Genomic DNA, 124,161 nt, shown 5'->3' on the forward strand with positions numbered 1-124,161 from the left:
TTATTTGTGGGCTCTCTATTCTGTTCCATTGAACTATGTGTCTGTTTTTATACTGGTACCATGCTGTTTTGATTACATTGGCCTTGTAGTATACTGTATAAGGTAGTGTGATTCCTCCAACTTTGTTCTTCTTTCTCAAGATTGCTGAGGTTATTCAGGGTCTTTTGTGTTTCCATATAAACTTTAGGATTACTTATTCTAGTTATGGGAAATATAAATTTGGTATTTTAATAGGAATTGCATTTAATCTATAGATTGCTATGGCTAATATGGGCATTTTAATAACGTTAATTTTTACCATTCAGGAACATGGTATATGCTTCCATTTATTTGTGTCTTTTTCAGTTTTTTTCTTCAGTGTCTCATAATTTTTTGAAGACAGGTCTTATAACTTCTTGGTTAAATTTATTTCTAGGTATTTTATTATTTTGATGCAATTGTTAATGAAATTATTTTCTTTCTGATAGTTCATTATTGGTATATAAAAATACAACCAATTTCTGAATATTTACTTTGTATCCTGCTACTTCACTGAATTCATTGATCAGTTCTGGTACTTTTTTGGTGGAATCTTTAACACTGTTTATATACAGTATATGTCATCTGCAACTGACAGTTTTTCTTCTTTCTTTTCAATTTCAATGCCTTTTGTTTCTCTTCTTGTCTGGTTGCTGTGGCCAAGATTTACAGTATTATGTTGAATAAGGATGTTGAAATTGAACATCCTTGTCTTAATGCTGATCTTAAGGGAAATGCTTTTAGTTTTACCCCATGGAATATGATGTTAGCTGTGGATTTTTCATATATGGCTTTTATTTTGTTGAGGCATGTTCCCTCTATTCCCACTTTTCTAAGAGATTTTTTATTATTATAAAAAGATGCTAGATTTTGTCAAATGCTTTTTCTGCATATACTGATTTGATCATATAAGGTTTGAAACCCCAAAGTTGCCTGCTTGAGCATAGGCTCATCCAGCTTGAGCATGTCCTCACCAGCTTGAGCATGTCCTCACCAGCTTGAGCATGTACTCACCAGCTTGAGCCCAAAGGTCACTGGCTTGAGCCCAAAGGTCGCTGGCTTGAGCAAGGGGTCTCTGGAGCAGCTGTAGCTCCCCAATTAAGGCACATATGAGAAAGCAATTAATGAACAACTAAAGTACTGCAATGAAGAATTGATGCGTCTCATCTTTCTCCCTTCCTGTCTGTCTGTTCCTGTCTGTCCTTCTCCCTCGCCCTCTCTTTCTCTCTAAAAAAAAAAAAGAAAGAAAGAATGGGAAGAAATATTCACAAATCATGCATCTCATAAGGGTCTAATAGCTGCAGTATGAAGACACTTACAACCCCAGAATTTTTTAAAAAAAGATTTGATCATACCATTTTTATCTTTTATTTTGTTAATGTGGTTTATCACATTAATCAATTAGTGGATATTGTATCAAACCTGAATCCTAGAAATAAATCTTACTTTATTGTGGTGTATAATTATTTAAGTATATTGTTAAATTCAATTTGTTAATATTTTGTTGAAGATATTTGCATCTGTGTTATCAGGGATATTGTTATAATTTTCTTTCTATGTAGGGTTTTTATCTAGTTTGGAATTAGGATAATGCTGGCCTCGTATAATGAGCTTGGGACACTTCCATCTTCTTGAATTTTTTGGAATAGTTTGCAAAGGATAGGTGCTATTTCTTCTTTGAATGTTTGGTAAAATTTACCTCTGAAACCATCCAGCCTAGGACTTTAGTGTGTTGGGAGTTTGTGGATTACTGCTTTGATTTTGTTACTTGTAACAGTCTGTTCAGATTCCCATTTCTTCTCGATTAACTGTTGGGAGAGTGTATATTTCTAGGAATTTATTCATTCTACCCAGATTGTCCAATTTGTTGGCATATATTGTTCTTAATATTTTCTAGGTCTTCTAGTAATTGCATTAATAGGTTTAAAGATATTTCTCAGGGTTGCTGTTTCTACGTTCTGAATGTGAATGTGTGAGGGATACAATTCTTTGCATCCTCACAGTATTTGTTGTTGTCACAAGTTTTTATTTAGCTGTTCTGACAGGCATGTAATAGTAACACATTCCCCTCTTTGTTACTGAAGCTGAGCATCTTTTCATGAGTTTATATGCCACCTGTGTATCATTTTCTATATGTCTATTCATGTATTTTTCCCATTTCCTAATGGAATATTTTTTACTGTTAGATTTAGAAGGGTCTTTATATATTTATTATAGGCACTAGACTTTTTTCATATATGCGGTTTGCAAAAAATTTTTCCCATTCTGTAGTTATCTTTTCATCCTCTTAATATGGTCTTTCAGAGAGCTAAAGTTTTCATTTTCAACTGATTTTCCTTTTATGGTTCATTCTTTTGATATCAAGTCTAAGAACTCTGATTAGTTTAGATCCTGAAGATTTTCTCCTATTTTTTCCCCTAAAAGCCATAGAGTTTTACATTTAAATCTGTGGTGAATTTTTAGTTAATTTTTATATAAGATATGAGGTTTAGATTTAGCTTTATTGTTTTGTCTGTAGATGTCCAATCACTCCACCACCATCTGTTGAAAGGCTGTCTTTTCCTCCTTTGAGTTGCTTTTGTACCTTTGTCAAAAAAGAAGTTGGCCTGACCAGTGGTGGCGCAATGGATAAAGCGTCGACCTGGAAATGCTGAGGTAGCCGGTTCGAAACCCTGGGCTTGCCTGGTCAAGGCACATATGGGAGTTGATGCTTCCAGCTCCTCCCCCCTTCTCTCTCTCTGTTTCTCTCTCCCTTTCTCTCTCCGCTCTAAAAAAAAAAAAAAAAAAAAAAAAAAAAAAAAAAAAAAAAAAAAAAAAAAAAGGAAGTTGGCTGTACTTTGTGGGTCTCTGTGTAGGTTCTCTTTCCTGTCCCAATGATCTCTGTGTCTCTTTCCCAGCAGCACAAAACTTTCTTCTTTCCAGTGGCTACAGAAGAATCCTTAATATCGGGAGTCAATCCTCCCTCTTCATTCACTCCCAGTTCTTTCTCAAAGTTGTTTCAGCTTCTTGTACTATCCTGCTCAGACTGCTATAATTAAGTACCACAAACTGGAGGCTTAAACAACAGAAATTTATTCTCTTCTAGTTCTGGAGACTGTGTCCAAGATCAAGGTGTCTGCAGAGTTGGTTCCTTCTGATGCTGTGAAGAAGAATCATTTTCCTTTTTCCTTTGGCTTATGAAGTTGTCTTCATCTTCATACTGTTTTCCTTATAAATGTACCTGTTTCTGAGTTCCACCTTTATATGAGGACACAAATTAGGGCCAACAGTAATGACCTCACTTTAACTGGTTACCTCTATAAAGACCCTGTCTCCAAATGAGATCACATACTGAGATACTAGGATTTAGAATGTCAATGTATGCATCTTGGGGAACACAATTTAACCTATAATGCAACTTTAAGAACTATGATTTTTAATATAAATTCTAGAATGGACTTATCCATGTCTGCCCATTTCTCTCTTTGGGTTTACATAGGAATTGCATTAAACCTCTTGACCAATTTGGGGAGAACTGATTTCTTCACCAGTGAGTCTTTCAATCCATAGACATGGTTTGACTCTCCATTTTTTAAAGTTGTCTTTGATTTCTTCACCAACATTTTATAATTGTCAGCATTTCAGATACTGTACATGTTTGTTACACTTATGCCTGAGTATATTATTTTTTTGGAGTGAGTGTTTTTCACTTTAATTTTCAAATGTTCCTTGTTAATATATACAAATGCAATCAACTTTTATATTTTCATCTTTTTCTTTCAACCTTCCTGAACTTACTTTATTACTTCTAAGAGTCTGTTCTCTTTTAAAGATTATTTTGTTTTGTTTTGTTTGTTTGTTTGATTATAGAGATGGAGAGATTAAATCCATTTGATCTAGTGTTGTTTAAGGCTGCTGTTTCCTTTTTGATTTTTGTCTGGAAGATCATTCCATTGATGTCAATGGAATGTTAAAAATCTCCTACTATGTTTGTATTACTGTGGATCTCTCCCTTTAGGTTCACCAAGATTATCTTTATATATTTAAGTGCTCCTATATTGGGTGCTTATATATTTACAAGTGTTATATCATCTGGTTGGATTGATCCTTTTAATATTATATAATATCCTTCTTTGTCTCTCGTTAGACCTTTGTTCTGAAGTCTCTCTTGTCTGAGAGAAGTATTGCTATCCCACCTTTATTTTTGTGTCTATCTGCATGAAATATCTTCTTCTATACTTTTACTTTCAGTCTGCATGTATTTTTTGTTCTGAGGTGGGTCTCTTGTAGACAGCATATATGTGGGTCTTGTTTTCTTATCCATTCAGCTACTTTATTTCTTTTGGTTGGTACATTTAATCCACATAAATTTAAAGTAATTATTGATAAGCACTTATTTATTGCTACTTTATCCTCTATATCTATGCCCCCCCATTTCCTTTCTTTCTGTTAAAAAAAAAAAAAACCTTTACATTTCTTGTAATACTGGTTTGGTGGTAATGAACTCATTTAGGTTTTTTGTTTTTGTTTTAATTTTCAATTTTGCCTGACCTGTGGTGGTGCAGTGGGATAAAGCGTCGACCTGGAACACTGAGGTTGCCGGTTCAAAAAAAACCTTGGGCTTGCCTGGTCAAGGCACATATGGGAGTTGATGCTTCCTGCTCCTCCCCCTTCTCTCTCTCTCTCCCCTCTCTCTAAAAATCAATAAATAAAATATTTTTTAAAAATTTTTTTTCAATTTTTTTTTTTTTTTTTGTCTGGGAAGCTCTTTATTTCACCTTTAATTTTAAATAATAGCCTTGCTGGGTAGAGTAGTCTTGGTTATAGGTCCTTACTTCATCACTTTGATATTTCACTCCAATCCCATCTGGTCTGAAGTGATTCTGTTTGAAATCAGTTGACAATCTTATGGGAGCTTCCTTATAGGTCTTTCTCTTGCTACTTTTAAGATTCTCCCTTTATTTTTAACCATTGCCATTTTAATTATGATGGTCATAGTGTGGGCCTCTTTGAGTTTATCTTGTTTGGGACTCTCTGTGCTTTCTTGACTTGTGTATCTTTTTCCCTCATCAGGTTAGAGAAAGTTTCAGCCATTATTCCTTCAAACCTGTTTTCAATCCCTTGCTTTCTGTCTTCTCCTTCTGGTACCCTTATAATGTGGATCTTGTTGTTCTTGATGTTGTCCCAGAGGTCCTTTAGACTTTTATATATATATTTTTTAATTTAGAAATTAAACTTAATGGAGTGACATTAGTCAATAAGAATACATAAGTTTCAGGTAAACATCTCTATACCATTTGAACTGTTGTTTGTGTTGTGTGCCCATCACCCAAAGTCAAATAATTTTCTGTCACCATATATTTGTCCCTCTTTACTCCCCACCCCACCACACCTCTCCTAATGGTAACCACTTCATTTTTGTCTATGTCCATGACATAAACATGGACACTTACATGTGAAATCGTAGAATTCTTAGCTTTTTCTTATTTACTATTTCACTTAGCATAATATTCTAAAGTTCTATCCATGTCGTAAATGTCAATATGTCATCATTTCTTATGACTGAGTAGTATTCCATTGTATATATGTTCCACATCTTTTTTTGAGAGAGACAGATGGACAGACAGTCAGACAGACAGATGAGAAGGGAGAAAGGTAAGAAGAATCAACTCGTAGTTGTGGCACATCTAGTTGTTCATTGATTGCTTCTCAAACATGACTTGACTAGGGGGATACAGCCAAGCTAGTGACCCTTTGCTCAAACCAGCAACCTTGGTCTCAAGCCAGTGACCTTTGGGCTCAAGCCAGCAACCATGAGATTATGTCTATGATCCCACACTCAAACAGGCACCACCACACTCAAGCTGGCGAGCCTTCACTCAAGCTAGATGACCTCATGCTCAAGGCAGCAATCTTGGGGTTTCAAACCTCAGGTTGACACTCTATTCACTGTGTCACCACTGGTCAGGCATACCATATCTTCTTTATCCAATTTTCTATCAAGGGACACTTTGGTTGTTTCTATGTCTTGGTCACCATGAATAATACTGTGGTGAATGTGTCTTTGTGTATCAAGGTTTTTGAGTTGTTCTGATAGATACTCAGTAGAGGGATTGCTGGGTCATATGGTAGCTTTATTCTTAATCTTTTGAAAAACTGCCATACTGTCTTCCATTATGGCTGTACTAGTTTACATTCCTACCAGAAGTGAATGAGAATTTCTTTTTCTCCACAACCTCTCCAGCACTTGCTATCACATATCTTATTTTTTTATTTATCTATCTCTTTATTTATTTTAAAGATTTTATTTATTGGCTTTTTAGAGAAAGGAAAGAGAAAAATGGGAGAAAGAAACAAGAAGCATCAACTCATAGTAGTTTCTTCTTGTATGTGCCTTGACTAAACCCAAAGTTTAGAGCAAGCGACCACAGCATTCCACACAGATGTTTTTATCCACTGAGCCACCACAGGTCAGGTTTACATATCTTGTTGATAACAGCCAATCTAACAGGTGTGAAGTGGTATCTTGTAGTTTTGGTTTGTATTTCTTTAATAGCTAGCAAAGATTAACATCTTCAAATATCTATTTGTTGTTTGTATGTCTTCACTAGAGAAGTGTCCATTTTAACTATATTGATTCTTCCAGTCCATGAACCTAAAATAGTTTTCGATTTCATTGTACCTTTTTCAATTTCTTTTAATAATGCTTTATATTTTTCAGTATACAGGTTCTTCACATTCTTTGTTAAGTTTATTCCTAGGTATTTTGTTGCTGTTGTTGCAATTATAAAAGAAATTTTTAAAAATTAGTTTTCTGAAGCTTTATTATTGGCATATAGAAAAGCAGTAGAATTTGTATATTGATTTTGTATCCTGCAACTTTACTGTATTTTTTTTATTGTTTCTAATAGTTTTTCAGTGGGGCTTTGAGGTTTTCTATATATAGGATCATGTCATCTGCAAAAAGTGATACCTTTACTTTTTCTTTTCCAATATGGATGCCTTTTATTTCTTTTTCTTACCTGATTGCTCTGGCCAGGACTTCCAGTACTATGTTGAATAAGAATGGAGAGAGTGGGCATCCTTGTCTTGTCCCTGACTTTAGAGGGGAAGTTCTCAGTTTTTCACCATTTAGTATGATAGTGGCTGATGGTTTGTCATATATGGCCTTTATTGTGTTGAGGTACTTTTCTTCTATATCCATTTTATTGAGTGTTTAAAAATAAATCTTAACAAATGACTTTTGTACATGCATTGATAAGATCATATTATTTTGTCCTTTATTTTGTCGTTGTGATGTATTGCATTGATTGATTTATGTATGTTGAACTATCCTTGTGCCCCTAGAATAAATCCCACTTGGTTATGATGTGTTTTGTTTTTTGGTTTTTTTGGGGTTTTTTTGTTTTGTTTTGTTTTTTTTAATTTTTATTTTATTTTATTTATTCATTTTTAGAGAGGAGAGAGAGACAGAGAGAGAAGGGGGAGGAGCTGGAAGCATCAACTCCCATATGTGCCTTGACCAGGCAAGCCCAGGGTTTCGAACCGGCGACCTCAGCATTTCCAGGTCAACGCTTTACCCACTGCACCACCACAGGTCAGGCGTGATTTGTTTTTAATGTATTGTTGTATTCGATTTGGTAGTATTTTGTTTAGGATTTTTGCATTTATGTTCATTAGAGATATTAGTCCCTCGTTTTCTTTTTTTGTATTATCTTTGCCAGGTTTTGGTATCACGGTTATGCTGGGCTAATAAAATGTGTTAGGGAGTATTGTTTCTTCTTCTATATGTAGGAAGACTTTGAGAAGGATAGGTACCAAATTTTCTTTAATTGTTTGGTAGAAGACACTAATGTAGCTATCTGATCCTGGACTTTTATTTTTGTGAAGGTTTTTGATAGTTGTTTCTATTTTCTCCCTGTTTATAGGTCTATTTAAGTTTTTCACTTCTCTATGACTCAGTCTAGGAAAATTGTACAGTTCTAGGTACTTATCCATTTATTCTAGATTGTTGAATTTGGAGACACATAGTTTTCCAGGATGACCCTTTGTATATCTATAATGCCTGTGATAATTTCTCCTCTCTTATTTAAGATTTTATTGATATAAGTCATTTCTCTGTTTTCCTTAGTGAGTCTAACCAAGGGTTTGTCAATTTTATTGATCTTTTCAAAGAACCAGCTCTTTGTTGTATTAATTCTTTCTTTCTATAGTTTTTCTTTTTGTCATCATTGTTGTTGTTATCTACTTCATTTAGTTCTGCTCTAATTTTTACTATTTCCTTTCTTCTGCTGACTTTGGGTTGCCTTTGTTCTTCTTTTTCTAGTTCCTTAAGATATGATGTTAGGTTGTTTACTTGGAATCTCTCCTTTTCTTGATATAAACATATAATGATATAAACTTCTCCCTTATTACTGCTTTTACTGCATCCCAGCAGTTTTGACATGTCATGTTGTCATTCTCATTTGTCTATATATATCTTTTGATCTCTGCTTTTATTTCTTCTTTGACCCAGTCATTTTTTAGAAGTATGTTGTTTGATTTTTACATTTTGTGGGTTTTATTCTTTTTTGTAGTTGAATTCTAATTTTAGAGTATTCTGGTCAGAAAATATGCTTGGTATAACTTCAATCTTCTTCAATTTGGTGAGGCTAGTTTTGTGGCCCCTCATAAGGTTTATCTTTGATAATGTTCCATGTACACTGGAGAAGAATGTATAATCTTATGTTCTGGAAAGAAATGTTCTGGAAATGTCAATTCTGTCAATTTGATCTAGTGTGTCACATAAGGCTGATATTTCTTTATTGATTTCTCTTTGGATGATCTATTTAAACTGTCAATGATATATTGAGGACTCCAACTATGACTGTGGTTTTTGTGTTTCTTGTTTTAATTCTGTTAGCAGATGTCTTATATATGTTAGTGCTCCCTGATTTGGTGCATATAAAAGAGTGTTATGTCTTCCTGATGTAGTGTCCTCTTTATCATTTGAAATGTCTATCTTTGTCTCTTGTCACTTTTGTTGTCTTGAAGTCAGCATTGTCAGATATTAGTATGCCTATACCCACTTTTCTTTGGATATTGTTTGGAGAATTGTTTTACAACCTTTCACTTTGAGTCTGCTTTTTCTCTTGCAGCTTAGATGTGTTTCCTGAAGGCAACATGTGGTTGAGTTTTTCTTTTTGATGCAATCTGCTACTTTGTGCCTCTTAATTGGTGAGTTCAGTCCATTTATATTTAGGGTAATAATTGATGCATGATAATTTTCTATAGCCATTTTATGTTTTATTTTCTGGTAGCTCTGTGTCTCCTCTGGTTCTTTTCCTTTGTATTTCTGTCAGTTGTTTAAGTGGTGCATATTTCATACTTCTTTCCTCTATTTCCTCTTTTTTAAGCTATGTATTTCAGTTTTGTTTTTTTTCTGGGTGGTTACCATTTGGTTATTTTAAAAAAAAGCTTCATATATACAAATGTCTTTTGTCTTATGAGTGCTTCTGCCCTCCATCCTCCTTTGCTATTTCAGATCTTCATTTTTTCCCCCCTTTATGTTTTTGTTGTCACAGATTATCCTTGTTTATATTGTAAGCTTGTTAAAGCTTTTTCTTGTAGTTTTGTGTTGTTCTGTTCTTTGTATCAGGTAGAATAACCCCCTTGAGTATTTCTTGCAGTAGGGTTTTCTGGAAATAAATTCTCCCTCAGCTTCTGTATGTCTAGAAAAAATTTTATTTCTCCTTCATTTTTAAAAGATAACTTTAGTGGACATGGTATTCTTGGCTAGCAATTCCTCTCTTTCATTACTTTGAATGTTTGGGTCCACTCTCTTCTGGCTTGTAGAGTTTCTGCTGAGAAGTCTAATGATAACCTAGTGAGCCTTACTTTATATGTTATGGTCTTCTTTTACCTAGCTGCCTTGAAGATTCTTTCTTTGTCATTGTTTTTTTGTTTTTGTTGTTTTTGTTTGTTTGTTTTTTCTTTAAAGTTTTATTACAATGTACCTTGGAGAAGGTTAGTTTGGGTAAAAGTATCTAGGCATTCTGTTTGCTTCTTGGATTCAAGGATCTCTTTCCATTGGCTTGGGAAGTTTTCATCAATTATTTGTTTGAATTGGCTCTTCATTATTTTCTCCCTCTTTTCTTCTGATATACCCATTATTCTTATATTGCTCTTTCTAATGGAGTCAGACTATGCCTCTGTTACTCTCTGTACTGCTCTCTCTCTTTTTAAAAAAATTCATGAGCCTCTCTCTTCTTTTCTCTATAGCATTTCTACTTGACTTGCTTTGATGTCACTGATTCTCTCCTCTATCTGGCCTGTTCTATTAGCTAAACTTGCTAGCTCATTTTTAAGTTCAGGGATTGAGTTCTTCATCTCTGTCTTTAAAGTTTCAATCTCCTTGGTGAAGTAGTCATTTTTTTTTTCATTATTCTGTTTTCTGAACTCATTAAGTCATCTGTGTGTTTTCCTGCATCTCGTTGAGTATTTTCAGAACTTCAATTTTGAATTCCCTATTGTTTAATGCCAAAGTTTGCATGTGATTGAGATTGCTTTTTGGAGATTTTCCATTTTCTTTCTGAACTGTGTCTCTTTCTTGTTCATTCATGGTGTTAGTTTTTCTTTTCTGCCTAGATGGCATTTGAGAATAGTATTATTCAGAAATCAAACAACAACAAAAATACTTAAAGGTAATAAAAATAAAAATGAATATAGGAAATAAAAATTAAAATAAAAAGAAAAACAAAGAACAAAAAAAAACAAGCAAAGAAAAAACAAGAGAATAAAAAAACAAAAAGAGAGCATGGTATTTGCACTTGCAAGAGGTTTTTCTATTATTACATAGTAGGTGATGCTGGATTACAATTTTTAGTTCTATAAACTTTCCAGGCTGACCTTTTCTGAGAAGCTGCAGTCACGATAATGGGGTGGGTGTGCTGTGAGGACTTTATGGCTTTCTTGTTCACTTTCAGCAATGGCCATCTCAGGCCTCCACACGTACCTCCTACATTTCAGCAGACCAGGGGCCAGGCAGAGAGCACCCCTGTTCTTTATGGGAAGCAGTGGTTCTGCACAGTTAGTTCTGGGATATGCCTCTATTACTCACTGTATCCCATGAAGGTAGGGTGTTGGGATCTGGGAGGCTACAGGGCTGCACTTTGTATTTCTCTATCTCTGTCCTGAGTGCAGGCTGCTGGCAGACTGAGAACACTGGCCTTGTCCAGCGCTCAGCCACTGCTTTGGTTTTGCACTCCTTTACATGCCCCTTCAATTTCTGTTTCTCCTGACAGAAGAGGACACTCTGGATTTCTCCTCTCTCCAGAACCTTGGCAAACGAAAGCCCAGACAGACTGGGCTTTTCCCCTCTCCAGAGCTCCACCACAAGTGCTTCTTATCTTTTACTTTCATCTCTACCTTTCCCACCTTTAGTTGATTTGATACACAGATCTTTCAGGCAAGCGTGTGAGCCCAGCTGGAGTTCCTTTGCTGAGTTATGGCTGTTCAATCTGCTGAAATTTTAAAGGGGACAGATCAAGGGTATTCTCTTCCATCATCATTACTCTGATGTCATTCCTTCTTTGTTTAAAAACCTTTTTTTCTTTTTGCTGCTATGCTTGGTTATTTTCTGTTATCTTGTCCTCTAAATTACTGATACAGTCTTCTGCTTTATTTAACCCACTGCTGATTCCTTCTAGTGTATTCTTAATATCAGATATTGTGTTCATTTCTGACTGGTTCTTTTTCATGGTTTTTATGTCCCTTTGCATGCTTATTATCTGTTTGTTTAATTTTTCACTGATCATCAATTATTTCCATAAGACCATCCTTATAACCATTGAACATCCTTGAACATTCTTATAATCATTGTTTTGAACTCTATATCTGGTATCTTGGTTGCTTCCATTTCATTTACTTCTTTTTCTTGGGATTTCTCTTGTTCTTTAACTTGGTACTTGTTTCTTTGTCTTCCTATTTTGTCTGCTTTTTGTGTTTGTATCTCTGTATTAGGTAGCTCTACTATGACTTCCAAACTTGTTATGGTGGTTTTATGTTGTAGGTATAGGTGTGTTTTGTGGCTCAGCTGTGCTATCTTCCAGATCACCTAAGCTAGGTGCTCCATGAATGTCTTTCTTGTAGATTGTGTGTGCCCTCCTATTGTAGCTGAGTCTTGAAAGCTGTTGGTCTGTTTGTGGGTGGGCTTAATCCTCAGGCTGACTGACTATAAAGACAGACCTCTATCACAGTGTATGAGCCGCTATGCGGGGACTTTCCCTCAAAGCATCTCTCTTTGGGTGGTTAGTTGGATTGAGCTCTGGTGTGATCTGAAGTTCTCCACTGGTTGTGTTGGGTCAACTTTGGCAGGATCGTGGTGCCGGTCATGTTAGATGCTACCTGTAATCAACCTTGGCCTACCTGTCTGGAGCTAACATGCTATTTGCTATTTGTGGCTGCTGCTACTGGGCCTGGGTATACATGGCAAGGGCCATGCTGTGTACAAAGGTTGGCTTTCTCTGGCCCTGAGGTAGGAGCAGATTAGTAAAACGTCCAAGGCACCCTGAGGTTCACCTCCTCTTATTGCTCACTCCCCACCTTGAGGTTGCCTGGTCTTCCTCCAGAACCTTCTATGGAAAGACTATAGAGTGGGCCCAGGCTCCCCACAATCCACAGACCCTACCACAAGATGGGGTGGGGTGATTGATATCAGGAGGATGGAGCTAGTGGGTCTTCTGCTTAGCAGCAGTGTGGTTAGGCACCCCATGAGGGGAAGTGGCACCTACTCCAGAGCCAGTCTCTGCCCTAATCTCCAACTCTAGCACCCCCAGAAGGAGTACACCCAGTTTTAGTTTGGTGCAACTAGCCAGCCCCTCAGCAGGAGCAAGCTCAGCAGGGCAGGGCCTCTAGGAGTGGTAGGATAGATCAAATGAGTCTCTCATTGGAGGTGTGGTACAGGCTGAGCTTTCAGGGGGAATAAGAATGCTGAGCCATGGTTTTAGGTGGGCCACAGGACACTCATGTCACTTGTGTCATTTGGTCTCAGTCACCCACTGGTCTGCATACCAGTTTTTCTCAAGCCTGGTTTATGGCCTCAACCCCAGAGCCAAGGCCCAGAGAAACCTTCTCTCTAGGCCCAACAGAGCCTCTTGGGTTCCAGCTCTCTGAGGCCAGCCAAGTCTGGGGTGAGACAGAGGATCTGGTAGGTCATGAGCTCCCTATCAAGGGGTGTATGAGGCTGAGGTCTGACAGCACTTGTATGAAATGGCTTAGGACTATGGCAGGGGAATCTGGAGTCTTGTCTGCCATCTGGACTTCCAGATGCTCCAGGACTGCAGGTACATGTCAATCCAGGCCACTACAGAGGGAATGGCTAGACCCATTCCCGCTGGCTTAGTCATGTCCTTAACCCCTGACGCCTTGCCCATCAGCCCTCACCATGAATCAGCAGCAGCTTCATTAAAGGAAGCAGCGATAACCTCAGGCCTTAGAAGAGCCCTTTGGATGCTAGTCTGCTCTAATCCACCTTGCAAGGCAAGGATCAATATAGCCTCCTCCAATCCTGACCCCACCTGCGCAGCTCAGGGAGCGCAGGCCCCACCCACACAGGCCGTGTATCTTCTACGTGGAGCCCCCTTCCCCTCCCTGCTCTGGAGGCACCGCTTCTTCTCAAGGTCGCACTCATGCTTTCCCCTCTCCTTTTTGTTTCCTCCCCTCAGGGTTCCTCGTCCTTCATTCTGCCTGTTTTCCCACCGCCCACCAGATACGGCACTTGCCTGCCCAGAGTTGGGAACTCCTCATGGCTCTAGTGCCCAGTGTTGGGTCATGCAGGGACTATCCTGAGGACTGAAACGGGCCAGGATGGGGCTGTTTGACCATTCCTGCTAGGACTGCAGGAGTTGAGGCCCGAGAGACTGGAGAGTCTGGAATATGGGGGTCCCATAGGCAGTTATGGGGAGCTACAAAAGCTGTCTGAGCTTCAGAATGACCAGAAGAGATGGTATTTGGACTAAACTTGGGGACCATAAGAAGAAGATAATCAGAGTGACAGAGATAGGGCAGGGCTGATATAGGGGGTCCTGGGGAGGGAGGTTAGGGGGGTGCAGCAGGTGTCTGAGATCTGACAGAGTCCAACTGACCCAGTCTAGGGTTGTAGGGGAAGGGTAGGAGAGACGATTCCCCAAGGCCCAAGGAACCTGGGAGTGAAAGTTTAGAGCGGCAGAGTGGATGTGACCGTGGGGCACCCCATGGAAGGATCCAGGGCTCTGGGGGTTCCGGGAAACTGTGGTGGGGACAAGGGAGAGCTAAACCCAGAGAACATCTGTATTGGGGGGGGGGGTTTGAGCAAATGAGGAGTTGCCCTCCTCCCCAAGTGGAGACTGTAGATGGAGCACAAGGCCTGTCTACCCACCTGCAGAATTCCGGAGAGTGCAGCATCTCCATTCTAGGAACACACAGAGGATTTCATGAGGCGGAAAGAAAACAACATAGGATGGAGAAACAAGAAGAAAAAGTTCCCCAGATGGTGTCCTTATTTGCATCTGCCGTGAGCCCAAGATGCCCCCTTCTCAAGGAACCCCCTGCCCACACAGCTCCTGGAAACCCTAGGAGGAACAGACTGAGGAAGATACATTTTACCAGAGCCTGAAACATGGCCACCGGGAGAAATCCTCCACCCACTGTCTGTGTGACACAGGCCACGAACACCTGGATGGAGGACAAACTCGGGATCTCGGGCCTCAGCTTCAAATTACAGCAAATTTCTGGGGATTCGAGTTAGGTGCTTTAAAAAGTAAAGGACGAGGAAGTAGGACTGTTTTTTCTCCCGGATTTACAGGGAAAATAAGTTATTTGGAGGGCTAAAGTACTGATCTCAATACACCCTGGGTGGGGGGGACACATCTGTGCTTTGTCCCTGTGATCCTGTGGGCACGCTGAGGGTGAGATACTTTACCTACGTCAACGTGCCAAGCAGCAAGGCCCTGACGGCCCACAGGCTAAGTCAGGCGACTTTCTTAATTTCTAAAAGAGGGAGGAAGGGAGGGAGGGAGGGAGGGAGGGAGGGAGGGAGGGAGGGACAGAGGGAGGAAGAGATTTAGAAAGAAAGAAAGAATCCAAAGAAAAGAAGGAAGGAAGGAAATATACATGTGGGCCAATAGCAGGTCAAAACTTACTGTACAAAGTATGTGGAGAATTGTTACCCATGAGTAAAAGATTCCCTTTGACAAATGGAAAAGGTATTATTGGTATACATACGTACACGAGGTATCACTGACTCTAAACAACATTCTAGAGCAGCATTCTAGAGCAAATCCTCCCTCTTCACTGTGTGCAAGCAAGCTTCACACACTTGTTAAATCAAACAGACTGTATGGAAATGCTGAACTGTGGGGCTGGCCTGCCGAGACATATTGGGAGCATTGTAGGACTTGGTCAGCACCTGGCCCACTCAATGAATAGCCCAAGACAGCATGCTAGTGGGTTTGAGATGCTCAGGGTTGGCCCCTGCCAGGCACGTGGACCCTGTTCTCATGACCACCGGGAGCCCAGGGTGATGGCTCTGTTGTACCAGGAAGAAGTTGGAGCTCAGAGAGCCAGGATCCCCTCTCTGTTCCTTCCTATAAGCGCCAGCACATCCGCTGTTTGGTAAACGCTGTTTGCAGGAGGTGAGGAGGAGCTGCAATCTTGAAATAACACTGGCTGGAGTGTGGGCCCAGGCTGCTGGGCCAGCAGAGGGACGATCAATTATGAGGATCCCTCTTTGAGCCGGCGAGGGCCTGGCCAGGCTGGGTGTTTACATGCATGTTCGTCTGTTTGGGGCCTGCAAATCCGTGTCAGATGTTAATGGAACAGCATCATTTTTCTGCCGAGGTGGCATCCCCAGAGATGTTTGGATGAGGCGGCCGGCAGGACTCAGCCTGGGAAAGGCAGGCTGGCGGCTGAGGAGGGAGGTCATTTGTCAGGCCGCCCGACAGCCTGGCCTGGACTCCCCTCCCGCCATCGCCACCGCTCCTCTTCAGCCCAGCTGCCCCACCCAAGGTCCCTCTGTCCACTGGGTTCTAGGAACACAACACTGAGTTGTGAAAAGTAAGGGTTCCCTTCAAAATATGAGAAGGAAATTACATGCTGGAAGGGAGTAGATGTTTTATTGAGCATCGATACAGCCAAACATGTCGCAGGGAGTAGCTTTGAAGCCCAGCAACGCGGGTTCCTGCACTCCGTTGACGACTCCTTGGGCCAGGCCTAGCTGCCAGAGGCCACTCTGCGTCCTGCTGTGACCCACCTCCTGACTGGGCAGTCCTCTGCCAGCCCCAGTGCAAAGGATGTGGGCCAGGCTGGGTGGGACAGGCTGCCCCCTCAGCTCCAGGTGGGGCCTCTCATCCATCCCTCTCCTTATCACCAAGAAGGCAGGCGGAGGAAGAAGCCCAGAGAGGGGAAGTGACCTGGCAGAGATCACACAGTGAGGAGGTCATTAGGGCAGGCTGGGGTGGGGGTGGAGGGTGAGGAGCAGTGCCCCAGCAGAGGACCAGGAGGGAATGCAGGCTTGCAAGAAAGAGTTGGCCCTCCAGAACCTCTGTGTGGAGTTGGTGCTGCCACCAACTCACGAGCTCTGCAGGTGAGAAAACAGGTCACACCGCCAACCTGGGCAGGAGCCAGCTGACAGCAACTTGGGCCAGCAGTGCAGCCTCTCACATCAGGGGGTACAGCCTAAGGACCCCGCCCAGTCAGTGCACAGTGCGTGCTCAGGAGATGTGGCCACACGGGCAGCCTAGTCACTGCACAAACCGTGAAAGTTAGCACTGCTGTCTAATGCCTTCGACATGACTCGTACACACCATTAAGGAGACTTGTTCACAGGGTTGGGAACACAGCCTAGATTTTACATCAGCAGCATCTCTTTTTAAACTTTTTTTTTTCCATTGACTTTAGAGAGAGGGATAGAGAGAGAGAGAAAGAAAAGGAGAAAGAGAAAGAAGCATCAGCTTGTTGTTCCACTCAGTTGATTCATTTTCAGTTGTGCACTCATTGGTTGCTTCTTGTCCATGACCTGCCCTGCCCTGGGATCGAACCACGATCTTGGCATGCCGGGAAAATGCTCTATCCGCTGAGCAACTGGTCAGGGCCTCTTTTTAAACTCTCGATGGGGAGCTCTCTTGACTCTCCCACACCCTGTCTAGACTCTCAGTAATAGACAAACAGGGTAGAGACCCACCCTGCCCCCCACAGCTATGTGTTCTGTACAAAACTTTGCCTCACTGTTCACATCTGCAAGAGGGCTCCTTTCTGAGGGCTGTGCACAGAGGATGTGCAGGGCCCAGAAGGGGAGGAGCGGCGAGAGATGGTGGTCCCAAGGGTCTCTGTGCAGTTGGGAAAGAGGGAGACCTCTGTGATGGAGGGGAGAGCCTGGCAAAGGGATGCTGCCCTTTGGAAAAGCTCCCAGTGCAGCAGTGTGGCCTGGCCTGCTGCCTGGTGCACCTTGCTACTCCCCTGCCCTGTGCTCAGCCCCTCACTTCAGCTGTCTCCTCAAAAACAGGCACTTCATCTTGTCCCCACCTCAGGGCCTTTGCATGGAAGCTCCCTTCTCTCTGCTCTGGCATAGCTCCTTCTCTTGGGGCCTTGAGGAGCTGCCCTCCTGGCCACTTTCTATAGGAAGGTCTCTCTGGGGGTCTGTCTCATAAGCCCAAGGGCCCTGGAGCTGGCCTGCCTGGACTTGAACCCCAGCTCCACCAGCTGTAACACTATGCTTTAGTTTTCCCATTGGTGAGATAGAGACAGTCCTAGGCCCTTCCTGAGTATGCTAACACGTGCCTGGTGCTCACACAGATCTGGCACATCTGGCACTTAAATCTTTCAGAACGAAGCTCATCTGATTATTATCATCTTCTTGTCAGCACTCGCAGCTTCCGATAACTTTATTTCTCAGCTCCACTGCCCCCCACCCCCCTTCAGCCTGCCCAACACCAGGCACTGAATGAGCTCTGGCTGCTGCCACAGAAGGACAGCTCGTTCCTGGCCCTCCCCTGCCCCCTACTGGTAGCTCTCAGTATTGCCCCAAGGGCCCGCAAGACCCTTTCCTACAGGTTTGGGAACTGGCTCTGTCCAGAGGTGGGCCCTGCGAAACAGACCCGGCTGCTCACAAGCCTGAGCTGTCCACCCATGCAGAGACCATGAGAAGCACAGGGCAAGGGAAGTGGGGGCCCCCAGAGGAGGGCCTCCCCTAGTAGACTGTTCCTCAAGAGAAACACTGCCCCTGCTCACTAGCCTGCAGGGCCTCCTCAGGGCCTGCCACATCCCCCCTGTGTGGACGCCCTCAGTCCTCACTGAGCTGGCCCCAGCCTCACCTCATACCATCTGAGCACCCTGAGGCTGACCATCGGCCTCAGGGCCTTTGCTCACATTGCTGAAGACACTCATCTCCCATGGATGGCTCCTGGGACCTCTCAGATTCCCCTTCTACCTGGGGTTGTGAGAGGGTACACATGTCCTTCTGTGCAAGGGAGCAGGCAAGGGTGGGGGTCCCAGAGCTGACAGAGTGTGGGCTCACTGTGAGGCATGGGGCAGCAGGCCCTCTGCTCAGCTTGGTGTCCTCGGTAAAGTGGGCTTGTTGTCAGCTTTGATGAAGGCTCTGGAAGATTTTCAATGGCCCAACACACAGCAAGTGCTCAGAAAATGGACTCTGGATTCCAAATGAACTTTGGAAAGCTGAGTGAAGCCCATTTATTTATGTAACGTTCAGTGCATAGGATGCGGTACCGCATGGACCCCCGTCAAAGCCTGCACGTCTCTGAGGTTTGACACGCAAGTCTGTATTTTTCCTGCAAAGAGCTGCTGGATGGGCGGCTCTTCTTGCAGCGGTAACTCCAGGATCCCACCCACTGGCATCCTGAGGCCCTTGGGTAACCTCAACAGGATGGTACCTGCTGCAGAGGTAGGGGGGGGGGGCTGCAAAATGATGATCGACAAGGGATGCTGCAGCAACCCAATGTCCTCCACCATGAGGATCACGAGCACTGCATCAGGACACCTGAGAGCCAGGCTGGTGAGGGGGACATGGAGAGAAAGTGTCATGGTTCTGAGCCCTCAGGGACTCTTGTCCTGTGGCTGTCAGTGTGCCATGGATCCGCCATGCTAGGGACACAGCTCTGGGTTTGGTCCTTGAAACCCGGAGAGTGGTCTGTGCACATTATGGGTCCCAGGTGCCTCAAGAGGGCCCCAGAGGAGGAGCCTCCACTCATGGAAGCCAGTAATGAAGGCCCAGATGAAGGAATAGCTTGACCTGAACTCTCCTGGGGGTGTTTGGTGGATGGGCTTGCCGGGCCCCTCAGACCTAGCCCCAGCCTGCCCTTGGAGTGGGACCACTATCAGGGGGGAAGGAATTGAAGCTCATTATATTCACATGTCCCATGATGAGCTGGGCCTGTGGGCCATGCTGGGAACTCACTCAGCCCCTCCCCTCCCAGTTCACTGGCATGGGCTCAGCCCTGAACTGCTGCCCCTGCCACAGGTACATTCAGAGACATGAGTCTCAGGTCTTTGCACAGACACGCCCGAACACCTTGCATATGGGTTCAGAGTGAGGTCCCAAGGCACGGCCAGGCCACACAGCACCAGGATTGCATGAGTGCAGACCAGGACGAGGCCTGAACCAGGCAGCCTCTGGGCGCCCTTCCCTGGGTCCAGGCTTCCAGCTTCCTGATAGCCTTCTGGAAGTCCAGTCCAAGAGCTAAGGGTCTAAGGAGCAGTCAGACCGCCGAGCCTCCCGGACCTGGAGGCCTGGGCATGGTAGTGGGCCCAGAACCAGGCCTGGAGGGGCTGCAGAGAGCGGCCAAGGGCAAACATGGTCCCCTAAGGCCTGTGAGGTGAAGGTGTGGGGAGCCATGAGGTAGAATCTGGCTGGATCTGAGTAGGGACAGGAAGGCGGCCCAGACAGATTGGGTGCCCAGCCTGGGGATGTGAAGGGGCCACGCCTCCCGCAGGGTCCAGTGGAATGGACTCAAGCAGTGGGCGCCTGGGGAGAACGCATGGCCCAGCACCCAGACATGCCCGCGGCGCCAGCAGCCAGGCAGCCCCAGTGCGCTCTGTAGCGGCCCCTCCAGCCAGCTGGTCTTTCTTTGGCCCCCTAATCCTTGATCCTCACTGTGCCTGCACTGTGTGTCTGTGAGGGTTTGCGGGGGGAGAGTGGTGAATTCTGCTTTTATTTGCTATGAATAACATCAGATTTAGACTGAAATCCTGTATCTGTTCCTGAGTGCCTCTGGGTGTTGGCTCTGTGTTCACTGGACTCGGCTAAATTGCCCACCTGTGAGCCATAAGAAGTGTTTTTCAATAGCTGGTACACGGACCAGTGCCAGTCTGCCAGAAATTCCCTGCTAGTCAGTGAAAGAGTTAACCACCCTGCTATTGTGTGAAGATCATAGAGTCTATAACCAGTGGGTCTCTAATCTTCATTGTTTTAAAGCTTTCAAGCATGCTTGGGGCTGGGCTAGTCAAGCTGGGGTCTCAAGGTCGCCTGCCCCCAAGGTCCCTTCTGCCCATTCCTGCAGGCTGGCTTGGGGTACCAGGCAGTGCATGTGCCCTGTAGGCAATCAGGGATTTCTGAGGAAAACGCGGGCGGCTGGCCTGACTGCCCACACCCACACCCGTCCTCGGGGTGCACGAGAACTGACCCTAGACCACAGCGTCCCCCACCCTGCTGAGGACCCACCCCCCACCCTGCCAGGGTGGACGGCGGCAGATGAGGCAGAGAGAACACAGACATGGTTCTGTACAAAACCTGAAATATTTTTACTCTTTTAAAACTTTAAGTTGCCTTAGACCTCATGGACTCAATACAAGAGTAATATGAATTGGGAAATAAACACTTTAATAGCCACGATAAACTTTGTTAGAAATGTACATGTTGCCAAAATAATAATAAAATTTAAAAAAAATAAGAGAGCGAGAGAGAACAGTTTGATGGCTGGGTTAGACTATATAAATGTTCAACAGTGACAGGCAAGGAAACCTTCAAAACGCGGGGCTGGAATACTTGGGTCCATGAGCGTCACCCGGCCACGGCCAGGCCTGGCGGCCGCGTCTCCATCAGCAGCCAGGGCCGGGGCCCAGCCTGCGCGAAGCTGCCTCTCCGTGTGGACAGAACACCCAGGGATGGGCATATAAACAAAGCTCATAAGAAATGTACAAATATAAAAAGCTACAAACATTAATAAATTACAGCATCACAAAACACAGAACACTTCACAAGGTGCTAGTAAAATAACTGTCCCCCACCCCCTTCATCAACAAGAAGGAAAGAAAGAGCTGGTATTCAAGTTGAAGACGCATCTTCAAACATGTCTGAAATAGATCTTTTGTGTACTGTTCGCTTCTGTAAAGACAGATATAAGGCTGCACAGACATCACTTGTTTTTCAGGCAATACCTTAGTCCCTAAAAAAAAAAAAAAAATTAACCATAACAATAAAAAAAAAAAGGAGGAGGAAAAGGAAAAGCATTGGAAACCCAACTGTTCATCGGACTCGGCAAAAAACCTGTATAAATGTTAATGAAGGACTCTATAGAAAGAAATTCCTAAAGATACTTTTACTCTTATAAAAAAGAAGTTATTTAAAAAGCTATTTACATGCTACATTCTATGAAAAAATATGCTTCAGGAAATACATCTAAAATTAAAATACAGGATTGCCTGAGAAACAAATCCAGCCCCTCCGTGTCGATGGGTGGACACGCGGTCCAGGAGCCACCCACGCACTTGACACCAAGTGACAGGCGACAAGACAGAAGTGCCAGGCCCCCCGCATCCTCGGGCCGCCCAGCCGCCGGCCGCCCCGCCAGGTCCGAGGCAGGGTGCCTTGGCTGACAAGTGCTTCTGGGAGAGTAGCCAGGGGAGCCGCAGGGCCCCCCACTTGGCTTTGCCTGGGCCCCACATTGTGGCTTGGGACCCCACGGTGGCTCCCCTGTCCACTAACACACTGACCCTGCTGCCGGCCCCAGTCATTCCTAGAAATGCCCTGGGCATTCAAGGGGTGACACCCGCCACCTGGCCTACGACCCACTGGCCTGGGAGCCTGGAGGCCCCTCTCCTGGCCAGGCTGAATGCTCTCTGGACGTATCTGAGAATCCCTTGGAAAGAGATGGGGGGGCACATAAAGACCCTGCTTTCTCCTCCGCTTCCTCTCTAGTGTCCCTTGCCTTTTTTTAAGCCTCTGGAGGCTACCAGCCTGTGGCCGGCTCAGACTCTGGGCCCGGTGAGTGGCTGGCTCACACCTCCTTCCTGGAAGGACTCGTGCTCCCAGCGGAGCTGCAGAGGCCCTGCAATCACAGCCACGCTCGGGGGTGCCTAGAGGCTGTCCTGAAACTGGAATGGTCCTCACACTGGCGGGGCCGAGTTTCGGGAACTGGTCACTCTAAGCAACTGGAGAAAGGACATCTGTCCGTATCGGCGAGCTCCGCCTGCGGAAGCAACAGACGCTTGCTCTGCGTGGGGAGGAGTGGCGGGGGGAGGCCAGGCGCTCCCCGGGGAGAGGCCACCCTCCGGGGCTGATGTTGTGGCGGGGCTCCAGGGGTCCTGAGCGGAGCAGAAGGATCCTGGCTTTCCAAACTTTAAAGGAGCAGTTTTCCATTCCGATGAATTTTCAAAATTTTCCCAAGCCTCTGCTTAGCGGTGGCCATGCCCTTTTTTGTACGTTTTCCTGGGGGTAGAAGAGGGGACATAAGAAGGCAGATAGATGTGTGAGAGGGCAAGAGGGGCAGTGTGTGTGTGGGAGGGGCAGTCTGCAGACCCTCCTTGACTCCCCCATCCTGTTGTAAAACAAGCCTGTGACCCCCGAGCCTGCGGGCTCTGCACGCCCCGCCCCGCTCCCAGCTCAGGGGTTACACGGAAAGGGAGCAGTGATGGAGGGGCGCTGAGGCCAGTGTGGGACAAGCCAGGACAACGCTGTTATGATGCAGTGAGGCCCTCTGCCCCACACCCCGGCAGGAGGGCCCCCTGGAGCCACACTAGTCGTGTCCATGACTGCCTGGGTCTCAGGGCTAGGGTGAAGGGCTCTGTTGGGAGAACGAGTCCTTCGAGGAAAAAGGAGTGAGCCAACCACTCACCAGGCCAGGTGGCCAGGGGGCTGACAGCAGAGACGCAAATAGCCGTGCCACCCCAATTCACACAGAGGACCCTGGGTCTGTCACCCTGGGCCCCTCCCAGAGAGCCCTCTGCAAACCACTGATCACACCCCAACCCCAAGCTGGGCCCCAAGGTTGAAGCCCTCGGGGTCTGAGGAGCTGGACCAAACTCCGGGGTAACTAGACGTCCCTGGTGTGTGACCCTGGCTCTCAGGCTCGAAAGAGACCACTTCTTCCCCACACTGACTGTGCAGCCACAGCTGCACGCGGCTACAGCGGCACCAAGGAAGCCTGTGGTCATCTACGGGGACAGTCTGCAGGTCTGGGCTGCTTAGGGCTGGCAGGTACGGTACCTTTGGCAGCAGTGTTGTTGGGGGACGATGCGGAGGGCCGCCTCTGTGTGAGGAAAACCCCGGGGGCCATGGGCTGTGAGGCGCGGCCTGCCTGGGCCCCAGCGAAGGCGCCGGCCACGGTGTACTCATGGTCAGCCAGGCTGCTGCTGTGCGCCTCGGGAGGTATCTCGGGCGAGCTGCCCTCCTGTGAGGCCTGGCTGCTTGCAGTACTGGTGGAGGCCGTGCTGGTAGAGGCCGGGGTGGTGGAGGCCGAGGTGGTGCTGGCCGAGGTGGTGGAGGCCGAGGTGGTGGAGGCTGAGGTGGTGCTGGCCGAGGCCGTGCTGGCCGAGGCCGTGCTGGCCGAGGCTGAGGCCGAGGCCGAGGTGGTGCTGGGTGTCAGCTTCCTCTTGGAGCTCTTTTTCTTCCTGCTTTTCTGCTCCTCCTTTGAACAAAGCATGTGAGCCAGTTAGCCAGCAGGGCTGGTGGGCCTCAGAGGCTGGGCTGTCAGAGCAATGCGACCCTGGACCCGGGGGAGGCGGGTCCCTGCACACGAGGCCTCCCCAGTGGGGCTGGACTGCCAGTGCTCTGGGAGCAGGGAGGGCTGGGCCAATGCCCGAGCCTCGCAGAGTAGTGCTGGGCCCCAGAGGGACCACGCTGCCCTCAGCGCAGTGGGACCGCGCTGCCCTCAGCGCGGCGGGACCGAGCAGGATGTGGCACCAGCACTCAGCCCCCACCACAGTCACCCCACTCTAAGCTGCCCTGGGATTCTTGGTTCCAGAATATTCACTTTGGTCCCGTTCACTTCCTCAGTACCCAGATAGGGTTGAGCCTGGTCCAGCAAGCACCTGACAGGCCGAGACCCTCTCTTCAGAGGGAGCTGGGACGAGGAGGAGCTGACGTGGCAAACAAGATGGGCAGAAGATGGAACGCCCATTGCCAGTTCCAGGAGGACAGGAAGACAATGCTGGGTCACCAGGGATTGGGGAGGGCCCCCAAGAGGAGCCGCTGGCCAGGGCTCTCCCTGCAGCTAGGACACCTGGCCTCACTAACAAGATACCAGTCAGGGTCAGGGGCCCAGACCACCAGTTCCCCAGCCTGAGGGATTTAGGGGCCCAGAGGAACAGGGGTCAGCAATACTTAAACTCCCCTAAGCCTGTGCCAACCCCAGTCTGGGTGGGTTCTGCACGGGGCTGGGGGTCCCCTCCTCACCTGCTGGGATAGCTTGGCTGCGGCGGCCGCCAATCCAGTCTCGATGGAGGCCACTCTGGTCCCCTCTCGAACAGGCCTGTCCTGCCTCGGCACCGACGGGCCAACCCTCGCTTTGGGAAAGAAGGTCAGCCTGTCTCAATTGGCTGCCCGCCACCGTGGGCATCCCTGGGCTCCCCCGGACCTGCCCCAGTCTGTTCCTAAGTCCCAGGGATACATCACAACTTGGGGAGGGTCAGTGAGAGGCTCAACAGGGTAGGGGATCCCACTCCGCAAGACAAGAAAGGGCAGATGGGGGTCAAGTGGAAAGCGGACAAGGCCCCCATCCTATTGGCTTCCACAACTGGGGCCAGGTGCAAAGACGGCCCTCCCAGGGCTGCTCACCCAGGAGAAACTAGGAAGAGGGCTGGCCCACCTCGGGGCACCACACCAGCACACCCCCAGGAGCACCTGGGCTCCAGGTCTCAGGAAGGAAGCAGGCAGGTGACACCCATCTGAGCGCTGCACAGAACCAACATGCCCGTGGCCACCCTGTCAGGTGTGGACGGGGTCCTCCTGTCCCAGCACTACCTGTTGGGCTATAGGGAGCATCGTCTGAGGCTTTCCTCTTCTTGGACCGGGACTTGAAAACCGGGCTGTCCTCGTCAGATTCCAGAGAGGGGTACACTAGAGAGGCAAGGGCAGAAAGGGCTGAGCTGCTGGGCCAGCCAAGGGGGTGAGCACCACAGGCCCTGGCAGAACTGGTCACTGACGTCCTCAGAGCTGGGCCAGCCAAGGGGGTGAGCACCACAGGCCCTGGCAGAACTGGTCACTGACGTCCTCAGAGCTGGGCCAGCCAAGGGGGTGAGCACCACAGGCCCTGGCAGAACTGGTCACTGACGTCCTCAGAGCTGGGCCAGCCAAGGGGGTGAGCACCATAGGCCCTGGCAGAACTGGTCACTGACGTCCTCAGAGCTGGGCCAGCCAAGGGGGTGAGCACCACAGGCCCTGGCAGAACTGGTCACTGACGTCCTCAGAGCTATCCTTGGGTTGAAGAGCACCGGGCACAGGGCGCCCCAGAAATCGTCCCGCCCAGGCCCCCTCTAGGTTCAGAGAGGGGCAGCAACTGGCCAGCCAAGAGGCCCCCAGCCCTGGGGGGAGGCACCTGGACAGCCTTGCGCACCCCAGCCTGGCTGCAGCAACCACTGGACGCCCAGCTCTCCTCACAATGTCTCACTCTCTGCTGCTATCAGAAAACGTCAAGTGTCCATGGAGCTGGGTGGCTCTGACACCCCAGACCAACCTCAGGGAGCCTCTGAAGGAGGGAGCCTCACACAGTATCTCCAGGTGACTCGCATGTGCCACTCCCACCCCCCCATACTACAGGTTGTGAAACTCACACACCAGGATTTGTGGCACCTGAACACACAGGACCAAGCCCGAGCCCAGAAAACGCTGTTCACTCCACTTTCCGTCGAACCAGGGCAGGCCCACAGTGAGGCAGAAATGCGCCCATAGAGCAGGGTCAGCCACACTGCCAGAGGGCTGTCTGGGGATGGGGGTACGACACGTGGCCCCTGGCCCATCAGGACTGTGCTGAAGGCAGGCCCTACAGCATGGAGACAGCACGCTCCTCACTCTGGGTAATGAGGGACCTGTGTCAGCATGCTGTGCCCTGCGGGGACTGAGATGTCCCTAGGCAGCTCCTTGCTTCCAAGTCCCCTCCCGTAAGGCTGACAGCAGCTCTTCATATTCTAGAGCCTGGAGCCTACAGGAGTCATGCTGGGGGGGGAGGGTGAAGGGCCATGTCCCCAGGAGGAGACAATACCCAGGGCCCAGCCCCTCCCTCACCGTGCACCTCAGATGCAGTCCACAGGGCCACCCCCGAGCCTGTTGCTCCATCCACATGGAGACAGACAGGGTAGACGCAGTTCATTGCATCTACTAGAGTGAAATGTTGCAGCTGCATGGAGGGCAGTCGGCCAGGTCCTCAGCAGGTGAAATAAGCTATAACCTTTGACCCAGCAACAGTCCTCCTGCATATGCACCTAGGGACTGCAAACAGGCCACACAAACCCCCTGCACACCAACTTTCACAGAAGCACTATCCAGTCACTAGAAGGTGGAAGCCCCACAAGTGTCCTTGAGTGGACGAAGGCATCAACAATGTGGTGTGTCCACACTGTATAATATTATATATTTAGCCAGACAATGAAGTGCAGACACAGGCCACAGCGTGGCTGAACCCTGAAGGTATACTAAGGAAGCCAGATGTGAAGGACCAAGCACCGTCGGCTGCTGTGAACTAGACATGTCCCAGGATATCTGGGACACAGAGTAAACCAGTGGTTCCCAGGGGCCAGGGCAGGGAGGAGGGGAAGGGGCAGTGACATCGTCTCAAATTGGCTGTAGTGATAGTGACACCTCCTCTCAATATACTAACCACCACCAAGCTGCACACTTTTAAAGGGTGATGTCTGTGGTCCATCTCAAGACAGGGCCAGCCCCACCGCTAGAGCTGTCCCTGCAGCGGTGCTCACCGTAGTCCGAGTCCTTGAAGCAGGCATCCAGGTGGTCCTGCTCCTCCTCATAATCATCCAGGTCCACGCTGTTCTTGGCCACCCTCTTCAGCAGCCGCTTGCCTGTGCTCTTGCCGCCGGCTCCGTTCTTCCGGCTGCCGTGGGCCGCCAGAGAGCTGCCCTTGGCCTGGCCAGCTCCCCACGCGGTCTGCAGGCAGGAGTCGGAGGCCTGCAGGTTGGCCATGGATAGCATTCCCTGAATGGCTTCCTGCGTGCTGGGGGAGGCTGGGGGCTGGCTAGAGGCACAGAGAGACAGGCACTCAGACCCAGTCCGAGTCCACGGCCCACAACCCGCACGTCCTCTCGTCCAGTGATCAGAAGAGGATGTGGGAAGGAGGATGATGGTGACTGATGACTTCCCTGTGGAAGGGGCCAGCCACCCCTTCCCCTACACTCTATCCCCACCCCTCTGCAAAGGAAGGGCTGGCGGTGTCTGGACAGAGAGTGGCCTAGACAGGGAACACAGGGAGAGGAAGGGGAGGAGGGGAGGAAGGGGAGGAAGGGGAGAAAGAGGGACAGAGGGAGGTAGCTGGCAGACCAAGGCCCCAAGCTGCTGGTCCTCCTCCATTTCTGCTGGCTCTGCGCACTCAGCATCCCCCCAGTGCTGCTCTCCCACAGGGACCCCTGCCCTCAGCTCCAACTCAGGGGCTCCTCCCCCAGCACCTTCAAGGACACCCTTCCACCCAGCACCCTGACATGGGGCTCCCACAGCCCATGCTCTGCCCAGGCGACACTCACGCTCTCTCCAGGACCGCACTGGCACCTGTGACTACACCCTCACCCAAACCTACACCTGATCCTACATGCATGTCTAACTGGCACCCACACCTGCAACCACATCTACACTTAGGCCTACACTCACATCAGCACCTGCATCTACACCCCGTCTGCACTTGTATGTACATTCCACCTGTACCTGCATCTACCCCAGCCCACACCTACACCTATACTTGTACCTGCACCTGGATCTATACTCACATCTGCCTGCAGCTACACCCCTACTTACAGCTGCATCTGCAACTCCACCTGCTCTGCTCCTGCACCCCTATTCCACCTGACAGCCACAGCCATCACACCTCAGCTTTGAAATGCCCAGGCCGAAATGATGGTGTAAAATGTTGCAGCTGCGTGGAGGATGGTCCTGGCTGCGCTCTCCCGGCTGCGTCCTTGTCCCCTGCCCATGCTCGAGCTCCTGCTATCTTCCCCGGCTGCCCTGGCTCCCTTCCCTCCAGAAGGATCTGCTCTGGCTTCTGAAACACTCAATGTAACCAGCACCACTGCCCGACACCCTATTATGTGCTGTCCTGGTTTTTGAAGGGGCAGGCAGGTGGCACCTTCCCACAGAGCCAGGTGCAGAGAGCTGCAAACAGTGGGCCTCTCCAGGCTGAATCCTGGGTTCCCCCAGCAGCTTCCCGCCCCTGCTCGTCACTGCAGACACTCCCATAGGATCCATGCCCTCTGCCTGTCCGTACCCCAGCCCACACTTCTCACAGCCAAAATCCCTGGGTAGCTTACAAATGCCAATACCCAGGCACTGCCCAGAGATTCTGGACTGGCCTTGGCTCTGGGTACCCCTGCAGCCAGGGTAGAGGACCTTGCCCTGCTCACCCCCCCCTATAAGGAGACCTGGCCTAGTGGGGTGTCTCCCTTCAGGCCCATTTCTGGCCATCACCCGGGACAGGATGGCCAACCCTGCCTATGGTCTCAGCCACAACTCTCACTGCGTCAGGGCCTGGGAGAGAGGCGACTGTCCCTCTGCTCTCTGGGGCCCTGGCATGCGGTTGGGGGGACCACAGCCCCACTATCCCTCCTCCTACTGCAGATCCAGGAGTCTCAGGGGAAGGCAGCAGGAGTGCCACCCTCTATGTCTGATGTAGAGGCCCCCTCTTGTCCACCCCATGAGCCCCCGCAGGGGACAAACCTGCTCTCAGGGCCGCTGTGACCCCGATGCAGCAGCAGAAGCTGCTGACCCACACGGCCTCACTGAGGGGTGTGCGCCATCCTCTCTCACACTGCCCCCTCTCTGTCCCCATCTCCACTTTCAAGTGCTTGACACACATTTAGTAAGACCATTGAAATGGGAAGGGGTCAGGAATACCTGCTCAGAAACAAGAGGTTCCCAAGCCTGAAGCCGAAGGGGGTGGAGAGATGGAGCTGCCACAGAGGGACAGACACCTGAAGTCCCGGGGCCACCTCGGCAAGTGTGGACAGAAGCATCCTGCGAGAGGAGCTGCTGGGCTCCGGGCCGGGCTGGAGGAGGCGATGGCGGCTCCTCTCTGGGCAGCCCCCCTCCAGTACCACTTCCCCAGCCCCACCCTGGACACGCTGGACCCAAGTGTTTGGGGGTTTTACTGGAACTGAACAGGATTGAGTTCCTAAGCCACAAACAATGGGAAAATCAAGTAGTGTCAGACCACCCTGCTTCTTCAAAGAGCCCAGCCGGGTCCTCTGTCTGCCCCAGTGCCCACGCCCACAGCACTGGCCCCACAACACCATGACCTGCCCTGTGCACAAAGCACAACCCTGTTGGGAGCACGCAGCATTCGGCAGCATTCGGCAGGGACAGTTTCCTGACCCAGCATGAAAGCTAGCAACCCCACAGCTGGCCCTCCGCCCTCTACACCAGACTTGTGGAAGGAGGACAAGGTCTGGCTTGGCCCAAAAGATTTAGGTACCTTACCCAGCCTCAGACCACACAGACGCCAGGCTTCCAAAAAGGATGGGAAGGTGGGAGCCAGGATACCCCCCTTGAGGGTCCCTTAGACGCTGGCCACCTGCCTGTGCCAGCTGGACCTCAAGGGTCCAACTCAGCTGCAACCCAAGAGGGGGCCACAGGGCCCAGGGACACTGCCGGGGCTGCTGTCTGTCCACACCAGGGGCAGATCAAGGAGCACAATCTAACCAGCGCACATGGGAAGTAATACCTTAATCTCCCAATTATCATATCAAAATCCTCTCCTTCCCCCTGGCAGTAAACACCAAGCAAACAGAAATTAACATATTTTCCTCTATTTTCTTCAGCTGTTGTTGTTCCCCCCCCCCCCCAAAATAGTGAATACTTAAAACAGAGCAAACGGACCATCAAAAACTGACCGATGCTCCAAACGGGAGACTCCGGAGAGGAACTGCTTGTGGCAGACGAGGGGGAGGGGGCGGCCCAGCAGGCGTGCTGCAGAGCACGGGCGTGCAAGGCAGACGTGTGAGCATGCCTGCACATCAGCCAGAGGGATGTCTCCTGGGGGTGGGCCTGCCTGGGTCAGCAAGGAGCCCAGAGCTAGGCACCCATACTCCCGGCTCCACGAGTCCTGGGCACCGGCCTGTCTGTCCTCATCCCAGTGGTCTCTCCCTGGACCCGGCAGGAGCCCAGGACATCTAGAGCTCCTCTCTGGGGTCTGAGTGTCAACCAGTTACTGAGGTGTGGGCTAGCTGCCGTTCTCCTCAGAAAAGGGCGCCCCCAAGGGGCACGGAGATGACTCTGGGCACTCGCACCCTACAGAAACGGGGCTCACGGCCGGGCTTCTCCTCCTGGCAAAGGCACGCAGGGCATCTCTGAGCAAGGGGTTTCGGTTTCACACCCACAGAAATCACTTAAAGCAAACCAAGGGACCCGTACCTACACCCATGAAAAGACATAACACTGCACAAAAACAATAGTAAATTATGAACAAAAATACAGCTATTTGATTAGCAAGAGCCCTTTCCAATCAAGCCCTGTTCTGCCTCCTGAGAGCCCCTTTGTCTAAGATGGGTCAATGCATGGCCTCCATGGACTTCCGCAGTCCTGGAGACCTCAACCCTGTAAGCGCGGACTCAGTGGGAGAAGGGGACACGTGGAGAGCAGACCTGGGGGACTGAGAGGGCACCAGGCAGGCCACATGGTGCCACCTTCCTCAGGCCACGTCACTCTGGCCTGGATGTCTCCACCCAGCATGGTCAGCATCCCTGGCCCCCCGTGCTCAGGATCTGTTATCAGGCAGGTGGAGGCTCTGGTCCTCCCCTGCTGCTTCCTAGCAGTGTGGCTGTGAGCGAGTCCCTGAGCCTCAGTTTCCCCATCTATGCAGCAGGAATCTGCGGCTATCTTGAGTACTAGAAAGGAAGTCTCCACCTCCACACCTCCTAATTCCTCATTTTACTTATAGAAATTCCATGTGAAAAAAAAAATATTTGGCTGAAATGCTTAAAAACACAACTGGGACTGAGAGAGAAACAAACCCCAGCTCTTCCTCCAATGCAAAGTCCAGATGAATCCATTTCTCAGGTATCACGGGACTGGGGCTGCCCGGGCCTGGGCAGAGACGGCCACCTAGCCCGAGATAAGTGGACACTCATCCTGCAGCACCTGCCTGTCCGCCCAGAATCTCAGGGCCTCTAGGATGGAACATCACCCACACCTGTGTAAGCGGGTTCCTGACCCAGTTGAACAGCCTGCCCCCACTGGTGCCAACCCTGCCCTCAGACTGCAGGTTCTCACGTCTCTGTGCTCTGAGGCCACTGTCTCCTGTTCCTTGGGGTCAGACTTCTGCAGGGAAGGCAGTCTTAAGGTCCTGGAGAGGCTCATAAAATGCCCTTGACTTGAATGCGGGCACACACCATGGAAATTCTTTGACACTATTTTTATGGTGTTCAGGAATTGACACGACAGAAACAGCTGGACGTCCTAGCCTGGAACAACCCGGACACCAGGCCAGTGCCTGGCCCAGCCCTGCCTCCCTGCAGCCCCACGGGCACAGCAGCCTCTCAGCTTCCCCTGCCAGTCCCTACCCACAACTGCCCCTCAGACTCAGACGCCTCCCTGCCCAGGCATCTAGAACTGTGGTGGGGAGGGGCCCCATCCTCGGAGCTCTGCGTCCTCCATCAGGACCTCCACAGACATGCAGGACCAGAGGGCCAGCAAACACGCACCTCCCCTCCCCGACCACCTGACTGGGCAGGGGTCCTACTCTGGCTGCTCAGCCTCTGAGACATGGGCCCGTGGAGCCCCCTGTGTGCAAACCGCCCCACCACAAATATCTGAGTAGCCCACGTGGAAGCACCCACACACCCCGGCCACCTCTGGGCCCGGGCCTACCTGTTGGGGTTGTAGTCTAGTGCGCCCACTTCCTCGCTGGCCTGCAGCAGGTCCAGGATGCCCGCAGCCGAGCCCCCGCTGTCCTTCTTCACTTTGGCGTTGCGGGTGGGCTTGGTGTCCGTGTCGATTCGAAGGGAGCCCTCATCTGAGGAATCGTCACTTGGCTGTGAGGATAGAGGGCCAGTCAGAACAGAGCTGGGGGAGGGACAGGGCTACTGCTCCCCTTGACAAGAAAAAGAAGTTTTGAAAAGTTCTAAGAGCCTGCCTGGTAGTGAGCCCGTGGGCTGGCCGGCCAGGCACACGCTGGGGTGGGTGCTACAGCCTTCCGCCGGGATGGCAGAGCCCCCACCCTGCAGGGGACCGAGTGCCATCACACCCAGTACTGTCTCCCAGAGGAGCCCTGGTCCCAGGACCTTGCACAAAAGCCTCAGTGTTGGACACGGGTACAAAGGAGCTGGCGTGGTCAGGTGAGGAGTGGGCAGGGGGGTGCACCAACAGCCAAGGGCCCCAGTGAACAGGTGGCTCTGAGGGGACACCCCATGGCACCCCAGGAAGGATGTGACTCCCACAGAGACCCTCCAGTCTGTCTGGAGACAACCACCACATCCTGGTTGAACAATACCTTACAGATTCTCTCACTGACTGCCCCAGCAGCCCAGCCCTTGACACTAAGTGCATTATGCTCACAGCAGGTCTGGCTGGGCACCCCCAAATCCCCCCTGTTCACACAAACCTGCATACCCTCCACACCCCACACCTGCTTTTGTTCCTCCTGGGCAGGGCTCTGGGCTCACATCCTGCCCTCTGGAGCCCAGCCCTCGCACAAACACTCCAGGTAAAGGGTGGGGCATAAAGATGTCCCTTCGCATCCCACGCAGAAAGCGTACCGGCCACGGTATCGGGGCCTCAGACAGCACTCACCTTGTACAGTGCCGAGTCCAGCTTTGGCTTCGTAGTGGGTGTGGGCAACGGCTCCTTCTTGTCCAGTAAGACTGAGGACAGAGCAGACGGGAGTTGGCGGTGGCTCTGGGAGGATGGCCCCGCTGGCCACACCCGACACCTGCCTGCTCCAGGGTGGCCCGACAGGGCCGGGTCTACCCCTCCCCATGTCCCCCCAACTCACAGGACAGGTCCCTCTTCGGAGTGTTTTTCTTCCTCCTGATGGGAAACTCGTCGATCTTGAGCTCCCCATCATCCGACACATACTCGTACTCGTCCCGAACAGGCTGGGGCTTGTCCTCCTTGAAGTTCTGCAAGGCCCCAAACACCCCTGGACTTGGCTGTGGCTTGAGGGCCTTGGAGCTGGGATAGAAGTGGGCTGGTCAATGGGGTCCACGTGGCCTGGCAAGTGCCCCCAGCACCCTGCCACAGGCCTCAGAGGGTCAGCAGTCAGGCTGCATGCTTCCCCACCCCATGGCTTCCTCCCAGATGCCATGGACCCGAGCAAGGACAGTGCGCAGCCCATGAGGTGGGGGCCCACCCACCTCACCAGTGCTCACTCAGCCTCTCCCTGGGCTGTTTCAGGGTGGACCCCTCACTGCCCCAACCTGGCCACTGGACCAGCATGGCATCCTTCAGCCTGCCCCACAGGATCTGGCCACGGCCTCCCCGACGGCTTGGGCCTGGGCACGTGCTCAGCCATGGGGACAGCAGGCTGGGGCAGAGATATCCACAATTCCCAGCCACAGAGGCTGACCACCTGCGAACCTGCTGGTATGGGTATGAGCTAGGTAACACCTAACACCAAGTACACACACACACACACACCCATGTACATACACACAGGAGTGATGTGGTTATAGTGTCATGTCTACCTTCCTCTCCATTTCTAAACTCTACACCATGGTGCGTCACAGAGTTAATGCCTTTTAAAAGCTCCCCCGGACCCCAAGATAATCAAGAACATCCTCAGAGCCATGAAGTCAGGGCCACAGGGCCCCAGAGACCAGCCTCATGTCCCTTGATCACTGAGTGGTTCTCAGCACATTGCTGTGAGTTCTTGGGGATAACGGGCTCTGCCTGGTCACCAGACACTGGCCTGCCCCATTTCTGCATCACCTGGAAGTGGCCTGCCCCTCCCATTTCACAGATGAGGAAACAGGCCCACCATAGAAAAGCGGCCCCATTCCTACTGGGATGTATCTGCTTCTGGCTTCAGGGCACCCAACCTGAAATTCTGACTCAGCAAGCAACTTGTGGGATCACAGCCAGTGAGAGGCTTCTCGGCTGGTGTGAGGCTGTGTCCCATATACCTCACACCGGGCTGGGCCACCATGCTGGTCATCAGACATAGACCTGTCCCACAGTCTGGAACCTAGACACATTGGCTCACACACACGCACCCTCCCAGGCTGGGCACCTGAATGTCTCAGCTCAGTTTTATCTCTTCTTGGAAGCCGGCCCACCTCCCTCAGGCACACTAGGACCCACAATCATAATTTTAGGGGGACTTGAGAGTACTGGGTTCATTCCAGCCCCTCCACACTGGCCTCTGGGCTCCAAGGCCAGGGCCCTGACCCCCACTACATCCTCTGTTGCCAGCAGAGGACAGTCACTCGGCTAATATCCACCCAATCACACTCTTCTCATCCCTGTCAACACATACTGTCCCCTCCCCACCCACACAAGCTATTGGCTTAGGAGGCAGAGAAGGAGATCTGCCCACATGGCTGCCCCAGGGGTATTCCCGGTAATGTCAGCTCGGGAGGGGCGCTTCACCCTGGAGACCCCTAGGAGATGGTGTGTGTGTGATGTGTGTGGGGGTGCGACGGCACAGTGTGTGTGTGTGTGGGGGTGCGACGGCACAGGGTGTGTGTGTGTGTGTGTGTGTGTGTGTGTGTGTGTGTGTGTGAGAGAGAGAGAGAGAGAGAGAGAGAGACAGTGGTGCAAGCAAGACCAACCCCTCCTGTCACAAGCATCACATACCCCAGAAGTTTCTTATTGGAGAAGGAAAATGAGAATTTGGTGTCCTTGTTCCCTGAAGTAGGAGGTTTCTCTAACTTCTGCTCTTCCTCCATCTTCAGTAGAGAGTCGGGTTTGCTGTTCTGAAAAGCAAACCCAGGACAGTCCTTAAGTCCCACACAGGATGTCAGCGGGAGAGGCCGCAGAACCAGCGAGCCTCCTCCCTTTGACCACGCCACCATGGGACCACCGGACCTGTAGGACCTGCCCTGGGAGTGTGAGCTCAAACCAGTGCCAGCTGAAGGACAATGTGGTCAGTCAACTCAAAGGACAACGTGCTCAGCCTCTTAGGCCAGGATGCTCCCATAACAACACCAGGAGAGTTGGCCCCTCCAAGATCACACACACCCCGAGACCTTCACAGCACTGCTGACTAGGGACAGGGCACACACTTGCACGTGCCCTATAAGAACACTCAGACACGGTTGCACAGGTGTGCACCTCTGCTCACAACACCAGGCCCACATGCGCTTCATATTCAACTTCTCTCATGATCGCAGGCCTCCCTGAAAGCGGACTCATTTACCCACGTGCACGTGCAAACACACTGGTATACCCACAGGCACACACACATGCACACCCATGTGCACACATCGCACCTTGTACTTCCACTTGGCCTCCGACTTGCTCTTAGTTTGCTCTCGGATTTCCAGCCTCTCCACATCATTCTGTGTGTTGATTACCTCCTTGTTGGGCACACTCAGGACGCTCTTTGGGGCCTGAAAAATGGAAGCCATGACCCAGTGGTGGACATAGGAGAGCAGCGGGGACACCTCATGTTTCAGGACAATCAAGAGCCATAAAGTCCCTCTCTCCTTCTGGCCCACACACAGCAGCTCATCCATCTATCCTCTACCCATCCACCATCCACCCACCTACCCATCCATCCAACCACCCATCCATCCAATCATCCATCCATCCACCTACCCACCCACCCAGTGATCCACCCACCCATCTATCCACCAACCATCCATTCATCTGCACATCCACCTATCCATCCACCCTTCTAGCTTTTCTTCCTCCCTCCATCCTTTCTTCCATCTGTTTGTTCATTCATTCATTTATCTTCCCTCTTTGCCTTGAAAATGGAAAAACCACTGTGCCCACTGCAGCCCTGGGAACACTGGCCCTGGTGGTCACCAACCTTCTGAAAGGTTAATAGCCTCCCACTGGCAGCAACTCACTCAATGAGACCTGGTCTCAGACACTCATGGTCCTTGAATCCCATATCTAAGACCTGATCACACTGGTGGGTCCTAAGGGCCAGGCCTGCCTCTCACTGCTCACAGGGGCTCAGGCCCCCAGGGCACCTTGCCCCACTGCCAGTGTCTCTCCTGCCTCCCCACTGCTCTCCACTTGGTGCCTCACCCACCTTCTGATTTCAGCCAAGGCCTGGGCCCCGGGAAGACTCAGGCAGCTCACCCCCCAGGTGACCCTCCGTGTTGCTACCCTGCCCCAGCCCACCATGCCAAGCTTGGGGTAGAGCTCATCTGCCTGGGTCTCTTAATACAATAACATGAAAGCCACAGTTCCGTCCTACAGGCCTGGCCCCCAAAGGTGTCTGCAGGCCCACAGGTGGGGAGGGCAAGACCACTTACCTTGCCCTTCTTGGGTGGCTCGATCTTGGTCAGTGCCTCCTTGGTGTGGGCCTCCAACAGGTCGAGGTTGGGGATGGTGGGTGAGACAGAACCCCTGCACTTTTTCCCTTTCTTCTTGCTCCCATCCTTGAGCTTCAGCGACTTGGGGGGCTTTGGAGGCTTGGGGGACTTTGGGGGCTTGGGGACTTTGGACGGCTTGGGCATCTTCATGGTTTTGGGAGTCTTCTTTTTGGACACTTTCTCCAGGAAGGACCGAGGAGGGCTGGCCTCAATGGGGGACGGGGGCTCCTCCTTCTCTCGGTCCCCGAAACAGACCTCATTCGAGGAGATGGCTGCAGTCACTTCTGGTCTGGCAGACTTGGAAGCAGTCTGGGTAAAGGAGAAAAAGAGGTTACCAACCACCTTGTGCCAGAAGGGGCTAATGGCCTCAGGCCATGGGAGACACTCAAGCAGAAAAGAAGCCTCCATCTACACCACTGTGTGACACAGGCACGTCTATACCTTAGTGTGACATGCTATCCTACACCATCTATGTGACATACATCCATCTATACTATGCATGTGACAGCACGCCCATCTACACCATCATATGACATGGACATATGCTTCTACTCTATCTGTGTGATGCACTCACATCTGTCTACACCATCGCTGACACATTCACATCTCTACTACATCCATGTGACACAGTCGCATCTGTCTAAATCATCCACGTGATATTAGCACATCAACCTACACCATCCATGTGACATGCACATACCTATCCTATATCATCCATGCGTTAAAAACTCGTATCTGTTTATACCATCCATGTGACACAGATACATCCACCTACACTATCAGGTGGTAGGTTCATGCCCATCTACACCATTGTGTGACATGGCACATCCATCACAATCCCTGCGACCTGCTAGCATCTATCTACACCCTGTGTGACATGCTCACTCCTGTCCATACTATCCATGTGACATGGGCACATCTGTCTACACTATCATGCGGCATGCTCACATCCACCTACACCATCATGTGACACACATTTGTCTGTACCATCTGTGTGACATGTCCATACTTGTCTACACCATCCACATGACATGGCCACATTCATCTACATCATCAGCCACTTGACCCCTTTACACACTTGGTGTGTACTGTTCGAGGGGCTAGAGTCACCCTCCCCCACCCCCACGGGGAGCTCCAGGGGAGCCCTCATTCCATCTCTCCCTGAACACCTGCCAGGAGACTGCGGCACACCATAGGAGTCTAGGAGTCTGAGTCCACATCTCGCAAGTGACCCACATGGCAAGCAGTCCCTGGCAGGCAGCTCTGGGAGGGTCAGAGAAGACAGAGGCCCCCTACCACCAGGGTCAGTGGGCCCCACGGTCAGCCCTACCTCACTGAGCCGGATCTCTTTGGCGAGGTCTTTGATGAGCTGCGAGGGTTTGAAGTGCTCTGGGAGCTCGTCTTCATGCTCTGCCAAAGCCTGCAGGACAGCATGACAGGGTCAGTGCGTCAGCCACCAAGTCTGTGCAGGGATGCCTGCTCTCCGCACCACGGCCACCTCCACTCCGCCTCCCACCCGCAGGGGCCCGAGCATGCTCAGCCACCAAGTCTGTGCAGGGGTGCCTGCTCTCCGCACCACGGCCATCTCCACTCCGCCTCCCACCCGCAGGGGCCCGAGCAAGCTCAGCCTCTGTGATTCCTCACTAACCCTCACTGTCCCTCCAGACCCTGCCCTGCCTACTGACCCAGAACCCACCACAACCCAGACAGGCATGGGGTAGGGGCTGCCTGGGTACGGACTAGCTTCATGGGGTCCTGGAGAAATCAGCTCACTCTGGCCAGATGCTACTCTGCCATGACGGAGAAACTGAGTCCCAGAAAGGACGAGGCCACCAACGCTACCACCAACTACGGTGTGAATAGGCTGTCTGCTCTTCCGGAGCACAAGGCTGCTATTCTATTCCGGGCAACCTGGCTGAGGTGGGGCGGGAGGGACACCCTGCACTGCTCACTCCAAGCCTTGAGGCTAAATGAGATGTGGCCACAGGACAGCACTGGCCCACCCACCCACCAGGCCTACCGGGAGAGAGGCCGGAAGCACACAGGTTTCCCTCCTGGCCCCCACCCCCAAAGCCTCCTGGGGGGCCTGCTCAGACAGTGCTGACTCCCTGACTGGGACAGCGGACACCTCCCCAGAGTGCCTGAAGCTGACTGGGCCCCGCCCCTTTCTCTGTACTAACAATCCAAGCAAAACGCAAGGGAAGCCTGAAGCTACTTCTCTGGGGCCTCCACTGGACAGAGTTGCTCCATGGGTGCTCATGAAATGCTAACACTCAACTGCAGGGGCCTTGCAGGTACAGGACGGTGCTACTGTGGGTGGCCGTGGGGTAGGGGACGGGTCCGAGGAGGAAGGGCCTGCACTCATCCCAGGGCAAGCCAGGCTGAGCTGATGCCTGGGCTGGGAGGGGCTGGAGGACATCCCTGCCCTCCTGTCCAGAGCTCAACGCTCAGTCACCCGGCCAGCAGCTGCGCAGAGCCCTGCTCCCTGACCTCTGGGTGCACCCAGCGCTGTCTCCACTGCCAGTCTTCCTCCCACTTGGTCCCAGCCCCGTGCACGCCAGGCTCCGAGATGAAGGGCTCTCTCCTGTTCGCACCCCACCGCCTATCCCGCCCAGGTACCTGACCTGGACTGGTGGCCGCCTGCTCTCCACACTCTAGTTCCCACCAAAGGAGGACGAGCCCTGCGGTGGCTCACTACCCGCCATCCTCCCCCCGCCCTGGTCACACCTGGCACACTTCCCTACCTGCTTTTTTGTCCATGATCTGAAAGCACCATTGAGAATTTTAGCTCCTTGGACTAAATGAGGGGGCAGCTGCTTCCCGGATTTGTGAGAACCTGGGGAAAGATGGAGAGGTTAGCCCAGGTGGGTGCTGGCCTGTCATCACCTGCGGCCCACAGGCGACTTCACACTCATGGTGGGGTGGAGGGTGGCAGTGGGCTAGGCCTTCCAGAAGCCTCCACCCACCACCACCTGCCCAACTGCCAACGGTTCCTCTTGGAACCTGGAGGACTCCCATCCAGGATGCCCTCCAGGGAAGAACTGGGCCTCCTACCATCCACACTCCAGGCCTCCTGCCCTAGTGGCCTGGCCCTCCCCTCTGCCTGGCCCCCAGCCACCTCAGCAAAGGTCAGAGTTGTGCCCCACCCCAAGCATCCCCCTTTCTGACTCCCACCCCCACGTTGCCCCTGCTCAACTGAGGGACACTGGGAATGACGGGAATGACAGGCTGGTTCCTACTGGGGCCCATCTCAGAGATGCCCTTGGGGGTCATCCTCATAAAAAAGGGACAGCATTTGCTGCTCTGCTGAAGAGCTCTGACATCACCAGGTAACCAAGGGACATCTGCCTCGCAGGAGGCAGCTCCTGGGTCCTCCGGGACCTGAACAGCTATGCTGTCACTGTTCACAGAGGAGGGCCTGAGACAGAGTGGCTGAGGTGCCCCAGCATGGCTCCGCTGTCCAGGAGTCACCTGGTCTCTGTTAGTCGGTGCTGGGTGTGGCCCTGCCCACACTTCCCCACCCTAACTCCCACCACGCACCTAGGGCAGAACACGCCCTCTGCCAGGCATAGCTCAGAGCTCTGAATTTGGGGATCAACGGAAAAATCTCATTGAAACCTAGCAAGCTCAGATGAAGAACCATTTTCACTTTCTTCTTCTCAAACTAGAACCAAAGTCCAGGGGACCTCAATAGGTGGGCAGCTTTAAGCCTGACCTGTGGTGGCACAGTGAGGAAAGCATTCGAGCTGGATTCTGAGCTTGCTGGTTCGAAACCCTAGATTTGCCCGGTCAAGGCATGATATGGGAAGCAACTATTACAAATTGATGCTTCCTGTTCCTCCCCCCTTCTCATTGTCTCTCTCATCTCTCTAAAAATAAATAAATTCTTAAAAAAAAAAAAAAAAAAAGAAGAAGAAGAAGAAGAAAGGCCCTATGCATTGGCCCAGCATGCAGAGGTTCTGGGTTCAATTTTCGGTCAGGGCACACAGGAGAAGTGACCACCTGCTTCTCCTCACCTTCTCTCCCTCTTCCCCTCCCACAGCCATGGTTCAATTGCTTCAAGCATTGGCCCCAGGCACTGAGGATAGCTCAGTTGGTCCCAGCATGCCAGCCTCAGGCACTAAAAATAGCTTAGTACTGTAGCACTGGCCCAAGATGGGGTGGCCAGGTGGATCCCAGTCAGGGTGCTTGTGGGAGTATGCCTTGCTATCTCCCCTGCTCTCAAAGAAAGAAAGAAGAAAGAAAAGGAAGGAGGGAAGGAAAAGAAAGGAAAGGAAAGGAAAGGAAAAGAAAAGAAAAGAAAAAAAAAACAGCTTCCAGACAGGCACCACTGAGAAAGGAGAGCATCAAAGCAAACCTCCTGTGTTCCCTCACAAGGCTGCAGGAAGTCTATGGACCCAAGGGAAGGCACCAGCACTGAAACCCAACACGTAGCTGGCAGGGCCTAGGACTGAGGGCACCATGTTCTCGGAGGTCAGGAACCTGGTGGAGCCTGCCCCTCCCCTTGGTCTGTCTACAGGACCTTGACAGGCACACCTAACCCCATACAGCAACGATGCCTCAGAGGTCCCTCTGCCAGTGGCCCTGGGCCAGTCAAACCCCCAGACCTCTGGATGTCCCAACTGAGCCCTGTCAGTAACCACACAAGGCCACAGACACCAGGCAGAAAGCACACCAGGCCTGGGGACACAGTCAGCACTTTTTCTGAAATACCAGATGGTCTGGCAGGCAAGAGTCCAGTGCAGCCCCACAGGCACAGACAGGGAAACCAAGGCCTGGGAGCTGAGGGCACTTGATCAGCCCCCCGAAGGCAGTGCTCAGCCTGCCCCAGGGTCTGAGACACACACACACACACACACACACACGCACACACACGCACACACACGCACACACACACACACACACACGCACGCACGCACGCACACGCACGCACACGCACACGCGCGACCCTAAGCTTCAGAACAAAGTGCTGGGACGTACCTTTGAAGGCCTCCAGCAGGTGCTTTCCCATGTACCAGCAGGCAGTTTCAAAGTTGGGAAACTGAGTCAGGCTGCCCAGTTTCAGCCTTCTTTCCACTTCGTATGCTCTGGAAGCCAGAGCAGAGAACTGTTTAGTGCAGGGTGGCCGGAGCAGGAGGCACTGAGGGAGGACGCGTCCACACCACAACCGTGGCCAGACAAGGCCACGCCGGCTCGGGCCTCTCTGCTAGGCCCTGCGTGGTGAGGTGAGCCAGGGGACCACTCTGGGATGAGGGCCCACTGTGAGGGTGAGCCCTGCTGGCTGTGGTTTTTAGCCCTCTGGGTCAGTGCCTATTAGGAAGGCCTCTCGGCCTCTCAATTCCCTCCAAACCCACCCCGGGTTACGAAGGCCATCCAGAAACTAGGCACCTCGAGGGCCCATCTCCTCCTTCCTCCCACAGTCACGGAGGCCCAGCCACTCAGGGGAGGTGGGGACCCAGCCTGGTGGAGCCCGGGGCAGGTGTGGCCCCTACCTCATCTGCATCTCCACACTCAGGCTGTGGAGGAAATGTCCCGCGAAGGCCAGGCAGTCCACGGGCGTGAGTGTGGCATAAATCCAGCCTGGGGGAGACAGATGTGGCTAGCCCTTCACGGCATTCTCATGCCGGGCTCTTGGCGGCTGCCTAGCCTGTCTCTGGCCAGCACGGGCTCAGTGCCCCCGTCCACCTGATACCCATGGAACTCTGTCCTGACCTCGTGTACTGAGTGGGTGGGCCCTCCAGGAAGGAGACCATGTCCGAGCTGGCCCAGTCTCTTCAATCCAGCCCTGAACAGTACAGATGGGGAAACTCAGGACCAGGAGGGAGGGGACTTGCTCAGACCACCCAGGGTCAGGTTACCCACCATCCCCGATCGATCTCCACACGCAGGGCAGAGGAGATGACACAGGATGCCACACCTTCTTGGAGAGCTAGGTTCATCCCTACATCATCCTTTGAGACAGAGCCTAGACCAGACTTGGGGAAACAACCAATTACGGGAAACTGGGTGTGGGGGGTGGACCTAGATCAAGAAGTCTCAAAGGCATGTAAGTAGTAGAAACATGAGGCCTCTACATAGGACAGCAAGAAATTCTGAGCATCAACTGGCTATTTTGTGACACTAAGGACTTTTAAAATATTTGTTTTTAAGGTGTGATAACAGTTATAGTTATATTATTTTTGAAAGGAAGCCTTCCAGAGATGGTGAAATATTTATGGATGAAGCAACATGACCCCTGGAAAAAGCATTTATCTGCTCATGTCCTGCTTCCTCCTGTTATGTTTGAAATGTCAAGGTCAGCAAACCCCATCTCGGACAGCATGGGTGGGCTCCCAGGCCACACAGTCCCATGCCTCTGGCCTGGCTTCTGTGGGCACAGCCAGACTGGAGACCGCCCGGGCTCCTGGCCCCAGGTGACCCCCAGGCAGCCGACAGCCAGGACGCACCTTCTCAGGGCAGGCTGCAGCGGTGGGGACGTGGCGTGGGGGACAGGGCACTCACCGGAGGGGATGAAGAGTGTCTGGCCCTGCTTGAGAATGCACTTGTAGCATTTGTCCACCTGGTCGGCAAAGAACATCTCGCTATGGTTGGAGGCCGACTGCCAGCGTTCGTACAGGGAGATGTTGGCTGAGGCCGGCTTGATGAGATAGAAGATCTTCTCCCCCTGCAACGAGAAGCCAGGGGCAGTGCTTGCCATGGTCTGTCAATGCCGTGATGACACAGCCTGACACCCCGGGGCACTGGGGGCATCCGGGGATGCCGGGGGGCAGGGCCCTCCATGTCCTGGAGACACTCGGGTCCCGGGTGAACACCATCCTCCCAGACCCACTGCTCCTGAACATCTGCTTCACAATTCAGAAGTCAGCGCATTTGGAAGGTTCTAGGCACAGGAGCCCCCAGAATGGTTGGGGCACCCCTGCCACCCCACACTCCATAACTCTGCAGCAGCAGAGGGAAGCAAAGCTGTGACTCCCTTTGTTTCCTGAGTCACAGGAAAGCTCTACTTTGAGAGCAGCCTGTGCCTCAGCTGGGGACGGAAGGAGGGTCCAGAGCCAGGCCCTGGCCAACCCCACGCTGGGACTGGGACCAGGAGACACGAAGACCCTCCCTCTCAGGGCAGACAGACAGGGGGATGTGCACAATGGGATTGGCTCAGTCTGGAGACACCTGGGTGGAGCAGCTGACCCAGTGCTGGGATTCAGCGGGTTCGCACCAGTTCACCAGAACTGATGCCTCGTTTTTTGTTGCGTTCAGCGGACCGGTTGTTCAAATGGCACTTGTAACCAGGGATCTCTCTAAGGTGGGCGCCTGGGCAGCTGCCCAGTGTGGAAATCATAAATTTACATTCCTTACTCTTTAATGTTCATCTGCACAACAGCATATTTTAAGCACCTGTAGCCATGTTCATTCCATCCGTAGGTGAAAAAAATTGCAAGTGAGGACGCCAATCAAGAAGCAATATGGGAATATCTTAATTAACAGTTTCATTGTTTTTTGTCAGTTATTATTGAATATTTATTGTTCTTAGTTAAGTATTAAATGCATGAAATAATCAACTACCTTTCAGTGTATTGTTTTCTTTAAAACATAAACAGTCATTAGGGCAGAGAACTGGTTGTTGAATGATCTGAACCCCACCACCAAACTGACTCCAAAGCTCAGGGCCTCCTTTATCACTTTCACAACTCCCTTTCACCTGGCTTCTCTTATCTGCCCGCAGCCAGGGAACCCCCCGCCCTCCATGCAGCTCAGAAGCACCTAAGGCTGCCACCCCCACAACCTGGCCCATCCCTCACACTCTGTGTGTTTGGGGGGCTGTGGGTCGGCCCCCTCATCTTCTCTTGCAGGAGTTTTCTCCAGCACTACTCCCCCCTCCCTGGATGAGAGTGACCACTGAGTACTCAGTCCCCATCCCAGTGGGCCTCCTCTGATGGCCTCACACATCTCAGTCTTTAGAAAAAGGCAGTGCACACATGCTGCTTGGGTCATCATGTGCCCCTGTTCTCTCACTGCCAGAGGGGAAACACCTTGTCCCTTGTCCTTCCTGTGTTGGCCACCAGTATGGCTAATGAAGACTGCAGACACTCCTACAGACCAGCAGTGATCTGGCCAAAGGTGGGCAAGCCCCCGAGGCTCACCTTGAGCACGTGGTACCAGGCAGAAGCACCCCCTGAGTCGATGTGGAAGTCGGTGTAGCTGTCCTTCACACAGATCAGGCAGTACTTGGTCACCTTGGGCTTGGCCAGCAACGCGTCATCGGGCCAGTAGTTTTCCACCCAGGACAGCTTCTTCACAATGTCAGGCGGTTCCACAAAGCTGGACATTCTGTGGGATGGATAGGAAGAGGGGTCAGCGGCAGTGGGAAGGTATCACATTTGTTATGCTCTGGGCAGGGCGGGAAAGGTGCTCTGAGACGCATGTCCCATATACATTTCTCACCTCGAGCTACAAGGCATTGTTCCCATCCTACAGATGAGCAAATCGAGGCTCACAGAAGGCAAAGCAAGCCTATGAGACAAGTGTCTAACAGTGCGGCTGTGGCAAGTGTCTAACAGTGGTCTACCCACCCAAAGATCGGGTACAGAGAAGGCCTGAGGACCACCCACTCTGGAGACAGCCCTATCCTGGAGACCCAGGAAGGGAGCTCCCCCAGGCTATTCCACCACATGCTGGCACGATCAGCTGAGAACAAGTATCATCTCTCACGTACAGCTCAGGCACCTCCTGGCATCACCTGAAGAAAAGGAACCTTCTGCAACATTGTCACTGTTAGACCCATTAGCTTATTTCCAGGGAATGTGCAAAAAGGAGAAGGCAGGCTTTGCTTCAGTTAAATGTCCCCGTCCTGGAGAAATGCACAGTGCTACACTAAGAACACCCAGCTCAGCAGCAGCTGTGCAGGGACACCCCAGCCGCAGGAACACCTCAGCCGCCCCGGGCCGGTCACAGCACGTTTGCTGCCTCACGCAGGATGGACTTGCACGTCTCTGCACTGAGGGCCATGCCGCCCGTACAAGACTAGCACACGTCCGAGGTCAGCCCACCTGAGCGCCATGGCCTCAGTCACTGACCCTCCTCTTTAAATCTCTGGCTTCTTCCAAACTAGATTCCCGCCCATCCCCCATAAGAGCCCCCTTCGCCCACCTGTACCCACGGCCACCTCCCAGGCCCTCCAGATTCCAGGAAGAGCACTGCCACAGGCAAGGGCCCCTGCCCCACCGGCCTGGAACACTCACAATCCTCCATACACCATACACCACAGTAGTGAGGCCACTGCCACCTCCCCACATGGACCCAAATGCCTTTTTTCCTTGTTTATTGGCTCCGCAGGTACAAAACCTGCTGCCAATGCCAGCTGCTCCCCAAAGCCCTTCAGAGACCCTCAGAGAGAAGGGAAGGTGACAGAAGGCCCCCATGGATGCCTTGAATGCAGCCCCAGACACCCCTAGGTTGGGCCCAGCCACTGCGGCCCCAGAAGACATCTTTGGGGACAGACTGTAGTGATGAAGCAGAGACCATACCTCTTGCTGGTCAAACAGTATACAGCATGAACCAGGGCATTCGCTAGCTGTGGCACCAAGGCAATGACGGCCTGGTTTGATGTGCACATGTCCCTGCTCCCCGCACCCCACAATGTCCTTGGACAGGACTAAAGAATGCCAGAGGCACCACATTTTTCTGCCAGCAAGTGGTGGCCCTGAGAGGCCCAAGGGGAAACCTCAGGCCTAGCTCCCTCACTCCAGTGTCACTCTGTGAAGATCCCTCCAACTGGGGTGGTCAGTCAAGTCACTGCGGCATGTTTGTGTTCTCTAGCACTAAAGCAACCCACTCCTCAGAACTCAGCCTTGGAGAAAGTCCTTCTGGTAAACACATAGATAAGAAAGAGGCTGTTTTCTCTAGATACCATAATCCACTTTATTTCCCTTTTTGCCTTTGCTGCCAGGAAGCTCAAATGAAACCCAGCATCCAATTACATTATTTCATTATGGCTCCTGGTAGTTCTGTTTTCTATTTCTCAATGTGGTTTTCAACAACTTTTTTCTTTCCTATCTGACCTTTTGCACATGGGCTATTTTGGTATCTCATGTGCTTTCTAGAACTAAAAAGGTGGAAATAATCCAAAAATGAAATTGTTCTTAAACCAAACCATTATCAACTCATACCTTGTGGTGAGAGAGTATACCGAATCGTCCCAAGAGCCCCTGGGGAGCTGTGGGACTAGACAGAGAGAGCAGGAGGGGCACACCACGGGTGGGCGTGGCTGAGCAGGTGGTGCTGAGAGAAGAGGGTCGTAAAGACACAGGGAAGAGCCAGAGTCTGACCAACCTCTGGCAACAGAAGCCTGGACCTAGGTGACCCCAGATACCATGACACCTGTGCAGGGACCTCGTCCCTGAGAACAGCAGCCAGCACAGCAGGGCCCTAACGTGGGGGTGGGGAGATGGTGGGGGTGGGGAGATGGTGGGGGTGGGGAGATGGTGGGGGTGGGGAGATGGTGGGGGTGGGGAGATGGTGGGGTGGGGAGATGGTGGGGGTGGGGAGATGGTGGGGGTGGGGAGATGGTGGGGGTGGGGAGATGGTGGGGTGGGGAGATGGTGAGGGTGGGGAGATGGTGGGGGTGGGGGTGGGGAGATGGTGGGGGTGGGGAGATGGTGGGGGTGGCTAAGGCTGGCACAACAGCTACGACTGCATAAACCCATTGTGTTAAAGGTGCCAAATAAAGTGTGTGTAGGCACATGAGCAGATACGTAAGTATGCAGGCATGTGTCAGTGCAGTGTAGGAACAAGTGAGATTGTACGCCTGTGTGTAGGTATGTCCCCGTAAGTGAGTCAGTGTTGGCATCTCAGTGAGTGAATGTGTGTGCTGCATGTGTGTGCCATGAGTGTGTCATGCATGAGCACACACATTCTGGAGGCAAGTACTCCATACAGGCTGTTACCAATGATTCCCTTCAGGGAGCAGGATGGGCAGACCAGAGGAGGAGTTGGTGTCCTCTTTCTTATTTTATATTTGAACTGTTCACAATGCATAACTTTCATATTGTAAATACAAACAGCAAAATAATGCTATGTGTGGAACCTTCCACTCCCTGGGACCTGCCACGTGTGTGCCCCCCTGGAGCAGGAGGACACAGCCCCGGGCCCTGCACACCCCGCTCACCTGGTGTCAGAAAACTCGAGGCTGGTGAGGCTGAGGACCCGCCTGCGGCTGGTGCTGTAGTAATAGTCCACAAACTCCTTCAGTTTCATCTTGCAGTCCTTCTGCTTGGTGACGTCGGTCACATCCACACTCCGCTCTGGGCCTGGGGAGGTGGGAGAGGAGGGTCGGCGCCCCAGGGGAAGGTGGCCTGACCCCTCATGGAGCTTGGCCAGGACCGCAGAGGGGGAGGCCACTGAGAGGCCTGCACACTGAGGTTCTGGTCTCCGCTGCCCCACATCCCCGCCAGCACACAGGGCACGGGGTGGGCAGAGTCACAGCCTCAGCTAAGGTAGCCAGATCAGCAATGAAAAACACAGGACTCCGGAAAAATTTGAACTTGAGATAAATAATAAAGATGTTTTAGTGTAAGTCTCAAATAATTCATGGCACCCACAGACTTTAAAAATTTTTTAAAAAAATCAAGAAACTTCTGCATTTCCAGGTACCAAGTCATTATTTTGAAAATAGAGAAATAGAAGGAAAACAGTTTAACCTATGTTTTCTATAGTTGATGAGGAAAAGTGCAGATAAATATCACTGATGATCAAAAGGAAGTTCAGCACAACCGAGTCACCAATGAGGGCGATTCTCTGTACAAGACTCACGGGGAACAACAGAGGGAGGAAGGGCAGGATTAGCCAGCTTTTCCTTCCCAACAGCACCCCACGGCTGCTCAGACCTCGAGCTGAAAAGGCCGATGAGAGTTTATGAGGACAAATGTGACTGGACTGCCTGGATCACTGCCTAAAAGTGGGTGGCCGGTCATCCCAGGCCTCCAGCTGAACGGAAGCACCCCCTACTGGGAGGGATCCTACCGACACCTGAACACAGAGCTGAGCAAGCCTCTCACCATGCCGTGCGGAGCCCCTGGGACAGAGGAGCACGCTACATGACAGCACAGGAGTGCTGCTGGCCCAATCCCCAGTGTACGATTTTCCTAAATTCTAATGTGGAAATTCTCTAGGACCAACTACCCCATTTCTCCAGCAAACCAAGGGAATGAGAAAGGGAGGGCACTGTTCCAGAAGAAAAGACATTTGAAGGACATCAAAGGGACATAAGCACTCAATGCAGTGTGTGGTCTCCTTTGTAGTCTCAAACAGCCAAATGTAAAAACGGTGTTTTTGAGGAAATCGGGGAGAATTGCAGTGGGTCTTAGACAATATTAGGGAATGATCATTTGTGTTATAAGAGTGCAAGAATAGGGACACTGGAAGATAGGCTTCCCCTTCGCTCCTCTAAGGGAGGGTTCAGTCTCTTCCAGCCCTGTTCCAGCCACCTATGACCTAACCTTGCCCAGAATGCTGGGGTTTGCCACTGAAGGCTGAAGGTGCCCAGGGCCATCGGCCCCATCTACGACACTGTGGATGAGCCTAGGGTATTTCTTCCAAGAAGCAGGTAAACTGATCTCATTTGCACAAGGGCCACTTAACTATGTCTTGCCTGAATAGTCAGGTTTTTTATTCTTCCCTCGAATAACTCTGTTGTGGGTGTTGATAGTCCTATTTTCTGCTGCTTTGTTTAATATATAGTGTTTCCTTTATCCCTCCTACCTCAATGCCCCACTCATATTTCAGGCTAGAACCTATTCCTAATTTAGAGCTCTCTTTCCCCCTTTTGCCAACTTCTATTATGAATCTACCTTTGCCACCCAGCTTAGTGTATCCCAAGGTTCTCTTTACCATGCCACAGTCGCAGAGCTCCAGGGAAAAGCAACCTGGTCTCATCTCTCCAGGCAGAGGAGAACAGAAGCTCCATCTCCACACATGCTGCAGATGGCTTTTCCAGTCTACCTGAATCATTACCAGCTAGAAGCAGCGGTCATTGGGACTTGGACATGAGCTGCAAAGTAGAGAATTGTGACAACAATCCCAGTGCCATGCGGACTTTTCCTGGATGTGGACTTTTCCTGGACTCCTGCTCCTTAGGACAGCTCCTAACAGACTGAACTGGGGTTGGGTTGCATTTTTCAGGGATTTGGCATGGTGTTGGAGCCAACTTGGACTTGGTAAACATATTAAGGACACTACTCTTTTATGGATTCTTGCTGTATTGGCCAAGAGTTTGCTTAAAGGCTTTAATCACTGTAAAAAAAAATAGAAGACTGGATAAAGAATATGTGGCACATATACACCATGGTATGCTACTCAGCCATAAGAAATGATGACATCGGATCACTTACAACAAAATGGTGGGATCTTGATAACATTATACGAAGTGAAATAAGTAAATCAGAAAAAAACAAGGACTGCAGGATTCCATACATTAGTCAGACATAAAAACAAGACTAAGAAACATGGACAAGAGTATGGTGGTTACGGGGGCGGGGGGAGGGAACGAGGGAGACGGGGAGGGGCACAAAGAAAACTAGATAGAAGGTGACGGAGGACAATCTGACTTTGGGAGATGGGTATGCAACAGAATTGAATGACAAGATAACCTGGACATGTTTTCTTTGAATATATGTACCCTGATTTGTTGATGTCACCCCATTAAAATAAAAATTTATTTATAAAAAAAAAAGAGTGCAAGAATAGAATTGTGATCTCATTTTTAAAAACATACCACCTGTTAGAGTCATCACGGTGACATGATGGATGTACCGAAGTTTTGCTCGAGGTTGGGGAGGGGGGGGTCAGGGAAAAGTGGAGGAGACAGAAAAACAGCTGAAGGCTGGTGGTTTCTGCGGCCAGTACGGGGCAAGTGGGGGCCCACTGTTGATTCCTCTTAGTGTGTGTGTGTGTGTGTGTGTGTGTGTGTGTGTGTGAGAGAGAGAGAGAGAGAAAAGTTCCATAATAAGACAATTAAGAGGGGAAAGAAAGATGCAATAAAAGTCTCTCAGTCTACCTCTCCACGTGGAATAGCTGTGGTGCAGGGAGCAGGGTCTAGGCAGACCCAAGGCCGGGGCCTGGAGGACAGAGCCACAGGCAGGATGACACTCACTCCCATGTGGGAAGGGCCTAGAAAAAAATGCCTGGCTCCTGGGAGGCATTCACCAGGTTCTTACAGGCCTGGCACACATCCGGACAGCGGTCATTGCCAGGCTGGGATGTGAGTTCCTCTCCTCCCCAGGAACAAGTCAGCCAGCCCTGGAGACTCCAGGCTGGAGAGGGGTGTGGTCTCTGGTTCACACACACATGAGGCCCCCATGCCTGCCCCCACTGTAGGCTTTACAGGTGCAGAGGGTAAAGTTTGGGGCAATGGAGCAACTCCTCTGCGTTCCTGGTGCCTGCACCCTCACCTGTCCAGCCTCCGGCCAGTGCCAGCCTGAGCACCTGCCATTTCAGGGTCCTTCCTTTTCCCCTACTGGCTACCCAGATATCCTGATAAACATGTCAAGCCCTGGTGCCCAGATAGCCACAAAGCTAGGGCCATGTGGCCACCAGCCATGCTGGGGTCACTGCCGGGTGTGTGCAGGCCTCTCTACACCAGCGGCCTCATGAACAATGCCTCAGCACACATGGGCACCTCCCTCTACCAAAGTGTCTTGCCTGAGGGTATCTACAGCACTGGGAACTTCCCGGGGAAATGAGACTGAGCTGCTGATGGCATCAGCTGGAACCCAGAGGAACACAGGAGAGAGGTGGCTCTGGGCCATGGGAAGGTTCGTCCTGGGGCATATGAGCAAGACCAGCCACCAGGAGGCTGAGGACAAAGCACAAGCCTCGGGGGAATTATCCCTACCCAGCTGAGCCCTCCTGGCAAATGCCAACAGTAATGGAATTTGCAGTTGGAAGAACCAAGTGGCCTCCAAAACAGACTCTACTTTGCAACCAGAGTAACTGAAAAGGAGAGGAGCCAGGGTCACATGCCACTTAGGTGGGACGTGGGGTCTAATTCTAAGGAGAGCACCCAGAACAGAGAACAGAGACACTGGGTCACACCACTCACATGACATGGGGACACAAGCAGGGCTCCAGGCCAGCAGACGTGGGTGCATACAGCCACATAAAAGGCGGGTGTGGGGCACTTACCCACATAGTTCTCGACATCGCTGACATAGAAGGTGGGCGCCGGGACTGCCAGGCCCAGCCCGTCTTTCTTGGGGACAAGAATGGGCTCTGTGAAGCCATGCTCCTCCATGTAGCCAAGTGTGAGCTGGCTGCCAGGCACACGGGCCACCACATCTTCAGCACTGTGGGGAAGTGCAGGTCAGAGGTCACATCAGCCCAGGTTCCAGACTCCCTACACTGTGACAGGGCAGGAGACTGGAGCCCGAGCCTCTGCCACCCATCTCCCATAGCCCCAAGCGGAAGACTCCTGACAGTGCCGTGCTCAGGAGTCTCGGGGCAGCCAAGGCAAGGTCCTGCGTACTCTTCATAGACAGAAACCTCCAAGTCTGAGAGGCCTGGCCAGGGCTGAGGTAAATGGTGAGCAGGAAAGGGGGGCAATTAAATACCCATCCCTCCTGCCCCTACCTCCCTGGTTGTCCCAGTTTTCTCGCCCCAGCCCCTTAATGGATGAGCAGACCCTGCACATGGTGGGTCTGGGGTCCAAGGATGCAGCAAATGGAGACCAAGCCCTTCTCAATGATAAGTTGATATAGAGATTCCACATGTTCCTATCAAAATACCAGTTGACATTGTTGCAGAAACTGATAAGCTAAACTGGGAGTGCTGAATGGAAATGCAAGGTTCCCAGATAACCAAAAGTCTTAAAAGTGAACAACAAAACCGAAGGACACTTCTCAATCTCAAAATTCACTACTAAGCTACAGTAATCAAGACTATGTGGCAGGAATGTAAGAAAAAGACATATAGATCAATGGAACATAACTGAGTATCCAAAAAGAAAACTCAAACATCTATGGTCAGCCACTTTTATTAAGGGTGCCAAGACAAATACATAGAGAAAGAATAATCATTTCAATAAATAGTGCATAGGAGAACGGGATATCCAAGTACAAAAGAATGAAGTTGGACCCCCTACTCCACATCATACACAAAAATGAGTCAGAGACCCAAATATAAAAGCTAAAGGTATAAAACTTTGAGAAGAAGACATAGGTATAAATTGTTACAATCTTGAATGTAGCACTTGGTTTCTTAGATTAGACACCAAAAGCACAAACAACAAAAGAAAGAAAGAAATTAGACTTCCTCAAAATTTATACATTTTGTGCTTCAAAGGGTCATTATCCAGAAAGTGGAAAGACAACTCACAGAATGAAAAAAAGTTCCTGATAAGTGACGAGTATCCAGAATATGTAAAGGTCCCTTATAACTCAACAATAAAAAGACAATCCAATTAGTAGGAAGGGTTAAAAAAAACAAACCATGAACCTAAACTTCTGGTTTCAAATCTTACATATCAAGAGCCTGGAAATTGCCTCTCCTGTCTTCACAACAAGAAAATAGTCGAACAAACTGAAAACCAGTAACTTTTCTTACATTCATCAGATAACTAGGGTTACAGAGAAAACAGCCACCCCAAAACCTGGAGAGACAGGCAAATACAGAAAAATCACAACTAAGACTACCTTACTTGAAGCAGAAGTTGCTGGAGGCAGTAACTGGTAGGAAAAGATATTTAAATGGTCATTTTTGGCCCTGGCCAGTTGGCTCAGTGGTAGAGCATCAGCCTGGCGTGCGGGAGTCCCGGGTTCGATTCCCGGCCAGGGCACACAGGAGAAGCGCCCATCTGCTTCTCCACCCCTCCCCCTCTCCTTCCTCTCTGTCTTTCTCTTCCCCTCCTGCAGCCAAGGCTCCATTGGAGCAAAGTTGGCCCGGGCGCTGAGGATGACTCCATGGCCTCTGCCTCAGACGCTAGAATGGCTATGATTGCGGCAGAGCGACGCCCCAGATGGGCAGAGCATCGCCCCCTGGTGGGCATGCCGGTGGATCCCGGTCGGGCGCATGCAGGAGTCTGTCTGACTACCTCCCTGTTTCCAACCTCAGAATGAATGAATAAATAAATAAATAAATAAATAAATAAATAAATAAATACATATGGTAATTTTTGACAAAGTGTGGAACTTGAGTATGGACTAGCTTAATAGTGGAAAACTCGTGGTGGCCCAGCCTCAGAGAAGACCCACACTTTCATGGAAATTACCTCCAGGAACTCTACCAGGTTCTCATGATGACAATCTGCTCCTATTTCAGGCAGGGGGGGTGGGAGAAGTAACTATGTTTAAATACATTCAGAGTGTTCTCCATAATAAAGCTTACCTTCAAGAGAACTTACTTGACCAGACCCTTATCTAATGGGGGAGGGCAAGAAGACAATTGCAGCCCCAGAGCCTTCCTGTCTCAGGTAAGGAGAGGCAAAGAAAAGGCCAAGAAATATTTCAGAAAGTAAACAGCCCAAGAGCCTTGGGCTCACTAAAACACTGAGCTTTAATCATTAATTTGTAGAACATGTCCCCTTTCCAAAAACTTACCATTATGGAACAGTATAATAACAGGTAAGAGAACTATAAGACAGAGACTACTTAAGAAGGAGTTCTTAGGAAAACCCAAAGAAAACAAAACAGAAGAAAAAAAACCATAAAGAAACTAGAAGAAAGTGATGCCTCTGGCACCTACGGCTACAGCAAACAGTAACAGTCCAGCTCCTAGGAAGTCAGGGCAACAGAAAACCTCATATTAAATACCTAATTTTTTCAGTTCCTATTAGCAAGCCTTAAACAAAATATTACAGGGCATGATAAAAGGCAAGAAAACCCGTCGTATGAAGAGACAAAACAGGCATCAGAACAAGACTCAGATAAAGCATAAAATTTGGAATCATCAGAGAGAAAATTTAAAATAATTATGATTAATATGTTAGGAGCACTAGCGGAAAAAGTGAACAACATACAAGAACAGATAGATAATACAAATGGAGACGAAAATGCTAAGAATCCAGAGAAAATGCCAGAAATACAAAAAACTAACAGAAATGAAGAAAGCATTCATCAGTAGACTGGACACAGCTGAAGAAGGAATCAGTAAGCTTGAAGTACGCCAACAAAAACTTCAAAAGTTATAGAATATCCAAGAAATGTAGGATAATTACAAACAGCATAATATATACATGATGGAAAGGAAGGGCGGGAGGGAGGAAGGGAGGGAAGGAAAGGAAAGAAAAGGAGATAAGAATGTTTGAAGGAATTGAAGGAATAATGGCTAAAAATTCTCCAAGATTAATTACAGATATGTGGCCACAGATCCAAAAAGCTCTGACAACACAAAGCAGCATAAATACAACCCCCCCACACACACACACACAAAATCAGAAAAACAAAACTACACTTAGACATGTCATATTCAAACTGCAGAAAATCAAAGACAAAGAATGTAACTTAAAAGAAGCCAGATGCAAGAGATCAACTTCTGGCATGACAGAGCAAAAGGCTCTACTGACCTGCACCCCAGTGAAATGGGTGAAAGTTATTTTATTCAAAGCCTCTGGAATTGGTCCTAAGAGCCAACGGCAAAAGAAGAAACATCTACACAAGAAAAATCTACGAAAGCTCGGTATAAGAGTGAGAAGATTATGTGATATTTGACCCAAAGATATGCCTTCCCTATACCTTCCTGGCTCAGCGAGGAGGAGCCCCCCCCCCCAAGGGCTGCAGCCAAGAACACAGGAATGCTGAATGAAGGCTCCCCTCCAGCACCCAGGAAAGGGCTTTCTTCCTGGAGGAACAGAATGTCAACTTTTCTTATCCCTCCCCAGCTGTCTATTGCTGAGGCTCAGTCCTGGGCAAGGGCTGCCAAGAGGTGGGGGCTCCCTCCCTCCAGCTAGCCCACACTTGTGAAACTGAGGCTCTTCCCTGAGCATGGCACCCTGAGAATGCTGGGGCCCTGACCATCCCTGCCCAGCCACTTCTACCCAGCATTCTATGGAGGTCCTAGCCCGAGCACATAGGCAGGAAAGAAAAATGTAAAAGTAACCCAGAAAAGGAAAAGGAAGAAGTAAAACTATCTATTCAAAGATGACATTATCTTGTGTATAAAAAAACCATAAGCAATCTACTAAAAAATATAATAAACTAGTTCATTAAAGTGGCAGGATATAAGCTCAATATATATAAAAATCAATTGTATTTCAATTGCAATGAACAATCTAAAAATAAAATTAAGAAAACACATTTATGAGAGTATCAAAAAGAATAAGTCACTTAGGAATAATTTTTTTTAAGTGAGAGGAGGGGAGATAGAGAGACAGACACCCCGCATGCACCCCAACTGGATCCACCCAGCAACCACTGTTTGGGGTCAATGCTTGAATCAACAAAGCTATCCTCAGAGCCTGGGGCCAACGCTTGAACCAATCAAGCCACTGGCTGCAAGAGGAGAAGAGAGTAAAGAGGGAAAGGGAGGAGAAGAGAAGTTTATGGTTGCTTCTCCTGTGTGCCCAGACGGGACTCAAACCTGGGACATCCATATGCCGGACTGACACTCTACCACTGAGTCAACCGGCCAGGGCCTTAGGAATAAATTTAATGAAAGAAGTGCAAAACTTATACTCTGAAAACTATAGAATATTGTTGAAAGAAATGTAAAAGATCTCAATAAATGGAAAAATATCTCATATCCATGGGGTCAGAAGACCTAACGTTAAGATGGCAATACTCTGATTCTATTGACCTAAGGATTCAACACAATCTGTATCAAAGTTCGGGTGACCCCTTTGTAGAAACTGACAAGTTAATCCTAAAATTCATATGGGATTGCAATGGACCCAAAATGATCAAAACAATCTTGAAAAAGAAAAACAAATCTGGAGGACTCACATTTCTCAATTCCAAAACTTACTGCAAAGCTAGAGAGCCATTGTAACCAAGATAGTGAAATACTGGACCAAGGATAAACAGAGGTCAGTGGGATAGGAGTAAGTGTCCAGAAATTAGTGCATATATCTATGGCTGAGAGATTTTCAACAAGGGTGCCAAAGACCACTGCATAGTGAAAGAATTATCTTTTTCAGCAAATGGTGCAAGGACAAATAGACAGCTGCTAGCAAAAGTTAAATCCTTGGCCCTGGCCGGTTGGCTCGGTGGTAGAGCGTCGGCCTGGCGTGCAGACATCCCAGGTTTGATTCCCGGCCAGGGCACACAGGAGAAGCGCCCATCTGCTTCTCCACCCCTCCCCCTCTCCTTCCTCTCTGTCTCTCTCTCCCCCTCCCGCAGCGAGGCTCCATTGGAGCAAAGATGGCCCGGGCGCTGGGGATGGCTCCTTGGCCTCTGCCCCAGGCGCTGGAGTGGCTCTGGTCGCGACAGAGTGACGCCCCGGAGGGGCAGAGCATCGCCCCCTGGTGGGCGTGCCAGGTGTATCCCGGTAGGGCGCATGCAGGAGTCTGTCTGACTGTCTCTCCCCGTTTCCAGCTTCAGAAAAATACAAAAAAAAAAAAAAAGTTAAATCCTTACCTCACACTATATGCAAAAATTAACTGAAAATGTATCAAAGACCAAACTGTAAAACATAAAACTATGAAACTACTAAAAAAAAAAAAAAACAAGAATAAATCCTCATGACCTTGGATTTAACAAATGACGTTTAGATACAACAGTAAAAGTACACACAATAAAAGAAAAGATAAATTGCACTTCATCAAAATTATAGAAATCTGTGCTTCAAAGAACACCATCAAAAAAAAGAAGAAAAAAAAAGTCAACCCACAAAATGGGATTAAGTATTCAGAAAGCATATGTCTGATAAGGGACTTGTAGATAAAATATGTAAAAAACCCTCAGAACTCAACAGACAAAAATAATAATTTAGCCCTGGCCGGTTGGCTCAGCGGTAGAGCGTCGGCCTAGCGTGCGGAGGACCTGGGTTCGATTCCCGGCCAGGGCACATAGGAGAAGCGCCCATTTGCTTCTCCACCCCTCCACCGCGCTTTCCTCTCTGTCTCTCTCTTCCCCTCCCGCAGCCGAGGCTCCATTGGAGCAAAGATGGCCCGGGCGCTGGGGATGGCTCTGTGGCCTCTGCCCCAGGCGCTAGAGTGGCTCTGGTCGCAACATGGCGACGCCCAGGATGGGCAGAGCATCGCCCCCTGGTGGGCAGAGCGTCGCCCCCTGGTGGGCGTGCCGGGTGGATCCCGGTCGGGCGCATGCGGGAGTCTGTCTGACTGTCTCTCCCTGTTTCCAGCTTCAGAAAAATGAAAAAAAAAAAATAATAATAATAATAATAATAATTTAAATGGGCTAAGGATCTGAACATTTCTCCAAGAAAAAATATGCAAATGACTAAGAAGTACACAAAAGGATGTTCAACACCACTAATGATCAGAGAAATGCAAATGAGAGACCACTTCACATTTGCAAGGATGGTTAGAATCAAAAAGTCAGATAATAAGTGCTGGTGAGGACATGGAGAAACTGCGGTCCTCATGCTGCTGGTAGGAATAGAATAATCATTTTTGGAAAACAGCCTGGCAGTTCTCCAAATAATTAAATACAGAATTACTCCTAAAAATATAAAATATATGTCCACATAAAATAAACTTGGATAAGAATGATTATAACAGAGTTATTCACAATATTAAAAAAAATTCAGAAATAACCCAAATGTCTGCCAACTGATGAACAGATGAACAAAATGTGGTCCATCCATTCCCTGGAATATTATTCTGCCATGAAAAAGGAATGAAGTGCTGATAACATGCTATGACTTGAATGAACCTTTAGCACATTATGCTGAGTGAAGGAAGCCAGACACAGAGGGCCACAGGCTGTATGATTCCATTTAGACGAAATATCCACATAGGCAAACCCAGAGGCAGAATGCAGAATAGTGGTTGCTTAGAGCTGGGAGGAGGGAGAGGAGCAATGGGAGTGATAAAGTTACAGGTTTCTTTTGGGATGATGAAATGTTCTAATAGTGAATGATGGTGGTACACATATCTGCGACTATATCAAAGACAACTGAATTGCACCCTTTAATTGGATGATTTGAATGGTCTGTGAATTATATCTCAATAAAGGTGGGGAAAAAGAGAAAAGGAAAAAGAAGCCAGGGGAATAACTACCTTAATAGAGAGTCAAGGATAAGAGTTACACTGAATTCTTGTTAGAAGGCACATATGATAAAAAGAATGGGGTGACATAGAAGTGACACTGTCTGAAAAAAACACCATCGTTCAGCGTGAAGGGCTGAGAAATGGCTCAGAGCGGGTCCCATGTCACCATGCCCCTTTCTCACCAGAAACTGTTCCCAACACCCTGATCTTGACCTGTGCCTTCACGCAGAGGTGAGGGAGATAGGGAGGATTAGAAGAACACCCAGGGACACCAGGGTCATCTATTGACCCTGTGGGCCAGGACCTGTCACGTCAAGAGGGTGGTCTTAGGCTGGACACTAGCCCAATTCCTCATTCATAAAACAGGGACAAGTCTTTTCCCTTAAGGCCCATGGGAAGGACACAGCTGGTGGGGACATGAGCCTCTTCTCTCCCTAAGCCAGCAGGTCTGAGAAACAGAGAGGTCAGCTCCCCGCAGAGCCTGGGGTTTCAGGGAATTATGCTTTGCCCTGGAGGGAAGCCCACAGCTCCTGAGCCTGAAGTGAGCAGGCAGCAGAGGCTGAATGCCCACCTGGGGAAGGTCCGACTCCGCAGCTCCTTGATGAAGAGCTGGCTGCCGTTCTGCACGGGCTTCACATCGGGCGTCTGTCCCGGGCCATGCTTGTGCCAGGTCCGCTTCTTCTTCACTGTGGGGAAACAGGTGGGTCAGTGCCCCGCACTGTCTCCCTCCCTGCATCCCACTCCTCATACCTCCAGAGGCCACCCAGGAGGGTAGTCAAGGCATAGTGAATGCAGCCACTCAACCCTCTCGGGCTAAGTCCTCGGGGTCCCCGGGCCTAGCCCACTCGGCCTCCCATGCCCTCCATCACCCTGTGCTGTCATGGTCAGGATCCCTCCCTACTCAGTACCTAGTCTGCTAAGAACTTGTCAGAGGCACCTCCTGAGAAGGTCCCACCAAAGTCGGCCTTCAGGACACCCTCTCCCCTCAAACCTATCCTCAAATAGCACAGACCCTGTCACCACTCTGCTGGGACCTTCCTGTCTCAGTAGCCCAGAGCTCACAGACGGAGCAGGCTGGCTACCACCCCCTGCCCTCTCCAGCCCTGGGCTGTGCCTACCTCATACCCCTCTGCATAGCCTCCCCTGCCCACAGTGCCCTGCCCACTCCGTGCGGCAGCCCTGTCCTCGTGCATGCTCTCAGAGCATCAGTACACACACCTCAGACACTTTAACATGAGTGTGCACACACCCCTGCTGGACTATGACACATGCATGCACATTCAAGAACACAGGTACACACACCCCAAATGGACTGTGACACACTTGCACACATATGTATATGCACATACATGCACACACACCTCTGCTAGACTGTGAGCCCCCAGGGAGGAAAGCAATTTCCTTGTGGCCCTCACTCCTGGCTCAGGGCAACCACAGGTTAACTCGATGAGTGAGGTTGACCCGCAGCAACTGAGACTGGAAACGAGGCACTGACGGTGGGGCTCTCAGGGTGCCTGTCTTTCCCAGACAAGGATGGGGAAGGGGCTGCGGAGGTGAGCCCTGGGACTCCTGCATCTCTGGTTGGGGGGATGAGGGCAGCTGACGACAGCCCAGTGACAATGACTTCCCCTCAGAAGGACTTACCTAAAGCAGAAAGGGGAAGGCGCTGGATGGCTGGTGGCTGAGCTGGCCTCTGTGCCAATCACCACCCCTTCTCCATCTCCCAAGTTGGAGACTATCTCCAACATCAGAGGGTATGTCACGCCTGTCTCCGTGGCCACGCTGTGGGCGGATGTTATGGAAACCTGGCAAGACCCAAACTGCAACCGAGGCAGCACTGGGCACAGACAGGAGATCCAAAGGGCTCGGATCTTCATTTCCCCACCACCTTGTTGTGCGACCTTGGGCAAGTTACTGAGCATCTCTGTGTCTTATCTTTAATAGAGAGGTACTAGCTCCAGCCTCTTGGGCTCCTTGTGAGATGGAATAAGGGAATGGTGCTTGGCACCGTGACTGCTCTGGGGAGGTCTGCAGGGCACAGCGTAGGCCCTTTTCTCACAGCTGCTTGGTCCACAGGCAAATTCAGCACCTGTTCCAGACCCACAAGCTCTTCCCCAGGTGCCCCGTTGTGCCCCTCCATCCAGAGCCTCTGGGATGAGAGATGAACTCCAGACAGAAAGGGCTCGGCCCACATCCCTGCCCCATGATGCCCACTAAAGCTGGGCATTGCCAGGGCCACAAATAATTCCTCACTGCCCTTTGGTTACCCCATCTCGGGTCCGTTCTCCCCAGAAATTCGCAAGTACCCACTGAGCAGCCTAGCTCTGTGCAGGGGTCACCAAAGCAACAGATGCCCTGGGGTCATCACAGCTTCCTAATGAGCCCAGGGGGCTTAGAGTAGGTGCTCATAGCAAAGGCAAGGCCCTGGAGTGTGGACACCACCCCAATCACAGCCCAGCTCCCTGACTCTAAAAATAACCTAAACGTCATTGTCCTTTCTGCTGGGCCTGCAGTTGCATCAGAAAGTGACCCTGGGACATCCTGTGTGTACAAGGCTTGACCTTAGCCCAAAGGCCGAGCAGTGATGCACAAGGGTTTAGATGCCCAGCTTCCTGGGTCCAGGCCGTCCACATGAATCAGGGGGGTGGGGGTGGGCTGCCGGCCCCTTGGAGCCTGGCTCTAAGGGGGTCCCCAGCTATGAGGGGGACCAGTGCATCCAGGATTTGAGGCAGGATGAGAAGGGAAGCCTAGGACGCACAGTAGCAGCCATGACACTGCAGATAGCAGAGGCTGACTGACAAGAGACAGGCGATCCTAGTGCTGTGTGGGGGCCGGCAAGAGGGCACAGGAGGAGAAAGGAGGCGCTGAGGAGGAGACTCCATGTGAGCCCCTCCTGGCTGGCAAGGTGGGGACACCCCCCAGGCTCCCCAGCCGCTGTTCTCCCAGAAGGGCCTGAGAATGCCTGATCTGGCACCTGCATCTGCCCCTGCCTCCACGAGGCAGTGTGGTCCCCGGGCAGCCCCACCCCCGGGGGTGGAGACAGAGGCTGGAGCCATCTCAGGGTCTCTGGTAGGAGAGGATGCAGAGGCACGAGGATGCAGACCGCCTGGCGCTGGGTGCCCTGTCCCAGGAGGCCATGGGGAAAGCTGAGTATTGGAGGGAGCATGAGGCCAGGGGGCGGGACGCGCTGGGCTGCAGTGGGCAGGAGGAGAAAGCGGCACCTCCCTGTGCCCGCTGAAGCTGGGCCTGAGCAGCACGTGCTGCCTGGCAGCTGGGGTCGTCCAGGGCCACCTGGCCTTCCAGACCCTCACACAGGACTCAGCAACTCCCCCAGCCTGTGGAGAGACCACCCTGCCTGACGCTGTGGCTGGAGCATGCAGGCGGGACAGCAGCCAGGGACAGAGCTGCGAGGCAGGGCCTGAGCTCTGCCGGCCCCCTGCAGCTCTGGCGAGAGGGTTCCTTCCCCTCTCCAGAACCTGGGACACCCCCAAGCCTAGGGGCTGAGAGTCCTCCTGCCTGTGGCACCCCAACATCCCTCTCTGATAATGCATTACCCTGAGGACAGCTGCCCAGTGGGACGTATGGAGGGTGGGGCAACACCACCTGGCTGTGTGACAGTGAGGCCAGCCGCAGGGAGGGTCACAGTGAGGAGTCAGTGAGTAAAGGAACCTCTTAAGCAGCCACAGAGCTAAGGAGAAGCAATGCTGGGTCAGAACCATGTTAAGGGTATGCCACCTGCTTTCCGTGAGCCTTCGTGTCAACTGGCAAAGGGTACAGCTTGCTGAGTTCCCATGGGAACCACTGGGCCTTGCACCAAATCTATGTGAACAGGGAAAACCTGTGGGCTCCCCCTCCTCACCATGCTATGCCTGCTGCAAACCCCACGCAGGGGAGGGGAGGAGGCCGGCCTAGAGCCTCGAGGGCCTCCAGCACAGCCCATAGTTTGGGGCTCCCCTGGAGACAGTGACATTGAGGGGCCTCTTGTCCCCAGGGGCCTTACTGTGAAGGGTGTGACTGAGTTGATGTGGCAAAAACTAATGCGAATGTCACAGACAGGCTCAGACAGATCACAGACTAGTTTTAAATAGAGAATGATGGGCAATCTGAGTACACACTGGTGGAAGGTGCTAGAACCTTACCTTTGTCCCTGGTAGCATATGACCACCAATAACGTTAGACAAGCAGAGCAAAAATGCATGCATACACACACACATGAACACACACAGACACTTATGGACACACATGCAAACACTCGTGTACACACAACATGTACCTGCATACCCTCACATACGTGCACGCACACATGCACATATGCGCACAAACACACATGTACATATGCACAACCAGAGAGGGGCTGCTGGGTCCCACCAGGCTGCCGTCCCTGCACCCAAACACCTATACTTGACTTTAAGTGGCAGTAACAGGCCACTGTGGACAACTGGACCTCCGTCCAAACCCAGGAGCACAGGAACAGGGGCTGGGTGAAACAGGTGCACGTACCCCCAACAGCAGGCAAGCTGTCATCATCAGGACAGGGTGCTTCTGAGGACATGCAGGGCGATGGAGAAACTGCACTGTGCACACACCAGTGCCCACCTCACACCCCGCTGTAACCCAGTCCCAGCCCCATTCATGCAGCCCCGAACCGCACAGAGGGGGCTCCATCCTTCCCGAGCCCCCTAAGACTGTGCCTCCCAGGACACTGGGCTCTGCTGAGGGGTCTGGAGGAGTCTCTGATCCAGCCCTGCTTTGTCCCTGGATCCCTGCCCCCACGGTCACGCAGTAGAACCCCAAGTCCCTACCCCATTCATCTCTCCCAGGCCTGAGGTTTCCCAGTGACCCAGGAGGTGCCATGAATGCCACCAGGTGGTTAACCCACAGGGTGGTCGTCACCCTCCTGTATCTGCTGAGTACAGGACAAGATGAATGACCACGTAGTTAGAGCAGACGCCAGTGCTGTCAAGTACTCAGGGTATGAGGGTAAGTTAGAAACTGCAGACTTTCTGGCCTCAGGATGGCAGGTCGTGACCTGTCAATAGCCAAGGCCAGTGTCCACCAGCCCACACCTTCTGTGAGCAGCCCCCAGGCTGGAAACCAGAGGCCACGTTAACACCCCCCATGCCATCTGTCTTGCCCCCAGGCCAGTCCCTCCCATTTTCCCTGCACACCAGAGCACCCCACCCTCAGTGAGTTCAGCCTTGGAACTCACCTCTCAGCTGTGACATGGATACCTTGGAGCCATCCTGGATAAGCCTGCACGTTGGGGATCCCCCAAAGGAACCCCCACACCCCCAAAAGACCAGAGGAAGAGGGGGGATAAAACCCTTGGGGTGGGCAAACAGCAGGAAATGGCCTAAGATTCCCTGCAGGGGTGGAGAAAGGAGAACTATCAGATTCCCATGATACCAATTTTAAGACCTCGGCATGGAGGCTGGTCAGCTGGGCAGGGCTGAGCTGAGCAGCCCCCTGGACGGCCCTGAATCATGCCCCTGTCTCAGACGAGCTTGGTGCCTGCAGGTGCTGGAGTTTACAGCCCCTACTGAGGCCTCTGAGAGCCAACGGAGTATCTGCACAGTGGCTGTGAGTGCAGGAGCCAATCAGGAAGGGCAGCAGTGGGCCCGACAAGGCCATAAGGGGTGGTAAAGGATGCCAGAGGTGGTCCCCAAGCACCAGGCTGTGACCACCAGGGAGTTTTACCCCAACAAGCCATACTGGGAATCGATCAGACCCAAAAGGCAGCTGCGTGGTGCAGTACTTACAAGTGGACTTCCCGTGGGTTTTCTCACAGTTGGGGCAGTGGTATATGTCGATATCTGGGGCCTCCTCCTCTTCTACTCCAACACAGCTGAAATGCAGGAAACAGACATCACTGGTGTTCAACAACACCATGAGCACTTCCCCCGCAAAGCTCCCGGGCAGCTCTTGCTCACCTCTAGGAAGGGCCAGGGCAGTGTGAGCGCAGATGGGGTAGAGTGTGTGGGGGGGTCAGTGGCCCACAGGAACAAGTCAGAGGATAAGGAGGCAGGAGGGTAGGCGGGGCAAGAAAGGCCTAACCACTGCACAACCAGGAGAGGGGAGGGACCAGATGGTCCAGCAGGCCTGAACCTGTGAAAACTGTCACTGTCCTGTCACCACAGAGCTCAGGGAGGCTAAGGGGGTCACTTCACTGGAGGCAGCTGAGAGCCATGGGCAGGGTCCCTCTGGAACCCCTGGGGGACACGGCCACCAATCTCCCAGGAGGCAGCACCATCATGCTGGAACAACTGGATATCAAAAGATTAAAGCTTGAACTCCTTTCTTACACCATATATAAAAATTAACTGACAATGGAATAACAATCTCAAGGAATAACAATCTCAATATGAGAGCTAAAACTACAGAAGTCTTAGAAGAAAACAGAGGGAAATCTTCATAGCCTTGGATTTGATCATGGATTCCTAGATATGATGCCAAAAGCATTAGCAAAAACAACAAAATAAATTGGATATAATTAAAATTTAAAACTTTTATACATTATAGGATACTATCAAGAAAGTGAAAAGACAACAGAAGAAAAAATTTTCAAATCATATGCTTGATAAGGATCTAGCATCCAGAATACATAAAAAAATCTATAACACTCAATAACAAAATAAACAAACAAACCAATTAAAAAATAGTCAAAGGACTTGAATAGGTATTTCCCCCAAAATGAGATACACTTGGCTAACAAGGTTGTGCAAAAATATTCAACATCCTTAGTCATCTGCATGCCACTGAAATGCAAGTCAAATTGATGACATACCACCTTATAATTTTATTTATTTATTATTCAGTGAGAGGAGGGGAGGCAGAGAGACAGACTCCTACATGTGCCCCACTGGGATCCACCCGGCAAACCCACTACAGGGTGATGCTCTGCCCATCTGGGGCATTGTTCCATTGCTTAGCAACTGAGCTCTTCTTACTGTCTGAGGTGGATGGAGGCCATGGAGCCATCCTCAGTGCCTGGGGCCAACTTGCTCCAGTTGAACCATGGCTACAGGAGGGAGGGGAGTGGGGAAGAGAGACAGAGAGAGAAAGAGAGAGAGAGAAGAAAGATGGGGAGGGTTGGAGAAGCAAATGGGCGCTTCTCCTGTGTGCCCTGACCAGGAATCGAACCGGCACATCCACATGTCAAGCCAACGCTCTACCACTGAGCCAATCATACAGAGCTGGATGGCTATAATTTTAAAAAAGAAAAAACAAAATAGGAAAATAACAAAGTTCTGGGAAGGATGTGGAGAAATTAGAACCCTCTTAACATGGCTGGTACAAATGTAACATGGTGTGGTTTCTATGAAAACAGTATTGTGGTTTATCAAAAAGTTAAAGACAGGATTAGCATGTGACCCAGCAATTCCACTTGTAGGCACATACCCAAAAGAACTGAGAACAGGTACTCAAACAAATCCTTTTACACAAACGTCATAGCAGCATTAGTCACAATACCCAAAAGATGAAAGCAAGCCAAACGTCCATCAACTGATAAATGGATAAACTAACTATGGTGTATCCATTCAAGGGAGTATTATTCAACCTTAAAAAGGAATGGAAGATGGCCTGACCAGGCGGTGGCACAGTGGATAGAGCATCGGACTGGGAGACGGAGCACAGGCTCACTGGCTTGAGTGTGGGCTCATAGACATGACCCCATGGTCGCTGGCTTGAACCCAAAGGTCGCTGTCTTGAAGCCCAAGGTCACTGGCTTGAGCCCAAGGTCACTGGCTTGAGCAAGGGGTCACTCTCTCTGCTGTAGCCCCGCCTCCCCAGTCAAGGCACATATGAAAAGGCAATCAACGACAATAAGGAGCTGTAACAAAGAATTGATGCTTCTCATCTCTCTCCCTTCCTGTCTGTCCCTATCTGTCCCTCTCTCTGACTCTGTCTCTATAAAAAAAAAAAAAAAGAAAAAAAGAAAAGAAATGGAGAGTGATCAGATACTATGACATGGATGAACTTAAAAAAAAAAATTACAAGTGAAAGAAGCCAGACATGAAAGGCTATATCTTGTATGACCCTAATTATATGAAATGCCCATATTAGACAGAAGACTGACTGGTGGTACTGGGGGTGAGGGGTTGAGGGGAAAGGGCAGGGACTGTTTAGTGGTCATGAGGTCACCTTTGGGATGAAATGTTTTAGAACTAGATAGAGAAGATGGTTGCACAACACTCTGAAATGTCCTGAAATATTCACTTTAAATGGTTGATTTTATGTTACATGAATTTTATCTCGATGATAACAAAAACAAAACAAAACCCTGACCTTGTAAGAGTGACACTACCCCGTTACCAGCACGAGTCCCATTATTGCTAATGCTGGCTGACCGCTCAGTCTGGATTGGGCAGCAGCAAGTGCTCTAAATGTCTTATTTTGGAAGAACCCTGCCACAATGGGGATGATTAGTGCTAGCCATGTTGTACAATGAGGAAACTGAAGCACGAGAAGTTAGATGTCTGCCTAGACCCAAAGGTTTCCTCACTGTTCAGTGAGACAGCCCTCCCCTCATGCCAGGCCCTGGTCCCACACTAAACAGACAGGACCCGTTGCAGGCCACCAAGGCAGAATGCTACCTGTGCAGCTGCCACACCCCGCAGTTCTGGGGACAGACCCTGCAGCCCAGAAAGACCTCGGCACACGTTTTTAAAGTCATGAAGTTCACTCCACCTCAGAACACACCCTGAAATAAAGAAAGCGGTCTGAAGTGTCAACTCTTCACTGAAGAATACAGGGAAGCTGGACGTAAGGATGTGTTTGCCCTCACGACGCAAGTTACTTTCTAGACAAACACAGAAAATCGGAGAAGACATCAGAGAGAACACTGATAGATTGAAAGTGCTCCAAATCATGAACACAAACTTTCAAGGGCAAGATATAAAAAACATTTACAAGAAATACAGTGAAGTGTTCCTACCCTTCTTCCTCGCGGAAGATTAGGGCACAGTCAGACAGAACAGGCACCCGACAATTGCCGGAAAGAGACGTCCCTTACCAACCCACTGAAGGTGCAGTAAAATCACACCGTATCAGTTTCACCTGACAAATTTATCACAACCAAACACCCCATCTTAGCGAAGGCACACGAGGAAGGCAATGGCAGCCAGACCACTGGTGGTCTGTCTCCACAGCACTGACGTGGGCTGGCCGGCCTGAGTCTGCTCATCCGTCAAATGGCCTCACGATACGAGTGACCACACTGGGACGGAGGTGGCTGAGGCCGAGCAGTGCACAGCTGCGCATTCGGTAAGCTCGCACTGCCCACACGCACCGGGGGCCATGGGCTGGAGTGAGAGGCAGAGCAGAGCCCTGCACCTGGTCAGGACCGGCCAGGAACAGAAGCTGGATCCAGAATCCACACCCCATGTCCATGGCCAAATTCTACACACCTGTACACACCTCAAGTCTGCACCCTGAATCCACACCCTGGGTCCACACCCAGCAGTGGCTCTAGGCTGTCTTCTCACTGGCAGCTCCTAGAACAGACACTCAGGACAGCCTACCTCCCTGGTGGGTCTGCCTCTGTCCCAGTAGGGGCCACACATACCCATGGCTAACCTGTACCTGTGTCTGCCCCGACCACAGGAGTGCTGGGGGCCTGCAAGGAGAGCAGCAGTCTCTCCCACCAGGCTCTCAGTGCCAACCCCCAAAGACTGCATGGGGGTTGACTTCCAGGTCAATCAAAACAAAGGATATCAACATACCTTAAAATACAACCCCCCCAGTGGGTAGTCCTCAGCCCTGGTTACCAGGACAGGCTCCCCAAGCACCACTGTTGCCCTGAAACCCACTGTGTTTTGGAAGGTAGAGGGGACCAGCCCACGTGACAGGTGAGAAGCTGAGTCCCAGAGGTCATGACCGTGAGCATGCTGACACCCCACCCCCTGGGGCTCCCTCTTCACATCACCATTCACTGACAGTGTAGGTCTCTCCTGGACAGGATGGTAGCCCAGGACTGAGAGGGAAAGTAACAGGCAGCGATGGTAGGTCCCTCGTTCTGCCCCGAACAACTTGGAGCCACCTTTCACCTGAAAGATGCTCAGGGCCTGGGCCACAGGAAGGGGCTGAGGGGCTGCAGCAGGGGTTCCCCACCAGGGGGTTGGATGTGGGGGCTCAGCACGCCTGGCCTGGCCTACTCAAATTACCATGTCTGCAGCAGGGTGACTGAGGCCTTGCGTGCCCCTGGCCCCAGGTGGTGTGTGTGCCGGGGCTGTGTGGACAAAGGCAGTTCTGGGTGAGGGCCTGGGTGTGCCAAGGAGCAGGGAGGATGGTCCTCACAGCACCAAGCCCACCCTCCTGGGAAGCAGGCCTAGAGCCCGCCCCATGCTCCAGCCCCAGCAGGGGTTACAAGTTACCTCCTGAAGGTCCAGGTACATATGAAAGGTGAGGGGTGCCAGCTAGCTAGCTACATCTGTGTCCCCAAGATCACCACATCTGCACAAGGCAGTCCAGACCCAAGATGGGCCCAAATGGAGACTGTCACCTAGGTGGTTATGCAAAGCCAAGGGCTAGAGGCCAGGGAAGGCAGGAAGAGGATATGGAGGAAGAGATGGGAAAGGGAGAGAAGGGAGAGAGGGAGAGAGGGAGAAAAGGTGAGAGGGAGAAAGGGAGTGAGGGAGAAAGGGAGTGAGGGAGAAAGGGAGTGAGGGAAAAGAGAGAGGGAGAAAAGGGAGAGAGGCGGAGGCAGAGGGAGGGAGAGAGGGAGAGAGGGAGAAAGGGGGAAGGGGAGAGGCGGAGAGAGGAAGAAAAGGAGAAAAGGAGAGAGGGAAAAAGGGAGAGGAGAGAGAGGAGAGAAGGAGAGAGGGGGAGAGAGCTACGAGCCCAGGCACTGAACTCAGGGCAGAGGGGAAAAGACCAGGAGCTGAGGGAGGTACTATGAGGCCACAAGAGAGGACGGGAGAGGAAAAAACCATCAGCTATCGGTTCTAAAACAGAACAATTACAACCTCAATGGCTCTGACACCTCAGCAAAGAGACACAGCCAATGAACTGCAGTGGCCCCATCAGCTGCAGGCCTTCCTGGAATATAGGAGCTTCAGGGGCCAAATCCAGGCCGCCCATCCCCAGCGACCTGATGGAAGGCTGTGGTCAGTAGGTAGGGGCACAGGTCACGGGTGCCACCTAAGATACCTCCTAAGATACTCTGCTGGTTCTGCCTGTTCCTCCTGCAGCCAAGAATCCCGATCACTAGCACCCAGGGCCCCAGGGCCCTAGGAGGCTGACTCAAATGAACACATGTTGCTTCCATCAACATGCAGGTCTCCCAAGGACCCAGGGACCGCACTGCCTGTGTGACAGTTGAGGGAAAAGCAGGGACAGAAACCAAGAATGAACCAGGCCCCATGCAGTAAAGGAGAAGTGGAGGCCACCATCTGGCCTAGTGACACGTGTGGGGAGTAGTACATCGCAGCCCAAGCGGGGGCAAGACACTCCAAGTGCATCATGGGCACAGGGGACAAGGCCCCACACACCACGGACTGTGGACCATGAGCTGACAGCTAGGACCCACAGCTCTGAGAGTGTGGCCACACAGTGGCTGAGATAGTCAGGCAAGTGATCAAGCATGTGAAAACCACCGTGTCTTATCACCACGTACGTCACAGCACACACAGTGCAGAGTGCACTGCGTGGCCAGGATACTGACAAACTAACTTTAAAATAAGAAGAATGAAGATCTTTACATACGGACATGGAAAGAAATTCACAACATATCGTGAGGTGGAAAAAACTCAGGGGAAAAAACAGGAGAATGTATATAGTATAATTCCTTTTGATGGAAAACCCAATACAAAGATGTGGGTGGGAGTCACGTGTACGTAAGTGTGTAATGCATGTGGGTATGTGTGCCTGTGCATTTCTGTCTGTGAGCTCATACAGTGAACCCTGCTAAAGGGGCCAGGAGGTGAGAACTAGGGAGGGAGGACACTGCATCTTTAGTGGCACATGACCTTGTGAGGCCGGAGATGGGTTAGATCTCGGTCACCAGTGACCCTGAAACCTGGCCCTGAGTCAACCTCAAACAAGGTTAAAGCTAACTGGCCCTGGCCGGTGGCTCCGTGGATAGATCATCAGCCCAGCATATGGATGTCCCAGGTTTGATTCCCAGTCAGGACACACAGGAGAAGCACCCATCTGCTTCTCCCCTCACACTCTCCTCCTTCTCTCCCTCTTTCCTTCCCACAGCCAGTGGCTTGATTTGTTCAAGCATGGACCTGGGTGCTGAGGATAGCTCTATTGGAGTGCATCAGCCTCAGGTGCTAAAAATAGCTCTGTACCCAAGCATCAGCCATCAATGGGGTTGCTGGGTAGATCTCAGTCAGGGCATATGCGGGAGTGTGCCTCACTGTCTCCCCTCCTCTCATTTAAAAAAGATAATAAATAAATAAAAATAAAAGCTAACTTACTGTCCAGATCCGGGGAAGTAGAAAGATAACAGAATTTTCAAAGGTGGAAGTGGGTGAAGTAGAGGAATGAGTCAACAACAACAACAAAAAAGGCCAAGAAAAAGAAACTGAAGGGGCGGGAGAATGCAGAATTCAGATGCTTGCAAGGCCACAAAAGTTCATCAGAGTTGCCCAAGTAGCCTCTCCACCCTCAGAGAAGGCCTGTTCCTTGTGTGCAACCTGGATCTGCCCCTCAGAGCTGCTATGGTTATGAGACCCTCGCAGCACCAAGGACCAGGACAAGAGAGAACGCAGCATTTCACAGGAATCCCTGCTCTACTCCCTGTTCTGCCCTCCTGTGGGGAGACAGGACAGAATTTCAGGACAGTAGCACCCCCAGGGCACAGGCTCCCATGGTCCTGCCTGGTCTCCCCACATTCCACTGCTTAGCATTTGTGAATCAAGGGAGGAATTATGTCCTGACTCCACAATTAGATCGCATCATGTTTTTTCTAATGTTGTTGTCAAGGGTGTTGATTTAATGTAAACCACAACTTCTGTAACCCTGTTCTGACGTTCATTTTTTTCTTTTGTTACAGGAGGAGCCTCACAAAAAGGAAGTGGCCCCTTTCAATCCCCGAGTAGACGGGTAGAGCCTCCCTTCATGTGGCTGGCCCTGCAGCACCAGTGGGAGGCCCCCAGGAGCTCAGTGGTGGCACAGTTGATCTGTACATAATGGTCATGATGGGGACGCAGCTGCAAAGACCAAGTGCTCACCTGCCTGTGGAGAGGGTAACATGGGAGGAGGCTCCCGAAATATAGTTATGTATGCAAGAGCTTTAAAAAGGTTTTTATACTACAGGTCAGTGACTCCCCATCTACAAACCTAGTCTAAGGCAAAAAATAAAAATTCACGCAAGGGCCCTGGCCGGTTGGCTCAGTGGTAGAGCGTCGGCCTGGCGTGCAGAAGTCCCGGGTTTGATTCCTGGCCAGGGCACACAGGAGAAGTGCTCATCTGCTTCTCCACCCCTCCCCCTCTCCTTCCTCTCTGTCTCTCTCTTCCCCTCCCGCAGCTGAGGCTCCACTGGAGTGAAGATGGCCCGGGCGCTGGGGATGGCTCCTCGGCCTCTGCCCCAGGTGCTAGAGTGGCTCTGGTCGCAACAGAGCGATGCCCCTGAGGGGCAGAGCATCGCCCCTGGTGGGCAGAACGCCGCCCATGGTGGGCGTGCCAGGTGGATCCTGGTCGGGCACATGCGGGAGTCTGTCTGACTGTCTCTCCCCGTTTCCGGCTTCAGAAAAATACAGGGGAAAAAAAAATTCACACAAGGTTCATGTGCAAGGTGGGTCAGCCCAAGATTACTTACCTCCAGCCAGGAGATCAGATACCAGTTCATGCTGCGCTCACATGGTGAAATATTATGCATCCATTAAAATGCAGGTAGTATACATTTTTGAGTTTAGATGTTTAAGATCTACAGACACTAAAACTATAACCCTGGTGTAGAGGGACACCCAGAAGGGCTCTGCTGGTGCCATGAAGACACACTCGTTTGCTCTTCACACTTTTCTATACTTTGCTAAGTCACCAAAAAGGGTGTTTGTTCCCTCTGTAACAGGCAGCACAAATTGTGCTTTAGTTTTAAGGCTGGAATGGCCTCTGAGTGTCCCTTCCCAGTTCACTTCTTTCTGTCTTTTTTGGGTGCTGGCACTCCACAAAGAAGCCTCCTAAGCTGGACCTCTGATACTGCCAGGTCCCCATAGGACAAGGCACACAAGTGAGTGGGAAACAGCCAGGAGCACCTGGCTGGCCTGGGGACACATGTGCAGGGGGTGGGGTGCTTGACACAGCCCAGGGATGGCAGGTGACACTGCCCACAGAGAAGGGGCCTCACTCCCTCCTGGAGGTGAGCAGCCTGGGGATTCAGTAGAGCAGTTGCATGAACCATTGGGCTTCCACCTGGCCCCAGGGGGACCTGGCCACAGAGTGATGATAGGGCTTTGGGGGCTAGATGAGGTCTATCTGATGAGCCCAAGATGCTGACTCACGATAAAAAACAGTGTGATTATTGTCAGAAGCCACTACGCTTTGGAGTAACTATTACACAGCCATAGATAACCAGGACTAAGCGGAGGGACTAGATGCCCAGAGGGATGAAAACAGGCTCTGAAATGCAAAGGATAACTGTCCTTCTGGACCCTGCTGGTGGGGCAGGTAAGCTCAAGAAGGGTTGTACGTACAATGTCCAGCATCATATCTGGCACACAACAGGAGCCTTCAAAGGCACTTTACAGCTTGTCATATCCATCATCATCACTACCATCACCATCATCATCACCACCACATCATAACCACCACTACCATCATCACAACCACCACCATCATCACCACCATCATCATAACCACCACTACCATCATCACCACGACCACCATCACCGCCACCAGCATCATCACAACCACCACCATCACCACCACCACCAGCAGCATCATCACCACCATCACCATCACCACCACCACCATCATCACAACCACCACTATCACCACCACCACCATCACAACCACCACCACCATCATCACAACCACCACCATCACCACCACCACCACCACCAGCATCATCACCACCATCACCACCACCACCATCATCACAACCACCATCACCACCACCACCATCACAACCACCACCACCATCATCACAACCACTACCATTATCACCACCACCAAAATCATCATCATTACCACCATTACCATCACCTTCATCAACACCATCACCATCATCATTACCATTACATCATATCACCCCCACCATTATCACCATCACATCATCATCATCATCACCATCAGTCCCATCATCACTTTCCCCTGCTAGGCTGATGAACCATAACATAAGCTATCATTCCTGGCAGCAAGTGGCTGAGAAAGAACAAAATTCCAGATAGAATCACAGAGGTCTGCATGGGAAGAATGTCAACACCCATTCATTCTCTCTTCCCATATGTGCCACCCACACTCCCCTAGGCCTCTGAGGTGAGTGGATCCCCAGCTCAGGCCCTTCCCATCTACAAGGAGACGATCAGCTCGGATCAGCTGAGCCACACCCCAACTTCACCCAAGGTTTTGTCTCTCTGGCCATGGCACATTCTTCGGTGCTTCTCTACACTTCCCTTCAGTAGGATGTAGCATCAGAGAGAAACGAAAGCCATAGGTGGATAGAAGCCAGGGGAATGGAAGCCACGGGCAAGCTGGCTGGAGAGGACCCTGCACTGTCCTCTAGGTCCTCCCTGAGAATGCTGCTCGTGGGAATATGGAGAAGGCCCAGGGGTAGAGTGAGGATAGCAAGTCCCAGAGAGCTGCGTTTCTTTAACTTCTCAATTTATCACAGTCCACAAGATAAACACAAACATCTACAGCTACAACAGAAGCATACATTCATATGGGGCACGTGGGTTTGCTCCTCTCTCCTAGTTCAATAACAAAGCCAGCCAGGCCCTGGCCGATTAGCTCAGTGGTAGAGCATTGGCCTGGCATGTGGAAGTCCTGGGTTCGATTCCTGGTCAGGGCACACAGGAGAAGCACCCATCTGCTTCTCCACCCTTCCCCCCTCTTTTCTCTCTATCTCTCTCTTCCATTCCCACAGCCAAGGCTCCATTGGAGCAAAGTTGGTCCAGGCACTGAGGATGGCTCCATGGCCTCCACCTCAGGTGCTAGAATGGCTCCAGTTGCAACGGAGCAATGCCACAATGCCCTAGATGGGCAGAGCACCACCCCATAGTGGGCATGCCGGTGGATCCCAGTCAGGCACATGCAGGAGTCTGTCTCTCTGCCTCCCTGCTTCTCACTTCCGAAAGAAAAAAAAAAGCCAGTCATGACTATAAACCGATGTTGCTTGTTGTAGCAGAAGGAGGTAGAGGGCAAGGTCCCCGACATCCATCCACATGCCTCTCCGCTGGCTGCCTTGGGGCAGGTGACTCACATCCCTAATCTCAGTCCTTCACCTGGAGAGGGGCACCAAAGGTAGTGTGTGTGTGTGTGGGGGGGGGGTTGGAGATTAACTGGACAAGAAGGGGGGGGGCAGGGAGCCAGCACAGGTCCAAGGGAAGAGCCCTGAGTCAGGCGCAGTGCAGCCCTGAGGCATTTACAAATGGGTGCAAATCGGGCATAGAAAGGACCCAGGCCCTCCCCTGGCACAGAGAGGGACTCGGGCAAAGGCCGACAGGTGACAGTTTTCTGCCTGCTCAATGCTCAATGTCACTGTTGCCTGAGAGGGCTCTCTACACCTAATTTCTATTTTTTAAATTTAAAATTTACAGAAATGTTGACAAATTAGTAGGATGGGTACCTGCGTTTCCCTCACTCACATTCTCTGATGGTTGGTAATTTGCCTCATCCGTTTTATGTCTCTGACCCTCCCCCCCCCCCTTAAATCATCAGCTTGACGTCTCCTAAAACCAGGGCCAGGTGCACTATAACCACAGCATCAAAGTTAACCACCAAGATGTATCCTAACGTCGGTGTTTACAGTCACATTTCCCCAGGTGTCCCAACATTCCTTCCAGCTGTCCTGGACCCAGGATCCTGCATGGCACCGCTGCAGGGTCTCAAGGTTCCTTCAATGGGACAGGCTTTTTGTGTTTGGCAGAGCTGCCTTATGCAGGCTCCTGGCCAGTTGTCCCTAGAGAGACATCCTGGACTGTCCAGCATTCCTACACAACCTCCTTTGGCCTCTGTTTCTGGTGTGGATATCCCAGAAGTGGTGCTGGTGTGGCTCAGACACAGGCCAGCCTGTACCCTGCAGGCACGAAGACTGGAGTCTCCTGGCCAAGGCAAGCCCCTTTCAGGTGATGAAGAAGGGACTCTGTGAGGGGTCACTTTGCTCCTCCCCCACGACCTTTGACCTATGGCCTCAAAGTCTAGAGATGATCCAGCAGCAATTAGTTTTGCCATGGGAGGCTTTTATTTAACAATATGTCCTGGCAATTACACTATCTTGGCAACAGGTCCAGACTGGAGCAGAGAGCTTCTGGAAAGGTTTGGAGTCAGACCCGTTTGAAAACACAAGCCAGGACCAGGAGCTGCTGCAGCAGGGCCCTTGGGGTGCTGGGTGGGGCTGGAGCTGTGCCCCGTCAGCCCCCGAGACCTGGGGCTATAACTCCCTTCTTAGGAGAACACAGAACCTCTTCCAGAAGAGCAGCCCACACACGGAGCCCACGTCCTAGACTCACTCCTCGTTAGCATCCTCGGGCCTCAGCCACAGTCTGTGCCAAGGAGCCAGATTAGCCTTGCTGTCTAGGAATTTACTACTCCGCTGCATTTCTGGACTATTATCTGCTAAAAGAAACCACAGGTGTGACTGGTAGAAACCATGTACTAAGACCTAAGACAAGCCCTCCATCAGTGGGGCGTAGTCACTCACCTTTGGAGCCTGTTGCTCAGCTCTTAGGGAATAGTTCCCCCTGGCTCACCTCCAACATCCTGGAGGCATTAAAACCCCCTGACCTAGAAACCTAAGGGCCGCCTGGTCCCAGAGGAATCATGGAAGTCCTTGATTTCCCATCGGCACACTCACTCCAGTGTAGAACACAATATTGAGCAGAACCCAACCTGTGACCAAACAACAGCTGGAGGGACCAGAGTGGGGACAGCACCCCGGGCACCCAAGTTCCTCATGTCGACTTAGCTGAAACAATGCATTCCTAGGGGCTGCCTTCTTAAAATCTTACTCCTAAACCATCTAAAAGTTACAACCCCCATCTGCAGGTTTGGTTTAGATAGGTGTTTGTGGGAGAGCGGGAAGAAGGTGCTTGGGCTCGTGGTTCTAATTAAGGCCAAGGAAGGGTTGGCTGTGGTCCCCAACGGAGATGTGGCCCTTCCTTCCTGCACCCCATGGAGACACAGACCAGGGGGACAACCCCACGCAGCCCTGCTAAGGCGCTCTGTTGCCAGTCTCACTGACACAAGAATCCAAACAACAAACAGCCACACCAGAAAAAATAATAATAAGTGCCCAAATCAGTGACTGCTCTCTGCGGAGTCTTACGCGGCACTGGGAGGCCCGGTCTCCCTGTGAAAGACTGTGTAAAAACAGGATACTCTTTCTCATAGCAAAAAACACAATGGAACTGCCAGACCATGATTTTAAATCATGACTTTAAGTAAACAGCTCACAGGAAAGGACATAAATGATTTTTCAACATATGGACAGAGCGCATCACCACCGGTGAGCCATTGCACCAATCAGCTGACACAGAACTAGGAGGCTGGGAGCACAGGGCATGCTGACACTGCAGCCACACAAGCATTGACCACAAAGCCTCTGGAGTGGAGCCACTGGTGCTGAGAGCACGTGCTCACTCGTCTGTGGCTCTCTTCCCAGAATGCACAGGTATCCCGGCACAGGTATACACAGGACAGTCACTGCAGCAGCAAGCAGGGGTCCATCCATGGGACACTTGGGTAAATGTATGGAGTGTCATGAAGAAGTGCAAACTCCACACTTACTGATCAGGAACAATCTACAGGATGTATTATTTTAAACGTAAAGAACACGCATTGCAGAAGGGTGTAAGATGCATGCCCATTCTTTTGTGAGGCACTGAAGGGAATGCATACACATGCTCCTCTGTGACTGGAATGTTCTGGGAAGACTCAGAAACCTAACCCCACTGGCCACCTCTGGGGAAGTCAGGTGGCCAGAGGGGAGGGAACAGACTTGTTATTGGAGACAAATTATTGATTGTTGAATTTTTTTTATGTGTACATATCGCTATCCACTTTCAAAGAGTTTAGAGAACAATTACAATCCTAATAAACTAATTTGATTCCAATCAGAGCTATATGCTTTTTTAAAAGTATACATAAACATGGTTTTAAAATAATACTCTCTGGCTCTCAAAAATATATCTGTATAGACTGCAGGTCAAAATAAAGCATTTATGCCCTGGCCAGTTTGCTCAGTGCATAGAGTGTCAGCCCAGCGTACAGATGTCCCAGGTTCGATTCCCGGTCAGGGCACACAACAGAAGCGAACATCTGCCTCTCTCTTCTTCCCTCTCCCCCTACTCTCTCTCTTCCCCTCCCAGAGCCAGTGGCTCAATTGGTTCAAGCACTGGCCCCAGGTGCCGAGGATAGCTCGGTTGGTCCATCCGAGTATGTCAGCCTCAGGTGCTAAAAATAGCTCAGTTGATTTAAGCATTGGCCCAGACAGGGGTTGCCAGTGGATCCCAGTGGGGGCATGTGAGGGAGTCTGTGTCACTATCTCCCCTCCTCTCACTTAAAAAAAAAAAAAAAGAAATCAAGCACTTATGCCAAGTGCTCAGGACTTCCTGAGAGTGCCTCAGTGGACAAGAATTTAAGGCTCTTGCAGCATCAGGAAGGAAAGGACTCTCAGCAAAAATCCATCCTCTCCAGCCCTCTCATTTGTGAGATGAGGATACAAAGGCCAAGAGTGGGCAGTAGGCCTGCCCACCAAACTTTCACTCCTTCCATCAGTCAAGGTCCATGCTATTCTGGGACACAGCGGAAAGCAGGAAATCCGATGCATAAGGAGAACTTGCCCTGAAGCACTCTAAGGAAACGTGGAAAAGGAAACAACAGAGGCCCCAGCAGTCACAGGTCTCCACACAGCCAGGCCCTCAGAGACCCACCACGTTTCCACATGGCAGAGACCTGGTGGTCATCTGGAACACCACACCAAATGGGCCTGCTTGTGTGCAGAGGATGCAGTGCGTGGCCCCCAGGGAAGGAGTGGGCAGGTGTGAAGGGACAGGGTTCCTGCTCAGCTTCCTAAGGAATGGGAGACAGGAGACGGCAGCTCAAGGTCTGCACAGGCCCATGGGGGCACACTGTGGATGTGTACTGAGCACTGTCAGATCTCCTCACTTTTCAAGAGAAACTGGAAATGCACATCTTTAGGTAAAAACCTCTGATTTTAGTATATTGCAGCTAATAGAACTGTTTTTGACAGTTCCAACCCTGTGTGTGCCAGTATCATGGGCCCAGCAGATGCCTACAGCCCAGTGTGGCCAGCCAGTGCACAGTCTGCAACCTCTGCCCCTGCTCCCACAGTCATCATGTGCCCCCCTGGCACTGGGAAGGCGAACCCACTCGAGGCCCTGCTGCACAGCCTGGCATCAGGATGGTGAGAGGTCTCACTAATATCTGAGGATGACCAGGCCTCATTGGTGATGTCTGGGGCAGCAGCCTCTCCTTCCTTGTAAACACAGTCTGCACACACTCTGACTGAGGGGCAGTCCAATGGCCCAGGAACCACACCTTTGCTAATAGAGGCTCAAGGACTGAGGCCACTCTGGGACAGCCACCTGCAGAACCAATAGCACAGCTGGTATGTGGGCCCAGCATGCTGAGATGCCAGGCTCCCGTGGACAGAGTTCTGGTCACACCCAGGCCTGCAGCAGCATTGAGATGGTTGGAAAGGAAGAGGTCAGCCAGGGCACTGCCCCTCTGGACCTCCCTCAGCCTCCATGTCCATTACTGCAGCAAGAATAACTGCCCTGTAGCCTCCCTGGGCCAGGAGAGATTTAAAAACTCACAAACCAAACATCCAGCATTAGGGGAGCTAGAAGGTCAGTATCTACCTAACAGACCACCGAGCAGCCAAAAGTTGTACTGATAGGGACATGTTCCTGCAGTGATACAGAAAACAGCACACTGAATCATCCCAACATCCACATAGAAAAAAAAAGAGAGGCAAACAGGTACAGAAGTTAAAAATGAGCATCTCCGGATTGTGGCATATAAGGGGGACAGTTGTCTTGCCTTTAAAATAGTTGCTCTGCAACAAAAAAAAAAAATAGGCATATTAAAATACAAAAAAAAAAAAAAAACAGCCTGAAGAGACAGAGAAAGCACAAGATATGCTCTCTCAGATATGGCAGGGATAATGGAATTATCATACTAGGAATTAAAATAACTATGATTAGGGGACAGCAAGATGGCGGCAAAGTACATATAAGTTACACTCGCTCCTCCCTGGACCATATCAGAGTAGTGGCTCAAGTACGGAACAATCAGCCTGAATAATCATCTGAAGACTAGCAGAACAGAAATCTTCTATTAAGGATTTAGGGTGGCACCCACACCAAGACAGGCAGGAAGGGCAGAGACCTGAAAGGGTCTGGCCCCGCCCCCACGAGAAGTGGGTAAAAATCCAGAGGGCTACCCCAGCTGTGAAGGTTCCCCCAGAGGAGCAGGGGGCCTCAATTCCAGAGCACTAGAGCTGGGAAGAAGAGCCCACATAATATCTAGCTGTGAAAATCAGCAGGGATTCCTCCAGCCCTGGTGAGAAGGGGTCAGCTCTCCTGAACGGCCAGTACACAGAATCTCAGTAGCAGCACTCACCCTGGATTCGAGCAGAGGGATGGCAGATCACAGTGGACCGGAGTCAGAAAGGGAGAAATTGAGTGATGTGGCTGTGGGGAGAGGGCTACAGTGACAGCAGCAAGCATCCCTGTGCTGAGTCTCTCTACCACATTGCCCATGGATGCCATGTTTCCTGAACTGGGCATTCCCCTCCATGCATACCTCCCCCTGCTAACTCCTGCAGGTCCTGCCTTGCCAGGATTCATTCTGATGGGAACATCTTCAGCGAACTCCAGCCTGCGCCCATGGTGCAAAGCTTATTGAGGAGTTCGGAGCACCTTTAGGAAGGCTGGAACAGTGCCAGAGTCACACGGGGAGAGACTGAGTTTCGGGACTGGAGGGGAGGGCCATTCCACCTGAACCCAACCTATGTGCCCAAGCAGTGCCTCTGATATTGTATAGAGCACCCCCTGCACACAGCCAAATCTTGGTCTATTTTAGCCTGGTGAACTTCGCTGGCTTTATCCTGACTCCTCCCTGAGACCCCCACTAAAAAGAGCCATGGGTCCCAGGTGGGTGGCTGCTGGACTTGTTGTACCCTGAGACTTATGCCGAATAGCCTCAGACCCAGCACAGGCACAGAGTCTAAACCTAGTAAACATCACCCGTCTGTACCTGGTGGCTCACAGAGAACCTATCTCAGGCAACTTGCCAGAGGCTCTTCCAGTATCTGAGCCTAATAGGCAGCTGGCAGGGGGAGGCAGATTTCAGGGTGCCTTGGGCTTGAAGCTGGTATGCAGCTTGGACCCTCCCACCCACACCCAGGCCACAAACTGCAGAGCCCTTGGTAGCTCCAGCCAGGTAGCCCAAGGCTGGTTACATGACATTAACCTGCAGTGCACTCCCTCTCAAGAGTCCCCAAAACCAATACGCTGAGTGGTGAATTTCAGACCACACCAGAGCATGACCCAATTAACTCCACCAGCAGCCCACCAAAAGAGAGAGCCTGACAGGAGCCAGACCCTGCTAGGGCAAATTCTGTTTTGTCGGGCAGTCCCCACACAGCAGCTGCTACAATGTGTTCAACCAGCCTGAAAGTTAGTAAATGAAAGACAGTTACCTACAAGGAAACTGGCATAAGACTGTCAGCCTATTTTTAAACTGAAACATTTCAGGATAGAAAGGTTGGCAAGAAATATTCAAAGTGATAAAAAGCAAGAAACTACAGCCTGACCAGGTGGTGGTGCAGTGGATAGAGCATCAGACTGGGATGTGGAGGACCCAGGTTTGAGACCCCGAGGTCGCCAGCTTGAGCGCGAGCTCATTTGCTTTGAGCAAGGCTCACCAGCTTGAGCCCAAGGTCGCTGGCTCGAGCAAGGGGTCACTCAGTCTGCTGTAGCCCCTGGTCAAGGTACATATGAGAAAGCAATCAATGAACAACTAAGGAACCGCAACAAAGAATTGATGTTTCTCATCTCTCCCTTCCTGTCTGTTCCTGTCTGTCTGTCCCTATCTGTCCCTCTCTCTGACTCTGTCTCTGTCACACACACACACAAAAAGGCAAGGAACTATAACCAAGACACCTCTACCCAGCAAGGCTCTTATTATTTAAAATTGAAGGAGAAATAAAGAACTTTGCAGACAAGAAAAATCTCAAGGAGTTCATCACCAACAAGCCAGTATTTCAAGAAATGCAGAGACTTTTATAAGAAAAAGAACATAATTATAAAGAATAAAATGGCAATAACTATGTAGCAATCAATTTACATTTTAAATGTAAATGAAATAAGTGCTCCAATCAAAAGACACAGGACAGCTCAATGGATAAGAAAACAAGACCCATATATAAATATATGCTGTCTACAAGAAACCCATCTCAGAATGAAAGACACACACAGACTGAAAGTAAAGGGATGGAAAAGAATATTTAGTGCCAACAAAAATTTTAAAAAGCAGGGCTAGCAATACTTATATCAGAAAAAATAGACTTTAAAGCAAAGGTTATGTCAAGAGACAAAGAAGATCATTATTACATAATGATAAAGGAATCAATCTGATAAGAGGAAATATACCTTGTAAACAATTACGTACCCAACATAACAGCACCTAAATATATAAATCAAATACTAGTAGGCCCTGGCTGGTTGGCTCAGTGGTAGAGCATCAGCCTAGCGTGCAGGAGTCCTGAGTTTGATTCCTGGCCAGGGCACACAGGGGAAGCGCCCATCTGCTTCTCCACCCCTCCCCCTCTCCTTCCTCTCTGTTTTTCTCTTCCCCTCCCACAGCCAAGGCTCCATTGGAGCAAAGTTGGCCCAGGCGCTGAGGATGGCTCTGTGGCATCTGCCTCAGGCGCTAGAATGGCTCTGGTTGCAACAGAGCGACGCCCCAGATGGGCAGAGCATCACCCCCTGGTGGGCGTGCCAGGTGGATCCTGGTTGGGCGGATGAGGGAGTCTGTCTGACTGCCTCCCCGTTTCCAGCTTCAGAAAAATACAAAAAAAAGAAAAAATACTAGTAAACATAAAGGGAGAGACCAATAGTTACACAGTTATAGTTAGTAGGGAACTTTTTTTATTTTTTTTTTACAGAGACAGAGAGTCAGAGAGAGGGATAGACAGGGACAGACAGACAGGAACGGAGAGATGAGAAGCATCAATCATCAGTTTTTCATTGCACGTTGTGACACCTTAGTTGTTCATTGATTGCTTTCTCATATGTGCCTTGACCGTGGGGCTACAGCAGACCGAGTAATCCCTTGCTTGAGCCAGTGACCTTGGGTCCAAGCTGGTGAGCTTTGCTCAAACCAGATGAGCCCGCACTCAAGCTGGCAACCTTGGGGTCTCGAACCTGGGTCCTCCGCGTCCCAGTCCACGCTCTATCCACTGCGCCACCGCCTGGTCAGGCGTTAGTAGGGAACTTGAACACCTTGCTGACATCAATGAATAAGTCTTCCAGACAAAAAAACAAACAAACAAAGAACCTTAATGTGACCTTAAATGACACATTAGACCAAATGGATTTAATTGATATTTTCAGAGCATTGAACCCCAAAATATTTTTTTCAAGTGTACTTGAAACATTTTCCAGGATAGACCACATGTTAGGCCATAAAACAAGCCTCAATAAATTTAAGATTGAAATTATTCTAAGCATCTTCTCTGACCATAATGGTATAAAACCAGAAATCAATTACATAAGAAAACACAACACAGAAAAACACATAAATACATGGAAGCTAAATAACATGTATACTAAACAATGAATGGGTAAACAATGAGATAAAGGAAGAAATCAAAAGATACTTTGAAACAAATGAAAATGAAAAGTCAACAACCCAAAATCTATGAGACACAGTGAAAGCAGTCCTAAGAGGAAAATTCATAGCAACACAGGCCTGCCTCAAGAAGAAAGAAAAATCTCAAATTAACAATCTAACCTTACACCTAAATGAACCACTTAAAAAAAATCCCAAAGTAAGCAAAAGGAACTAAATACTTAAGAAAAAGCATTTGACAAAATCCAGCACCCAATTATGATTTTAAAAAAAACTCAGTAATGTAAAAACAGAAGAAACATACCACAATATAATAAAGGCCATATATGACAGACCCACAGCTAACATCATACTCAATAGGGAAAAACTAAAAGCGTTTCCCTTAAGATCAGGAACAAAACAGAGATGTCTACTCTTACTACATTTTACTTATTCAACACAGTACTGAAAGTACTTGACACAGTAATCAGAAAAGAAAAAGAAAAAACAGGTATCCAAATTGGGAAGGAAGAGATAAAACTGTCACTATCTGCAGATGACATAATATTATATGTAGGGAACTCTAAAGATTCTCCCAAAAAGCTACTAGAACTGATCAAAGAATTCAGTAAAGTAGCAAAATACAAAATAAATATTCAGAAATTGGTTGCATTTTTATACACCAATAATGAACTATCAGAAAGAGAAACTAAAAAAATAATCACATTTATAATTCATCAGAAAAAAGTACCTAGGAATAAATTTAATCAGGGAAGTAAAAGACCTGTACTTGGGCCTGACCTGTAGTGATGCAGTGGATAAAGCGTCTACCTGGAAATGCTGAGGTCGCCGGTTCAAAACCCTGGGCTTGCCTGGTCAAGGCACATATGGGAGTTGATGCTTCCAGCTCCTCCCCCTTCTCTCTCTCTGTCTCTCCCTCTCCTCTCTAAAATGAATAAATAAAAAATTTAAAAAAAAAGACCTGTACTTGGAAAATTATAAAACACTGGAGAAAGAAGTCTAAGATACTAATAAATAGAAAGATATACTGTGCTCATGGGTAGGAGGAATTAACATCATTCAAAAATCCACACTATCCAAAGTGATCCAAAGATTCAATAAAATTTCTATCAAAATACCAACAAAGTTTTTCATAGACCTAGAACAAGTTATCCAAAAATGTGTATGGAAATGTAAAAGACCCTGAATAGCGATCTTGAAAAAGAAGAACAAGGTGCGAGGTATTACACTACCTGATATCAAACTATAATACAAATATATAGTAATCAAACCAGCATGATACTGGCATAAAACCAGACATACAGATTAATGAAACAAAAGAGAGAAAGCAGAAATAAACCCATGCCTATATGGCCAATTAATCTATGACAAAAGGAAGAAAGAACAGCCCTGGCCGGTTGGCTCAGCGGTAGAGCGTCGGCCTAGCGTGCGGAGGACCCGGGTTCGATTCCCGGCCAGGACACACAGGAGAAGCGCCCATTTGCTTCTCCACCCCTCCGCCGCACTTTCCTCTCTGTCTCTCTCTTCCCCTCCCGCAGCCAAGGCTCCATTGGAGCAAAGATGGCCCGGGCGCTGGGGATGGCTCTGTGGCCTCTGCCCCAGGCGCTAGAGTGGCTCTGGTCGCAATATGGCGATGCCCAGGATGGGCAGAGCATCGCCCCCTGGTGGGCAGAGTGTCGCCCCATGGTGGGCGTGCCGGGTGGATCCCGGTCGGGCGCATGCGGGAGTCTGACTGTCTCTCCCCGTTTCCAGCTTCAGAAAAATGAAAAAAAAAAAAAAAAAAAAAAAAGGAAGAAAGAACAAACAATGGGGTAAAAACAGTCTACTCAATAAATGATGTTGGGAAAATCAAACAGGTACATGCAAAAAATGAAACTAGGCCAACATTTTTCACCATATACAAGAATAAACTCAAAATGGATTAAAGATTTAAATGTAAGATCTGAAACCACAAAACTTCTAGGAGAAAACCTAGGCAGTAAAATCTCTGACATTACTCTTAGCCATATTTTTTCAGACATATCTCCTTGAGCAAGGGAAACAAAAGAAAAAATAAACAAATGGAACTATATCGAAAAGGTTTTTGCACAGCAAGGGAAACCATTAACGAAACAGAAAGACAACCTATTGAATGGGAGAACATAGTTACTGATAATACACCTCATAATATCCAAATTATAAAGAACTCATACAACTCAATGCCCTCCAAAAAATCCAATTAAAATATGGGCAGATGACCTGGATAGACACTTCTCCAAAGAAGACATACAGATGGCCAATCAATATATGTAAAGTTGCTCAACATCATTAATCACCAGATAAGTGCAAATTAAAACCACAATGAGATACCACACTACCTCTCACCTATCAGATGGCTATCATCAATAAATCAACAAATGGCAAGTGCTGGCAAAAATGTGGAGAAAAAGGGACCCTGGTGCACTATTGGTGGCAATGCAGACTGGTGCAACTACTGTGGAAAACTTAAGAGACAGTTCTTAAGACTGTGTCTTAAGACATTTCTGAGTATGAGAAGCAATCAATGCACAACTAAGTGGAGCAACAAGTTAATGCTTCTCTCTCTCTCTCCCTTCCTTGCTTTCACTCAGAAAATAAACAAATAAAATAATAATCTCAATTTCCATCTAAGAAAACTAGAAAAATAAAAGAAAACTAAATCCAAAGTAAGCAGAAGGAAAAAGATATAAAAAAACAGAGCAGAAATAAATAAAAGTGAAAACAGCAAATAAACAGAGAAAGCAATAAAAGCAAAAGATTATTCTTTGAAAAGAACAATCAATTGATAAGCCTTTAGCTAGGTTAATAGAAAAGAGAGAGAGAGAGAGAGAAAGAGAGAGAAAGTAGACACAAATGACTGATGTCAGAAATGAAAGAGAGGTGATCATTACAGATCCCATGGACATTAAAAGGACAATAAAGAGTTATTATTAACAATTCTATGGTCACAAAATTGATAACCTAGATTAAATTAACCAAGTCCTTGAATGATTCAATCTATCAAAATTCACACAAGGAGAAACAAAGAATCGGATTAGGCCTCTCTGCTTGAATCAATTATTAATATAGCCTTCAAAAACAGAAAACAGCAGGCTTAAATGGGTTCTGTGATTAATTCTACCAAAGATTTAAGAACGATATCATACCAATTCTCTACAATCTCATCCAGAAATTAGAAGTAGAGTAAATACTTCCTAACTCATTCTATGAGGCACAGCATTACCTTAATACCAAAATCAGACAAGGACAGAGAAAGGAAAACCAGACAGACAGAAAGAAGACCAGACAAAGACAAAAAGGAAAATTACAGACCCATATGTCTCATGAACATAAATGCAAAAATCTTGTTCAAGACATTCACAATTAAAATTCAACACTGTGTGAAATGAATTATACATCATGGTCAAGAGGGATTTATTCCAGATATGCAATAACTCCCTCTTGATCATGATGTATAATCAATTCATGTAAATCATCCCATACACGGGCTAAAGTAGAGAATCATATGCTCAAATCAACAGATGCAGAAAAAATATTTGACAAAATCCAACATTCCTTCATGATAAAAATTCACAGCAAACTAGAAATAGAGGGAAACTTCTACTTCTTAAAAAAAAAGAAAACTACCGAAACCTACAGTTAACATTATACTTAGTATGAGAAATTAGATTTTTTTCCCCCAAAGATCAGGAAAAAGCAAGGATATTCATTATTACTACTCCTATTCAACATGGTAAAGGAAGTCCTAGCTCAGTAAATGAGACAAGAGAAGAAAATAAAAAATGTACATATTGGAAAGGAAGAAATAAAAACTGTCTTCCTTTGTAGATGACAAATCTTCTATGTAGAAAATCCCAATCAACCAAAAAAGTCCTGGAACTATCAGTGATTATAACAAGGTTGTGGGATACAAGGTTAATATACAAAAGCACATTTCTATTTTTTATTTCCAGCAATGAACAGCTGGAATTTTAAATTAAAAACAACACCTTTGCCTGACCTGTGGTGGCGCAATGGATAAAGTGTCAACCTGGAATGCTGAGGTTGTAGGTACAAAACCCTGGACTTGCCTGGTCAAGGCACATATGGGAGTTGATGCTTCCTGCTCCTCCCACCCTTCTCTCTCCCTCTCTCTCTCTCTCTCTCTCTCTCTCTCTCTCTGTTCCCTAAAATGAACAGTCTTAAAAAAATAAAAAAATAAAAAACACAACACCTTTTACATTAGCACCCACAAAATTAAATACTTATGTAACAATCTAACAAAATATGTATTAAGATCTATATAAGGCAAGCTACAAAACTCTGATGAACAAAATCAGAGAACTAAATAAATGGAGAGATGTGTATATTCATGGATAGGAAGAGTCAATATTGTCAGAATCCGCTCCTGTATGTGCCCTGACAAGAGATTGAACCAGCAACCTCTGCACTTCAGAACAATGTTCTAACCAACCGAACCACCCCACCAGGGCCAAAAGATGTTTTTCAGAGAATGAAAGAAAAGCTACACAGCAAATCTTTGCAAAACATATACAGCTAACCACGATTGGTTCCGACAGACCGGTGGAAACACGATTTGGTCGTAAGTTGAGTAGGCTATATGTACAGTACTGTGAAATGATGTTATAAAAATCTTTAAGTCGTATTTTATCATAATTTTCTTTCATTATTGTTATAAATCATAATTTTCTTTGTTCATTTTATGCCATTTGTATCATCTCTACACCATTTTGTTTCTTATTTTTACATTCGTCAGGTTTAAGTAAAACACTGCATTACCAGTACAACTGGTTTAATATTTGCAAAGACAATTTCCTCTTGGTAGACATCTTGGGAGGGGTTTGATGAAAAATATCCAAGACACAAAACACAAATTGCTGTACCAAGTCTGGGATAACAGTTGAAATAGTGCACGCGGAGATGGTAGTGCTGCCGGAGCTGGTCCGCACTGTCGTACGCCTAGCTGGGCACCGCTTGTGCTGCCAGACGCAGAGCAGTTGTGGCTAGTGATTGTGGTAGGAAAGTCAAATGGTCATAAGTTGCATAGGTTGTAAGTTGATCAATATTTGTATCTGATAATTTGTATTTTGGACTAGTATCCAAAAATATAAAAATAACTCTTAAAAACTCAACAACAAAAAAACTAACAACCCAACTTTAAAAATGGCCCAAATACCTAAAAGATACCTCAGGAAAGAAGATATGCAGATGTCAAATAAATATATGAAAGGATGCTTCACATCATATATCATCAGGGAAATGCAAATTACAACAACAATGAGGTGCCATATGCACCTATTAGAATGGCAAAAATCTGGAACACCAACAACACCCAGTGCTGGTGAGTGTGTAGAACAGGAACTCTCATATATGGCCAGTGGGAATGCAAAATGGTGCATTTTGGAAGACAGCTGGCAACATCTTACCAAACTAAATATACTTTTGACATGTTATCCAGAAATTTTACTCCTTGATATTTACTTAAATAAGCTGAAAACTTATAACCACACAAAAACCTGCCAATGGACGTCTACAGAAGCTTTGTTCATAAAATTGCCAAAACATAGAAGCAACCAATACATCCTTCAGTAGGTGAGTGGATAAACTGTGGTACACCCAAACAATGGAATGTTATTGATTTTTAAAAAGAAATGAACTATTAAGATTTTAAAATACAGGAAGGTACCTGAAATGTGTATTAGTGAAAAACGTCAGTCTGAAAAGGCTATGTGCTGTACGATTTCAACTATACGACATTCTGGAAAAGCATAAACTATGGAGACAGAAAAAGGTCAGTGGTCACCAGGGGTTGGGAGAAAGGACTACATAGGATTTGGGGGACAGTGAAACTATTCTGTATGATATAATGATGGGAGGAAGCATGTCATTATCCATTTGACCAAGCACACAAAGTGTACAATATCAAGAGTGACCCCAATGTAAACTGTGGACTTTAGTTAATAATAACATACCAACATCAGCTCATGAATTGTAATAAACGTACTACACTAATGCAAGGGGTACGCGGAAACTCTGCACTTGCCACTCAATCTTTCTATAAACCTAAAACTACTAAAAAATTAAGTCCACTTATTTTAATCAGAAAGGAAAAGTTCCATGTGTGTCTGCACACTTAGTAACAGAGATCCTAGAGAAACATGTGGGGTCATCTGGTGAGAATTCTGGGGAAAAGCTGCCAAAATGGGAAAACATTCTGAACAAAAACACTAATAAAAATTTACAGGAACAATATCTGTCCCAGATAACACTTAGAAGCAAGCAAATGAAGAACGACTAGGACATACAAAATACTGGCTGTCTGGCTGATGAGATCCTGAAGCATGCTGCTATTTAATTTTAGAATCCTATGCAAAAGTACAGAATTGTCATCTCTCTAAATTTAAAAGGACTCCTGCTTCCCTGCCACCCACCAAGGCCACCCCTCTCCTGCTCCTTGACACCAGGAGCAGGACTCAGGCTCTAGGCAAGGAGGTGCTCAGCCCCTGGCAAGTGAGACCTCTACCCCCCGCCCCACCCCTACCACTCCTAATCACCCCTTCCCGGCTAGTCCTCTTCTAGGTCAGGAGCACCGTCAGCTTTCACCCACCTCAGAGGGGCCTCCTTATTTCAGGGTTCCCCCTTGGTGCTCCCAACACTCCCCCATTTGCTCCCAGACCAGGACCAGGGTGTTCTCCCGAGTCAGCAGAAATGCCCCTTGTCCAGTGGGCATCTGGGACAAGCACAGACAGCCTGGTCTCGGGCTGGGGGATCCAGAGGTGGCTGCCAGCAGCACCAGGTGCTGACTGATGGGTGATATCAAGCTGAGTATTTAAGGTGCGTGCAATGTGCCAGACCCACACACAACCACATGGGGACACTAGCAGAGCCACATTAGAGCAGCATCTGGGGCAAGCTTGCAGAAGAAAATGAGGGAGGCCTCCTTCCACAGGCAGGTGTGCAAGTAGGGGGCACCACAGGGCAAAGGTGCAGGGTACACCAATAAGCCCGTGGGGTTCCGGCCCAAAAGGCTGGCAGGGACTTTGGGTGCAGCCAGCATGACCCGATGCAGGATGAGGTTGCCACTTGAATTTCCAGATGATGGGAGCATCCTGGACCCCAGAGGTGGGCCCTGAAGGGGAATGTTCTGGCAGTGGGCACAGACGCATACCAACTGCAAAGGCCCCAGAAGCTGAGGTGAGGGCCAGGCTGGGGTGTGAGTTGGAGGATGGGGTGGTTCATAACCCAGCTGTGTGAATAGCAGAAATCCGGCACCAGCAGTACCTCTGAGGGGCCTATGGCACTTCAGAAACAACCACAGGACAGACTGTGTCCACCGCCTCAGAGTATCTGTGGTCTGCGGCTGGAAGTGCCAGCTCCAGCCAGGAACCACTGTGCCTTCCCAGACCTGGCTGTCCCCACCAAGAACAGAAGGGCCCGGGGCGGGGGGAGGATTCAGGTCGGGCCTTGTCCTACCTGTGCACTGAGAACCAGCCTCAGGGCCAGCTGCCTCTGCAGGGGCCTCCAGGATGGGGGCGGGGGGGTTGCAGACCTGAGTGTCCTTATCCACTTCTTGGTTTCCTTCCCACAGCTGTGCCCCCAGTGGCCCAGATGACTCAGGATCCCCTTAGCTCTGCAGTCCCCCGTCCCCACTGGAGAGACTCCTGAGAAGGGTCTGCTGGCCCCAGCTCTGGGAGAACTAGAAAGTTCCTTCTTCCCCCAGCCTCAGCAGCCTGTCACAGCACAGGCGCCACACTGGAGAGCCCCGCAGGGCGACATCGCCATGCGTGAGCTATCCAACCAGTCTCAGGTCCTCCAACTAAATAACCTCACTGCAGGAGCTCTGCCCAAAGACACTGATTCAAAAAACACAGAAAAGGATGGTTCTGGTGATTCCTGATGCACCCGCTGCCCCACAAAGGGAGGCCCGAGTCAGAGTGGCCACAAGCCTAGGGGCTCCTGGGCAGTCACATCCCAGGAAACCTGAGGCTGTGGGGAAATGCCGAAATGCGTAGCACACGGGGACACGTGTCCAGCTGTGTGGACATGGCATGTGCACCTAAATGCCATGGAGAAAAAGTGGGGCCACAGGCCACAGTGGGCCGTGGGTGGACATGCTGCTGGGCCTCATTTCCCCTGACCACAATGCCAGCAACTTTGCTGACCAATACCTCTTTCCACAGTCCCAGACTGCTCACTGTGGTACCAAATCCCTGAAGGCCTTCGGGGCCCGTGCCAGAGGCTCCAGTGCCCCCTGAGAAATGATGCTTGGGGCAGGTGTGTGCGAGCCGTGCTTGGAGAGACCTGGGTGAGGGCGGTGGCCTCCCTACCAGGACTGCAAGAGGACAGGCCCTCCCCCCAAGTCTCAAATTTCCAAACACACGATGATCAACTCTAAGCAAAAGTAGGACTAAATCCCCAAGTTCACCACATAATAGTGATCTAATAGAGGAAATAAAGTTGTTTTAAATAATTGTAGGAAAGAAGATTCAAAAGTGTAAAACATACGCTTAAAAAATGATGATGAGATAAATCTAGAAAACAAGAACTTATAGAAATAAAAAATGAAAAAAATTAAATTGAAGTAAAAGTTTTAAAGGAGAAATGAAAAATGACCTTAAAAACTAAAACTCCACTAACTGTTTAAGCAACACATCCAATACATCTGTGTAATACTTCCATCAAGTTCAGAGAACTGGTGAACTTGGAGTCATCCAGAATGTAAATGGAAGAGAAGTAGAAAGCCCAACACAAGTCAAAACAGCTCCAGGAGGTAAGGGGAGATGTGGCCAAGGGCTACCCAGAGCTGAGGGGAGACCTGGCTCAGCTCGCAGTGGGAGGGACGTCAAGTAGCTGCAGAAGCACACCCCGATCTCACCGCTGCATGCCTCGACCAGGGCCCTGTTCCCATTCTCCACGACACACCTGCCGCTGCTGCCTCCATCTTCCCTCCTGGAAAGTACTGGGAACAACACCTTCGTCCTCCGGAACAGCTGGTAGGCCCCTACAGTGTGTCCATTAGGTGCAGGGGCTGCTCTGCCTCCTACATCCCCTCAGGGCCATGGAGCACCTCCTGGCAACAGTGTGAGCAGCCAGGGTATGAGCCCTCCTGCCTGGACACAAATACCCCTCCCGAAATGCTGAGTAATACAGACTCCTTAAGTATAAAATGCTGAGTAATACACACACTGACTCTTTAACTATATAATAAGCTAACTTCTCTTCTTTACCAAATAAGGACGGGGGGGGGGGGGGGCAGGGCAGGGAAGATTGGACCACTTTGGTGTGTTCTCCACCAGTCATAGCCTGTCTGTAAATTCAGCATTCCTCGGTCATGGTATTCCTTTCCTCTCTCAGGCCTGAGCTATTTTACAATTAAATTTTGTTTTTAACTTTAAATGAACTATTTTACAAAGTGATGCTCCTTACAATTTCTCCTCTGACAACAGAGCAGCTCCTTCCCCGGGCTGGTGTACAGGGACAGCCCAACCCAGGTAGGCTCTGCTCGGGGACCCACACTGGCCAATATGCATGATTTCCACAAAGTTCTAGAAACACCTGAATGCAGCTGCATAATTATTGCAAGAGAATTTCTTATCCGAGGTCATCCTTCATATTCTCTCATGAATCCTGGAGTACACGAGTCACTGTCCCTCAAACACAGCAGATGAACACTCATATCAGAAGGTCCAGCTCCCCCACAGAGCACGAGTCCCCAGCTGGTCAGGGGCTGGGCACCGGCTTCCCTATCTCTCCTGCCATCTCCTCTGGAAGTGCACCTCTGGGCCTGGGTGGGGAAGAGGACTGAGACCTTGTCCATCCCAATCTGCAGCTTCCTGCCAGAGCGCTGGGCCTGATGGGGTGCCAGGACAAAGCCACAGAGTGGCCACTGACCTGGGCCTCAATACTCTTTGCAAACTGCAAAGTGTCCCTGTCATTTTCACTTTACAGGTGAGAAGGCAGAGGCTGGACAGGTGAGGGGCTCACACAGGCCTCATGCTGGAGGTGGCCACTGGGATCTGAGGCTGCAGGAAGACGAACAGAGCGGCGGGTCTGCAGTGCGGGGCTCCCATAGTCAGGACAGAGTTCAGACTGAGAGAACCACACAGGGGAAGCTCCAGGAAACTGGACCCGCCCCTGCTAGTGCGGCTGCTTTCCTCTCAGGACAAAGCATGTGGCTTCAATGGGCTTGAAGGTTCATCGGGGCCTCCCCCAAATTCTCCTCCAAATGCCGAACACAGGGTACCACGTCCTACCCCACTGCTCTCTGGCTGCCACACACACTACACACATCACTCACACGCACCCCATACACGCACCACACACACACACACTGCAGGGTTCTTCTCTCACAAAATGCAGCCTAGACAGAGCTGAGCAACGGGACTTCCCAGCAGCCAGGCTCCCCACCCCCACCCCAGAAGTGCCCACTGGGACCCTGGAAGTCCCTCCTTTGTGTCATCTTATTGACAAAGATACAGGGCTGGTCTGCCCCTAGGTTAGAATTAGCATATAAAAATACATGGCACCCAGTTAAATTTGAATGTCAGATAAACAAACTCTGGTGTTTATCTGGTACCCTTATCTGCATCTCTAAGTCTCTTAGAGATGCAGTGAAGGACGGATCCTCTGTCCAGCTGTGATGTCTCCTGCTTTAGGCCAGTCCAGGAAAGGTGAAATTCAGGGATGGTCATCAAGTGTTGCCGGGGGTAGCCAAGTCCCCCACAACTGTTCACGGGCCCTGAGCACATCCCCAGCCCCTCCAGAGCTCCTGGACCCACCCTCAGGAGCCTCTGCAGGGTATATGAAGACGAGTGTCTGAGCTGCCCCACCTCCCCATAGAGGGACGCTCAACAGACCCCACCCCTGGGACCTCACAACGAGAGTATCCAAAGGATAGGCTCACTGAGGCCTGTGTGAAAGGGAAGAAACGGGCTACAGAACAACTGGTGCAGATGAAATCACTCAGGAACAACATGCACAATAAAACCAAGTCCGGCCCTGGCCGGTTGGCTCAGCGGTGGAGCCTCGGCCTGGCGTGCAGGGGACCCGGGTTCGATTCCCAGCCAGGGCACATAGGAGAAGCACCCATTTGCTTTTCCACGCCCTCCTCCTTCCTCCCTGTCTCTCTCTTCCCCTCCTGCAGCCAAGGCTCCATTGGAGCAAAGATGGCCTGGGCGCTGGGGATGGCTCCTTGGCCTCTGCCCCAGGCACTAGAGTGGCTCTGGTCGCGGCAGAGCGACGCCCCCGGAGGGGCAGAGCATCACCCCCTGGTGGGCAGAGCGTCGCCCCTGGTGGGCGTGCCGGGTGGATCCCAGTCAGGCGCATGCGGGAGTCTGTCTGACTGTCTCTCCCTGTTTCCAGCTTCAGAAAAATACAAAAACAAAAAACAAAAAACAAAACAAAACAAAAAAAAAACCAAAAACGAGTCCAAGGGCAAACACACGGGAGAATGGGGGCTTGTGTGGGGGGGGCAACGGGAAGAAGTGGATCCAGCTTCTCAGGGAAATGCCCTCCCGAGTACCCCCTTGAAACTTGTGGTTTCAAGTTCCCTGCATGAGGACTGCTGCGCGGGCTCTCTGCTGGGGTCCTGATGGCCAGCCCACCCAAACACGCTCCAGGGGCACACACCCTCAGGTGACTCCTTTGAGAAGGGCTGCACTTCCTGAGGCTTGGGGCCAACAGAACGCCTGCTAGGCTGTCCTGGACCACAGCCAATCCTGTGGCAGAGAAACCCAGGGACCTGGGCCAGCAGCAGGGGTGCTGCTCTCAGGGACAGAATGCACCTGAACACTGAGAACAACCACTTGGAAGCCAAGACCCATGCCCACAGTGGAGCCACCCCATCCTGGAAGGCCTCATGGAAGACCCTCCCCAACCCGTTTCCCCAACCAGCAGGACACTCTCCCAGCCTCAGAACCAACCTCGAGGGCCTTCCCACAGTCTGCAAGGCAGTGGGTCCCTCCAGGCAGTGCCAGGACCCGAGGACCCTCATTCAGCACTGCCCCTTCCAGCCTTCCTGCTCAGCACTGCCCCTTGTGGAAGTTTCAGTCCATCACCTGCACACCTGCTGACTGCCTGTCCCTTGAAAATACCCAGCATCCCTCCCCATAGCCTTTCCAGTGGGATGGGAGCCAAGTCTCAAGGTTCTGGAGACAAGGAAGTTGGCAGGCACCCATCAAACACTGGGATACATTCAGGGGAGTTGTGGCATCATGGACACAATTGATTCCACCTATCGGGATAAACAGGAGCCCAGGTAAGTCAGGCTTTCCCATCTCCCCTTAGTGGCATCTGGACTTCTCCAGGGCCCTCTGCTTGGTGGTCACCACAGGCAGCAAGCCCCCCACCCAAGGGGATGAGCAACTGAGGGCTTCAGTGGGGTGGGGGGACTGCAGTGGGGGGGGGGGAGCGGAGTGCAGCAGCCAGTGAACTGAGCTATACAGGAGGTGCCAAAACTGAGAGGTGGTGCCATCAGGTGTTAAATACAACCTGCTGCCTGACCTGTGGTGGCGCAGTGGATCAAGAGTGGATCTGGAATGCTGAGGTCGCCGGTTCAAAACCCTGGGCTTGCCGGGCCAAGGCACATATGGGAGTTGATGCTTCCTGCTCCTCCCCCCCTTCTCTATCTCTCTCTAGCTCTCTTCTCTAAAATGAATAAATTAAAAAAATAATTAAAAAAAAAATACAACCTGCTCTGGGCACGAGATCCCAACAAACACAAGGAAACCGTGACGCAGCTGTCCAAAGTTGCCCTCCAGGACTACCACCCACTTGACCTTAGGCTTCAAGTATCCTAAAGCTATCTCAGCGAAGACCCCAGACTGACCAGAAAGCAGGGGAGGAGCAGCCCTGCTAAACAGAAGGGTCAGGAACCTTGCCCAGCAGGTTGGACAGCTGGTAAATGAGTCACTGGGAAATGTGCCACGCTGCTGGCCACTGTGCACATGACAATTCAAACAGAGAAGACGTGTCAAATCTGAAATATCACAGTACGACCCTGTCTTGAATGATGCGAGTGAAACTAAGTTAATACAACGCTCAGTGAAGTAAAGCAACCAGGTCAACTTCAGGATGTTGACCCTGTTTGTTGGAATCCTTTGTAGAACCCCAGGTCCACTAAAAACGAGGCACCTTTGGGGGGGGCATGGGGAGAGACACAAACATTCAGCAACAAGATAAGGTCTGAGGATCTGATGTACAGAAATGCAGCCTAGAGTTCATAACACTATATTATGTGCTTAAAATATGCCAAGGCAGCCTGACCAGGTGGTGGCGCAGTGGATAAAGTGTCGAACTGGATGTGGAGGACCCAGGTTCAAGACCTCGAGGTCGTCAGCTTGAGAGCAGGCTCATCTGGTTTGAGCAAAGCTCACCAGTTTGGACCCAAGGTCGCTGTCTCGAGCAAGGGGTTACTCAGTCTGCTGAAGGCCCGTGGTCAAGGCATATATGAGAAAGCAATCAATGAACAACTAAGGTGTCGCAACAAAAAACTGATGATTGATGCTTCTCATCTCTCTCTGTTCCTGTTTGTCTGTCTCTATCTCTCTCTCTCTCTGTCTCTGTAAAAAAAAAAAAAAAAAAAAAATCCCAAGGCAGTAGTAAAAGTTTAGCATCCTCATCAATCAATCAGTAAATAAATAAATAAATAGAAAGGGTGGTGATGGTGACATGGGAGGAATCCTTCCACAATGTACAATGACATTGAACCATCACGGTGTACACTTCATACCTATTACAATTTTATTTGTCAAGTGTCCTTCAATAAGGCTGGAAAAATAAAACTAAACCTTGTAATCTGTGTAAGAAAAAGAACGGTATCTTAGGACACGAAGGTGTGGTGCAGACCAGCTGTGTGGACACGCACGGGATTAAACTTCTGTGCCCAATGGTGCATCTGCAGCCCCGTGCATCCCTGTGCGGCACAAAGTACACCTGGCACACTTAGAAAGGACAAGTGCACACACAGGCATAGTGCTCTTGGGGCATTCCAGAATGCGCACTGTGGAAATGAATCGCCACACCATGAATGTGGTCAGAGAGTATCTTTTGTGACATAAAATCCTAAATGCCTCAGGGTTTACATTATATTTTCAGAATTCTTCACTGTCATTCCCAAAGTAGATCCAATTGGACGTGGCTCCCCATATTTAGACCTTAGGTTGCCCTACTCTCTACCTCCAGGTGGAGCACTTATAGATAATAATTTAGTTTCTGTAAGTATCCAAATGTATACAAGTAACAGTTTGGTATCTATACCTAATGGTTTAATGGCCCATGCTGGAGGGTTCCCCATCTTCAGGGCAGTGTTTTATTTATTTGTTTGTTTATTTATTTATTTTAGTGAGAGGAGGGGAGGCAGAGACAGACTCCTGCACACACTCCGACTGGAATACACCTGGCAAGCCTATTAGGGGACAATGCTCTGCCCATCTGGGGCCCTTGCTCCATTGCAACCAGAGACATTTTTTAGCGCCTGAGGCAGAGGCCATAGAGCCATCCTCAGCATCTGGGGCCATCTTGCTCCAATTGAGCCAGGGCTGCAGGAGGGGAGAAGAAGAGGGAGAAAGAGAGAGAAACGAGAGGGGGAAGGGTGGAGAAGCAGATGTGCGCCCCTCCTGTGTGCCCTGTCCAGGAATCACACCCAGGACATCTGCACGCCAGGCCAATACTCCACCACTGAGCCAATCTACCAGGGCCAGGGCAGTGTTTTAACATCTCAGACTGGAACTAACCTGTACTGGCCCAGGCCTTCCACCTGTCGGTGAGGCTGGTGTCTGACGGGCTCTCCCCAAGGGCCCCCCACTGGGGTCAGACCCCACTCTGCGGCAGGAGGCCAGACACAATCTCCCCTTGTGTGGAGGCAGCAACTGGAGCTTAGCTGCCGGTATGAGCAGGAAAATGTCAGGACGACCAGAGGGAGCCAGGCTCATAAGCCTGTGGTGTTATAAGTTGGCTGTGCACTTGGGTGTAACGCTTGGGCACAAGAGTAACTGATGACAGGATGGTTCTGCTGCTCTGGCACACAGTCATGGGGCCTCAGTTGCTCCACCCAGTGTAGTGGTGGTGCTATCCCCAACCTATCAGCCTGAGGCCCCCACCCCTGGGGTGGTCCCAAAGGCGGGGATGGGGCTTTGACTGGGCAGGGTCTTTGGAACCTTAAAACTACACCTGCACAGGAACCCTCAGGGCAGCTCTGGCCATGTGTGTTAATGGGGCCCCTTCTCAGCAGACAGGCTACAGGCCAGGCTAATGTGTATTACTGGGAGGGTCAGGAGAAGGGGTGCCCACAGGGCAAAGACACCCCCACCCCAGCCTTTAGAATAAGGAGTCCTGAACTACACATCCCCTTCCTGTCCTTGGTGGCTGTGAGTTGGGAGACACTCAGCCACAGTGTCAATAAAACCCCCAGTCTACAAAAATCTGTAAAGAGGGAGGCTGGGCAAGATGGCCTATACACTCTGAAGATATCAGTTTGACTATAAAAGTAATTTTATCCTCCTGAAAAACAAGTCGGAAAGTGAGGAAAGGCATAAAAGCAATAGGAAAAAAAAGTACTCTTAGCCCTTTTGGCATGTGGGCACCTTTCCTTCCAGTATTTTCCTATTTTAACTACTGGACACCAACTATCAGACCATAGAGATTATGTTGAATCTTGCTTTTGCTTTTTTCTTTCCCATTCAATGTTATGACAAACGTTTTCATATATCATTAAAACCTGGTTGCAAAATTCATTGTTGACTACATAATTTTTTATTGTGTATGTCATGACTTACTTAATCATCCCCTAAACTCTATCATCTAAGAGTCCAGAATCCTTGATACAGTAAATAAATGTTTAAATGTCTCTTCCTATATTTTTAAAGCTGTTTCAGTGGATTTTGAACAGATATTCCGGGAGGAGATACGGGTTGCTTTAAACACCAACCAGAAGCAGGTTTCGGAATATCTATTTCGGCAGTTTCTAGGGAAATCACTTGTGTACAGAGGCAGAGCAAGCACCTCTGCCTGGAAGCTGTGGGAATCACAGCCTTCCACCCGGACTGAAAGCCCCGAGAGACACATTAGGTCACTGGGGAGACAAATTTGACCCAAGAGCAAATAAGTGTAATCCAAGGTTATACAAACAGAAATACAGACTCTAGACCAAGGGAGGTGAGGCCCCTGTCCATAGGTTCCACCACACCCCTGAGGGCATCAGCCCTCTGCTTGGGGGTGGGGGCAGGGGACCAGCTCTAGGCTGCGAACATCCAGGGGGCAGCCCTGGAAAGAAAGGTTGGCTGGGTCCCCACAGCTGCTGCATCTGGAGAGGGGAGAGACTGGTGCTCTCCAAGGTCCTGTCCTACTGGAACACTTTATGATGCATTCTTTGCCTCCCCACCCCCCACATCCCCATACCCACCTCCAAAGAACAAGAAAAGCAAAGATGAAGATATGGCAACGTGGACGGGCTCTGGCTGGCCCTGCTCCAGACCCCAGAGACCAAAACTGCCGGGTGTGAGACCTGGAGCAGAAGCAGCACTGTGGCCCCCTGGGGCGAGTGCCTTCTGATGGGTCCCCAGCCCCAAGGTCACAGGGACTCCAAGGCTAGGGTGGCACAAGCTGGGCCTCTGGGGACGCATTGACAGAAGGCAGCACCAGCCAAGAGCCAGTGAGTATGGTGAAAGGACACTGGCTGTGCCAGGCCACCTCCAACCTAGCAGCGTGTGCCTACAGCTCCTGAGCTGCTCTGAGCATCAGTGCTCCCATCCCTATCTCGGGACCCCACGGGCTCACAGAGCCATCGGAGGACAAGACCAGGCCCACACACAGACCTCATGCACAGGGAGCACCAGGGCCTTCCATCCATCCAAGGGACAATCACCATCAGACACCAAAGAGCACAGAATTATGCATCATCCATACGTTCCACACTGAAGATGGGACACTTCTGGAAGGGCCTGAAAGGATTCTCTTGCCAAGTAGTGGGTAAGATGGGAAGGCTGCCAAGTGTCACTGGGTGACTTCATCAAGAGCCTTCTCCTTCACCAACCAGTATACGTGGAGGTCACACTGACATGCCAGAGACAGGAGTGACAGTACACTCCCCAGGAGCAGACACTCAGGTATGTCCTCTTGCATCCACTGGGACAGACCAGAGGCTCCAGCATAAGGACTGCCCGCACAGGGATCCCCTGGGAATATAAGAACAGACCTGAATCCTGGAATCCTAGAGTGTTCAAAGGGACATGCGAGTCAGGAGACAACCTGGCCAGCTCTGTGGCCCCTTAAGTCTCCAGCCACTGGCTCCAAAGAAGGCTGATAATAGGCTGGCTCCTGACCCATAGTTTCAATGGGGGAGCAGGGCTTAGGACCTCAAAGAGCTGGCCGGGTCCCTTGGTAACACAGAGGCCCCTTGAAAGATATAAACCAGCCAGCAGGGAAGAGGGCCCCAGCAGGGTGACTGCGGCAAGCCTGAACTCGTACAGGCACCAGGCCATGTCCTTTTCCCAGAACCTCAAGTCCAGGTGGCGCAGCGCTCCCTGCAGACAGGTAGCCAGGTCACATATTGAGGATACAGGAGTGGGGGCCCTCAGGCATCACTCACAAAGTCAAGGAGACACAGGATCCCATACTCAATGTGTGTTGCTTGGAGCCTGGGGGCCCTTCCCCAAGTACGGAACAAACCCAGAGGGTCCAGCCCTTCTGTAGGGACACTGCAGGGTCTGCAAAGGGCACCAGGCTGAGGCGAGACTGGTGTGCAGCCTCCGTTTCCCATTTGTGAAAGAAGGGCTTGGACCCAGTGCCCTCTGGGATGTCCCACTCGCACATCCTGCTCCCAGTGCAACTAGAAACAGCAGAGTGGACAGGGTGACACGCTGTCCTGGTTTAGTGCAGTGGGCGGCGGCAGCCTCCCCAGCCTCAGTGTCCACAGGGCTGGGCTGAGAAACCTGGTCTAACAACATATTATTTCCCCGCATTTGCCTGGTCTGGGGCCCATTTCAATTATTCAAGTTATTTCTCAAACTGAACCCAAATCTGTCTGCCTCCTTTTCTAAGCTTTAATCCAGCCCTAGGTTCCTTCATAGCCTGAGGCAAGGACAGCTGCTGAGTACCAGCAGGAGCAAAATCATAGGGTGCACTCCGGTCCCTCTTCTGTTTCATGTCTCTGTGAGCACGTGGTTCCCAGAGAGGAGAGGAAAGCCACATGCCCTGTATCACTGGAGGAGGACACAGAAGGGGCAGGACTGGCGTTCAGGGTCCTGGGACAGTGGCTTCACAGCTGCCTACTCCAAGGTCTCTCCTCATCCCACCCCAGGTAGTCAGAAGGACTTCCAAACTGAATCCCCTTGGTCACTGCCAGCACTGCCTTCAGAGCCCTGAAGAGAGTTTTGGAGGCTCAACCTCAGACAGAAAGCATTTGCTCCTGTCCTTAGAGGCAGGAAGCCAGGTAAGAGGTTCTCAGAGCCCTAGTCCAGCATCCAGCTGCAGCTCAGAGAAGGGGAAGACACAGTTCAGCCCTCAGACGTCTGATCACACCACCACCTCCCACGCTCACCTCTGCGTCCAGGGTTGGGACCGAAACACAAAAGCCTAATGTGCCAGAACCAGACAAGCCTCCAGATGGGATCAGAGGGTCACCACTATGACATGGAACCTGGGAACCACACAGAAGGTGATATTCACCCTCCAGAAACGGGGCTGGAGCTTGGGGCAGGAGCGATGTATGGCTGGCTCTGACCCTTCCAAGGGGCATGCAAGGTGGAGAGCCAGAGCCAGACATTCCCCTGTTGGTTTACCATCCCCAGGCCCCCTCACTGGCCTCTGGTCTCTCCATCCAGCCCTTACATACAGGGTACACAGCGCTCTAAGAGAATTTGGTATGCCCCCATCTGGATGCTGCCTTGAGGATACAATGGGAACTCCCACTCCTGGCCTACAGCCCAGGTGCATCTCCACATCTGCCCTCCTGCACAACGCGTTCTGAGTCACCGGTGTCCACTGCCCTGACGCACCAGAACCCCAGGCCTCAGTCTCTCTGGCAGGCCGCTGGCATGTGCTGCCTGGGGACACAGCACCTTCCTCGGTCTGGATCCAGATGCTAAGACCGGAGCCTAGCACCCCAAGGTGCTTAGCTGGACAGACTGATGGGCTCCCTCACTTGGCAGGCGAGGCACCACCCCCATGACTCCCATTGCGGGCTGTGTGCAACGCCCTGGCCTCCTGAGACTGGGGATTCCCAGCCACTCTGGCCTTGAATATGAGCACGGTATGCACGCACAACCAGGAACAGCACAAAACAGCCATGGCTGCTCACTATGGTTGGATTGAAGAGTGGAGCAGGGAGGCTCCCCAGATCTGGGCAAAGCCTGTTGGACCAGTTATCAGCTGGTGACCCAGGCCAGCTGCTGGCCCTCTCCCAGACAGGTCCTCCTCAGCAGACCCATGCACAGTGCCCTTAGGAGCTGCTGAGGGAAGAGGCGGGGACGACAGAAAGTGCCTGGTGCTGGGTGCAACAAGTGGCAGGAAACGCCCCTCCTCTTTCTCTATGAGCTGCCCCTCCAAACAGCTGGGAAGAGATTAGCCAGAGGAATTAGCCAGAGTTGTGAGGAATTCTAGGAAAGAGGCTCTCACAAGCACCAAGGGCAACTAATTCTCCAAGTTTCACAAACATAGGCAGAAGGAAATTTAGGGAGAACCCACCTCCTTCCAACATGAACCCCTGCGCTGCTTCATGGGGTACCACAGGGTCTGGGAAGCTCTCGGGAAGCCCCACCAGCCCCCCCACCCTGTTCATCTGGGAGGCAGACTGGATCAGGCTGTAGTCTGGATTTTTTTCAGGATGCTAAGTGTCACCTTGCACCAGAACCCATGCCTCAGTCTCTCCTGCAGGAAAATGGAGCCTGAGTCCCCATATCGGTGTCATCTCTCCAGCCAAAGGAAGGTCAGCACAGGAGATGAGTCCTGGGCAGGGAAGGGCCCTGCGTCCTGCTGGGCCACACTCACATTCCACGTTCTCACTGCCCTTCCTGCTCAGCTCAGTTTCCTGGAGACTTGCACCCATACTCTACCTTAAGGAGGTTTCTAAGGGGAAAGTAAAACAAGGGGCAAAGTTGAAAAGTAACAAGATCTTCAAGTACCAGAGTTCATAAAACTAGGCTATGGGCTACTCACATGTTCGTCTGGGATTGTGGCTATGAGGGCGGAGGCGGTCGGGGAACCAAGCTGAGTCTGGCTGCCCCAGGAGTTGGCACTAATGGGGCTCAGAGCTCTCCAAGGCCCATCTGGATATTCACACTGTTTCACTGTCCAGCACCGTGGGACTCGTGCTCAACTCACAGTGTGTCTCATAAGAAGAAATGAGGTTTGCTGTGCATCTCTGCCTGAAGCAGAAAATGGCACCCCGCGCACGGTACCCAGCCTGGGCTGCACACAGACAGAGGCCACCCAAATCTTCCTTAGGAACACAACTCAGCCCAGGGGCCAGTGCTGGCCCATCCTGCAGGCTTGGGATGCTGGGACTCGCCTGCCTGCTGGGGTCCCTGGCACTTCCCCATCAGTCTCACCAGCGAAAGGGCGCTAGTGGGGTAGTTCTGGGACAGACACACCACTGCCATCCAGCCCATCATGTTGTCCTGTTGATCTCTGCAAGCTGATCTCTCCAGCCTCAGTTTGCTGGTCCTCCCAACCACAACAACCATCTACCACCAAGCCCCCAGGGGCAGTGGGAAGTAGAAAAGTCACATGCAACACACCCGGCAGTGGTCCCTGATCCACCACATCATGGCTTTCTTAATATTATAATTAGGGTGAAAGAGATTGACACCCTCATACAATACAAGGAGCCCCTCACATGTGTAGGGAAAATCCCTAGCCCAGGATATAACAGAGGCAAGGCTCAATAAATACTCAGGTTAAAAAGGAAAGCAGTACCCCTCCCCCAGGCATGCAGACACACTCTGGTCACATAGCGTCTACAGACACGCAGCTGAATGTGTGCACACCCCAGCATGTACACAAACACCTGCACCCTGCACCTGTCTGGTTCTGGAAAATCAGTCACCACACATTAAAAGGTGATGTTTTTTTAATAAGAGCAAAAGTATGCCTGACCTGTGGTGGCGCAGTGGATAAAGCATTGACCTGGAATGCTGAGGTTGCTGGTTTGAGGCCCTGAGCTTGCCCAGTCAAGGCACAGATGAGAAGCAACTACGAGTTGATGCTTCCTGCTTCTGCCCCACCCCACCTTTCTCTCTCCTCTCTCTGATATCAATAAATAAAATCTTAAAACAAACAACAAAAAAAGGGTAAAAGTGCCAGCAATAAACAATCCAAAAAGGAAATATCAAAAATGATCCCATTTATAACTGCATTCAAAGGAATAAAATACCTAGAAAATAAACTTAAGGCATGAAAGACTCAAGCAATGAAAACTACAACACATTGGTGAAAAAACTCAAAGACCTAAACCTAAATAAATAGGCATCCCATGCTCATGGATCAGAAGACATACTATTGTTAACATGTCACTACCACCCCACATAATCTACAATGCGATCTTCAATGTGATCCCCATCAAAATTCCATCAGCCTATTTTGTAGAAGTGGAGAAGGCAATCCTCAAATGTATAGCGAACTGTAAGAAGCCCCAAAAAGCCAAAATAATATATTTTAAAAAGCTGGAGGTGTCACACTTCTTCATTTCAAAGCTTACTACAAAGCTACAGTAGTTGAGACAACGTGGTACTGGCACAGGAGAGACATACAGACCAATGGAACAGAGTAGAGTCCCGGGCTTATACGGATGGTCAAACGACTTTCAACAAAGCCACCAAAATTTCAAAAGGGAAAGAATATTCTTTTCAACAATGGTGTTCGGGCAACCGGATATCCACATGCGAATAAATGAGGTTGGATCCTACCTCAAATCACATACAAAAATTAACTGAAAATAAATTTTAAAAACTAAATATAAGAGCTAAAACAATAAAACTCTTAGAAAAAAAAGCAAAGAAGTAAACTGTCATGACCTTGGGTTTGGCAATGAATTCTTAGATTTTACACCAAGAGCGTAAGCAACTAAGGAAAAAGTAAAATGTAAAACTTTTATGCATCAATGGACATTACCACAAAAGTGAAAAGACAACCAACAAATGGGAAAATATTTATAAATCACATATCTGATAAGAATCTAGTTTCTAGACTATGTAAAGAACACTTATAATTCAAAAATAAAAAGGCAAATAAACCAATTTACAAATGGGCAAAGTGTTTCAATAGACATTTCTCCAAAGAAGATACACAAATGGACAGCAAGCACATGAAAACATGTTCAACATCATTAATCATTAGGAAAATGCAGGTAAAAACCATAATGTGATACTACCTCACACAAACAGGATGGCTATCATTTTTAAAATGGAAAATGACAAGTATTGGTGAGGATCGGAAGAAATCAGATCACTCCTACATTGGTGGTTAAGAATGTAAAATGCTGTAAAATTCTCAAAAAGGTAATGATCATATGACCCAACAATCCCTAAAAGAATTGAAAAGAGGTCTGGCCCTGGCCGGTTGGCTCAGCGTCGGCCTGGCATGCGGGGGACCCGGGTTCGATTCCCGGCCAGGGCACATAGGAGAAGCGCCCATTTGCTTCTCCACTCCCCCCCCTCCTTCCTCTCTGTCTCTCTCTTCCCCTCCCGCAGCCAAGGCTCCGTTGGAGCAAGGATGGCCCGGGCGCTGGGGATGGCTCCTTGGCCTCTGCCCCGGGCGCTAGAGTGGCTCTGGTCGCAGCAGAGCGACGCCCCGGAGGGGCAGAGCATCGCCCCCTGGTGGGCAGAGCATCGCCCCTGGTGGGCGTGCCGGGTGGATCCCGGTCGGGTGCATGCAGGAGTCTGTCTGACTGTCTCTCCCCGTTTCCAGCTTCAGAAAAATACAAAAAAAAAAAAAAAAAAAGAATTGAAAAGAGGTCTTCAAACAAATATTTGCATGTGAATGTTCATGGCAGCACTATCGACAATAGCCATAGGTGGAAAAAGCCCTAATATCCATGAACACGTGAATCGATACATAAACTGTGGTCTACCCATACAATGGAGTATTATTCTACCACAAAAAAAAATAATTAATGAACTTCTGATACATGTTACAACATGGAGAAACCTAAAAAACATTATGCTAAGTGAAAGAAGCCAGACACAAAAGGTTTCACATTGTATGATTCCATTCATATAAAATGTCCAGAATAGATAACTCTATAGGGACACTAAACAGATAGTCGTCCAGGGCTGTGGGAAAGAGGATAGAAAGCTGTTGTTTGATGGGTTTAGGGTATTCTTTTGGGGTGATAAAAATGTTTAGGAACTAGATAGAAGTCATGGTTGCATAATACTTTGAATGCACTAAATGCCATAAACTGTACACTTTAAAATGGATAATTTCATGGTATGTGAATTTCACCTCAATTTTTAAAACTTTATTTATTGACTTTTTTTAAGGGGGAGAGGAGGGAGAGAGAGACAGATAGAAACATCGATCTGTTCCTATATGTGCCCTGACCAGGGATGGAACCCACCACCTCTGAGTATCGGAACGACGCTCTAACCAACCAAGCTGTCCAGTCAGGGCTCACCCCAATTTTTTTAAAAAGAGATAAAAGGCTGGTTTCTCCACTTGCCAGGACAAACACCTCAAGGACCTTCAGTTTTCACGTTTTGAGGTCAAAGCCAGGCACTGATTGGAATTCTATGTTTTTCCATGGATGATCCACCACTTTGAAAAGAAATGAAAAGACACTAAACTTTTTTTTTTTAAGTGAGACAGACAGACAAGAAGGGAGAGAGATGAGAAGCATCAACTCTTAGTTGTGTCACTTTAGTTGTTCACTGATTGCTTTCATACGTGCCTTGACCTGGGGGCTACAACCAAGCCAGTGACCCCTTGCTCAAGCCAGCAGCCTTGGGTTCAAGCCAGCAACCTCAGGCACAAACCAGTGACCATGGGATCATTTGAATGACCCCACATGCAAGCCAGTGACCCTGAGTGCAAGCTGGTGAGCCTGTACTCAAGCTGGCGACTTCAGGATTTCCAACCTGGAACTTCAGCATTCCAGGTCAATGCTCTACCCACTGTGCCACCACCAGTTAGGCCAGACACTAAACACTTAAAGCACAGGGCCAAGCCCATTCCACGGTTAGGTTCACCCACAAAGTCAAAAAGCTGAGAAGCAAGGCAGGCAGCAGCAGGGAATGACAGTGGAGCAAGAGGAGAGGTGAATAGATGGAGATACAATGAGAGGCTGGCAGGACGCTGGGCACACCAGAGACACAGATGGCACTATAGAGAGCCTCACTTTCTCACCTGGCACTGCATGTCACCTTCCTGCTGTAAAGATGTTTCCATTCACATTATTTGTGGAACCATGCACACGAATGGCATTGTCAGCACCTGGTATTTTCTCAGGCCCTTGTGCCAGAATAACTTAAGCCAGACACCATCCCTGCCCCTGAACCGTGGCAGAGGAGTTTCTACCTCCAGAGGGTGAGGAGGCAGGACTCCCCCTCTTTGCTAGAAGGGAGGACACCATGGCCCACCCGGCCTACCACCCAGGTCACTGTGAGAACCAATAAGAGGATGACCGTCAGTAGACCCTGAGGCCAGAAAGGCCAGCCCCAGTGTGAGCCCTGCAGCACTATTATCATATCAATCATTCAGAAGCCAAGTGACCACTCTGCTTTTCCCACAGAATTCAGGAGTTAGATTCTTCCAGCACATTCAGTGTGGAACGTTCTTTTCTGGCCAATACTCACTCCCAACAGCAAATCTCCACATTCTTTGAGAATAAGGCCTGCCCTGTGGCCAGGTGCCACAAACACGGAGGCGAGGGGATGGCCCCAGAGGAGAGGGTGCCTGGGGTGGCAGGGTCCATACCCAGATCCCCAAACCTTTGCCCCAATTCAGGGCATCAGCAGCCACACCTCAGCCCAAGTGGCCCCACATAAATGTGGGCTGCAGTGGAAAGGTTCCCATCAAGCACATTTCTAGCCCAATATTGTCAATGAAAGCACACAGTCTGGCAATTATAAAGAACCTAACTCGAACTCACCTCACTTGGAAAGGGCAAATGGACAGGGCACCTCTGCTCTGCCCTCTAGAAGTTGGCATTTTTCCCACCTCCTCCAGAACTTCTTAAACTTACACAGTAAGAATTCTTTGTTTTAAAATGACTGTTATCTCTCAACACATCAACCAGGCCACAATTCCATCTTCGTGTGGATGGCCCTTCCCCTGGTATTTAGGAATCTCAGGTTCTAGGATTTAACTGTCAGATCTGATCACCCAGATTGTAATGCTGAAGCTTGACCCCTGGTGGGCCCTCCTTTCCCTCCAAGCACATACATGCTATGCTGGCCAACAGAGCTGGCCATGAGCCCCACTGTGTCACCAGGCCTCTATGAAAGCCAAGGACCTCCAGTTGTGCCTCTCCCCCAAGAATCTTAAGGCTGGGTAGAGTGGGGGTGCTGCAAGATCCCAGAAAGGCTGACAAGCCCTGGGGAGGCAATGGGCACAGAGACAGGGCCCTGGCAAGGAGGGCAAGCAGAGCCCAGACACATGGATGAACACACAGGGATTGGAGGGGGTCCATGCCAGAACCTGGCCCCTTCTCACCACCCTAGTCCCCTCCACCCCCGGCCTACCCAGAATCTTTCACCTGGAGTGGCTCTCACCCTTACCTTTGCCACCCACCAACTGTCCCCATGGCAACCAAAGGGACCCTGCAAAATCCTAGTCCCCTCCCGCCACTCCTTTCCTCAGAGCCTCTAACATGGCTCCTGCCTTCCAGCCACACTGCACATTGTCCCTAATGGGACCTCCTCGCCTACCCCCACTTTCTACCCCCACCACTCTTCCTCACGACTTGGACAGGGGGCCACAGGCAGGCTTGGAACTCCCAGTCAACAAGTCTCACTTCCACAAGAGACAAGGGATGGACCCTGTTATCTCAGGGACCCCACAGCCCATCGGGCAGCCTACACAGCACATGTGCCCCATAAATGTTTTCCGAGTAATAAGTGAAACTTGTCACCGAAGGACTTACACAGCAACTTCAGCTTTCAAACTCTTTAAAATCAATTTTACTGACTTGCCTCCAAAAGCCCTTCACACTCAACAGAACAGGCGACTGACTGAAAGAGGGCCAGGGAGGGAGCTTTAGGATGTCTGATGCTTTAACAGAAACATGCCTGTTCCCAGAGACAGATACTTTTCATATCAGGATAGTAACAAGAGAAGCCACCTGGGTCATGTCTTAGAGCGACTGGTCCACAGAGGCCAGACACCTCACCATGGGCAGGGGGTCTGGTGGAAGACAGAAGAAGCTGTCCAGTGCTTGGCCCAAGTGGCTCTGTGGCATCCTAATTGGGGAGGGAGTTCCCTAAGGCTGATGTGGTGCCACACTTCCCTACTAAACACACAAACGAAACAGCTCTCGAGGTGACTAGCAACAAAATCCATCCCTTCCCAGTCAAAGCCAACTCCCAGGTGAGGCCCAGTCAAAGCTCATGATGGCTAGATGGGCTGACAAGGTGCCCTGACTCAAGAGTGACCAGCCCCAGTGAAGATGGGGTGGAACATGGACTCCTGGCTTCCTGACTGACCATACTTCTAGCCCACCCAGCGCAGAGGCCTCCCCAGGGAACCTGGGCAGGGGCACTTGGGTGCTAAAGGGGTTGTACCATGGGCACAGGCTTTGCCCCTACAAAAGAGCTGCCACAACCATGTTCTTGGCTGGCATGCTCCACTGGCATGGATGTGGGTAACCTCAGAGCCCCCTTTCTAACCTCCCCCCAAAATGTGGTATGCTGGAGAGACGTGGTGGACCATAGGTAGGACAAGAAGAGCCTGTTACTTTAAGAGTTACCCTTATTCTTACAGGTACTATTTATGGCAAATGATACTAAAGTCCCACTTCAGGGAATGATACAAAGCTTCCTTCTAAAGGAAATATTCCAGAGAGTAAGGAGACATGGATGTGAAAGGCACTGTGGGCCCTGGAACAGGAAATGGACAGTTAGGGGGAAACCTGGTGAAATAAACCCACTGAGGCCTGTAGTCTGGATACATACTGCCCTGGGTTTCTACCTCAGTTTCCATGCTCGCACCATGATCTAGTGAGACTTTAACTTCAGGAGAGATGGGACATGGGGAAACTGTACCATTTTTGTAACTCTTCTGTAAGTCTAAAATTCTCTCTAAATAAAAAGTTACAAAGTATTCAAACTTTTAAGAAGTGAGTTGAGCTGTTGAATACTAAGTAAAAAACAGTACAGTTGGTAAGTGGCTCTGGACAGAGCAGAGGGTCATCCAGGAATATCTAGAGATGAGGAAACACAGGATCATGTCACACACCTTCCTGGTCTAGGACTGTTAGGGCTCTGCTGTGGGTGGAGGGGTGGAGGACCCCAGGAGGCAGGCTAGTCTCAGGGTTCACTCCTGCAAGTGACCCTTAATGAGATGTACAGAAGATGTGCCCCCTCTGGTGGGGGGGGGGGGTCCCTTTCAGGTCCCAAGGCCAATCCACATAAGTGGACATGAATCTGTGCTGATCAAATAATCTGTGCTTGTGTGGGATCAAATCAAAGACCTCAGGCCAGAAATAATGAGATAAAGCCTCCCTAAAACAGCCCTGTTAAGGTGTCAGGACTTATATCTATCCTGGCCTCAACCCAGGACAATCCAGCAAATGCCACCAGCCCCTCAGGCCAGCCGCCAGCCACAATCCCCTGCCTTCCCTATTGCAAAGTCTACCTCAGACCTGGCCTTGCCTTCCCAGTGCATTGGAGAGGGCCCCTGACCAGCCAGACAAAAGTCCACCCAGGCCTTCACACTGCCCCCAACCTGGGCACCCTGGGAGCTCTGCAGTCCCCAGTTGGGGTAGGGAGGAGGGAGAGGGCACTGAGGGCCACCTTCTCAGCTTCTCTGAAACTGAAGGGATGTAGAGATGTGAGGGATCATATGGCAGCTCTCACCCTTGGTCTGACTATGGACTTTGAGAGGATGCCAACTGGTGGGTGTGCATAGCCCAGAGTTCACACCCCAGGCTCTGATGCTCTGGGGAGGGGGCAGTCTCTCTAGCCCTGGACACCGGCAGGAAGGTAGCCTGGGAGGCCCAGGAGATTTCAGTAGGTATCCCTGCTCCTCTCCTCACTAGGGTCCCTGTCACAGGGATTCAGGCCTGGTGCTGATCAGTCTGAACAGGCCCTGTTACATCTGGCTGCCTGGCTCTGCACATGTGAACTGGCAGGACTAGACCCCGCAGCCAATGTTTAAACATAGTTTCACGTTCGGGGATCAGGGACCACCCACTAGCACATAGTCCTCTCTTGCCCAGAGCCCTGTTCCTGGCGGTCTCAGAGGGCATACAGCCCTGGCCAGCCCCTAGCCCTTCCTGCCCAGGCCCAAACACATGAAAACCTGTTGGAGCAGTTTGGGCAGCAGTGCTGCCTCCTCTTCCTCCCCTCCATTAACTTCTGGATGGGAAGGGACCTCGGCTTTTGAAAACTAGGCGCAGGGCCAGGTCATGGCCATGGGCAAGGGATAAACTTCACCTCCTCAACCCTATCTTCCTCAGAGAGCATAAGGTTCAAGTCAAAACCTGGGTGTCCCTGTCTGGAGCAGACAAGAGGAGTAAGGGGAAAGGTGCCGGCCAGGGAGGAGGCAGCAAAGCCACAACACCCCCACCCGCACAGACAGCGTTCTGTCACCCACTCCCAACCAGGGACGAGCAGGCCGCCGGGTCCAGGAGCCCGTAGGGCCGGGCAGGGGTCCCGCGGCTAAAACGAGGCCCGGGAGCTCCAGCCGCGGAGCAGGGTGGGCGCGCCAGCCGCCCCCTCCCCGGGTCCGCGTCAGCCAAGCCCCGCCGGCGTCCGAGCCCGCGGCTCGCGCCTCCCCGGGCCGCGCGGGGAAAGTTCCTGCAACTTCGCGGGGGAGGCAGTGGCCGGCCTGGGCCTCGGAGCCGGCCTGAGCCCGCGGTCAGCCGCCAGGCAGCCGGCGCCCCGACTCCCGCCCGTCTCCCGGCCCCCAGGCCCGCTTTGTGCGCGGCGGCGAGGGGCGCCCGCAGGCCTGGCCCCCGCCCCGGGCACAAAAGGGCGCGCGGCCGGCGGCGGCGGGGCCGGGCCTGCGGCGCACGGGCCGGGCCGAGGAGCCGGGGCCGGGGCCGGGGGCCGGACCACGCTCACCTGCCGTGGAACCAGTCCTTGCAGGCGTCGCACTCGATCATGAAGCGGGTAACATCGTAGGGCAGCCGGCAGACGCAGTACACCGGCACCGTCGCCATGTTCGCGCCGCCCGCTCGCCCGCCGCCCGCGCTGCGCTCCGGGTCGGGCCGGGCGGGCCGGGCCGGGCGGGGGCCGGGCGGGCCGGGGCCGGGGCCGGGGACGGGCCGGGGGCGCACGACAGCCCGCGCGCACCCGCGGCGCGTCCACACAAAGCGGGGCGCGCGCAGGCCACGGGAGCCGCCCGCCGGCCCGGGGGCGCAGGGCGCGAGTGTGCGCGGGGCCCGCGCGCGGGACACAAAAGGGAATGGACGCGCGGGGGCGGCGGGCGGGCGGGGAGCCGCGGCCCCACCGAAGGGACCCCCGGCCGCCGAGCGGCCTCTACGTCAGCGCCCCGGGTGGCGCCGCCTCCGCCCGCGGCCTGGCCGCCGCTCCCGCCGCGGGAAGGCGGGCCGGGGACCGCAGGGAAGGCGGGCCGGGGACCTGCCGGGGAGAAGATGGGTCCGGAACCTGCAGGGGAGAAGGTGGGCCTGAGGACCCTTACAGGGGACAGGTGGGCTGGGGACCCCTCCGAGGGAGAAGATGGGCCGGGAAGCCGGAGAAGAGAAAGGGGGCCTGGGGACTCGTCCGGGGGAAACGGTGGGACCGGGACCCCTGGGAAGGGGGAGAAGGTGGGCTTGGAGATTTGCCAGGGCAGAAGGTAGGCCTGGGGATCTCCCCAGGAGAGAAGGTGAGCTGGGGGACCCTCCAGGAGAGAAAGTGCGCCCGGGGACCCACGGGGGAAGGAAAGGGTGGGGGAGAAATAGACCCTTGGAGACTTCCTGAGGAGAAGGCGGACAGGGTACCGTGCCAGGGAAAAGTGGGCCAGGGTATGTGGGGAAGAACGTTGGGATGGAGAGAAGGGGGCGGGGACACGGGGTGGAGGTGAGAAGGTGGGTTGGGGGTACAGGAAACCCTTGAGTGCCTGGCGAGATCCCCACTGGATGCCCTTTCTATTGAGAAAGTAGAGGAGAGACTACTTGTCTCTAACTTTGGTCTGACCCAGCAGTGGGCAGGAGGTTTCTCCAATGCCTTCTTTCCTGCTCCCTTTGCTCCTGCCTCCCCCCCCCCACCCCGCATTCCTGTCTGGGGACACCCTGCCCTACCTTGTACTACTTCTGGACTTCCCTGATGCATGGCCCAAGAGGAGGACAGAACTCAGGGTCCCAGGAGCATTGGCACATGTCAGCTCTGTAAAAAGAGCGATCATCTAAAATTGAGCTGCCAGCGAACACTGGTCAGAGCCCCCAGGGCCTGGGTGACCTAAGGGGCGGGGACAGCAGGAGGTCCTCAACCTCCTGTTTGTGTCCCAAATAACTGAGCCCCACTGGTGGCTGGGGAGGGAGGGTGTAGAGGTGCTGTAACCATACTCTGGGGACCCTAGCCTTTGCCCTGAAGTAGTCCACCCTCTTCACCTGGCTGGTCAGGGTCTTGGGCCTGTATGGGTGGGCCCTCAGCTGGCAGGGATCTTTTCTCAAAGCATCCCTTGGCAGCCCCTTCCTGCCCCTCCCAGCTACTGCACGCTGTGTTCTCCATGCTCATCTCAGGGAGCCAGAGCAGAGTGGGCTCCTAAACTGGAGTAAGAAACCTGTATATGTGCTCCCTCTCACTGTTCTGTCTTGGCCACTGCAAACTCAGAATTACAGACCTGGGCCCGGAAGTCTGGTCCAGACCACCTCACAGCGGTATCCTTGACAGGCCCTCAGCTGCAGCCAGCGGCCTCTAAGGGCCACTTGCTCCACTTGCAAGCAGCTCAGTTGAAGTCCTCATTCCTAATTGCGTCAAAATCTGCCCTCACATAGTCAGCCATCCTCCCCCAACAGGTGACTCCTGGACCACAACCTCAGCAGTGCCTTAGCTGGAAGGGTCAAGCATGAGCAAGGTGAGAGTGAGAAAAAGAAGCTGGAGAAAGGGTAAGCTGGGAGAGGGATAAGCTTTCCCCTCACCCTTTTATACTTTGGTGAGCTGCTCAAGGTTTGAAGCCAAGACCTTCCTACCTGAATTCCAGCTGTTACCCTCCCCTCCTGAGTTATTCCTCCTAGAGCCTACCAGAATGGCCCTGAAAAGGGAATAATTATTGATCCATTGACACCCTGCAGTGAATTAGGGCAGATAAACAGTGCTCAGCCTGCAGGCCGAGTCTTCAAGCAGACCCAATAGAGCCTGCCCGCCCTTACCTTCCCCTCCCGCAGTACTGAAGTACTCAAACCAGCAGCGTCCACATCCACCCATGCGTGGTCCACTAAAGCCAAAAACTTCTGGAAGCCACTGTGGTGCCAGGGAAGCCACCCTGACTGTGGGCAGTCCTCATCTCTGACACTTCCATTTCCTTATTTACACATAATGGTAATATAAAGTTACCCAGCACTTATCAAATGCTCACGAGGTAGGTACAGGGCACTGTACTTAGTTCTTCGCAGATGCAGACTGGCACTCACCCAACTGCTTAGAATGTCCCCTGGGTGGTGATTACATACTCAACACTCACACTGACACCTAAGGTGTTAGTGCTGCCATTTTAGAGATAAGTATGTAGATAGTTGTCATAATTGGATAGGATTGTTGCCCTTTCCAGAAGTGAAAACTAAGGCTCAGAGGAGTTAAATGCCTCACGAAGGAGGTCAGCTGGTTGGGGTGGTGGGGGAGCAAGCCAAGACCGAGGCTAAATCCAGAACCAGAACCAATGCTGCACCCCTTGACCACCCCCAAGTTGCCCTAAGCACACAAAATAACCTGGGAGTCTGTAATCCCACCCCCAGTCATTCATTGCTGACCTTGTAGAGTCTGCCTACATCTGAAAGTGTCAACTGAGACTTTGCTGTTATTCAGACTTCTTCTATGGCTGCCTGCTTGACTAGATAGACTAAAACAGTGTTTCTCAAACTTTTGAAGTCAGGGAGTATTTAAAATCCTACAAATAGTTATAGGCACATTATATACAAATTTCTGAGAGGTATGTTATAATAATTAAGTCAAATATTAAAAAATATATATAAAGTCCAACCGTGCTGTAAGATAAACAAAATAAATACAATAGAATTAAATTTATTCTGATGTTAAAAAACATTTTAATGTTACATTTTTTGAGTTAATGCTTTTTAGAATTCGTAAATAAGGGGTTAAAAGTTTAAAAACAACAAAAAAGTTATCTCTTTATATATATAGATATATTCTTAGTAAGATTTAGTAAATTCAGCAGGTCCCGGCACAAATGTGTTAAGTTTTTTCATTCTTGCGTTTATGAGAAACATGAGCCTGATGTGTCCTAGGGATTTCTTCAGTGTTTAGGCATATATTTGAAAGGCAAACTCTTATTTCCTTGTCAATACATTGAAGAATTCCTCTCTTTTTACTCTTAATTGTGTTGAGTGCTGAAAACCCCCACCATACATATCATCTTAACTTTACACCAAACAAAGAAGAAACTTGCCTCCAGTCTTTCTGGGGAACATGGAGGGTAGTATAAACAATCCAGCACCACAGCTTAACAGCCCTTTGCAACTTACTCAGGCAAGTAAGGTGGGGGGTTGGGCAGACTGTCAGCTTAAAGCCAATTCCCCACACCTCTGTCCCCAAAAATCTAAACTCCAAAAACCCTGTTGGATTTTTTGGTCCCAAACAGGCACATACTTCTCTGGAATACCACATAGCTCGCACCTGGAAATCTTCTAAGGCACACCAGTGCGCCCTGAAGCACACTTTGTGAACCACTGGACTAAAATAAGCCTTGCTCATGGATCCCAAACTCCTCCTCAGTTGGGCTTCTCCCTATGACTTCCCTATTCTCTCATCAGAAAGCCTTCCTTTTCCCTATGTGCCCCTGTGTCTCATTCATTTACTTAAGCAGGTATTGAGCACCTGCTGTGTGCCCAGCAGTGCTATCCACTTTGTAGCCCTGTGGAGCACTGAGCAGTTCCAAGTCCTGTGGAGCTCGTACTGCAGTAAAGGGAGACAGCGATACATATGGAAGTACTCGTGGACTGGGTGCCACTGTGTCCTGGGGACACTGGCCCAAGTTGAGGGGTGGACAGAGGTGACCTGGAGCAGAGGCCTAGACCAACCAGGCAAGGTCATGCAGAGGAGGGAAGTACAGCAAAGGGAACTTCCCAGGGGGACCCAGAAAGTGGACCTGTAGCTTCAGAGGTCCAGGCATCCTCTCTGGCCACAGGTATAGCTGGAACTCTGCTGCCCTGAGCTTGGTGGCCTCTTCACGTGGTTTGCCTTTGCCTCAATATCCACTCACCAAGTCTGCCCCATTCCCCAGGGCACAGCATTCAGGAGTCTGAGCATCAAGACCTCACCACTCATTCCAAGTGGCCTGGCCTGCTGCAGGAGCGAAGGGGTGGGCTCCCAAGCTGCCCTTGACCCTGGCACACCAATGAAGCACAACTGTAGTACTGTGTATCTAGCCACGAGCCTCTGAAGCCAAGACCTGTTCACGTTGCCCAAAGGAAAACAGCATGTTCCAGTCACTCACTCAACAAAGTGCACTGAATGCTAGTACAGGAATTTTTTTTTTAATTGTAACATACACCATAAAATTTACCATTTCAAAGTGTACTGCTTAGTGGCATTAAGTACATTCACATTGTTGTGCAGTCATCACTATCATCCATCTCCAGAGCATCTTCCCAAACTGAAACTGTTCCCACTAAACACGAACTTCTCATCACCCCCTGTCCCTAACCCCTGGAAACCACCATTCTACTCTCTGTATGACCTTGACAACTCTACCTACCTCATATAAGTGGAATCACACAGTATTTGTCCTTTGATGACTGGCTTATTTCACTTAGTCTAGTGTCCTCAAGGTTCATCCATGTTGTTAGCATGTGTCAGAACTTGCTTTTTTAAAGTTGAGTAGTCCTATATTGTATGTGTATATCCCATTTGATTTATCCATTCATTGTTGATGGATACTTGGATCGTTCCTACGTTTTGGATATAGTGAATTACTCTGCTATATCTGTTCAAGTCCCTGTGTTCACTTTTGTGTGTACATATATATACCCAGTAGTGGAATTGCTAAATCATATAGTAGTTCTATTTTTAACTGTCTGAGGAACCACATACTGTTTCCCACAGCAGCTGCACCTTTTTGCATTCCCATCAACAGTGCACAAGGGTTCTCATGTCTCCACATCTTCATCAACACTATTTTCTCATTTGTGTGTGTTTATTTTTTATGACAGCCATTCTACCATTGTGTGAACTGTTGTCAATGAAAATTGTGGTATTTTTGTTTCATTTGTTTTTTGGTTTCACTAGAACTCCATAATCATTGTGGTTTTGATTTATATTTCTCCAATGATTAGTGACATTGACATCTTTTTATGAGCTTATTGGCCATCTATATCTTTTCTTCTCCTCCATCCTGTTTCTTTTTGAGAGTTTTATAGTTTCAGTTCTTAAATTTAGGTCTTTGATCTATTTTGAGTTCATTTTTGTATATGGTGTGAGGCAAGAATCCAACTTCATTCTTTTGCACATGGATATCCAGTTTTCCCAGCACCAATTGTTACAAACACTGTCCTTTCCCTGTGGAATGGTCATGACAGCCTTGTTAAAAATAGTATGACCATATAGACAAGGGTTTATCTCTGGGCTCTCTTATTGTATTTCATTGGTCTGTACCTGTATGTCTATTTTTATGCCAGTACGATGCATTTGACTATGGTAGCTTTGTAGTAAGTTTTGAAATCAAGAACTGAGTCCTCCAACTTTGTTCTTCTCTTTCAAGATTGTTTTGGCTTACAGTTCCACATGAATTTGAGGATTGGCTTCTTCATTTCTGCAAAAAAACGCTATGGAGATTTTGATAGGGATCACATTGGATCTGACATGGTTTTGGGTGGTATTGACATCTTAAATAGTTTTATGATTCATAAATATGGGATATATTTCCATTTGTTCTGTTTTCTTTAATTGCTTTCAGCAATATTTTGTAGTTTTTGGTGTACAAGTCTTTCATCTCCTTGGTTAAGTTTATTCCTAGGTATTTATATATATGTAATATATATGTGTGTGTGTGTGTGTGTGTGTGTGTGTGTGTGTGTGTGTGTGTGTGTGTGTGTTTTGGGTTTTTTTTAAATGAGAGGAGGGGAGATAGACAGACTCCTACATGCACCCCCACTGGGATCCACCCAGCAACCCCCATCTGGGGCTGATGCTCAAATCAAAGGAGCCATCCTCAGTGCCTGAGGCCGACACTCAGACCAGCTGAGCTATCTATCTTCAGCACCCAGGGCTAACGCTCAAACCAATCAAGCCACTGGCTGTGAGAGAGGAAAAAAGAGAGAAGGGGGAGAGGAAAGGGAAGAGAAGCTGATACTCTACCCATTGAGCAACCAGCCAGGGCCAATATTTTATATTTTTGATGGTAATGTAAATGGAATTATATTCCTAATTTCCTTTTTGGATTGTTCATTCTTAGTGTGTGTGGAAACAAAACTCATTTTTTTGTGTGTGTTGATGCAGTATCCTACAACTTTGCTGAATTTATTAATTCTAGCAGTTTTTTGTGGAATCTTTAGAGTTCCTAAATCTTGATGATTTTACATTATATAAAATCATGTCATCTATGAAAATAATTTTACTTCTTTGTTTCTTATTTGGATACCTTTTATTTCTTTTTCTTGCCCAATTGCTCTGGCTAAAACTTCCAATACTGTTGATAGAAGTGGGGCATCTTTCTCTTTCTTATTCCTGATTTTAGGGGGAAGAGGTTTTTCTTTGGTTGTCTATAGTCTTTCACCATTATGAAATTTGCTTAGGGTTTTTTATATATGGCCTTTACTATGTTGAAAAGTTTTATTCTATTTTTGTTGAGTATTTTTATCATGGAAGGGTGTTGAATTTTTTCAAATGCTTTTTCTTCATCAATTAAGATGATCATGTATTTCTTCCCCTTCATTCTATTAATGTAGTGTGATTACATTGACTGATTTTTATTGATTTAAAAGATGTTGAACTATTCCTACATTTCAGGAACAAATTTCATTTGGTCATGGTGTACATTTCTTTTAATATGCTATTAAATATGTTTTTCTGGTATTTTGTTGAGAATTTTGCATCAGTGTTCATAAGGAATATTGTTTTGCAGTTTTCTTTTTCTTGTAGAGTTTTTGTCTGCTTTTTCTATCAGTCAGGGTAATGTGAGCTTCATAGAAAGAGTTAGGAAGGATTCCCTCTTCAATTTTTAGGATGTTTAAGAAGGACTAGTGTTAACTTTATTTGTGAATTCACCAGTAAAACCATCTGGTCCTGGGCTTTTCTCTTTTGGGGTAGTTATTTTATTATTGCTACACTCTCCTTAATAGGTCTATTGAGATGTTCCATTTTTTCACAATTCAGTTTTGTAGGTTGTGTGTTTCTGGGAATTTGTCCATTTCATCTAAGTTATCTGATGTGTTGGTGTACAACTAGTGCAGGTTTTAGAGCAGTGAACAAGGCAGACACATTTTCTACCTCCAAGGACCTTGTATGCCAGAGCAGAAGACAGACAGCCAATAACTGTCTGTGTGGTAGAGGGAAATGTCAGAAAAAAGATACTAGGTCAATGCTGGATGTGTGTTTTTATAACAGAAGAATCCATCTAGAGAATACAAAGAGTTCTAAGAGTGGGCCCTTCTTGGGGTACCAGACCAGTCAAGCTTGATACAGAACTGATTCAAATAAACAGTAATCCATGGGAACTCTGGAAGCCTTATTTTCCTTATAGGCATGAAAATTTGCCCTTTCTTGTAGACCACCTCTAGGATGGCCCTGTGGTATTTGGAAGTACTGAGTTTGTAGACAAAATCTCCCCAGCTGGGTGACCATATAATTTACTATCCAAAAGGGCGCTGTTAATAAAATACCAGAACACATGTAAACAGGCTTTTCCAGGCAAACTGGGACCAGAATGACCTTCCCATAGCCCATACTGGGGTCTGCCATGTTTGCAGGGATAGACAGGCATAAATCCCAGGAGTGGGCACAGTGTGATATTTTAGGTGTGCCAAGGGTGCCTCCAGCTGTTTGCTTCATGAGCTGCCACAGCAGGTCAAGTCTGTCCAGGCCCCTGCCCTTAAGTGCCTTGAGCTCTGCCCGGGTAATTCCCACCTGACCTTCAGGTCACTCCTCAAAAGAGACTCCCTGACACCTTCCTCTATCCCACCAGCGGAAGTCTGAGATCAAGGTGCTAGCAGGGCCTCACTCCCTCCAGAGGTGCTAGGCAGGGTCTGTTCCAGGACTCTCTAGCTTCTAGCAGTTTCTTGGCTTGTGGCAGCATCACTCCAATCTTCACAAAGTTGTTTTGTGCCCTTGTGTGTATCTGTCTGTGCCCAAATTCCCCCTTTTTATAGGGAAACAAATCCTGTTGGATTAGGGCCCACCCCATTCTGGAATGACTTCAGCCTAATTACACCTGCCACAACCCTATTTAAGGTCCCATTCTGAGGGACTGCAGTCAGGACTCCAACATGAATTTGGGAGACATAGTCCAGCCCACAGCACAGGGTGAGGTGCCTCATGCACAGCTTGCTTTGGCCCTGTCCAGAGGTCTGTGGCCCAGGCTGTGCTAGGGAAGCTAACAGGACATGAAGGGAAGCCCTGCATCCCACAGACTGAACCCATGTAGGGAAAGTGAAGGTGGGTCCAAGCAAAATCGCCTCTACAAGGGTCACCCTACCACGTACAGAGTAAGGAGTAAAGAAGGGCAATAAGTTAGACATTCTCAGAAGAACTGAGGGTAAAATAAGCTCACTGGAAGAGAGCCGGTCATGAGGATACTCACATCAGGAAAGGATGGCACGCTCTCTGTGTCCTTGCAGGTGATGATATAAATGAGGGGACAGACGGTGAATTGTTTCTTAAAGTTTACACCTTGGCCTGGGTTTTTAGCCTCATAAAAGAACCAGGGCATTAGAGGTTCTCTGTTGATTGAAAAATGGAGAAACTGAAGGCACAGTAAATATAGGAAGGGAAATGCCACCCTCACAGGCAATGGAAGCATGTGAGAACCAGAAATCATTTTTTCATAATCCTGACAAAGACATGGGAGAGGTGTCATCAGTGCTGAGAACCAAGAGGTCCTTCCCAAAGCCTCCCACCTGCTGCATTCCTTATGTCAAAATGCTAATTGCCTGCAGGGCATGCATTCACCCCCCTTCAGTGACCACCTGGAGACCACTCATAACCTTCCAAGGGCCACTCGAAAGCCCAGAACCCTCACCCTGCAATGGTGGCTTCACCACTCACTCCTGGGTTCTCTCCATCTACTGCTTCCCACCTGGGTCTGAGTATGACTTCTCTCCACACAGATCACCCTTCTTAGGACCTCTGGTCCCATAGGTCTTCCCTGCCAAACGCTGTATCACCTCATTTGATTTTCCTCACTTTACCTGAAATAATCTTATTCGTACACATGTATACTGCCCCTCCCCCATAAAGGCCATGTAGTGAGGACCCTTGCCTGTCTCTGCACCCTGGGCCTGGAGCTGGGCCTGACATGGACAATCAATACTGGGAATGCTGGAGTAAAACCATGCCCAGCCACACTGGGTGGGCAGGGCTGGTGGTATATCACGGTGCAGCCACCACTAGAGTTGTGGGTGGTGACACAATATGGCATGAAAGGAAGAGACAGTCAAAACCATGATATGTAGGGAAAAAATGTTACAAAATATGGACAACTTGATTATTTTCTGCAAAGGAAACAAAAACTGTCTGACTGGTAATGGCACAGTGGATAAACCATTCACCTGGAACCCTGAGGTCGCAGTTTGAAACCCCAAGTTTGCTGGCTCTGAGCTGTGCTTCTCATTGTGGGATCGCTGGCAAGAAAAGCCAGATTGCTGGCTCGGGCCAGGGGACACTGGCACACCTGTCAAGGAACAAACCAGAAGCTCAACGCACAAGGAAAGTAAAAGCAGCTGCGAGTTCATGCTTCTCACCTTCTCCCTGTCGCTCTTTCTTAGCATTTAAACACACATACACACACACACACATCTATATATTGCATAGAAAAGAGAAAAAGAGAAAATATTAACAGGTGTCCTAGGATGAAAGAATCACCGGTGATGTCTTTTCCTTTTTGTTTACTTATATTTTAAAAAGTTACTACAATAAGTATTACTTATGAAATGAGAAAAAGAATCAGTAAAAGCTATTTTATTAAGGGAAGAAAAGAAAGGGTCAATGCCGAGTCAGAATTCCGTCCAAGCCCTGGTCCAGTCCTGGTGATGTGGACAGTCCCTGTGCTTCCCGCCGGGTCTGCACCACGCGGGCTGCTCTCCAGGCGGTGGCCCTGCCCTGAGAGGGAGAGGGCCGCGCGGGTCGTGGCAGGGCGGCATGCCGGCCTCGGCAGCACGGCCCGCCACAGACGGCCTGCGGTGACACCGGACTAAAGGGGGACTGCACGGACGAGGTGGCCGTCCAGCTAGCTGAGGGTCTGTGGACGGAGCCGGGCCCCCCAACTGCCACAGCGGGGCTGTGGACATGGCGCAGTGTGAGCGCCGGGGTTTCAAACCCTCGTTCCTGAACGGTGGCGGGACCAGCACGGGTCAGGGAGGAGCGGCGGGAGCTAGGGGTCCCCATCGATCCCAGCTGTCACCGCCACCCCGAAGCCGGGGCGGTGCAGCGGCTCGGGTCTTCTGTGGCAGGGTACCAGGAACTAGGACTTGAGCAGTGACGGAGCAGGAAGGGCCCCACCCGCCCCTACCGTCCCGAAAACACTGTCGGACTGTCGTCTGGCTCCACTTTGGCCCCGGGGGTGCGAACGACGCCACCGCCTCAGCCAACCTAGCCTGAGCAGCCACCGGGGAAGAGGGTGAGGGGGGGTGCGCGGAAAGGGAGCAA

General features: G+C 50.0%; 1 protein-coding gene across 1 annotated transcript; it reads right to left on the bottom strand.

Annotated features, from left to right (window-relative positions):
• Positions 1-21,374: 21,374 nt before the first annotated feature.
• PHF2 (PHD finger protein 2) lies at positions 21,375-113,781 on the bottom strand. The gene is made up of 22 exons (XM_066368349.1): positions 113,248-113,781; positions 64,789-64,874; positions 59,601-59,715; positions 52,054-52,214; positions 48,041-48,182; positions 45,018-45,204; positions 43,381-43,543; positions 42,372-42,459; positions 41,860-41,966; positions 39,624-39,715; positions 38,210-38,299; positions 36,820-37,188; positions 35,821-35,940; positions 35,186-35,304; positions 33,384-33,562; positions 33,182-33,252; positions 32,261-32,424; positions 27,154-27,428; positions 25,205-25,300; positions 24,638-24,747; positions 23,450-23,870; positions 21,375-22,672 (listed from the first exon to the last, which is right to left on the bottom strand). The coding sequence occupies exons 1-22, from the start codon at positions 113,343-113,345 to the stop codon at positions 22,584-22,586; spliced, it is 3,342 nt and encodes a 1,113-aa protein (XP_066224446.1). The 5' UTR covers positions 113,346-113,781; the 3' UTR covers positions 21,375-22,583.
• Positions 113,782-124,161: the final 10,380 nt, after the last annotated feature.

The sequence above is a fragment of the Saccopteryx leptura genome, chromosome 2 (assembly GCF_036850995.1).
Source record: "Saccopteryx leptura isolate mSacLep1 chromosome 2, mSacLep1_pri_phased_curated, whole genome shotgun sequence".
Classification (NCBI taxonomy): Eukaryota; Metazoa; Chordata; class Mammalia; order Chiroptera; family Emballonuridae; genus Saccopteryx; species Saccopteryx leptura.

Bases quoted from the DNA above. Each gene is read 5' to 3' on its own strand.
- PHF2 (XM_066368349.1), bottom strand. From the start codon at position 113,345: ATGGCGACGGTGCCGGTGTACTGCGTCTGCCGGCTGCCCTACGATGTT. The intron at 37,189-38,209 runs GTAGGGCTGACC...TCCTTTACCCAG, and splicing joins AAGAGATCCGGCTCAGTGAG to ACTGCTTCCAAGTCTGCCAG. The intron at 23,871-24,637 runs GTGAGGAGGGGA...CTTTGTTCAAAG, and splicing joins CAGCCAAGCTATCCCAGCAG to GAGGAGCAGAAAAGCAGGAA.